At 37.4% G+C, this 122,024-nt stretch overlaps 8 protein-coding genes across 9 annotated transcripts; 1 reads left to right on the top strand and 7 right to left on the bottom strand.

The window, feature by feature from the left end:
- Nucleotides 1-12,039: 12,039 nt before the first annotated feature.
- On the bottom strand, nucleotides 12,040-18,808 carry LOC104237152 (calcium-dependent protein kinase 34). Its single transcript, XM_009791241.2, has 9 exons — nucleotides 18,495-18,808; nucleotides 17,265-17,855; nucleotides 16,085-16,228; nucleotides 15,555-15,707; nucleotides 14,747-14,862; nucleotides 14,100-14,267; nucleotides 13,133-13,260; nucleotides 12,924-13,023; nucleotides 12,040-12,429 (listed from the first exon to the last, which is right to left on the bottom strand). The coding sequence occupies exons 1-9, from the start codon at nucleotides 18,589-18,591 to the stop codon at nucleotides 12,328-12,330; spliced, it is 1,599 nt and encodes a 532-aa protein (XP_009789543.1). The 5' UTR covers nucleotides 18,592-18,808; the 3' UTR covers nucleotides 12,040-12,327.
- A 1,382-nt stretch (nucleotides 18,809-20,190) lies between these two features.
- On the bottom strand, nucleotides 20,191-25,656 carry LOC104237153 (rhodanese-like/PpiC domain-containing protein 12, chloroplastic). The gene is made up of 8 exons (XM_009791242.2): nucleotides 25,246-25,656; nucleotides 23,486-23,614; nucleotides 23,213-23,304; nucleotides 22,762-22,862; nucleotides 22,576-22,686; nucleotides 22,303-22,411; nucleotides 21,465-21,515; nucleotides 20,191-20,585 (listed from the first exon to the last, which is right to left on the bottom strand). Exons 1-8 carry the CDS (start codon nucleotides 25,496-25,498, stop codon nucleotides 20,505-20,507), a joined length of 927 nt encoding a protein of 308 aa, XP_009789544.1. The 5' UTR covers nucleotides 25,499-25,656; the 3' UTR covers nucleotides 20,191-20,504.
- Nucleotides 25,657-27,316: 1,660 nt separating this feature from the next.
- LOC104237154 (protein CLT3, chloroplastic) lies at nucleotides 27,317-36,325 on the bottom strand. Its single transcript, XM_009791243.2, has 10 exons — nucleotides 35,747-36,325; nucleotides 32,456-32,601; nucleotides 31,342-31,379; nucleotides 30,186-30,301; nucleotides 29,279-29,375; nucleotides 29,130-29,165; nucleotides 28,916-28,966; nucleotides 28,710-28,833; nucleotides 28,234-28,359; nucleotides 27,317-28,129 (listed from the first exon to the last, which is right to left on the bottom strand). Exons 1-10 carry the CDS (start codon nucleotides 36,166-36,168, stop codon nucleotides 27,957-27,959), a joined length of 1,329 nt encoding a protein of 442 aa, XP_009789545.1. The 5' UTR covers nucleotides 36,169-36,325; the 3' UTR covers nucleotides 27,317-27,956.
- Nucleotides 36,326-40,470: 4,145 nt separating this feature from the next.
- On the bottom strand, nucleotides 40,471-44,840 carry LOC104237155 (signal recognition particle 9 kDa protein). Its single transcript, XM_009791245.2, has 4 exons — nucleotides 44,659-44,840; nucleotides 44,483-44,551; nucleotides 41,048-41,141; nucleotides 40,471-40,818 (listed from the first exon to the last, which is right to left on the bottom strand). Exons 1-4 carry the CDS (start codon nucleotides 44,728-44,730, stop codon nucleotides 40,742-40,744), a joined length of 312 nt encoding a protein of 103 aa, XP_009789547.1. The 5' UTR covers nucleotides 44,731-44,840; the 3' UTR covers nucleotides 40,471-40,741.
- A 3,965-nt stretch (nucleotides 44,841-48,805) lies between these two features.
- Nucleotides 48,806-55,226, bottom strand: LOC104237156 (serine/threonine-protein kinase BSK7-like). Of its 2 annotated transcripts, none has more exons than XM_009791247.2 (13): nucleotides 55,060-55,226; nucleotides 54,370-54,475; nucleotides 53,849-53,993; nucleotides 53,531-53,748; nucleotides 53,141-53,276; nucleotides 51,784-51,917; nucleotides 51,570-51,675; nucleotides 51,123-51,208; nucleotides 50,583-50,771; nucleotides 50,193-50,345; nucleotides 49,624-49,737; nucleotides 49,256-49,519; nucleotides 48,806-49,171 (listed from the first exon to the last, which is right to left on the bottom strand). In XM_009791247.2, exons 3-12 carry the CDS (start codon nucleotides 53,925-53,927, stop codon nucleotides 49,274-49,276), a joined length of 1,461 nt encoding a protein of 486 aa, XP_009789549.1. In that variant the 5' UTR covers nucleotides 53,928-53,993; nucleotides 54,370-54,475; nucleotides 55,060-55,226; the 3' UTR covers nucleotides 48,806-49,171; nucleotides 49,256-49,273. The 2 variants fall into 2 exon arrangements, with proteins under 2 accessions (XP_009789549.1, XP_009789548.1); XM_009791246.2 differs by having other exon boundaries at nucleotides 53,849-54,003; nucleotides 55,060-55,161.
- An 11,072-nt stretch (nucleotides 55,227-66,298) lies between these two features.
- On the bottom strand, nucleotides 66,299-67,336 carry LOC138878951 (pentatricopeptide repeat-containing protein At5g12100, mitochondrial-like). Its single transcript, XM_070158517.1, has one exon. It carries the CDS (start codon nucleotides 67,334-67,336, stop codon nucleotides 66,299-66,301), a length of 1,038 nt encoding a protein of 345 aa, XP_070014618.1.
- Nucleotides 67,337-67,436: 100 nt separating this feature from the next.
- On the bottom strand, nucleotides 67,437-83,649 carry LOC104220848 (pentatricopeptide repeat-containing protein At5g12100, mitochondrial-like). The gene is made up of 3 exons (XM_070158516.1): nucleotides 83,524-83,649; nucleotides 73,489-73,594; nucleotides 67,437-68,020 (listed from the first exon to the last, which is right to left on the bottom strand). Exons 1-3 carry the CDS (start codon nucleotides 83,647-83,649, stop codon nucleotides 67,437-67,439), a joined length of 816 nt encoding a protein of 271 aa, XP_070014617.1.
- A 33,482-nt stretch (nucleotides 83,650-117,131) lies between these two features.
- Nucleotides 117,132-118,967, top strand: LOC104246642 (uncharacterized). Its single transcript, XM_070158515.1, has 2 exons — nucleotides 117,132-117,331; nucleotides 117,614-118,967. The coding sequence occupies exons 1-2, from the start codon at nucleotides 117,132-117,134 to the stop codon at nucleotides 118,965-118,967; spliced, it is 1,554 nt and encodes a 517-aa protein (XP_070014616.1).
- The last annotated feature ends 3,057 nt before the right edge of the window (nucleotides 118,968-122,024 follow it).

Here is a 122,024-nt window from a genome sequence, read left to right as displayed (position 1 = left end):
GGGCAATTGTTAGTCCCAATTGATGCTAGATGAGGTCACTTTAGGTCAGCTGAATTTTTTGGTTGTATTCTAAAGGAGGTGGGAATTACTTTGTTTGCTTGAGGACAAGCAAAAGCTTAAGTTTGGGGGAGTTCATAACTAGGGATTCTAGTCTATTTTATACTCCTTTTTGCTTGAGTTTTGGACTAAAAATGTATACAAGTAATCTTGAAAGCTTACATGTTGTGCTTGTTTGTAGGGTTTGGTCAAAAAAGTGACAAGTAGTCAAAACCAGCTCAAAAAGGAGTAAAACCTACACAAGTACCAAGAACAAGTCAAGGCACTATTGTAGCATAAAATCCACTGTAGTTGCAACAGACCCACCGCGGCCGCGTTTCCATTTAGTGCGGTCCGCGGAGGAAAAGTTCAGAAAGGTGCACTTAAGCTCAAGCACTGTGATCCGCGGTAGATTCTCCACAGTTGCAGTAGCCTCTTCACGGTCGCAATCCATTTTATGCGGTACGCGGAGAGGGGATTTAGAGAGATGGGAGATTTAAAGTTAGAAGCCATTGCGGTCCGCAGTCCATTTTGTGCGGACCGCAGTGAAGCCACCGCGGCTGCGGTGTATTTTATGTGGTCCGCGGTGGCCAGATTTAGAGACTGAGCAATGGAGCTAAAAAGCCTCACCGCGGCTGCGGTGCATTTTTCGCGGTTAGCGGTACCTCCGTCAGGGGTATTTTTGTCCAGAAAATTGGGCCTTGTATAAATAGTTCTTTTTTACATTTTTAGGGTATCTTTATCTTAGCAGAGCACGTGAACGGTGGTTTTATTCTATTTTGAGTAATTTGTAGCTAGATTAACACTGAATCTTCAATATCTTTGTTTGTAATCATATTATATGGGTTATTCTTCATCTAAATCTCTGATTTCTTCCATTATTATGAGTAGCTAGACCCATTAGCTAGGGTTGTGGCTCAACCTTAGTGTGGGTATTTGATGGGTCTTTTGTTTTAAGGCTTGAGTATTTATGGGTATTTGATATTTGGATTGATTTGTGTTTTTCATGTTTAATTAGTGGTTGCAAACACTAATTTGTGTCTTTTTGACTTGGGTTCTTCTTGAGAAAGAGAGCTTGAGTCTAGAAAAATCAGTCCAACAAGGAACTGGGGTGTAATCAAGAGATTGATAGCCCCAATTGAAGGGTTAAACCTAGAGATAGTAATATCCGACTTAAGCCTATAGTGCTTGCACAATTTTGACATCCAATTGGTCTTGAGAAAGTCAATTTGGGCAAAGTCACTCAAACTACCGAGAGGTATAGAGTGAGTAGTTTCGTGCATTGGCTATATCGCAATCTCCAACATAATAACTTTGCCTTAGGATTTAGATCCCATCAAGTATTCGCCTAGGAGAAAGTCACTTCTCTGGTGCCTCTTTAACCATTTAGAAAACCTTACAAGCATTTATACTTAGTTTAATTTTGCATATCGGTAACATAAAGTTAGAAGTAACAAACAAACAAATATGATTGGAAGTGTAATTAAGATCACTATGCACTGCTAGTTAAGATAGGAATCCAAATCCCAAACAATCTAGCTCCCTATGGATTCGATCCCGACCATCTTGGGTAAAAGATGCATCAACTGATCTTGCCACTTTGTAGTGGTGTAGGGCTGGACCCGATCATATCTCAATGACTTGGGAACTCAAATCTTCATCTTCGGGCACCACTTGATATCTTCCCAGCTGCCTTAAAACTCTTTGCGATGCATATGGTCAGATACTTCTTAAACCCATCAACATTAGGTAGCCTTTTGTAGTCGTCATATGTATGACTTCCGTTACTAGAATCCATCCTAGAATTCATTCAATCTGACTTGCTTTTAGAGTTCTTAAGTGGGAGACCCAGGCTTCAAACCCTTCTGGAGAATTGTAGTCTTTCACCCTTTCCTCATAACTCTTGATGAAGTTGAACTTGCTCGAGCCATAACTCATGAATTTTGGGTGATGGCAGAGATGCTCGATCAACCACATTTGTAGAAGAACGTTACAACTTTCAAAGAATTGAGCCCCGGACCTACACAATATTAATGCTCAATAGATGTCTTCCAATACTAATGGAGCAAGTCATGATCTTTTTTAGTGGTGAGGATTTGCACAATTCTGGCCATGCGGATATCTATTGTTCCTTCTGCATTCGGAAAGACTATAATTCCCAAAAATGCCACTATGAAAGCAAACCGACGATGAATTTGTCAGATGCTCTTATCTTGTTTGTTGTTTAATCCCTTTTCGTTCATTTCGAACCCACTGAGTGCCCAAACCTGGAATACAAGAAGTAGAAGGAACAACATCCTTTGTTTGCATGGGCCTTCTTCATTTGCTTATTGATATTCAGGAGATCAAAGAATTTGTGCACAGAGGGAGCCCTTGGGAATATAAGTTGTTGTTTTCTCAAGTCCTGGCCAAAGTCAATATATCCGGCTATTTCCTCCAGAGTAGGGCTAAGCTCAAAATCCGAAAAACAAAAAATGTTGTGGACAGGATCCCAAATAGTTACCAAGGCCTTGATTAGATCCTCCTGCTGTTTGATTTCCATAATTTCTATAAGGGCACCCAAATGCTCTTTTACCCAATCCTGAAATTCTCTATCTAAATCATACCACCACATACGAAGCTGTAGCTGAGCCTATTCTATGACCAATAATGATGGGTTCTGGACAGTGTTCATTTGTACCTGTGGATGATAAAGGTTAGGGTTGACTCCAGTGGACTCTTTTTGCGAAACAAGTTTCCAAATTCTAAAGGAGAATGCCCCCCCCCCTCCATTTTAACAAAAAGTGGTTGTGGCCCCTTCACAATTCCAAATAACTTTTTAGGCCGGGGGACGGTACTTTATGAAAAAATGACTCCTTACTGACAGACTTATCCGTTCTTTATGAAAATAGCCCTTTGACAATTGAAAGATGCTCTAAGGCTATCCCGGAAGAACGACTTAAGACATAATTGAAGCTGGGTCGGCTTATTCTTTTGACCAAAGCACTAGACTACACTTTATTTTATTTGGTTAATTTTGCAAAAATGAGGCCGAACCTTATGTAGGTTGCCTGTGTAGCCCACATCCGGTGCGAATCAGACCTGCGTAGTTTGGTCAATTTTGACATAATCGGAAGAAACATGCTATTGACTCATTTTGAAAGGACTCTTTTTTCTTCTTTTTTTTTACTTTTTTTTTTTTTGAAAAATTGCGGCAAAGTTTTGGGATATTTTCAAATACCGAGATTTTCAGAACCGGGCTTTATTTCCTTCCCATCTCACTCTTGATTTTCCTTTCCTGGTCATTCAACATGCAAGCAGAAACAAATAAATATACACATAGCACGTAAGATGTATCAGGATGGTCTGTCACTTTGGGGGTACACCTCTAGACGGATTCAACCCCTGTGTTGAGTCCCCAAGGTCAAATGCACATGATGAAAACAAATGTTCCAACTAGGGATCCGGCATGAGGCTATGTTATTCTAGGTTTAACCTGGGGTTGCATTCTAGATCTGGCTTACCCGAGCGGACAGCTCGAGCCGAGATGGGGGCAACGTACCGGGAGCACGAAAGTCTACCCGGCCTTGTTGCTGACCCAAGCCTCATTCTATTTGGTATGACTTCTAACAGAAAAGTGGGTCACGCGTACGTGTGCACCATATTTTTAAAAGACTTAGAAGGGAGGCGTCAAAAGACAGTTTAATACAGTTCAAATAATAACAAAGTGGTAAATAAGCGAAAATTAGCATATTAGGTCCACAAATACAGTAAAATCAACAATAAAGCCAAGCATAGATCATATTAACAAGCTCGAATTTTGAATCCTGAACCAGAGATTCTGGGTTTGGTTCCCCAGTAGAGTCGTCAGAGTTGTCACACCTCCTTTATCCCGATGGGGGATATGGGAGTTTTTCCAATTAAAGTGATAATAATCTAAATGGGATTATATTATTGTAATATCAACAAACAATAAAGTCAAGCATAGATCGAAATAGGATTATATTATGGTGTCCCAAGTCACCGGTTTAAAATCCCGAATCGAGAAAGTTTTGACTATGTTTTACAATCCGCGAAATACAAAAATCCGGGTAAGAAATTCTGTCAACCCGGGAGAAGGTGTTAGGCATTCTCGGGTTCCGTGGTTTTATCACGGCTGCTTTAATCATACCTGGTTTAATCAATTTGTTTAATTACTCATTTTAAAACCTATGTACATTTACCTTTTACCTCTTTTAATTTGAAACGAATCACGCGTACGTGTATTCATTTTGTTTAGCGCGTCAAGAATCATGTCATGTGTACATGTCCACAATTAATCGTGCTTTATTAATATTAAAAAGATTTGGTCAAAGTTACGCGAACGCATATCTCGAATTTGTTTTTAGAATCGTAATTATGTCACGCGAACGTGTACACAATCATGATGATAGATTAAGTCGCGCCTAAAGTATTTTCTATGAATATTAATGATTTATTTCTTTCCTGAGTTTGAGATTAAAAATAAAACCATCATTCAACTAAAAAGCCCAAAGTGCGATGGGCTTATTCCATTCCAAAATCTTCTAACATCTAGCCTACACATCTTTTCCAAGATTTCAATTTGCTGCTTTCCTTTTTGGCTAATAATCACTAGAAATAAACTTAAACTAAACATTTTAAATTTTCTAACAATGAATCTAATAAGGGTAGTATATATTTTAAAAAGTTCCAATCAAAAAGCATTCTACCTAAGGTACTAGAAACGAATCTGGCGTTACCCACACCGTCTATCTCTTCCTTACTCTCTACAAATAGAGGGACAATATGGGCAGAACTTTCTCACCCATAAGAACCGGTTATTTCCTTAGACTGTAACAAGAATTGTTAATTAACACAAATACTTAACAACTACTCAAACTGGAACAAAACTGTGAATTAAATGTCCAATATTACAATCAATTCAGTCACACCAGCGAAACATGAATGCTAAGGAGACAAATTTGAAAGACGATTTAGTAATTGAACATGAAGTTTCTTTTCCTAAGAGTACATGAAATTGGAACATCAGAACTGATCCCTCAAACTTAACAAATGAATCATTTCCAGCATATTAGTCAATACCCAATTCGATGAACAGACAAAGACAAGTTGTTTGCACCATACATTTGTCCTCAACAAACTAAACTTTCAAGCAGATCCAGTACATGAAGGATGAATTACTAAGCATTGATACTGAATATCCAACTAATCATTGACTTACATAACAAATTTATCATATTTAAGTAAGAGCTAAAAAAGGAAGAAGTTAAAGGAAAGAGCTAGATGACTCAAAAGAACATGAAAACTAAAGTTCAACATGAGTAACTTCATTGATTTCACAGCACAAGTACATCTTCCACACAAACTTGTTTACATTCCATTTACTATTCAAGGTTCAAAGGAGTACCTGGATACAGCAAGTGAATAGAATAAGAAAGATATCTCTGAAATCAACGAGTAACATCAACAAATAACAGGAAAAATAGCTAAAGGACAGCTCAAACAACCTAGCAAATGACACTGGAGGACAGCAGACTAAGCCTTGATTTCGAAACCAAAAATCCAACTGTAATCTCAAGACCAATGAAAATCTAATGCAAGATCATTGCTCAATGAGAAGGAAATTCATTACTTTCAGAAAGATGGGTTCAAATCTGAAATCTGTCTTAAAATTAATCTTAAAAGATGATGGAAAGGAAGTTGAATTTTCAGAGGTTTTTTAGGTGTCCAATTCGTGTCCTTTGAGAGAGAGAAGGGTCTTATATATATATATATGGAATGAAATCTGCCAGGTGCTCCTAAGGATAAGGGAATCATTCTCTACAACCAACCCTAATTTTCAGGAAAAGAGCATCTTTTTTAACAGAAAATGGACAGTTGTCCAGTTCTATTCAATTTCAACATCTTTTCACAACAAATTTGGACAATTATCCAAATCTAGAAACTTCCTAATGCCTTATCTGAAATTCCTATTTTTACCTCCCAATTGACCCCCTTTAAACTTTGTTTATCACCAATAACCCCCTTTACTTTCTAATTAGCAATCAAACCTTCCCCATCACATAATAAAAACAAGTATCAGAAACAAATAAACACAGAAACAAACTATTACCCTAAAAAAACCTAGCTGAATTACTGCATTAATAAAGAAAACTGATATGATTACCTTAAACACCTAAGATTAACTGATAAATAAGCGATTAACAATTAAACTAACTACACTACCAAGTAACCTAAGGATTAAACACATTCTATTGTCAAGATTTAAGAAAAAATAAAAGAAAATAAACAAATAAAAATGAAACAACAACAATTGGTATGGAAAGTACTAAACGGAAGAAAATTAAACCTAAAATGACTTCCCATGAGGCTGGCCAGAGTTTGGTGAGTCAGTCAAAATCTGATGACCTCGGAGTGACTCAAAACTGACATCAATCGATTGCTCTTGTTGAGAGAAATCTATTAATGTAAGCTTTAGGCCAAATCGAGTTGGAAAAGCACGAAAATCAGGAAAGGGGAAAGAAGTTAGGTTTCTCGATTTTAGATTTGAAATTGAGAGGAATCTATTGGGATTTTTGTAAGATTAATGGTAGGATGGTGATTAGGCTGATGTGAGGAGTATGGGATGTGAATTTGGGGTTATTTGGTGACGGTTTGCCGCCGTGGGGCGATTTCTGGTGGGCGGCGGGCGGCGGCGGGTGATGAAGGATTTTAGGGCGGCTAGGATTAGGGTTAAGTGAGAGACGAGAGGAATGGGAGGGTCTGAAGGGTTTTGGGGGGGTCTTAGGACACTTATATGGGGAGATGAGGGTCAGTTCCCAGCCGTCGGATCATCGAATATCAACGGTTAAGATTGGAAGACGCAAAATGGCGTCGTTTTGGGTAAAGGGTGGGGCTGGACCGGGTATGGGGACTGGGCTGGGGCTGGTTAAAGCAAAATTTGGGTTAAGGGCAAATTGGGCCCAAACATTGAGACAGCCTTTTTCCCTTTTCTTGATTTTTTCTTTCTCTTTTCTTAATTTATAAAATTAAATTAAAACCTAAACTAAATCCTAAATAAAATCTAATATGTAGAATTAAAATAATTATCTATTTCTGTCACTAAAATAGTTAATTAACCTAAAACAAATGGAAGAAAATTACTAATTTGCAATTAAAACTAAAGTTAAATATGTAAAATGACCCATATTTGCAATTTTTGCTCAATAATGCAATTAATTAACAACTTAAACCTAAAAATGCAAATATCAACCTAAAAATGTAATGCATGAAATTGAACATTTTTAGGGTATTTTCCATGATTTTTAAAATATTAAATATGCGGAAAAATGTAACTAAATGCAAACAATTAACTTAGGCTCATGACTCGTGAGACCTATGTAACCTAGGGTCTGATACCAACTTGTCACGACCCCAAAACCAACCCGGTCATGATGGCGTCTATCATGAAACTAGGCCAGCTGACACATTTCCAAAGTAGTTCAATATTTCATTTAAAACTTAAATAACAATCTTTTTCAACTGAAATTTCATAAAAGATATAAAGTCAAAAACCAAAATGCGAAAATAAAAGCCCAAACTCGGGAGTTACTAAGTCATGAGCAATACTACAATTTGAATTGAAATATAACAAGGCCAAAAATAGTCTAAAAGTAGCCAAAGTATACTAGAATGAAGATAAAAAAAAAAAAAGGAGAAAGACGGGACTGCGAGCGCCAGGAAGCTACCTCGCTATCTCCGGTGATAATCCGCGACTTGAGTAGTCAACAGCCGCTACAGTGGCCTGAGATACCTTGATCTGCACACAAGGTGTATGGGGTAACGTGAATACACCAACTCAGTAAGTAAGAAGTCCAAACTATAGACTGATAGGTAGTGACGAACTAAACTTCAGCAATTATAACACATTTAAATTGTAAAGTAAAGTAGGCATGCTGGTAATTTAATTGTTCAACTCAATAGTAAAGCAAAGTACCAATCCGAACGATGTAAAGTATAAAGCTCAGTAGATCTCTACATGTCAATGCCAAAAATGTATGAGACTGCACCGTGTACACCTACTCTTAACTGCTCAACTACTCGTTACCGCATATGGCCATCCAGACTAGGGAAATCCATCCCGGAATATATACAACACTGACTTCTAGTCAACCGGTACCGAGGAACAAGTGTAATCCAACCCTGAGAAGAAACCCATCTCCAGGTATCAATACTTCGGACAAATCCATGTCCAGGGAAATTCATCCCTCAATAATATCGCTCGCGCTCACTGGGGGTGTGTAGACTCTGGAGGGTCTCCTTTCATCCCAAGTGCTCTAACAAGCCAACGAACGCATAATCAATAATTTGTTGTGGCTTGCAGCCCGATCCCATAATTGTCACTCATAATCATGCTCTCGGCCTCATTCAGTCATCACTCTCCAGCTCACACACACACACGGGCTCACAATGCCATGAAACTAGCCCGAAACAATGATATAATGTGCCAAATAACAACAACTGAGACTGAGACATGACATGATATGCATGAACAAGACTGAGTACAGAATATCAATGAAACTAATAAGATGACAGCAAGAAACGACCACTCGGGTCTCAACAGTATTGGCATGCAGCCTAACATGATAATTAGCATGATTTACAGTTCATTTCCTTAATCATATAATCACAACACAGATATCAACAAGAAAGAGTCACTAAGCGGTGCCATGGAATAAACCAGGCCACAATTTTTACGGTGCACGCCCACACACCCATCACTTGGCATTTGCTCACCTCAATATGTAATCATATGACACATAGTTCGGGGTTTCGAACCCTCAGAACCAAGTTTGGAAGCGTTACTTACTTCAAACCAAGCCAAATTCTACTCTACTACACCTTTGCCTTTGGAATCGGCCTCCAGACATTCCGAATCTAACCAAAAGCAATACAATGCAATCAATATAGGCCAAGGAATCAATTCCAAATGAAAACTAGCAATTCAACTCAAAATCTCGAAATTCACCCAAACCCGACCCCCGGGCCCACGTATCAGAATCAGACAAAAATTGCACAACTAGAAACTCCTTCCACTCGCGAGTCTATACATACAAGATTTATCAAAATCCGATTCCATTTGACCCCTCAAACCCTCAATCAAAACTCTCCAAAATCCCAAGCCCTAACCCCTCATTTCACCCTTAATCACCACTAATTACATGATTAAACCATAGAAGACTACCATAATTACGAGTATTATGGCTCAAATTACTCACCTCAGTGAAAACTCCCTTGAATTCCTCTTCAAATTGCTCCCAAAAGCTCCAAATCCGGATGAAAAATGGTGAAATATGACAAAAATTCGCGAAGGGGCCTTTTTATACATTCTGCCCAGCACTTACGCATCTTCGGCCAAAATCACGCACGTACGGGACCGTACCTGCGGTCCATACGCCACATCTGCGCATTTCACTTAAATTTCCAACTTTCGTACCCGCTCCCCAGGCCTCGCACCTGCGGGCTCGCATATGCGGTCCAACTTCCGCTCATGCGGTCCTTCTCCACTTCTGCGGTCCAATTCTGCTTCTGCGGACCACGCACATGTGGTCCCCAATCCGCAGGTGCGGAAATGACAGAAGCAGCAGCTTCAACTGCTCAAACCGATTTCCAACCCTTCCGTTGACAATCCGAATCCATCCCGAGGCCCTCGGGACCTTAACCAAAAATACCAACAAGTCATATACCACTATTCAAATCTATTCAAACCTTCGGAACACTCCAAATAACATCAAAACACCAAATCACCCTCGGATTCAAGCCTAAAAATCTCTAAACTTCCGAATTCCGCAAATGATACCGAAACCTATCAAACCTCATCCGAATGACCTGAAATTTTGCACACACATCATAAATGACACTACGTACCTACCCAAATTTCTAGAATTCCATTCCGAGCTCGATATCAAAATTTTCACTGTCGACCGAGAAACGCCAAATTTTTAATTTCGCTAATTCAAGTCCAAATCTACCACGGACCTCTAAATTACATTCCGAACATGCTCCTAAGTCCAAAATCACCTAACGGAGCTAACTGAACTGCCAGAATTCACACCCGAGATCATCTACTCATAAGTCAATATCTTGTTGACTTTTCTAACTTAAGCTTCTAAATAAGAGACTAAGTGTCTCATTCCTCTCCAAATCCACTCCGAATCCGAACCAACTGACTCGATACTACACAATACAGCTGAACAACACATAAAGAAGCAGAAATGGGGGAAATAGAGCTATAATTCACGAAACGATCGGCCGGGTCGTTACACTTATATAGTTATGTCTTACTAGGATCAAAGAAATATTTGGAGCACAAATTATATATTTTGTGCTATGAAGACTTTATGAAGAAAAAAACCCAAAATAACTCGAAAACCCGAAAAATCCGAGAAAAACCAAGATTAAAAAATCTGACTTTTATTGATTTGATTTGGTCTCTAGATTTAATAACCGACACAATTGGTTTGTTTGGTAATTGAAAAACCCTAACCAACCTGATCTATGTACACCCCTAAACAAAACAATGATTATTTTATAATGACTTTGCAAACACTGACTATTTTTTGATTACCAGTCTGAAAACTGGCTAGCCCGTGGTATTTTTACGCTATATTGCATGCACATCATTGCCTACTTTTTAGAAAAAGTTCCTTCAATTTATTAAAAATATCAGTTGTATACATTATTTATATAAGAATTTTTTACTTTATCGGTAATTCGGTATAGTTTAATATGCAATAAAAATAAGTTTGTCTTGGAGGAATTTCACCCTTTTGGCCTCTAGTTTACTGCATAAAACAATGCATTTCAAATTTTCAATACTTGATTGTTGACTCTTGAAATAAGTTTGCATTTGTATATTATTTCTTAGCATGGGTTTGAAACTTTTTCGAATTGGATTTTCTTAGAAATATTAAACGTCTTCCTTGTTGTTCAATAAGTAGAAAATTATTCAAAAATAGCCACTATTTTGCTGCAACACGGAAAGTTCCAGCATAATATACTGGAGATCGGTGCACCTGTGTATGAACTTCCAGCATATTATGCTGGAACTCCAACACGCGAAAAGTTCCAGCATAATATACTGGAGATTGGAGCATCTGTATATGAACTTTCAGCATATTATGATGAACCGATAGAATATATACTGGAGTTAGGGTTGTTCATTTGGATCGGATATCCAAAATTCGAACTGATCCATTCAATTTCGGATTTCAGATTTCGGATTGGGTCGGATTTCGAATTGTGTTTATTAAAATTTTGGATCGGATTCGGATTGGTATATTTTAATCCAATCCGATCCGAAATCCGAAATTATTAGGTAATGTATAAATACTACACTTTAATTTCGGATAGTTAGACTTCCTTTACATCTTCCTCCAAGTTATTACCTTTACAATTGCTAGATTTAGCTATATTGGCATCATAGTACTCTCATAATTGCATAAACATGAATTTTTCTTAATGTATTGCCTCTTTTACGAAGAATATATACATATTAGTTTGCAACTTTGAGGCATAATACGATCCGAAAACTGATCCGATCCAAACTTTAAAATCTGATCCAATCCGATATAATTCGGATCGAGTTCGGATTGCATTTTCTAGAATCCGAAATCCGAAATGTGCTAAATCCGATCCGATCCTATCCGTGCACAACCCTAACTGGAGTTCCAATAATTTCGGTATATTATGCTGGAGTATTTTCCGGATTTTGAATAGTGTTTTTTTTTCCAGATTTATCTTTACATGAAAAGTGACTAAATTTCGATTACTTTTGAAATTGTGCTATTTTTGAATGACCACTTGTAAATCTAGCTATTTTTAAATTTCTCCCAATAACTTGATGTGTAATTCATCAAATTAATAATATCGAAAACGTCATTGATTAAAAACACTTAGTATCTATTTCTAGCATTGCACAAAAAATATATATACACATGTATTTATATATAATATTATATATAGACAATACATTAAAGAACCCATTGTTTCCAACTCAAAACAACCATGGATTTAAAAAATAAAAAATTACCCTCAAACCCCAACTATACATCCCTCAATTCTACTATCTTATTTTTCTTTTCAATTGTATTTTTTTAACATCTTAATTAATATACAAGAGCATCTATAATTTTGAAACTCTCTTGAAATTTGGTCTCCCTCCCCTCAATGAAGACACCAATATAGTGTTAATTCTTTTTAATTATTTTTTTCGAATTTTCTGATATCAACAACAATAACAACAACAATAATTTACTCGACGAAAACCTCCCTTCGTTTCTTTGCATTTGTTGCTGCTTCTGGATTTCCTTTCTTCATCATAGCAACAAACTCATCATAATTTATACGACCATCCTGCAAAAAAATATAGTTTCTACTTTAATTTTTTGGATAAATATTTGTTAAATACAGAACTATAAATGATTAGAGTCATAATCACTTAATTAACCTTATATTTGTTCTGTTTTAGACTTGTAGACAATATAAAGGAAAATGAACTAATATAATGATTATAGTCAATTAATCAACTAGTCTAGCCTTATCCTAGATTAATCCGATCGGCTATATGAATCATCTATATATAATCACTTAATATAAATTTCTAGGAATTTTTTTGGACGTACCCTAAAAGTCGTATAAAATTGAAAAATATGTTTCTTTAATTTTTATTTATTTACCAGGTTCAATTTATTAAAGTCGTCTGTCTATATGTCTAAAAAAAGACAGTCCAATGCGCAAAGTATTCAGTATTTATGCAGAGTTCGGAGGAATAGCCGCACCCCAAAGGGTGTGATGTAGATAGTCGATCTATATGTCTATGCATGGATATATGTATATATTTTACTTACATTATCAGAGTCAACTTCAGATATAATTTCTTTTATATCCTTTGCATCATTCATACCAAATTCTCGTAAAGCCTGCTCTAATTCTTCCATTGTAATATACCTGATCAATTAAAAATAAATATATTATAAGATAATGTTGAACACAATTTGTTACAACGGCTCAATATTGACGGTGCTAAAAAATATTTACACAATCAGATCGTACTTACCCGCTATTATCCTTATCAAAGTATTGGAAAGCTTTGTAAAGATGTTCTTCTCTGTCCATTCTATTCATGTGCATTGTTGCTGTGATGAATTCTTCATAATCAATTGTCCCATTTCCATCAGCATCAGCCTAATTATTTCAAATAATATACAATCACAATAATTAGCTTTAGAAGTTTTTTTTAAAAAAAAAAAAAGAAAAAAAAATTCCAAAATTGAGGAAATTCTAATTTGGTCAATTTTTAAAAGAAAATTTAGTTGCAAAATAGTCACTTAAGCTCACAAACATATTCATTGTCACATTAAATTAATTGTTATAGTGGACGGGGCAGTCCGGTACACGAAATATACTACGTTCATGCAGGGTTCGGAAAAATATTAATGGCCGATTTCACGGCTTGAACCCGTGACCTATAGGTTACATAGAGATAACTTTACGGTTACACCAAAGCTAAAGGTCAATTTTCCAAAATAGAAAAAATTCTAATTTGGTTCAATTTTTAAAAAAAAAAATTATTTACAAAATACTCACTAAAGGTCACAAACATATTCATTGTCACATTAAAGTAATTGTTATAATTGACGAGGCAGTCCAGTGCACGAAGCATATGTGTTCATGCAAATCTCAAGGGGATGTGATGTAGACAGACTACCCTGATGCAAGCATCAGTAGGTGATTTTACGGTTTGAACCTGTGATCTCTAGGCCACACAGAGATAACTTTACTGTTACTCCGAGGCTCCTCTTCAATTATTATAGTGAACTGGTAGTCCAGTGCACGAAGCATACTGCGTTCATGCAGGATCCGGGAAAATATCAATGGCTAATTTCATAGCTTGAACCCGTAACATATAGGTCACAGGGGAACAACTTTACCGTTATTATAGTGGACGAAATTTAAAATGAAATGTTTTAATATTAAAAAGCTATTTCATTTTTGAAAAATTATGTGAAATTAAGGGAACTTACAGCTTCCATTAATTGTTTAATTTCATAATCTGATAATTTGTTCCCTTGTTTGGCTAATCCTTGCTTTAATTCCTCAAGTGTAATTGTGCCACTATTATCAGTATCCATGCCTCTGAACATCTGCTTTAATCCCATAATTTCTTCTTCAGAGAGGCACCCTGCAATTACCTGCAATAATTTCTCCAATTAAATATTTTAATGAATTTATTTTTTCATTAATGGTGTCTAACTTTTACACCATCAGGTTAAGTTACCTACAATAATAGGTCATAATTATTTATATTACTCCCTCCATTGTAATTTATGTGACACAGTTCGTATTTCGAAAGTCAAACTTCTTTATTTTGACTGTCAATTCAGATATATAATTTTTAAGTTTTTAAAAAAAAAAAAAATTACATATTTAGAAACTATATAAAAAATATTATAAGGCACAATAATTAATAATAATTTAAAATATTTAAAAAGAGCATACGAATAAATTGCGGTAACAAAATTTTCTTGTTTGACTCTCGAAAAGCGAAAAATGTCATATAAATTGGGACAGAGGGGTAACAATTAACAAGCATAATTTGTCGGGGAAATAGAGTAATTAACCTGCTATATGTAACATTTTAAATCATACTGATAGTGTAAAAATTCTTTACCCGAAGAGCAACTTTCTTGAACTTGTTCATAGCTCTAAAGTTTTTGAGCTTATTGAGAACAGCATTGTCAAGTGGTGTATCTGGTGCTTCTCCATCCTCCTTTATCCAGGGATGATCTAATTCATATACATATAAATGCATGCTTATTTAGATAATCAGTAGCGGAATCAGAAATTTAATTAATAGATGTCAAAATATAAAGAAGAAATTAACGGAATTTAATATATAGTTTAGGGATAATGCATGAAATCCACCCCATCCTTTGACCCATTTACCAACTATACACCTTTTCTTTTCGGGGGTTCTATTACCCCCCTGAATTTATTTTTACCATAATTGATTTAACATTATATGTTAAATTAAACCCGACACGTCAAATCAATTATGGTAAAAATAATGTTAAATCAATTGATTAAACAACATATAATGTTAAATCAATTATGGTAAAAATAAGTTCACGGGGTAATAGGACCCCCGAAAAGAAAAGGTGTGTAGTTGATAAATGGGTCATAGGATGGGATGGATTTTATGCATTATCCCTATAGTTTATATACATAAAAGTAATGACCTAGATAACCAATATAATTTTATGGCGATAGCGTGTCAAATTGACACCCGTTAGACTAAGGTGGCTCCGCCACTGTCGATAAAATATAATCATATTTTTATACCATCAGATTAAATTGACGTGAAATAATTAAAAAAAATGTAACTATTCCTCCAAATTAAATATTTTTTAATGTTTTATGGGAAAATTTATTTTCAAAATGGCTAAATATATAACAATTTACACATTAAATAAACTTACTTAGGACTTGAAGTGCTGTCAATCTCTGACTTGGGTCTGAATTTAACATTTTCCTAACAAGATCCTTAGCTCCAGAAGAAATTGAAGGCCAAGGGTCACTTGAAAAATCAACATGTCCCCTCAATATTGCATTAAATATTCCATTTTCAGATTCTGAAAATAAATTAAAACCATCATTATACCATGAGGTTAAATTTTTATGCAATAAAAATAGAAGAATTAACTTAAATAACCATCCATCCGTTTAAATTTAAAATAGTTGACCGATGCATAATACATATAGTCCAAGCATAATATCTGTATAACCATGTATAATCAATGTATACTCTATGAATACCGACTAAGATAAATAAACAGTGAATCCAATCGACTATTTGTATAAAGATCCGTAAAAAATATTTACACAATAAAATAACTAACATCAAGTGATAATTTTGATAAAATTGATACATACTTACTAATTTACTCTCATTTGTTAAACTGCACTGATAGCGTAAAATATCTTTATATTGTAATTAAATATAATTTACCTGCCCAAAAAGGAGGAACACCACAAAGAAGAATATATAACATGACACCAATACTCCAAATATCAACTTCTGGACCATATCTTCTCTTTAACACTTCAGGTGCTATGTAATATGCACTGCCCACTATATCTTTAAACACATCTCCTGAGAAATTTAAAAAAAAAAAAAAAGTTAAGCATAAAAAATAAAAATAAAAAATCAGAATTTTATTAAATTAACACACAAAAAACTATATGTTTAGCTTTTGAGTCAAACATAGGGGGGGTAACCTTTTTTTATGAGTTCAATTGACCCCAAAATTTCGATATGGAATATAAATATAACTAAAAAAATCACTAAAATTTCAACAAGTATTAAATTTTTAACGCATAATTGTTTGGGCTAATTATCTTATTTTTGTGGCTATTGTGACTGCTTCTTTTTTTATGATTTCTCCACTACTATATCTCTTTTACAAATTTGCTATGTTTATACTTTAAGGGGAGCCTTGACGTAAGATTGATGTCATGTGACTAGCAAAATTTTATTAAATTAACATGCCAAAAAGCTACATGTTTAGCTTTTGTGTCAAACAAAGGTGGATATAATGTCTTTTCATTAGTTCAATTGAACCCAATATTTCGACACGGAACATAAATATAAGTACAAAATCACTAAAATTTCAATAAATATAAAACTCTGAAAGCATAATTTCAAAATATAATGTGTTCGGGCTAGGGGTCTTGGAGCAACAGTAAAGTTTTCTCCATGTGACCTATAGGTCATGAATTCGGACCGTGGAATCAGTCACTAATGCTTGTATTATGGTAGATTGTCTACATCACACCCCTTGAGATGCGGCCACCTGGACCCTACAAGAATCCAGAATGCCTTGTGCACCGGCTTGCTCTATAATGTGTTCCACTTAAGAATCTCGAAGTTTGGTAAAACTCTTTTTTTTTTCTTGAACTCCGTAACCAGGGGCAGAGCTAGAGTATTCCGAGCGGGTTCGGCTGAACCCTGTATTTGTCTTAAAAAATTCATTAAATATATATAAATTATTAATTTAGAATCCAGTAGTTTTAAAACGACTAGAATTCCGAACTCATAAACTTGAAATTCTAGCGCCGCCTCTGTCCGTAACAAGTTTAACAGTATCATATAAAATGAAACGAAAGGAGAGAGTAGTAGATGTTGTTACCTTGCTTGTAGAACACAGAAAGACCAAAATCAGTAGCTTTAAGAGGTGCATCTTCATCTTTACTAAGGAGAAGGAAATTTTCAGGTTTAAGATCTCTATGAATAACTCCCATTGAATGACAAGTATGTACAATTTGAACAATTGTTCTTAACAATGAAGCAGCTGCTCTTTCTGTATAATGTCCTTTAGCAATAATTCTATCAAAAAGTTCACCTCCAGCACATAATTCCATGACCAAATGTACAGAATGTTTGTCTTCATATGCCCCTTTTAATTCCACAATATTTGGTTGTTCTGTCAAATGATGCATTATTTGCACTTCCCTTCTTACATCCTCAATATCTTCTTTATTTACCAATTTTCTTTTGGCAATTGTTTTGCATGCAAATTGTTCTCCTGTTTGTTTGTGTGTACATAAATGTGTTACACCAAATTGACCTCTTCCTAGCTCTTTTCCTAGTGTATATGTTGCTTTTATATCCTCCATTGGTCTACCTAAAACTGGCCCTATTGGGGCTGCTTTAGATGGTTTTGATGAATGGTTTGGTGATGCATGAGGTGGAATCTTTGATGGTGTGGTGTCATGATTTCCTGCATGTAATAACACCATATGTCATCAGACATTGCTTTGTCGAAAATTTTCAGCATAATATAATGTGTATGCATATGCATTTTGTGCATGCACATACGTGCGTACTGCGCATACATGTATGTGTTTGAATGTTCTATGTTTGTAACAAAAGATGTCATTAGACATTGCTTCGTCGAAAAAATATCAATATAATATAATATATGTGTATGCACACGCATATACATTTTTTTGTTATTGTGTATGCACACGTACGAAAGGGAGCCTTGGCGTAATTGGTAAAGTTGTTGCCATGTGACCAGGAGGTCACGAGTTTGAGCTGTGGAAACAGTCTCTTGCAGATATGCAAGGTAAGACTACATACAATAGACCCTTATGGTCTCGGCCCTTCCCCAGACCCCGTGCATAAGGGGAGGTTAGTGCACCGGGCTGCCCTTTCTTTTTGTATGCACACGGATATACATTTTTGTGCATGCACATACATGCGTGCCATGCATGCATGTATGTGTTTGTATGTTTTATGTTTGTAACAAAAGATGTCATCCGACACTATTTCGTTGAAAACTATCAGTGTAATATATTGTGTTGTGTTTATATGCAATAGGGTGATATTGCATGAAAATAATGTAAATTAAGATTACCTGCATGTGATTCTCCTTGTTTTGAATATGATTGTGCAATTTCTTCATTAGAATTTTGTGCAGGATCAGACTCTGCCTTTGAGCAACAACCCCCCATTGGGACAAAATGCCAAGAAAAAAATCCAAACTATTTTTTTAATTATTATTTATTTTTATCTATAGAGAAATCAAGGAGAAGGAAGGGAAATGTTAGAAATGAATGAATGAATGGAGAATGGGGTGGCCCAAAGGGAGAGCAAGAAAGGGAAAAATGGGGATTTGAGGGAATTAAAAAAAAAAGAAAAAATTTGTTAGAGAAAGAGTTCCATTAATGGTGTAGTTTTTTCACAAACACAAAAAAGGAAGGTTAGGGGTGTTGGAGTGATGAGGTAATTGTTTTAGGATTGATTGTGAGAGATTGTAGGACAAAACAATTAAATTCGAGAGATTTTATTTTTTTTTTCTTTTTTCTTAATTATTTTTTAAGTTTAATACCTTTTCTATAAATTTCCAAAAGTGTTGTTGAAAAACTTGTGTAGAAGGAAACAAGTTTGGGACTTTTTATTAGCGGGGGAATAAAAGTTATTACACACAGCTCACACTTTTTTTAAAGGATTTTCTATAGTTAACATATGCTAATATCCAATAGGATTTTCTTTGTCTCAATAGGATTAGTAAGGTAAGGTTTAGCCCGGTTAGTGTTGCCTTGATCCTATGCCTTTGGAAAAATATCCACACGGCTATGAGATTATATGCCCTCGTGAGACTTTGCCGGCAGCTACACCATGAATCCTCTACATGAGGCTGCCATCATAAGGCAATGTGAGGCGTAGAGGAGTGATTATATAGTCAAGGCATATGGGTAACAATACCGGTGTTATTGTCCCCCTTATTTGTACTTTTCCTAATTGTTGTATTTTCCTTTTCTTTTTATTAATAAAAAACTAACCCTAGGCGCTTGCCTAGCGGAATGCCAAAATATATATATATATATATATATGGCATGAATTATATTATGACTTGTAATTCAATTAAAAACTTAGATTCATATTCATCAACTTCTTAATTTCTTTTTGAATGCGCTTTTGGAAATTACACTTCAACTGCTTATACAGTCAGATCAGTCTATAACAACATCGTTATATAATAGCCAGCTAAGTTTTTATAGAACCAATTTTTAAACTATGTTATAATATATGTTTTCTATTACAGCATTTCGCTATAATAGCAACAAAAAAAAAAAACGAAACAAATGAGGCTGTTATAAAGAGGTTTGAATATATTATTATGCTCTGTGCTTGACATATATTTTGTTTTTCAAAATTCACCATCTTGAACAGCTCAAGAAATGGATGCTCTTGAACCAAAATGAGTTCTCCACAAAAAGATGCCTATGTTGCATAATACAAGGGAATAGGATACCACAGGATTGTGGTGGCCTTGAAAATGGAAAAACTCCTAGCACGAGTACTTCCCTCTTTTATGGGCCTTACATAGCGCGAATCCTAATTAATAGAGGCCCCAAAGAGGATACCGAACACCGGTAGGGGAAAACACAAGGTAACTGGATCCCTAGTAGTCTCTAGGTGAGTAATCTGCTGTACAACTTGAGCCAAGTAAAGGGAGGTTCATTTATCATTAGACTGTAACTGCAGAACTTAAAGTTTATAATCCTTGGTACAGCTTTACTTTAAAGAAACTGTAACAAAAGATGCAGTTCAGAATAAATCCATTGCATATTGCATGATTTAATGTTTGATAGTGCAAAAATATATGTCCTGACATCAAGGTGCCAAAACCTACACGTCGATCTGAATTCTCGAGAAAGATCTGCCTGTTATCCCTAGAAAAGCTGTCTGTTTGAGCGAAAATTGTTGGACAATCGAAAACAAAATGGTTTTGTGACCAACTGAGCTCAGTCACCAGGTGAGTTGACAGGAGAAAGAGCTCCGACACAAAGGGAAAAAACCATGACCTCTGACGTAAAGGATCCAAGAGCGGAAGGTAATGAGAACTAGAAGAGAACCAGCTTCAGTAAGTTGGGATCGATGGATCAACTTTGACAGCATATTCGTTGATTCCTCCAGCAATGTTAAATACTTTCCTGAATCCCTGGGATTTGAAAATTAAAAAAGAACGTAAAGAAGCAACAGTTGTAAGGTTCATCAATAGACGAAGTATAACGACAGAATTGCAGTATAGCCTTTCTTTGCAGTATAGCCTTTCTTCTGCACTTAGATCAATGTCACAGCATGCAATGCACTAAAGAGGACCAAATGTGTTTCAAACATGCATTTTGGGGTATATTGAACGAAATAGCATAGGCCTCTGGAGGTGGGATTTTTTACCCGCTAACAAAATACACCCGCTATATGTGCTATAATCAGAAGCTGATACACTAATTCCTTTTCTTCCTCTTAGGTGAACTGGTGGAAGAAAAGCTTGTTAAGTCAAATTCCTTTCCGAAAGGAAAATCAATTAGTACGTTAATAGCTTTTGCATTCATGACAAGTTGCCAGAAGACAATGCACTTGGCTAGCAGTAGGTTAGACATTATATGAAGGTACTAAAAGCAGCATCTCTTAGAATGACCTAGTTTTCGTATGTATATGCTGTGAAAATAAATAATTCTAGAAACAGGTATTTTAGACTTTTTTGCTCGTTCAATTGGAGAGATGTTTCTGTAAACTTTATTCTCCAACCCAAACCCCAGCTTTTCCCTAATACACAACACTATATACACAAGTACGCCTTGAAGTCAACATGAGAAGAGCGAAAAAGTGACAGGTTACATAAAGACATGGAAGCATCACCCAAAAAGTACGATTAACAAGCAGAGCTACCATCTTCATCTACGGATATGAGAGACAAATGTTCCAATATATGCCTTGCATCTTAGAAGAATAATAGAAACACAAAAATGTTCCATGGTAGGACACATTTATCTCTTGACATTACGCCCAATTACAAATGTGAAGATAAAGATCCTACCTGTGTCTGCAACCACTTGGCGACTTGTAGTGATCTCATGCCATGATGACACTGCATAACAGACATAAAATAAAGTTTTTGAGAAGAGAAACAGAAACATAATTTTGGATTATCAATATCCAAACATCTATTGCGCATAATTTTCAATTATAATTTATCACGTCAATTTACAAAATAAGCAGTCAGTATCTTGAGTTCAACACTTCTGTTTAAGGGAGAAACTCTTATCTTAAGGCCCAAGGAACAAAAACCTACTTCTAAGCTGTGTAAAGAAGCCTATCTGGCATGCTACCTTCACATATGTGTCCTGTTTCTGTCCCCATTCCACAAGTAACCACGATACGTGTATCAGGCGTAATGCTTATGCATAGATATTAATAAATCAAGACAAGAAAGAAGCCGAGAAAAGATGAAAATGCAACTCATAAACCTCTCACTGAAATGAGAAGTGGGAAGAAGGGAATGGAACAGTAATTGTACGGTAGACAGTCATAAAGTTTCAATTATAAGGAGTATAAGGAGTAAGGAAGAAAGTGAAATGATTTCGAGAGTTATTTCCTACGATATTAGCTACAAGTAAATAACTTTTCATCTCCTAAGATATGATTCGTAGAAGTTCATAGCCCCCAAAAGCCTGCAGATGCATGCGCGCGCACACAACACACACACACACACACACACACACACACACACACACACACACACATATATATATATATATATATATATATATATATATTGATATGCATGTCCCACCAAACCACCATTACAGACATGCCTGAAGGTAAAAATCAAATTAATGTCTCAACTTCAGTCTGAGTGAAGAACATGCACTAACCAAGACATATGTGTCCTTTTGAGGATCAAATTTAGTTGTTATTTCTGGTCCCCAGCTTCCAAATTGGCGAAGAGGAAGAACCTGAAATCCTGGTAAAGAAGCCTGGGCCCTATCACAAACACACAAAGCAGAAACGAATAGTGTAACCATGTTGTATACATTTTTATGGGAATCCTGGGAGGCTTTTCTATGTAAAGTCGGGAATAAAAAATAAAATTTAAAGCTCGAGAAGCTGCAAGTGAGTTGCCAAAATAGTGAAAAATGAGCTCATACACTTCCTCTGGTTCTCGAACATCAATCAATTGAGCCTCTTCCAGGAAAGAAGGATCTTGCAGCTTCACATGAAACTCGTTGGGTTGGATGTGTTCAAGTACAGATTCCTCTCTGCACATAGCAGTAACAACAAGTAAGAGACAAGGCTCTTGAGCTGTTGAAGTGAAGTAGGGTTTCTTCAATTACCTCTCAGATAGAACTTGCAATAAATGCCATCCAAACTTAGTTTTACACTTTACAACCTTATTCAGTGGTGCACCAAATGCAGCTTCTTCGAATTCTGGTACCTTATAATTTTAACAATAAAAATACATTACAACCATGTCCAAAACAAATAAAGCAAGTCAACTAAAGTATGGGGATCCACGTGAGTGAAATGCAGCTTTTAATATAGAAAAACAAGAGAAGTACTTAATAAAGTTGGAAATTAAAAATTATAAGAAAGGCCAAATCTCCATCTAAATGTTTGTAAGACAGCATGTGTATAATTTTGTTGCTATCATCTAAAGGCCTGTGAATATGAAAGATAACATTCTAGAAATGAAGTTCATTAGAAAATTTTGATTTCCATCGTCAAGAGCCCCAGTTAGGGAGAAAATGAAGAACGATACTTTTGAAGACATAATCATAAGCATACCATTTGCCCTTTTCTCACCCAACCAAGCATTCCCCCTTCTTCTTTTGATGGACAAAGGGAATACTGAACGGCCAGATCACTTAGATCCTCTCCTGAATATGACAAGCAATTCAGTCAGCAATATATCTGAAAGTACAAGCATCAAGAAAAATTTGTTTTAATACTAATTTACCAGTTTTCAAATTAATCATGGCATTGACTCATTTGAATAACTTAGCATGGAAAATTTAATACTGGGGCTTTGCTCACTAAGCAAAAAAATTGAAAATTAACCTTCTACAGTTCTTTTCAGAAGCTCCAGTAAAAGTTTCTGGTCATCTTCTTTGACAAGTAAATGCTGTACTAATATCTCCCGACCGCCTCCAGAACTGCCTCCAGGACCACTCCCAGCATTATATGAAGCTGAAAGTTATAAATTGTAAGATGTAGCAACAGCGTGTATCAGAGGATAGCAAAAAGAAAAGGAAAAAAAACTCTGTTCACCCTTCAGAATCTAGAACAACCAGTATACAATCTCAAAATCCACAGGACCTCAGACAGGAAAAACTGATATAATAAATCTAGAACAATAAGGTTATTTGGTTGACCAAATAATCATGATTTTACCTATTATTGTAGATCCCACTCTAGTTTCCAACAATTCAGCAGCTAAAGTGCTTAACCCGCGCAAAAGTGCTTGCGAACCAGTGCCAGAGTAAGGGCATGGTGAGCTTATACCCTATGCTGGCTCCCCTCCCCCCCTTCCTTTATTTGTAATTACTTAGGAAGACGGGAAGGGAACTGGAAGGGTAAAACGGGATGGTGAGTTTCGAACACACTGATTGTGTGAAAAATCTCTACCAGTATCAGTAGACTACAGGTCATGTTGCTTTGCCCTTGTATTTCTGCAAAGAGCCTGTTTCTACAGCTTGAGCCATGACTTATAGGTCACCAAAGAGCAACTCTACCCAGTGATTCAGAAAAAATGCAAACTTGCACAATGAGTAAATACACTAACTACCAAGGGGATTCAATAATTTACATATATACTAAAAAGATTGTTCACTTAATTTGCACTGTTTAATTTTCCGACAAAGGAGATTCAATTGAACCACTTCAACACACTTAGCTCTTCCAACTGACTCTACCCCCTTCCATTTTGACCTACCTTGCAACCAAGGCTCTCTCAAAAGTGCATCAACAACAAATATCAAAAATTATAATGTGACGAGAGGGTTCGAACAATAAAAAATAGTTGTGGAAACTTTTGGTACCACTAGACTGCAAGCCTTGTTGCTTTCCCCTGATATTTCTACAAGCCCATTTCTATTTTCACCTTCATTGGAAAGCTGTACTCCACAAAAAGGGCAAAAACAATTGCTTTTTTGTATATATATTAATTTTTGAATCACCTTATATCGGCAAAGGTAGTTCTAACATTGCTTTAGGTCGCAAGTTTGAATTTTTTCAATCCCCTCCACTACTGCCTACATGTCACCAAAAAGAGCAACTGTACCTCCTTCCATTTTGATCTACATTTCACCAACGGAGCAACTTTAGTGTTGCACCGGGTCTCCCCTTTAATAGTGCATCATTTACAATCAACAAGAACTACAACTATATTTCAGTCCCGAACAAGTTGGGGTCCACTATATAAATCCTCAAAAACTACAACTATATTTCAGTCTTAAACAAGTCTATATGAATCCTCGTCTGACCAAGTTACTCCATTTTAACTCTATCTCATGCCAATATTATGCAAATACAAATAAAAAGTAGTGCAGCAGCTACAAATAACAAAAATAGAAATGCAAAAACTACAACTATATTTCAGTCCCGAACAAGTTGGGGTATGCTATATGAATCCTCAAGAACTACAACTATATTTCAGTCCCGAACAAGTTGGGGTCCGCTATATGAATGGTCTGACCACGTTACTACATTTAAACTCTATCGCATGCCAATATTATGCAAATACAAATAAAAAGTAGTGCAGCAGCTACAAATAACAAAAATAGAAATGCAAAATATAGGGTTAGCACAATCAACAGTACCTGTAATAAATTTAGAAGAAGAATGACCCTGACCCAACATAGTTGACACCTTTTTAAAGCTGGGAAACTGGATATTATTACGCGAATTGGGTAACAGCGTTTTCGAGTGAAGTAACGCTAAACGGGTAAATACCGATAATTTGCGAGAAGTTGGAGTTAACGGCGATGTGATTTTCAAGAAAGAGAGAGCGAAATAATGAGCAGGTATTCCAGTTGTTGGTGGAATATGCAAAGAAGAAGAAACTCTCAACATTTGAGCTGCTGATTGAATTCGATATTACGGCGATTTCTTTGCAAGAATAAAAAAGGCTATCTATATGTAGGAACTGAACTGAGGTGTTGAAGGGAAGAGGGGAAAATTAGTTTTGAATTTTATTTGCCCAATTTAGAAGCTTATTTGGAATTATCTTTGTAATTTAAGTGTTTGTAATTTATTTAAGTCATTAACGAAGGTCTAGCGACTTTAAGTGTCCAATTTTTTTAGAATAAAGGTTTTTTTATTATGATGGTTCGGACACGTGCAGAGCATAAGCCTAGATGCCCGCTTAGGAGGTGTGAGCAGTTGGCATTGACAGGTATGAGAAGAGGTAGAGGGCGGCCCAAGAAGTATTGAGGCGAGGTGATCAGATAGGACATGACGCGGCTCCAGATTTCTGAGGACATGGCTCTTAATAGGAAGGTGTGGATATCGAGCATTAGGGTTGTAGGTTAAAGGGTAGTCGAGCGGTTTTCCTCTTTGTACCGACGAGTATGATAGTGTTTGTCTAGCACTACTAGCTATTTATGTTGTGTTTCACACCTTTGCATAATATTTGTGTTACTGATTTTCCATTTATTTGTTCTCTCTCACGTTGCTGATTATTTTTAGGGTTTTATTGTCACAGATCTATTGTATCTGAGCTGAGGTCTTCCGGAAATAGCTTCTTTACCTCCTCTAGAGTAGGGGTAAGATATGTGTATATTGTACCCTACTCAGACGTCACTGGTGTAATTTTACTGGATTGTTGTTGTTGTTTTTATTATGACTTAGAATTAATTTCACGTGAAGCTATGAGAAAAGGTAAAAACGAGAATTATGGTTTAAAATTGCCCTTAGATTGAAGTTAAGCCAGTCAAGGACAAAAATGAGACTTTTTCTAACCACAATATAAGATTCTACAAAAAATCTGAGTGAAGTCATAAGCTCCGAAAGTATAGGTGCAAAAAAAATTGACATTTTTTCTTAAAACTAGAACTCTTTGAATTTAATTAATTTGTTATAGTTGTCATGATTCTTTTTTTAATTTTAAGGAAAAAAATTATATAATATCATAAAAATGATACCACGTTGTCACTTTCAGAGTTATTGTTTATAATATAATATTATTAATCGTTTGCAAAACAATAGAAAAATAGCCATTTGCAAGCGGTAGAGACCCAATTTTTTTCAAATAGTTCAAACATCAAACAACGATGAATAATTGCCTAAACTTCAATAAAATTTACTTGAACTTCAAGAAAATTTGAAGCTCCAAAAGAATTGCTTGAACTTCAAGAAAAATTATCTAAACTTCGATGAAAATTGTCAAAGTTGTGGCTAGAAATGGGTGTTTTACGGCTTTTTAAAAATTATGGCTATTTTTTAAAGACTTTACAAATATTAATTATATGTTCCAAACAGCAGCCCCAGAAGTGCATATCCGTGAAAATCCTCCAATAATAGCTTTGTTTTCCCGGTCATTTTTCCCAATGCAGGAAGCAAAAAAATTTCCACTTTACCTTTTTTTCGAGAAGTTTTATTGTGTGCCTCACACAATTAACATTAGCTGTGTGAGGCTCTTTTTTGTCTCACAAATTTATGGACCTCAATCTTACACTTCTGGGTCCACAGTTTAATGTTTCATACAACTAATGTAAGTTGTATGAGACACAAAATAAATTTTTTCCTTTTTTTCCTTCTTTCCCTAGTTTTCAAAGGGTAATTGTCAGGCAAAATTCCAACCATGATGATCTTAACAGACACAAAATAAATAAATAAATAAATAAAAAGAAAAGAAAAGAAAAAGAAGTTGGACAAAACTAGGAGCAACAGTTCAACTAAATGTCAAGTAATCAAATATAAGCTGATGTTATACAACATTTTGATAAAACTTTTTCTTCCTCAAAACAATATTGGTGAATGGTCTCAAACTAGCAAAATGAAATAATGTCCAAGAACTAACTTTGAAGAGCTTGTTTCTTTCTCAAATAATAACCATATACACAGTTTGTCATCAACTGACTTTGCCAGAACCTCCAGAATGTGTGTAGAAAAATTATTGTAGGTAAAATCCTACTTTGAAAAATTAATGGTACAAGTTTACAACAGCAATACAGCCAAAATCCAGGAGCAGATTTTCGTACCATTTTTTGTTCTGTTGAACAATTAACTTATGGCGAAACCGGCCTTCTGCATTGTATGCATACAAGAAACAACATTGGCATGGGAGCAAACTTCTTGCTTACAACCTCCAACTTTCTAAGGACATGAATGGTACAGACTCCATGCATTTAAAAAGAGCAATGGATTCGAGTTATAATCCTGTCAAAACTCCCCTGATTGATTTTGATTCAGAAAAGAGGTTTGAGAGGTTATAACACAATTTACCATATAAGTCTTGATGCCTCATTTGCTTTGTGTGGAAGTTGGAGGAAGGTAGCGTAACTTCTTCTACCTCAAAATGTGCCACGAGTTAGCAATGGCAATTATCAATTTCCTGATTATTTAGGCGACTTGATGGTCTCCAAGTATAAATAAGCATTCCCAGAACAAGGATGATGGCTCCTGCTATGAAACCAGGCGGGAGAGAGGATGCAACTCCAAGATATGGTAACGGCAATGTGAATAAAAAAACTGATATTGGTACTGCAATGGAAAGTATCAAAGGCAATCGAGGTCAGAAACTAGATACTCGTCTAGAAGAAAAGGTTCAACTGCAATAAACTTAGACTAAATCAGCTTTAAAGTACCTGAAACTGTTGATGCGAGACAAGATACTACAGCAGAGGAAATCTGAAGCAGGTGTAACAATGAAATATTGAAACCCATGTTTACAATGATAAACAGCAGCGGTAAAAGAGGTGCTCCATCGCACCCTAGAACAAGACAAGAAAGAAGCAACTACAATCAGTGTTGTCTTTGAATCAGAGTGTCGTAAATTAAGAAGAAACAAAGAAACAAGAGTGCAGTGAACCATCAAAGATCTAGTAAACCTCATGATCTAGCTTTTTGGGGTCGAGTCAGGTCCATGGTTCATTTTCTTAGCTACATGCCCTTTTTTATTCATATGAGATTGGATAAAAAATGTGAAATAACCCTAGTCATCATTCATGCTTCTCTTTTTGTCATCATCAGAAACTAGTTAGTTATTGACACTTATGAGCATCATTGATGAAATGATATACTTTCATAGATGAAGCTGAGCTCAAAGTATTTCACTACTTACCACCGGATAATGTGCCGATGTTCAAAAAGCATGCAGCACCATCTCTAAGGTAGTTTGGTAGTTGAGTAAATGGAACGCCCCACAACTTCGACAAAAATGGGAGGAGAAGGCATATAAAAACTGCCTGCAAGAGATACCGAAACAGTTTCAATAGTTCATCCAAAGAAAAGAATACAGTGAATGATAAAACAGTATAAGATGATTACCTGGTAAGCAGATCCGTAGGAGTTCACAACAAACAGATCAACAGTACCTCCCTGCTTATACCATTGCAAATTAAGACAACTACAATCAGATCTTAGTATGTGCACTCTAATATTTTCATCTACTCCAAAAGGACTGTTCTAACAAAAAAAAAAAGCTTCTTATTCAAATACCAATGTGGTTTTGTAACTTTTAATAGCAAAAGCAAATGTCTACCTTCAGTCTTTTAGCAGCATCCAAGAATATTACTTCCTGCACATAAGAAAAATGAATTCTCCAGGTAAATCATACTGCAATCATGAAAATGACAAAACGGCAAAACCCTATTGGAAGAAGAAAATATGAACAAAAGAGAAGGTATGAACCTTTAAGACAGTATCTGCAGCTTGGAACAAAAAGGAGACTATCATCAAAAGACTCCAAAATATTCCAGCTTCCATCAAAGACCCAGCACTAGATCCACTGCAAATTATGTAGGAGATAATCAGGAAATTCAACAACCACTAGAAAGTATAGTTCCTCCTCATTCAAACTTAGTTATAAACTAGGATTATCTCAGTATTTTCCAAAGAGGATAACTCTTGTTGGGAGTAGATTATTGCTTCAAATCTTTCACTTTTCCATAAGACTAAGTAACTCGGTAGTCTTGCCCAACAAAGCACATGTATTGGGAATAAGAAATTAATTTGGATTGTGGTAGCAAGATGCATGCTTCAGAGACCAAGGTCTCTGTAGATACTCAGAATTTTAGAAATATCTTATTTGTTTCTCAAATGCACTAGTTCAACGACGAACAATTTTGACTAGGGGCAGATTAATGATGTGTATCGGCAGATGAATAGAAGGCATACGCAGAAAGAGAAAGCACAATGCACCACTTATTCGAAGTACCGGTGTCAAAGATTTTATTTAGCCTTCCACTAAATGATACAACATATATAGATGTTGACTTACAAAAGAAATAGAAAGAGGAGCAATAAAAGACCACTCTTTTGACAGCAAGGTGGGAATCTGCTCTTGGAAGAACCTTTTTTTTTTTTTTTGGGGGGGGGAGTGGATAAGTGCATTCCTCATGACACTTTATTGCATGACCAAGACCAGCCCAAAAGGCACGGTCGTCGTCTGTTTTAGAAGAATTATCACCACAAACTAAATGAATGATGAGGCTTTCAGATCTCAAAAAGCTTGAAACTTCCAGCCGCTTGAACAAAGTTTTCAAACTGGTAGTGAGGTAAACTCAAGAAACTATAAAAAAGCAATTGTGTTGCCAACCTTGCTACAGTTATGATAACACCAACAGCCACGAGAAAGCACCCAAACAACTGGTTGAGACTATATCTTCTCCCGAGGAATATAAAAGACAGGAGAAGTTGCCAGACAAGAAAACTCTGCAAGGATAAACAGATGGACATGTTAAATAACCCATTCAATTTCCACTTTGAAGGAAGTTCTAAGTGAACTGAGCCTACAAATATGTTAGTACAACAACAAGAAGAAATACGCCTCAATCCCGAACTAGTAGGTTTCCTCAGTATCCATTCGGCTCCATTTGAACCCGTTCCGTTTTAATACTCAAAATTTGCAAATTAGGGGTTTTTAACACTAGAAGTTTACTACATTTGATACTAACAAATGAATCCCTAAACTAACCAATATGGTTCCTAGAAAATATCATACTTAATGTAATGTACCAACACTGCAAGTTTTTATTCTGACTAGTAGGTTTTTGCTCTTTACAGAACTTTTTCCTTTATTTTGTTGTGTTCTTTGTGACTGGTGCATTTGGAGGTCTACGTAAGATAAAACCAAGATGTCCCAGACGACATACTCACATCTTATCCTGTATGCATGCTTTTGTGCCTTTTGTCGTACGAGATCATTTCCGATCCGGTCTAATCTTATATGACTTCACATCCTAAGAGACTAACAATTATTTGAATAATTTGGTCTTATGATGATCAACACAACTTTTCTTAATACAAGAATGTACAGCTAATGTCACCATAATTTTAGGCCATGCTTAGTCCTCAAAGAAGAACTAATGTTCAGAAATGAACCCTAATGTCTACTATCAAACTGTTCAAAACATATCCATCTTCAATAGACACTGTTTTATGAGAGAAGCATATAATGTTGGAAGAATATACATTAATGCAGTATAGTCACTTTTATTTTAGTTCTCGCTCCCATGTTTTAATTTTCTTTCCTTATCTTCTAAGTGTTTGGCCATGCAAAATTAAATTGCCTGGTATTCTTCCTATTGTACCAACAGACATAAGCCTGATGGATTGTATCAAATTGATCTGATGGATTTATTTCCTAAAAACCTACCATCATGTGGTCACTATCAGTAGAATCTCACTTTTTAAAAGATTTTCTCAGAAGTTCATAGAAAAGTGAAAAGATACAAATTTCAAGTTATTATTACCTGGGAGAGTATTGGAATTGTGGCCCCTGAAAGAATAGCTGTTTGAAAGGAGGATAACAACAGAGGATTAAATTCAGAACTAAAAATCTACAGAGTTATGTAAATTCAAATATTCACAGAAGAGCCAGAATAAATTTCAAATAAATGAGTCTTAAGGACTAATTCAAAAATAAAACAAGCTGTCAATGAATTTGCACATAAATTACTTGTTTAAGTGTTGTCAGAATGACTCTTTATATTTCGTAGACTATAAAATGAGTTTAGATTTTGCAATTACTTATGGTACTCCTTTGCATGTATGCTGCGATTAAGCATAATCAACTTAGAGGATTGTGTTTCATAGCTTCTTCATAGGTCATGAGGCAACTCCAATATCCTCCATTGATTGATATGATGCACATAAACTACTTATTGAGATCAAAAGATCACCTCTCAAAAAGTGAAAGAATCGGGTGGACTAGCCCAAAATTTACTAAACCTCTTTGGAAAAACCTTCACACAACCTATGTGGGACAACTGCGCAAGTAAACATAATACATATGTTGAATTTCATTTATTACTCAATCACAAGATTCAAAGCTTTCTATACAAGTTTCTTCATTTCCAAGCATAGATCAATAAGTGTTACATGACTTGCAATCTATTTACTTAAGATTGTCGAATCTAATCCACCTTCTATGACCTAGCTTCTGGTATTTGAACCAGTTACGTCGATTGCTGAACCTGACTTTACTTTGACGCGTTGGCCTTTCCCTATATCTTAATTAATTGGAAGAGTCAGTGGCTAAAGGAAATAGCTGCAATGGTGTCACTTTCTTATTTATCATATAAGCTGCCGAGTGTCTCTGGCTTAGGATGTTTACTTTCAAACAATGCCATATTTCTATCCTCTTCTCTAGTCTTTGTTAGCAGTTAATTACCTATTACATACCAAAGGTGACACATGTCTAGTTTGTAATAAAAGCACATGCAGATATAATATTTTTTAAGAATATCCTTGTTGACAAAGGGAATAACCGAATCGGGCAAGAAACATCCAATGTGAGCAAAGAAGATACTTAAAAACATCTGGGTGAGATTCTAGTAATGTGATTGAGCATGAATTTTGTATTACCTCCAGCTGCCATGCCAGACGCAGCGGCGAGAGCCTCTAATAGACCAACAACAACAAATGGAGTCTTTGGAAGGGAAAGCATTTCATCAGTGACCTTGCCAGCATGATACCGAAGATATAAGATAGTGAAGTATACGAGTACATATCTGGGTGAAATGAGGAACAAGAAGCAAAAAAGAAGTAATTCAGTAACAAATATGTTCACTACTAATTTTTATTGTTGATGCATTATGCTCAGAAAATCAGCATATCCTAAAATAAAGAGTTTGTACTTTCTAATTGTTATTTGTTACTTGTTGATTCAGGAATCGATATTCACATTTACATTAAACAAATATACTATTTTCGTTATATTAGACGTAATGATTTGTATGGCCAAATTTGACAGATATAGGGAAGAGAAGTAAAAGCTCCTAATGATTCTCTGTTCCTCCTATTCACCTTTCATGCATTAAAATCATTATGTGGAGGCTACTTGTGACATATTAATACACCTTTTAGATGAAAATGAGTTGCAGATTCTGTTTTCACCTACTTCATGATCCCTTAAACTCGTAGGTAGGGGACTGCTGGTGACATATTGATACCATTTTATATTAAAAGTCAAAAGTTAACCATCTTAACGATATACAAACACTAGAATTACCACGGTACTGGTTATACTAGAAGAGCCTGACATAATCAAGGAAAGCATGTGTAGAAGGTTTGGATGTTTATTTTAAGTCATGATCACCTGCTAAAATAGGACAAAAGAACTAGTAGATCTTAGACAAAGTGAATACTCTAAATGGCTAGTAGTAGAATAGAAATACAGCCATTTATATTTATGCTAAACCTAGTCACCACACTGGGGCCATCAGATACTCACAAATAGCATATAGTATTATACCAGCAAAGATGCAGAAATCAGAATATTTTTAATCTGTATAAAATATTAGCAAGTACAATAATGCACATAAACCTTTTTTTAAGTGTTAGTAATACAAGTAATTTGAAGTTAAGTGATAGTGGAGTATTTAGAATCTCTTTAGTTGTAATGTCAAAGAGATCCACTTGCACTTTCTACAATCTATACTACCTAAAGTTGACTAACAATTGAACTTGTGTAACTGTTGCAAAAGTAACTAAATAACCAGTTCATCAGAAGTCAGAACCAATGTGACATTTATAACAGTTCTGGTGTTTCTGATTCATCTCATTTAAAGCATCGTTTGAACCAAATTTGGAAAGCAAGATAAAAAAAAGGTACAGGGCACACTATTCAATCTCCCCTAATAAAATTGAGTAATAAAGTTATCTCCCTTCACCAAATAGTATCATAATTTGACCCGTTATCACAAACAACATAGAGCAAATCATATTGCAGGATCATATTTTCAGTGACATTGTGTAATATAGAATAATCATAGCGTAAAACTTGTTCTAGGGATACTTAATTATCTTTTTTTTAACTATCGCAAATTAAATCCATTTTTTTCCCACAACAAAGATTAACAATGGTTTTTCACTTATTCGGGAAAGAGGCAGAACTAGAATTTGAAATTTATGTTTGGAATATTTAATATATGTACATAATTTATTTTTCCTTAATAATGAAATTCAACAATGTAAGTACATAATTTATTTTACCCTATTTGTACGATATAATCTTACGACACCCCCTCCATTTATTAATTTCATTAGGGTAGGTTGTACGATATAATCTTACGACACCCCCTCCATTTATTAATTTCATTAGGGTAGGTTGTCTATATCACACTCCTTGGAGTACAGACCTTCCCCGACCATGCGTGAATATAAATTATTTTGTGCACGGGCTGCCATCTTACATCTCTAAAATAAATAACCTACCCCAGTAGCGGGTCTACATGGACCATTATAAGTGCTTTAGCACCCATTATCTTCAACCAAATTTAGTAAATTTACTATAACAATTATAAAAAAAAATTAAATAAGTATTAAGCGAGCACCCACAACTAAGAACACACATAACTTCTAAATCTTGAATCCGCCCGCCCCTTCAATAATTGATCATGCATCATTAGATTCACTATAAAACTATAGTCTATGGTCTAGTGGGTCCAAAGTGCAGTCAAATAAATTTATTTATTTTGGACCAAAAGAGTCCATTCTTTGTGGGGAAGTGATGAAAATGAAAGAGACGTGCAAAGTTTTACTCTTTCACTGTGAATCACTAAGGTGCATTATCAAGATGAGAAAATGACTCTATTGCCCTCGCCTATTGGCACCCACTTTGACAAGGACTGGCTGATATAAAAAGGTTACAAGTCAAAATGACTTTACTACCCTTACCATCTTGTCGAGACTCGAGAGACATCAGTCAGAGCACCTATCACGTGATCTTCGAATTTTCTCACGTGACATGATTTTACAACTTTTCGTTTTCTTTCTTTGGAAAGAAATTTCTGTTTTCCAGATAACGGCACACATTACAAAATGGATTTACGTTGCTAATTACTAAGAAAAACAAATTTATAAAAACATACAGAAACTTCCATGTGATGATGTGAACTTTTAAATTTGGTGATATAACATGTAAAATCTACATATTCTTAATTTACAAAAAAAAAAATAACAAAACGATAAATTTCAAATGTTAGTCAAAATTCAATTAATTTGATCCTAGGAAAGCGGAAGGTGCCAAAATTTAATTAATTTTCTATTTTCGCATTATGGTTTAATTAAAATTTTAATTTTGATTTTCTTTCATTTTAAAGTTTAACTTTGACCGTATTAATCAGCAAAAAGAACATTGTCTTCTTTCATGGATGGACTCACTCTCGTTTCAAATGGTAAAAACAAATAACAAAACAATTAGCACAAAAATTAATAACTTCTAACCCTCATTTTACTTTCCAAAAATTGTTAAGCAATATTATCCACAGGAAAATTGTAATTTCTCGGTCCCATTTTGACACACTTTTGTTTTATTATATATTAAAAAATAATATATTTTTACATGAATTAAAATTTTATACACTATAAGTATAATTTAACTAACTATAACAACTTACTAACTATTTATTTTACATTACCAATTAATGTTAATTGAAAAGAATTACATGCAACTATCTTTTAAATGATAAGTTGATGTAAATATTTTTTTTCACATGTTTAGATATTTAGCATTTTAACTTTGAACTCTCATAATTTTTTATTTTTAAAAAGAAGAATATAAATTTCGTTTTCAATTTAATATCTTCAGGTAAAATGAGACAAGTGGAGTAGAAATATTCATAATTTCTTTTTCAACGAGAAAAGAAAAAGTACCCGAAAGTGGCGAGCTGAGCCAGGAAGAAAGGATAGTTCTTCAAAGGAACTAAAGCCAGCTTGTAAAGCACCCGATTCCCTACACCTAGCACCACCGTAGCTGTCGCTGCAACCATTATCTCCGCCGTCCGATCACTACTTTTCCGGCTATCATTAATCTCCACCACCTGATCTCCCACCGCACACAACCTCCTCCACTTCTCATTCCCGCTTCCTCCTCCGCCACGGCGGAATACACCGGCAAATTCCGCTGCCTCAATTACGTAAAATCTTGTCGTTATTGATCTGCTGATGATTGCCGGCCGGTGATTAAAGTTAACATGATGAACCGATGACCGAGATTGAAGTTTTGTTGCCGGAACATGACGGCTCACCGGCGACGACAATTCGCCGGTGATTACCCGGCGAATACAAATCGACATGGTAAGAGCAGGATATAATGTACAATTTAAATTCTTAGTACAAAATATACGTAATATTAATTATAATTTTCAGTTAATAATAAGAAGAATTTTGAGAAAATGAGTCGACAGGGGGTGATAGACAAAAGTCAGAGAACGCCATAAATATAAGATGAGTCATGTTTGTGTTGTAATATAATGGTGATTACGATAAAAAGGCAGATAAGGACAAAATAGGAAATAAAATTATATCTTTTATTTTTCTTTTTGGAAATTACAACGAAGGAAACAGATTAAATGAATTGAAAAAGGGACGTTTATTTTAATTTTGTCTTTTTAGTGCTATTCATTTTGGAACCTGATTAATTATGATTCGCGCCGAAAAGTCTACAGATAATGAAATGCTTTTTATCAAAAATAATTTATTTGGCCATGAAAATAAGAAGGTCCTTTTGAATAAAATTATTTAAAGTTCGAATCCGAAATATGTGATTAAGGATAAAAGATTACTTACCCACCACCAATTCTGCTTTTTAAAACAGAGTCCACCACCAAAATCTTTGGTAATTTAATTTTGTCACTCATATCGTGGGAGGGGCGGATCTTCTGTACGACATAGGGGTCACGTGAACCCAGTAACTTTTGTTCAGATAGTGCACATGTGTTAAACAATCCACTAAATATATATAAATATTTGATCGTAAACTCAGTTATAATTGTAAATTAACTTAACGTTATTGTAGAAACCCATAACTTCAAACCCTGGATCCGCCTCTGCATTTGTGGCATTGAATGGGAGTCTTGGCGTTAATTGGTAAAGTTGATGCCATGTGACTAGAAGGTCACAAGTTCGAGCCATGGAAATAGCTTTTTGTAAAATTATAGTGTAAGGCTACTACAATAGATCTTTATAGTCCAGTCCTTCGCCAGATCCCGTACGTAACGGGAGCTCACTGCACCAAACTTTTATTCGCATCATGGCATTCGTATGCATTTTTCTTCCAAAATTTCAAGAGCAAAGTCCGTAATGAACTTTTCTTCTCTCAGTTCTTTTTCTTATTCTAATTTTAATTTGTGAAAACAATGTCAACCCATCCAATGCGAGTACGTTTAAAATACATGTGTAGGTAGGTAAAAATGAAGGTGTACTTACACATCAAGTAGAAATGTATTTAAGTTTCTGAACATATAAGTTATCTTTATTATTCTATATATATTTATATATATATATATATATATATATATATATGCACGAAATAGAATTTACATTAATACTTATTACCCACGTACTCTGTACAAATAAGTCAAGGTAAATAAAAAAGAATTTAGGTGACAATATTGACTTCCAAAATAATATCTAGTTATTTTATTTTAAGTAAATACGTCAAATTTAGCAGCTTTTCGTCATTATTTAAAGAAGGAGAGCGTTAGCGTAACTGGTAAAGTTGTTGTCATATGACCAGAAGGTCACGGGTTCGAATCGTGAAAAGCTCTTATAAAAATGCAGGGTCCTTTTAGTTCAGCCCTTCCCAAATCCCGCATATAATAAAAACTTAGTGTATCGAACTGCCCCTTTTGTCATTATTTAAAGTTGACGCAGCCGTAGGCCATTGCTTTTCTCAAGAGAATCTTGTTGGCTTTTAATCATTTAATGGCCCTCTTTCAGTAACCCCAATATTTTATGCAGAATAAATTACACTTATTCTGCACCTTGAAATGCAGTGACCAGGAACAAAGAGAGAGAAGGAATTTAAAATTTACAAAATAGAATAAATTCTCAGGACTTTTGAAATATCCCTTTTGCTGTTTACTTTTTATTTAGTTAACCGGAAAAAGTTTGACTTATTTCTTAGAGAGATTTTTACCTAGCTATATTATAATAAAAATATATTTACTATCTTTATTTAGGTTTCTTATTAATTACTTTATATACCTATATTTACTAGTTTTATATAAAATCATAAAAAGGAGGAAACGAAACCTACCTTAAATATTGAGTATTAGTTACACATAATCCCCTACATTTAAGATACTCTTCCTTTTTCCAAGGAAAACTATATTTGTCTTTGTACTTACCTAAAATCATCACCTCTCTTGGTACTTACCCAAAATCATTACCGTAGAAAGCCACAGAGCCCCAATATTATCACCTCTCTTTGTACTTAAGTTGTTAATTTACGATTTCTCTCGTTAATCATCCAAAATCTCTTTCTTATTTATACAATACATAAGAAATTCGAAGATTTGCTCTACAATCAAGTTATGGGTAAGCTTCACTCTACATTAAAGTTGGTTTTAAGTTGAATTTCATAATGAAACTCGAGGAAGATGAAGTTTCGGAATTGTATTACGGTTGTATGATAAATGTATCATAATTGTATCGGAGTTGTATTTGATATATCAATACCTAAGACAATTCTGATACAATACTAATACTATTAAAATACAATATTGTATTATAATTTAAGTTTAGAGTTTGTTCTAGGTGGATGTTTTAAATTAAAACTTGAAAAATATGAATATCAAAGTTGTATCATAATTTAGAATTGTATCACAATTTGTACCTAAAACAATACATGATACAATACAAATACAAGTATAATACGATATTGTATCAGTTTAAGTTTAGAGTCGGTTGTAAGTTGTATCAGAATTGTGTAAGAATTCTTTTAGGATTGTATCAAATTTGTATTTGAATTATGAGCAGTTGTGAGATCGTGACGAATTTCACAGTTTGTATCACAAATATATGATAATTATATATTAATTTATTAGTATTGTATCAGGTATTATTTTGGATAGTAATGTATCATCTACAGGTTATATACAATTGTGATACAAGTATGATACAATTACGTTTTACGTATTGATGTATCTGATACAATTTAAATACAATTATGATACATTTATTATACAATTCCTGAATATTTTTTCATTTTCAATGTTGTTCGGTCTCCCAGCAAAAGAACGATGCAATTGATGATTTAACAATATAAAATTATCGGCAATGGTGGGAAAAGAGAAGATGGAGATTATAAGCGTAGATTAAAGAATTTTGTTGTAAAAAAAAGGAGAGAGAAGAGGAGAGGGGAAAAAAATGAAAAGATATAATTGAATCCCTTAATTGAAGGCACCAATAATAGGGTGGGAGCCTTTTAAGGAGCAATCTACACAATTTGTAAGAAAAACCTAGATACTTATTAAAAACTACAAAACATAGAAAATATTGGTAAATAAGTTTTTAATATAGTATAACTAGGTAAAAGCCCCTTTCTTAAAGGAGAGGCAGTTCTAAGATTTGAACATTATACATTTGAGTTCGAAATTCTATCATAATAATTCAACTAATTATGTTCAAAATTATTTATTTAGCAATTTTTTTTCACATATATAGAATTCGAGCTAAACTATACTTTGTGAAAATAGCACGAGCTAACCAGTTTTCGGACTGTTAATTAAAAAAATAGTTAGCGTTTGCAAAGTCAGTGAAAAATAACCAATATTTTGCTGCAACACGGAAAGTTCCATCATAATATACTGGAGATTGGTGCACATGTGTATGAACTTCCAGCATATTATACTGGAACTCCAGCACACGAAAAGTTCCAGCATAATATACTGGAGATTGGAACATCTGTGTATGAACTTCCAGCATATTATGCTTGACCGATATATTATGCTGGAACTCCAGTATATTATGCTGGAAGATCACATGTAAGAAATTCGAACTCCAATATATTATGCTGGAATATTTTCCGAATTTTGAACAGTATTTTCATTCAGATTTATCTTTACATGAAAAGTGATTAAATTTCGATTACTTTTGAAATTGTGCTATTTTTCAATTACTACTTGTAAATCTGGCTACTTTTATTTCACCCCTATTTTTTCCTCAAAATGTTGCCAAACTATCTCAGGAATTCTAATTTTCTAGGAGCATTTCTTATTTTGTCATTCAAGACCGTTTTCTTTCAGTTTTCAAGCCAATACCAAAGATATAAAGGATATAAATTTGAAAAGAAAACATAAATATGCTGACTAAAAGCATTCAGCTACTTCTTGTCTAACTTACAGTCTCTCGACGAATGATTCTCCATAACTTTTCTATGAAAGGTACTTCAAATTTTAGAATTGGGATATTATCACATCTGCAAAACAAGACTAGTTGGATACATTTGTCTACTCGAGTCAGGGACGGAGCCAATGAAGACGTTACGGGTTCATCTGAACCCAATAACTTCGACTTAGGCTCTACATATATATTTAAAATCCAGCTAAATAAATACAAAAATAGAGTTTGAACCTAGAAAATTAGACGCGATGTGATAGAATTTTGAATTTGAACCCATAAACCTCAAATATTGGATCCGCCTCTGAGTCGAGTTAATCGTTCTCAAGTTTAACTCAGCAGATGGAAAGAAGCTACGAGACCAGAGGTTGCAAATTATATAGAGAAACCAACCAGGAAAAGGACTATCTTCAAGAAGCAAAGAGATCTGTTCCACTAATAATACAAAAACAAATTGGGAAAGAAATCCTTGCAGGCTTCAAAAATATCTTCAGCAATAAGTATCGCAAAATGCCAATCCTCAAATTATTGTTTCCTTCCTCTCCCCTTCTTAGGTGCCTGTGCCTCCATTTGTTCTTTGCCACCCACTTCTGATATATCAGCTGCAATAAAAAGAAAATGCAGAGCGTTACGATGATAGGAGCATGGCGAGATTCAACTATGCAAGTATCAAATAGAACTGCTCACGAATCCATACGCCCAAAAATAGAACTTGCAGCTATGCAAGTATCAAGAAGGCGGACTCAACAAGATTTAAGATCAGATTATCATTGAATGTTACTCGTACAATACAAACAAGGAATTTGAGAGGAAAATTAGATAGTGTAATACCATCTGGACCACGAGCCATCAAGGTGAAAAAAATGTTGTTAAGTTTCTCCATCTTCTTAGCATCCTGTGCTTGGTCAGTCCTAAACTTGATACACTAGCAAGAAAATTCAAAATACAAACCATTAGAACAAGCAACACATATGGAAAATTCCTTAACTAGCTCCCACCAAGCATGGGATACATTTATGAGATACCAAATGCATAAAAGGGAAATATTACATAAAGGAGCTGGAAATGTCCCTCTTTTCATTCATAAGAGAACAACAACAAAAGGAGCACAAACATTTGCACTAAATTGTAATGCAAAGACAGAATAACAACTTTATCCAACACCACGAAAGAAACAGCAATGTGAAACATCTCCACCCTGTGGTAGAGCTAGAGGTAAGGAAGGGGGTTCAATTGAATCCTTTTCGTTCAAAAATAATGCCAAACAAATCTTTTTGAGAGTAAATGAACTGTTGTCTCTTTAAACATAATGGAAGCTTCTAGATAGTGCATTTGTTTGAATCCCCTTTGCTAGAATTCCTGGCTCTGCCACTGTCTCCATGGCTCCACCCGAAACTTCCAAGTCCAGACCGTCACTATTTGTATCCTATGAAGGATGAGAATTTCTGAGATACAGCGTCCCCAATTTTTAGCAAAGTCTCTGGTACAGATCCAACTGCCTATGTATGTGTCCTCAAAGTATTAGAATCATAGCAGCATTTTAAATTTTCAGCAAAGTCTCCATAACTTTTCCATGAAAGATACTTATATAACTTTAGAATTTGGGTATCATCAAAGCTTCTGACAGAATGTTCAGTCACCCAAGTAAGCTGCCAAAAGAATAAAATCTCTTCTAGGCTTCATATATTTCTAATGTTCAAATATAGAGAGCCAAACGAAATAAGGTTAACCACAAGCTGGATAATAAGAGATCGGTAAAAAAATGATGAGGGAGGCCCAGTTCTTTGACACAATGGCGAAGGTTGCACAGTGCGGGATTTGTGGTAGTTGCACGTCACGAGTTCGAATTCTGCTCTGAGTTAAGTTTGATATTCAAGTGGAGAAGAGTAAAGGGACAGACCCATTATCCATCGAGTTTCTAAGCTGGAAACGACAGATTTCTCGGTTATTAAAAAAGAATCATAGTGAGAGTTGAACCATAAAAGAATATGAGAGAGAAAGGAAAGCATGGCAGGCACTGAATCAAAGATCTTAGTGTGCCCTCTGCTGAAGTTTATGCAGATATGTGAAGCCTAGAAGAGATTTCCAGCAAAATATCTGGACAATACAAACTATGTGATTTGAGAATCAAAAAGTTTTGCTAGGCCATTTTTTTTTTTGATGAAGTGACATCATTGATGGCATCAAGAAGATGCAATTAGTACAAAGTTTTTGCTAAGCTATATATGCAACCTCTCCTAATAAAGCTTCACAGAAATAATATTAGAAGTCATTCCCTGGTAATCTCAAAGCAGTATTGTCAAGGGCGAAAAGCGTTAAAAAGCATTACGGGTCTATCACAGCTTTAAGCGCAACTAAAGTGTGGCATTTATTTTAAAAAGGCACAAAACAAAGAAAAAAAATAAAAAATATATATGTAATGCACGAAAAAAGTAACAATTTTATTCATAATGATTTCGTTAACAATTAATATATCTTTTTGCCAATTATATTTATTGTTTTTTACCGCTTTATCAACATAGAACTTATGGGCAATGAGGCACGCGCCTTGGTGCTTCGCCTACATTGAAGTGCAGCCTGTGAGCCGAAGTGCATACCTTGAGCTTCAGGGCTTAAGCGCGCCTCAAATGAGCCTTTAACAACACTGTCTCAAAGAAGCAAAAGTCACAACCTAACAAAACATATCTCCCTGTTCTCTCTACCCTTCGACTGCACATGTCTTCCCCCTTCCCTTCTCCCCGCTTTAAAAAGTTAACTTTTTCTTTGTTGTACTTATACATCTGTCAGAATTTTCTCTTTGACCTCTTGACCAGAAGAATCAACTTCAAAGATCCAAACAAACGCATGTACATGATAAGCTTCAAAAAGAAGAAAGAGAAAGGTCCATGTTATTGTAAATAATATGGAGTGTGGTACTATCCATTTTAAGAACAGTAAAAGAAATATTATCTGGTTAACTATAAAGTGTTGGCTTAGTCGTCCTTGATACTCTAAAATTTCAGTCCGCCAAACGAAGCTAATGTCCAAGGATTGCAAATGACTTCACTTCTCACCATAATAGCTTTTCTCGAAACACTGTCTAATTGTTGGTGTCATTGCATAAAATCGTGTCCTTCCTAAGGTGTTATACTAGTTGGTTCCACAAACTTAACCTGCTTTCTTCTTAATCATTTCTTTTCCAGTTACTTTCCAACTAAGCACAGTAAGCAGTGTTCTCATCTCATTCTGTCACTTTCACTCCTTTCTGGCATTGAATCTCTTCGGAGTTCTATCTTATCAATGTTAGAGCTATACAAATTCTAACATACAAGATAATAACCCTAAAATATGCCATCAAGTATGATCGACTTCATAATAATATGCATCATTAAAAGCACAAAGCTCCAATGCGAAAAGCTGATACTCTTTTTGACCCTCGATTAGTACATTCTAAGTTGGATAAAATTGTAATCACAATTAATATCTGTATTATTATAAAAGCACCCTTCGAAAACTAAATAATTCATTCACATAGATAATTCTATATTGGATAAGATTGTAACAATAAGGACCCTGCCTGATATTTAAAGATTTTAGGTAAACATAACTACTAAAGTTAACCATTTAAGTTTATTTTAACAAAAATACTTATCCTTGGGAACAATAGTTCTCGAAATAATCGTAGGACTTTTCCTCAAGATAAGCATGTCTTATTTGATCACTCTCTTGATCGACTATGACCTTTAAATACATGTAAAATTTGAGCCTCATCAAGTTTATGCAACCAAACAGTTTATCAGAGTCTTCCCAAAGATGACCATCTTCACTTAATGATTTTATTTTATGCACAAAAGGACCATATATACACACACACACACAGTCACACACACACACATGCTTGCTCTGATCGTTATTACATCATATGTCTCACTCAATATGATAAAAAGCATATTCAATAGCATCAACTCCATACCACAAATATGACACAACTTGACTTTGATCATCAAAATTTAACACAAGCTACTTAGTGCTTCTTTATAAAAACGTGAATGCCATTCTCGTCTAAGGTTGTAGCTTTTACACACACCACATAGGATTCAAGAGAGAACAACAGCAAAAGAAGCCCAAACATTTGCACTAAAATGTAATGCAAAGATAGAAATGTCAGCAATAGAACTCGACCCAAAAAGAAATAAATAGAAACAATTGAAATTTCAATTCAGCATCCATCGTACGCACAAGATATGAACAAAAATAGCAAATTGGAGCTGAAAAAGGAATATTTACCTCTGTATCATCGGTGACCTTAAGAACCAATTTACCCTCAGAATGTCTGTATTTCATCACATACCGAGTCTACAAAAAACACCAAATTTATTTACTCCCATCAATCGATTTTATATATGATTAATATTAACAAAACAAAGGATATAAAACCGGAGTAGTGGAAATTAGAAGATTACTTTCTCGGGATCGGCGCGAAATAACTGCACGGATCTCTCCACAAAATCATCCCACGACGTTATATACACCATTCTCTCTCTCTCTCTATCTCCCTTCTCTCGTTCCAATTCAATGGCCGCCGAGGTTTTCCGATTTTGCTGCTCAGTTGGGTTTTAGTTTGGCGTTTCAAAAGTCTTTATTTGGTATTTTTGGAGTCGCTGAGCAGGCGATGCCAATGGGCCTTGAAAAAAGCGGGTCCCGACCCGGATCGGCTATGTGGCGTTTGGGCTGGCCCGCTCCAAAGACGTTGCTTCTCACTGATTTTCGTCAAAATAGCACGGTATAGCCAGTTTTCGGACTGGTCAATCAAAAATTGCTACCGTTTACGAAGTCAGTGAAAAATAACCACTATTTTGCTGCAACAGAGACCGGTCCCGTATAATATACGGGAGTTCGGTGCATTTGTACACGAACTCCAGCATATTATGCTGGACCGATATACTTTGCTAACTCCTGTATAATATACGGGAGACTGGAGCACGGGTGCTCCAAATTCCAGTATATTATACTGGACATTTATACTTGCTGAAACTCTTGTATATTATGCTGGAGTTCTGGTGTACTTATGCTGGAACTCCAGTATAATATACGGGCGTATTTTCCGGATTTTGAATAGTGTTTTCGCTTAGATTTATCTTTACATGAAAATTGGTTAAATTTCGATTACTTTTGAAACTGTGGCTATTTTTGAATGATCAGTTGTAAATCTGGCTATTTTTAAATTTCTCTCCTGATTTTCATATGTTATCTTTATATAAATAGCGGGGCACGTCTAAATTCACTATTGGGATCTTTACATAAATAGCACATCATATTCACTATTTACTTTTTCTAGAAGGTATAATACATTATATAGTGATTATACATATTTATACACGTATAATACACAAATTATGCATGTATTATACCTTCAATAACTATTTTTAGTTTAAACAATTGGGTGAACGGCTATTTGTATTATATACACATAGGGGTCATTTGGTTGACGGTTAGAGTTACGCATGAATAAGTAATGCAGGGATTAATTATGCATGTATTAGTTATACAGAGATTAGTTATGCATGTATTAGTTATACAGAGATTAGTTATGCATGGATTATTTTTTGAATATTTGGTTTGTTGTGTTAGAAATTGACATACATTATATAAATTTTACAGTTAAATACTTATTTACTAATTTTATCTCTAATAGATTAAAAAGATGATGAGTCGAGCCCTGTGGCATCACTGCTCTCCAAATGGTTTGATACAGATCAATCTAGGAAGCCTTTATGTGTAAAGTGATCAGGGTAAATTTATCATTTCAATATTTTATACATGTATTACTAATATATGTATTAGTTATTCCATCTTCTACCCCGCATAAAATAATACATAAATTGGCTCATAATTTATACATGTATTATTTATATATGTAGAATTGTAAAATGACAACCAAATATGGTATTAGTTATGCTGAATTTTGTATAAAATAACTAATGGCTATTAAACATGGTATAAGTTATGTTGCCTCCAATACATGGATAACTTTTCTCCTAACCAGTTACCAAACGACCTCTTATTATACCCAGTTATACAAGGCAACTATTTTGGTTAATTCTTTCTTTTTATAATCAGCCATTCAAGCAAAGTATATTTTTGTTGGTTTCTTACCCGATGCTCAGTACTCGTTTAATCCGGATTCACCTCAAGAAATATCATTTTAGGGGATAAAATGATCTCCATTAAATGTAATTTTATTGACAAAGCTCGAATTCGAGACATCTGGTTAAAGATAAAAAGGTACTTATCAATCCACCATAACCTTTGAATTTCTTTATGGAATTTTTACCTCCTATATCAAAGGTTAACACCTTATTTATTTAAATAAATACCATTTAAAAAAATTTATATTCTATAGATACCTTTTAAGGTTTATAGCAAAATATTTAATTTTGGTTACCTCCTAGCCCTAAGCCACTAAATACGCTATTCAGTTACACTATTTTCTTTCTCTCTCTACTTTGATACATCCCATTCTTTTCCCCCATTCCCTGAAAATACGATGCTCAATCTCAAAATTCCTCTCACCCACACTATTTTCTTTTCTTCTCGGAACCAAACAGAAAATCGCTCCCACCGGCGGAGACTCATGAATCGGGCCGGAAAGCGTTGTTTGTCTTCCATATACCAGTTTGCATTTGTTTATTATCACGCAAGTCAAATCAACATTTTGAACTAAAATATTTGCCTTCGTTCCCAGCTTTTGTCCATCTCTGTTGGTCCCTAGCTACTTTCTCTTTTTCTTTCTTTTATCTTAATACTAGTAAAGAGAAGGACATGAATCTTAGAATATTATCTCTATTTTTGAACGGTGGCGGATTCGTCGGAAATTAGGGTTTGTTTTTGAACAAAGACGACAGAGTTTGGGCTGAGCAACTTGAATTTTCTGTTAATATATTTCAATGTATCACGTTGTATTTTCATGTATTTCATTGTATTCATTGTCTTTTTTTTCATTGTAATTCAATTTATCTCGTTGTATTCCACGTATTTCATTGTATCCACTATCTTTTTTTTTTCCATTATATTTCAATGTATCCCGCTGTATTCTATGTATTTCATTGTATTCACGGTCTCGCTTTATGCCATGAATGTATTCATATTTTTTTAATTAATATAATTTATGTATTCAAATGTATTATATAATTTCTCTGAAGATTGCTATGTTTTGGGAGTATTTTTCAGTTGAGAATCTTTTTTATAACTGAAAATACAAATTTTGTGTGTTATAATTGAGTTTGTTGAGTTATATTAGGAGTCTATTATGTTAATTGATTCACTTTTCGTTTTAAAAACAGTGTAATTCCCTATTTCACGTCGTGAATACAGTCGAATACGGTCGAATACAATAATCAGTCCAGCTATAATCTCATGTTTCACCCCATGAATACACTCGAATACAACAACTGATTAGCTTGACTTCCCTGATTCACTCATATTTTTGCTACTGTATTCATAAATACAATAGCTTAAATACATAAAATACATCTTATAACCACAGAAAAGATATTTATAATCAATATAGCAAATGGTATCTATAGATGGCTAATTACTACTAAAAGATAGTGCTTTATGAAAATTTCTCTTTCTTTATTTATGTAATTTAGCCTATATTATTAATGCTCCTTACTATTATAATTATTTTCTTATTATTATTATTATTAATCCATTATCATAAACAAATATTGCTTATTATTTATAAATAGAGAAGTAACTCAAAAGTCCATGCTAAACATCTAATAGTCATTTTGGTCAAGCTTTCGAAATCTGCTTATTTTAAACAATAATTTCTATCAGAAGTGCCTTTCAAAAAGGTAATTTTGGATAAAATCAATTTGGGTTTGGCTAATCAGTTTGAAAAGTAATTTTGCCAATAGCAAAGCAGCAATTTATGCTTAACCAAGGTTCCAAAAGTGCTTGTCGGGAAAAAGCACTTAGCTTCTAAAAAATAGTTTATGCTATTGCTCAGAAACGTTTATTTTTTCTTGATAAACTTAGCCAAACACCTCAATTCTCTAAAATAAGTACTTTTTGAAAAGAAATTAATACTTTTGGCTTCCCATAAGCTCGGCAAATAGACTATAAGACTGTACGTGGAGTCAAACTTAAGTAAAAAATAACTGGGGTATGACAGAGTTATACAACCACTAAGTAAAATTTTGTCGCCTCTATGCTACCTGTTGTTGCTACTAACGCTATTATATCTACCACCAAAGGATGTGGTGCAGTGGATATGACTGCTCTCCCTTAACCAGAGGTCTCGGGTTCGAGCCCTGAGTATGGAAAAATCCTTGGAAGGGAGCGCTTCCCCCGAATGGGGCCCTACGCGGCGCGAATCCAAATATAATCAAGCTCCAATGCGGGTACCGGATACCGGGTGGAAAACCAAAAAAAAACGCTATTATATCTCTTAATCAGACTTTTGCAAGTAATGCAGAATACCATGGCACAAAGCACTAAAACTGCAAGATTCTTGAGAAAAGAATACAACATTACAGACAATATTCTGCAAGTTGTGTCAATTGCAAATACTTAAAATAAATAAATGTAAAATTAACCCCACAATAAACCATAAAGAGAGAAATTATAGGTAGAAACCAGTTATCCCAAGAGGGAAAGAAAAAAGAGAAGAAAGAAAAACAGTTCAGGAACCATATATCACTGTACATAAAATACAACATGCTAGTCTCTCTCCATCCTTTCCATAGATCTTGTGTCTTTAGGAACCAATGGCATTGAATTATTGCAAAAGAATTCTCTATAACTATGACACAATTTACTAACCATTGCATGCATGTAGGTGACCTCTCTACCTTCATTAGGTAGGGGTCGTACACACTACCCTCCCCTTACCCCACTCGTGGGAATATACTGGGTATGTTGTTGTTGTTGCATGGATGCAGATGAAAGATCGACAACATCTCTAGATTTCTGCCGCAAAAAGAAGAAGATACTTTTGTGATTTATGTGTCAAGTAAATAAGGGAGCAATCTATAATGTAATGATCATACATACAAGCTCCATTCGCCAATTTCAAGAAGCGGCGTTCTTCTCTTCTTCGAGTATTGCAGCCTCTCTAAGTGCGACTAGTGCCTCGTTTTCCCTCCCCAATGTGAAAAGAGAAGCAGCTTGCAAATACGATGCGATATGCCAAACAGGAGATATTACCTGTGCTTGTACTGCATCGTTGAGGGCTTCTTGTGGCATATCACTCATGAGATAAGAAAGACTCCGATGAGCGTACACAGTTGGTGAAACCATGGTTCCAACATCAATAAACTGCAAGAGCAACCCAAAGTAATTAAATAAAGATATAAGTTCAAAAATAGATAATCCACATTAGATGGTACAATGTAGCATAAACATTATGGCGGATTTTCAACCTTCGTATAGCATTCAATGGCAGCTCTAAAATCTTTGTTCTTGAAAGCAGCATCACCCTTTTTCTTTGAGTTCAATGTTTCCAGCACCTGATCTGTCCACATCTGAAATGAAAGCTGCAAACAAGAAAAAAAGGGTGATTATCATGAGATGCTAATATTTCGCTTTCGAAAACATATAAGCTTGGATATGATCACAATATGAATGATCAACAAGTTGAAACACACGAATCACATGCATGGCAGAGCCAGGACTTGAAATGTGGGTTCGGGATTCTAATCCTTTTAAGTTACTGGGTTCTGAATTAATAATTTATACGTATTTCGTGGATTTTTTAAGATAAATATAGTTTGAACCAAAGTTACTGGGTTCGGCCAAACCGTAGCCTGACACTCTAGTCCTCCCCAAAGCTACTCGGTTATGAATTAATAATTTATGTTATCATGCTCAAGTACCCTATATTAAGAAACAGCTTTAGTTGTATAGAATGGGAACAAGTTATAGAAATTCAGAAAACATGCATTTACAAGACCAGAACATCAGTTCCAAGAATAATAATCGATAGACAAACCTCAGTAGCTGCTCCCTCATCATCTTTGTACCCAAGCGTGTCTAAAATCTCATGGATGGCAGTCAAGTCAGTTTTCAAACAAGCTTCACCAAGTGGAGATAGAGACATAGTTTCGCCATCACGTGATATACCCATCAATACATGAGACGGAACCTGAAAACAATTTACTAAAACTTCAATCCAGCTAAATTTTGTTATGCAATAGATGATTTATGGCATCTTACTATCAGCCGATGTAGATAAGTGAAATCAAGTTTATGGAAAATAAATGTAACCTAGATGCTTCTCACCAAATTTTAGTTATTGCTTTCACTAATTTTGGATAACTACTGTATCATAGCAGTATTTAGAGAAAAGATATTGCTGGAAGAATAATGCCTGGGCACAAACCTCAGCTTCTTTTTGAAGAGGATATAATGCAGCAACTAATGACTTGAGATTCGGCCGCTCACGAGGCTCGTATTGTAGACATCTTGAAGCAATCCGTACCAATTCAGTTCCGTCATCTGTAGAAAATTGACCTTCCAAGCAAGAATCAGTTAGCATCTCAAGATTTCGGTCTTTTATGAGATCCAGTGCCTGACATAAGCAGATACATATTAGAAGGAACAAGAGCACCGGAAAGAATTGTGTTAATTCATGAATGCCTGTATTTTGATAACCATCTTTCATCCTGAATAATTATTTGATATATTTCACCTAAACTCTTGAAAATATAAATCACAATATCTTCGTTTTCAGTACACTTCTTAAGTAAGAGAGGAAGCACCCCAGCCCTTTTTAAAGTTGATGTCCGATTTTAACAATTTTGCCAAGATTTTGTAGAACACTTATCGTCATGTTTTCTTGTCACGATAAAGTGTGAGCCATATGGTTGTAGGGGTCACTTAAATAAGAAATAAATAAATAAATTTAGCAGGAGAACCATACATGGCTAGGAGGGATGTGTTTTCCACTGAGAAGGTCAAGCAAAAGTGTCCCGAAGCTAAATATCACACTCTCCGGGGTGATTCTTCCTACAAAAGTTCAAAATAACTGAGTGAACGAACTATAACACGCTCAATAATTCAAGAAAGGATAAATGTAATTAACATCATGAATTCAATGAGCCCTCCACACTGAATGGATTGCAACAAAATCCTATACACGAATGCTGTAATGGTCAAAGTGGATCCTTTTGTTTTTAATAACTGAAAGTAACTCATAGAAAACATTCCCTTTAATCTTGTAAATAGAAAAGTGTTGACAACTAAAGTGTTACAAAAGAAGAACATCAAGAAGCTCAGTTGGTTGTGGTTGATTAGTGTGTGAATCATTAGACGTGAAAGAACACTATCACCTAAGATGGCCGCGTTTGTTTATTAAAGTAGCTCTTACCTGTTCTCAAATATTCAGGAGGAGTAAATGCCAAGTTCGTGCTGTAACTTTTTCCATCTCGGCTGTTTTTCATCAAACCAAAACAAGAGAGTCGGGGATCACCATCCTGTGAAATATACGGAGGAGACCATAATAGGCATTTGAGTACTTGAATTGTGAAATCTAACAATACAAATAAGCAATAAAAAAAATGAAGATGTAACTATCAACTTACTTCATCGAACAAAATTCTATAAGCATTAAGATCATGATAAAGAGCACGCCCTTTGCCTGTACAATATTCAAGAGCCTGTGCAACATACAAGGCCACCCTTAATCGCATTGCCCACTTCATTGGTTGTGTATCCCCTGAGTTAACACTCTCACAGATGAGTCGACCGAACATTATCGAAGAATATGTTATCTTTTGAAGGAAATTCATGACTTTCCAATCTTCCTTAAAGCAATTAAAGCAAATAGGTATCCCATCTCATCCAATCTCATTTTCCATTTCCCGTAAGTTCTCTCTAGGAGAAGTTTGGAAAAGCTCATGGTCAGGTTCTACCTTTCAAATTCTTCACAGTTACTAACCATGCGAAAAAGAAAAATATATATACAGAAAAGAAAAGGAAAGGTACCAAGTTTAACTTTTCCAAACTGATTAACCTCATCTGTTTCTTTGACTTCATTATCATAGTCATTGCTTCCCACTCTCTCTTCTTAAACTAATCCTAGTGGAAAGAGAAAGCAACAGCAGTAGCAGACTAGCAGTGGCAGTGAATTGCTCTGTGAGCAGTTGAATTTACGGTTAAACAAGAAAAAGGATGATTCTTTTAGACTGTATAATGACTCCATGTATGGACATGCTAGTAAGCAAACACAATCTCACTTCAGAATTTAAGCAAATATACCTGAGAACAAAATTTTACAAAAAAAGAGTAACTCTTTTATAAAGCAAAAGAAATGGGAAGTCATTCTTCTTCTTCTTCTTCTTCTTCTATTTTTTGACGGTGGTGTCCAGGCCCAGCTTGTGTGCATCTCGACTATTCCACTGGGTACCTGCTACCTCCCAACACAGGTACTAAATAATTATGCCCGCTAAGGCTCACCTAGTATTTTTTGCATGCGCTGGGGTTTGAACCTGAGACCTCACGTTCTCCTCCCATTCATTGACCACTAGATCACACCCTTGCGTGCAAATGGGAAGTCATTCTCTAAGATGGATACTAACAGGGAAAACCATAAAAAGGAAACAGGAAGTCATTCTCTAAAATGGAACAGTGCATGAACCGAAGGCTTTGTTTGGAAATTTCAGAACAAGGTCAGAGGTTGGATCTGCTCTTTTTGTCTGGCTAGAATTGAAAAAGAAAATCTAGGTGCAGTCTCATCCCGCTTGAAGTTATCAGTTAAGCCAAAAATCCCTTAGATAAAATTAGTTCAGCAAATCTAGTATTCAACAGTTATATAAATAAAACATATTATCAGTACACAATTGGTTTCACTCCCAGTCCCCCCCCCCCCAACACCAACCCAACCAGAGTGAAACCAGTCCTGAGGTAGGGAAACAAAAGTATCTGTGTGGACGAACTTACAATGAAAAAGATGCTTTGCAAGTGTCTCATTGGGAATGAAGTCTGCAACTAGCAACCTCTCATCACCCTCGCAGCAACAGCCAAGAAGATTTGCTAACCTATTGTTGCGGAGTTGACCGACGGCCCTTGCTTCTTCCTGAAATTTCCCATATGAAGAGAGAAAATCAAGTTCGAATCCATAGCTTAACTAAGTTAAGCATTTGTCAGCAGATGAGACACAAGTTAACTACAGGCTACAAACATATTCAAAAGAGTGTGAGCACTAAAAAACCAGAGCTTATGGCATGCATTCATTTCTCTGTTTCCATTTTGTTGTTGATGCATCAGGTACATAATATAAGAAGGAACTAATAATTTTCGGAACTGGAACAATGCCAGCCAAATACTTACTAAAAACTGCCGAGAATCAGGCCACGCAGATCTGTTGAAGCGTTTAACGGCAAACGGCCTCTGGTTCTCCAGCTTTCCTTTATATACAACATTTGGAGCTTTTTCACCATGTTCCGAAACTATATTCTCTACAGCAAATGCAGAAGTAGCTATCCTGAGCTGCTCAAACGTAAACTCACGGAATGCAGGCAAATCACTAACTTCATCTTTTTCTTCATCTATTTGAAGCATGAAACCAGAATAAAAAAAGTAACAAGTACATTAAACACTGCAGGAGGAAAGTTCTATAGAAAAGCTTACAATAAAAGATATATATACCAGGATTTTGAGCCTCGTGAATGGGGCCACTCTGTCCTGTCCAGCAACACAAGGCAAATTTAGAACATTCACAGCCCATCACACTAATATTAGCTTCGAGTTTGAAGCACACCCCGGCAAATCACAATTTCTGCTGCTTCAAGATCTGCATTTGGCTGAAAGAACCAGATGGTCAATTCAAGTGTATTCTGCTTCTTAGAAGATATCTGAGCTATCGAAACTAAAAATAGAAAGAAATAGACAAGCTTTAAAGAAGTGCAACAAAATTGTCACTCATTAACATTTCACTTTCAAACCACCAAATGCTTCCTAATATATGCAACAGAAACTAGAATATCAATTATTCAACAACATCTCAATCATAAACTAGTTGGAGTCGGCTATATGAATCCTCTATTTCCATTCCACTCTATTCAGGTCAATTTTATTCCAAAATAAGGCAACACCATATACATTTTAGTTAAGCTCCGTTACAAATCAAGAAAATAGCAATAAGGTTCAGAATCAACAAAAGGAAGCACCTTTAGCAGCAATTCGAAACACAAACTTCCTCTGCAAAGCAACCAATTCTGCCCCACCAAAAAGCTTCCTTTTTTCAACTGAATCAACCAAAAAATTCTACACTACCTGAAATCATATAGGTCAACCCAAGTCAAAATCAAAGCTTCAAGCTTAATGCATCAAAAATCCAAAAAAAAAAAAAAAAACCATACAACCAACACACACCCATAAAAACCCATATACATATATACATGTATTTATAGATAAATCAAGAAACCCAAGTCAAAAATTAAAGCTTCTAGCTTAATGCATCAAAATCCACATAAAAACACAAAACTTATACACACCAATTAAAACCCACATACATATATACATGTATATGCAGATAGCTCAAGAAATAGATGAGAAAAAGCAATAAAAATGAATTCTTGATTCTTTCTTCAACCCAAGTCAAAAAATTAGAGCTTCAAGCTTAATGCACCAAACCCCACATACAAAACACAAAAACAACAAGAACTACATATAGCTCAAGAAATAGATGAGAAAGAGCAATAAAAATGAATTCTTGATTTCTTTCTTCAACCCAAGTCAAAAATTAAAGCTCCAAGCTTAATGCACCAAATCCCACATACAAAACACAAAAACAACAAGAACCCATATGCATATATACAAGTATCAATATATAAGTTAAGAAATGGAGAGAAACTAACCCAATAAGAATTGCTTCTAACAGTGGAGAAGAAAGAGAAAAGAGTCAGCTGAAATTTGAGAATATGTACAAATACTTATTAATGATTATAGAGAAGATGGATAGAATGAGAAATGTGATTTTACAGATCCCTTTTGTACACAGTTGCTCCATTATTAGTACTATACTAAGCACAATTTTTGTGTTTCTTACATGATTTCCACTAACATAGTCCTGTTTTTTTTGGCCTGTATTAGACACCTAAGACTCATAATCATTTGTCTTTTTAAAATTAAGAAAAAGTTGTTTATTATTTGACATAATTAGAATTAATTATTCCCACTTAGTTGGTCAATTATGGTTCCCTACAATATCTAGTGAATTCTCTTTATCAAATGCAGTCCTTTCATTTTTTTCCCTTACTGTTCTGGAAAAATGTTGTCTCTTATTGGGTCCCTTCATTTGGACAGATTATATTTGGATTATAATAAGAAATTAAATAAAAATATAATGTGAATATATCTTTATTGATAGTTGTTTGATTTATTAAATTAAAAATGAGATATACAGATGTAATATAAAATATGTATTCAATTTTACAATAGATAAATTTGAATTTAAAATTTTATTTTTAATTTTAACATTATCTTTCTTAAAAGACTTTGGGAGATTGGAGAAGGGCTAATGTGTCATTTTATTGTTTATTTCGAAACTAGTAATTTCCAAATTATTATCCCACAATGAGTGTGATATAAAAATAATACCATAATTATAGTATAAAGAATATTCGGTTACCAAAATCAAAAGTTCAATCAATGTGGGATAAAATAATCCTACATTTTATTCTACAATTTTAGCTCTTATCCCTCTCCCTTAGATTATTATTACGTACTTTCTTGAATCTCGTGCAGGTTAGATTGTGATTGAATTGATAATTGACGTGATTTAAACTTTAATTTAAGCATGTAATTTTTATCAAACAATTATTCATGGTCATCCAAATTATTTAAAGATGTCCATAAATTAAGTGTGAGATGGTAAATTTCAGCTTGTTCGTTATGTGAACTTTCTTACTTAACTTTCACCTTATTAGTAAGAGTTCGATTCTCCACCTTATAATTCTCTTTTCCCCTCCTCTTACCCCCTATTTTCTAATAAAATTATGAGATGAATGTAGCAAAACATAACTCTTCGCTCCAAACCTCCAATTTTATGTAGGAGTATATTCTTTGGTTTTATTCCTATTTTTTTTTTTCGTTTATAAATCTATAGTTTTCGGACAAAATTCGCATTATTGAATGGCAAAAATTTCTAAGCAAATGTTATAATAATCTCAAAATGATATGATTCAATTTTAACTAGTTTGTAAGCCAACCTGGATAATTTCTCATGCTACTGAAATGCAGCTTATTTTTGTATAATAATCTGCATATACGTTCATTAATTAATATGGTTATTCTCTTTACCAACAACAAAAGATATAAACACGGTAAGAACAATAACAACAACAACAGACCCAGTATGATCCCAACAGATAGGGTATGGGAAGGGTAGTCTTTACGCAAACCTTACCCCTACCTAATGCAGGTAGAGAACGTTGTTTCCAATAGACCCTCGGCTCAGGAAGGGTTGAAAACTAAACTGTCAAACAAATAGTTTTTAACTCAATGTATCTTTGCAGTAGATGATTACAGGATGAATCACATGTTGCCTTTAAACCGTCTAAGTATCATTAAAACAGAATGCAAACAGAATACATAGGATGATCTTTGAAGTAATGAATTTCAGGCTTCTCGATCTCTTCTTAGAACAATCACAGCAAGAACAACATTTCTCCCTGGAGATTTCACTTGATCAACCACAGCAGTTTTTGGAGCCTGAACCTCCCGAGCACGTTTCTAGAGTTTGTTCTAACTTCTACAGAATCTGGATAGAATAGAATGTCACCTGCAAATTTCTGCATATATACACTCCTTGCCTATAGCACATGCATTCCTGAATTATAAGTCCAAAGTTACAAATAATGATACTTTCTTCCAACTCCGATTTGTTACCATTGTCACCATTCTAAATGAGTAGTTTGGAATTAACGAGTACAAAAGTTTGGTTGGAAAACAAGATTTAGATAAGTAAATAAGAATTCAATTGGCCATTTCAATTTGTTTTACCACGGTCACCGTGCTAATGAGTTTCTTGAATTCATGAATATAAAAGGAAGGAATTTTATCAACTTCTGACATCCTAAGAACCAGTGCTACATGGGGTATTAATACACAACCAGTCCTCTTCCTTATGTAATCATGTTTAAGCATATATAGCATTTCCCACCCAAAAACCAAGCTGGGCGGTTTTGGAAAAAAAAGAAGGCAGTACTAACAATTGGTTAAGAAGATAAAGGTCTTAAAATGAAAACTGTTTCGATCATACTTGGAAAGACTGGCAAAGTCCATTAAAACCATCGAAAGAAGAATAAGATAAGAGCAGAGCGCCAATGGTACTATAAAGCTGCATACTAAGGAGTCATTTTGCAAAGATTAGCACATAAGGTCTTCACGATATCGAAATTCAACAAACAAAAACATTCGATTTTGTTCTTCCTTCGGCAAAATTCCTTTTCTTTTTTCTTCCTATGGGAGACAGTAGTCAGTAGGAATGGAGACAATTGTCTGTTCAATGCATAAACTTAATTAAGACTCCATATAACAAAATATATAATTTTGCAAAAAAGTACTACCTGAATACAGAACTCAAAAGCTTCTAGCTTTTTTGGCCACTATTACTGTCTACTCAGCATTAGAAGAAAATTCCTGATCCATGGACACATCGTGGAACCAGAAAATGAAAATGCCCTCCATTTGAATCTAAATGACAACAAGCAAACATATTGATTGTGAACTGCCTAACCTTATTGCTGAAATACAGATCTCCAGAGTTCATCAACTGCTCGGCTTTATATACGCCACAATATTTTTGACCTCCTCATTTGACCACTGTTGCATTCAATCTGGAAAAAAACTGAAGAGTAAAGTTCCTGTAACGCATAAATACATGACACTCATATAAACTACTCCTTATCACCATCTTATAAGATTTGAACAATTTCAGTATAACATTATAGTAGCAGAACCGCTAAGCAAATCAACTACAAGTTCAATCCAAGCTTATTAACCTTAGTTACTTTACTAAGAACCCCTAAAGCTAATCAGGTTAGGTAGTTTCTATTAATTTGGTGTTTAGTGTGGCTTTTTAGGTGCAATTTATGCTATTTTTGTGTCCGGTGCCATTTATTGTGTTGCAATTTATTGTGCAGCTGATAAACAATCAATCAAAGGTCACTTAGGCGATCATAAATAATACATAGGCGGTTTCTAGGTAACACATAGGCGATCTATGATTTCACCACGATCCCTCACTTATAAAAAAACAATCCTAGTAATAACTAATAAACAACCAACCACGGATCACTTAGGCACACCTATTCCTCCCTCGTCACCCTCACACCCCAAATAAGAATATTTTACGTAGAGCTCCTGATATCAAGACTCACAAGTCACAACCATCAATTGGAGTCTCACAATCACCCTTTATCCAAAAGTAAAAAAATAAAAAAATCATGTGTTTGCAAATGAAAAAAGATCAGGCTCACACATGAGAGAATGTACTAAAGTTATAATTAAGTGACTACACAAATTTTATAAATTTAAATAATAAAAAACCAAAAACAAAGTGGGATTACACAAATTCAACAGTTTTGGCATTCAGGTGAGACGGTTCAGTTGTTACTAGTCTTTTCTCAAGTCTTAAACATTTTGTTGCTCAAGAATTATTCATCCAACATTTCTCAAAAAAAGAAAATTCATCCAATGGGAAAAAAAAATAAAATTGCCTTCCCGAGATGGCTATACAGATTCAATTACAGAATTCTGCAGTCTCTTCGATCCAAAGTCATTTGACAGCTTCTCAAAATTTCTGCTCTTTCTACTCAAATAAAAGTTTGAGATCAACAACCAAAATCTGTATATTCTATGTTTTAGGCATATGACAAGAATCAAAGGAATCTCATAGTGCTATGGTATTTAGTACTTCGCTTGACATATTATAAGAGCTGCCACAGTTTAGCACCCGCAATGACTTTTTGCATGCGGCCTTCATAAGACTGGTGCCAAAGGAACAATCATTTACCAAACGCTCTAATATCTTGATATCTCTGCTTTTCGAAATACACGGCATCTTCTCTTTATAACTTTCCATAAGCATACTACAATGCAACTCAGGCTACAGACAAAAGAACATCCATATATAAACTTAAAATGGAAAACTGTAGCTTCAAGAATAGGACAACTGACCTGAAATTAGAATTACGCACCTAATGCATCGTCTACGTAACTTGAAGCAGTCACATCTTACAAGAAGCTATTCTGAAATCTCCACTACTTTTTCTCGTTAGCCTTCTTCTTGAGTGACCCACTCAGTGCTGCTTTTGTTTTTGTCCACTCTTTCATTGAAGCAGCACTCCTCATGAAAGAACAAGTATCACTGAAGCTAGTATCTCCTACAAATGTTTGTTTTGGTGCAGATAGGTGTTTCTTTTCAGGAGTTGGAGCCAAGGCTTCATTCATTACTTCTCCTTTCTGCTGATAATTATCCACATGTGGAAGCTCTTTACTGAGATGAACATTCTTCTGCTCCTCTACTATGGTACCCCCACTACTAGTTCCAGGGACACTGAGAGAATCAGCTTTGGTCCCTTCCTCAGATGTAGAAGTATCTTGGAAATTGCTTTTACCCGTGCTGCTACATTTTTGAACCTTTACAGTCTCTCCCATCATTGCCAAATCTGATTTTGGATAACTTACACCAGGCAAAACCTGTGAAATGCTAAAAGAACTGGTGGTATCACGAACCAATTGTGTCCACGATAATTTTTGTCGCCATGCAGCACCTCTGGCATAAAGATCCACAGGGCCATCAACATTGTCAGTTGAATCTTCAGCAACTTTACCCAGCTCTTCATGCTGATCTGATACTTTCTCATCTTTCTCGCCAACACATTCAGAGCCAGACTGCATATCACTTGGTTTTTGAATCAAGATGAATGTGTCCTGCTTCGGACTTGCGCATATACTAAATAAACTTTTGATTTGGTATAACTTCTCTTCATGACAGAGATTCTCTTATTGTTATGTAAAACATCTAATATGCACTTCAATTAATTTCCATAGGATCCAAAAGTAATTTCGGAAGACAATGAATGGGAGCCAAAAATAGAGATATCTCAGAAAAGACAATGATCAGGTTGAATTTGACATGAATAACTTATACAACTATGAAATTCATCTCATCAAGTATCGAGAATACATATGTTAATGAGTATCAATGAGGAAATAAATTACAAGAATACACAGATTCTTGAATATATTACAAGCTTTTCATTTGCTGCCGACGTTTTTAACTGAAGAGCTGGAGAACAATGTCTTTTTTGTCCTACGCTCTCCCAACAGCAGAAAGATCCTCATTTGTATTGCACTCTTCAATTCCTTTAGAACTCATTTCTGAGCATATAATTTGTGCCTCTTGCAATCTTCCTTCCTCTCTAAGGCCAGATACTAGCTCATTACAGATATTGGCTACCGGGAGAAGACCATTGTCAAGCATCTCTCTGTACCACATGTATGCGCCAAGAAAATCTTTAAGTTTGCAATGCCCTTCTATCAGAATATTATAAGTTTCATCATTGGGAACAATATTGTTAGCCTTCATCTGATCAATAATATTCTTTGCTTCTTCACATTTTCCCTCTTTCAAATGCACCATAACCAAGCTATTGTACGTCTTCTTGTCAGAAGGAATTCCTCGTTCCACCATCTCTATGTGCATGGCAAGTGACTGTTGAACCTGTTGGGAATAAACCCCTTACCAAAATAATATTCACGGTAATAAAGCGGAATAATAATGTAGCACCGAGATACGGTAATTAACAAGAATAAAAGAGTAACAATGACACCAAAATTTTTACGTGGAAAACCCTTCTGAATAAGGGAAAAAAAACCACGACCCCGAGAGGAGCAACTGATATCACTATAGTAAGGAATTTTACAACTTTGTAGGTCGGAGGTAAATACTCCAAAGACCACTACAACACTCAAAAGAAATAACCCTCTTTTGATATTCCCACCTCACTACAATATCGCTCACTCTCTATTTTCCTCACAGACTATTTTCTTATACCTTGTCTGTGAAACCTTACTCTTTCTTTCTCTCTTTGTTGGTGTGTAGAAATGAGAGTTGAAGCTCTCCTTTTATAGCCAAAGCTTCACCCTCTAAAGCCTACAATATTTGACAATTTACACACACTTTTCACAATTCAACAAAGTTGGCTACCAAACCAAAGAAATTCAACAAGGTTGGCTACCAAACCAAACTAATTCAACAAGGTTGGCTACCAACCAAACCAAGTCAACAAGGTTGGCTACCAAACCAAAGAAAACTCTTATTAGGCACATGCCTAATACTTCTTCAATGAGATGGACATCATCAATCTCCCCCTCCAGTCTCATTCATCTAGAGGAGGTAGCACTGTCTTCTAGTTTGAGTGCATGCCGACAAGTTCTTTGCATAGCTCGAACTTGTTCCTTGGTACCACCTTGGTCAGCATATCTGCGGGATTCTCACTTGTAGAAATCTTCAAGACTTTTAGAGATTCATCATCTACCATTTCTCGAATCCAATGATATCTCACATCAATGTGTTTGGTCCTTGCATGGTACATAGAGTTCTTGCTAAGGTCTATTGCACTTTGACTGTCACAATAGACGACATACTCCTTCTGATGCAATCCAAGCTCTTGAAGGAATCGCTTGAGCCATATCATCTCCTTGCCAGTTTCTGTAGCGGCAATGTACTCTGCTTCAGTTGTTGAAAGTGCAACGCACTTCTGCAACTTAGACTGCCATGATATAGCTCCCCCTGAAAATGTAAATAAATATCCAGTAGTAGATTTTCTGTTGTCAATGTCACCTGCCATATCAGCATCTGTATAGCCCTTCAAGATTGGATCAGATCCTCCAAAGCACAAACAATCTCCCGTGGTACCTCTCAGGTACCTGAGTATCCACTTGACTGCTTCCCAATGTTCCTTTCCAGGATTTTCAAGAAACCTGCTGACAACACCAACTGCGTGAGCAATATCAGGTCTAGTACATACCATTGCATACATCAAGCTTCCGACTGTTGAAGCATAAGGAACTTTAGCCATGTTCCCTTTCTCCTCCACTGTTGTAGGACACATCTTCTTACTCAACTTTAGATGACCAGCAAGAGGTGTGCTGACTGGCTTAGCATTCTTCATGTTGAAGCGTTCTAGTACACGTTCAATGTACTTCTCCTGAGATAGCCACAACTTTCTACTTGTTCTCTCTCGAACTATCTTCATCCCTAGAATTTGTTGTGCTGGGCCCAAGTCCTTCATATCAAATGACTTGGACAGATCTCCTTTCAACTTTGCTATCAACCCCTTGTCTTTTCCTACAATTAACATGTCATCCACATACAACAACAATATAATAAAGTTATTCTCAGAAAATCTTTTGAAGTATACACATGGATCAGAATAGGTCTTTAGGTATGTTTGACTTTTCATGAATGAATCAAACTTCATGTACCACTGCCTTGGTGCCTGCTTCAATCCATAAAGACTCTTATTCAATTTGCACACCATGTGTTTCTTTCCAGCTACTTCAAATCCTTCTGGTTGCTCCATATAAATCTCCTCTTCCAAATCTCCATGAAGAAATGCAGTTTTCACATCCAACTGCTCCACTTCAAGATCTAGGCTAGCTGCTAAGCTCAAAATTGTTCGAATAGAAGTCATTTTAACAACGGGGGAGAAAATTTCGTCAAAATCAATACCTTTCTTCTGTTCGAAGCCTTTAACCACCAATCGAGCTTTGTATCTGACCAGCTTGCCATCTCCATCTTTCTTGAGTTTAAAGACCCATTTGCATTTGAGTGGTCTTTTACCCTTTGGAAGTTCAACCAGCTTGTATGTGCCATTTTTCTGGAGAGATTCCATCTCTTCTTGCATAGCTTTCATCCACTGGTTCTTTTCTGGATGGGACAACACCTCCTTAAGACTTTCTGGCTCCCCCTCATCACTGATGAGGACATACTCTGTGGAAGGGTACCTGCGTGACTCTACCCTTGGCCTCTCTGATCTCCTCAGAGGTTGAGGTTGTTCTTCTCCCTGAGTGGGGTGCTCCACTTCCTCGACACCTTCATCAAGTTGCTCCCCCTGCTCAATAACCTCACCAGGTTGCTCCCCCTGCTCGGCAACCTCGTCGGTCGTACTTTCTGCACTTGTGGGATTGTTAGAAGTAGAAGGAATAGTAACAAAGTTAGGAATTATACCATTCTTCGCCTTTTCTGACATATCAGCAGCAGTTCCAACTTCACTTTCTCGGAAGACTACATCTCTACTTCTGATGACCTTCTTCTTTACAGGATCCCACAGTCTGTACCCGAACTCTTCATCTCCATATCCGATAAATATGCAGGGAATAGATTTATCATCCAGCTTTGTTCTCTGCTCTTTTGGTACATGTGCAAAAGCTCTGCAACCGAACACCTTCAGATGCGAGTAGGACACCTCCTTGTTGGTCCAGACTCTCTCTGGGATTTCAAACGCCAACGGAACTGATGGACTCCTATTGATCAGGTAACAGGCTGTCTGAACTGCTTCACCCCAGAATGACTTAGGCAGTTTAGCCATTCTGAGCATGCTTCTCACCTTCTCCACAATGGTGCGGTTCATCCTCTCGGCTACGCCATTGTGCTGTGGGGTTCCAGGAACTGTCTTTTCATGTCTGATCCCATGACTTGAACAATACTCTTCAAATTCCCTTGAAGTGTACTCACCTCCATTGTCACTTCGGAGACGCTTTAGCTTTCGACCCGTCTCCCTTTCTACTAGAGCATGAAACTTCTGGAAAACTTGAAACACCTGATCTTTGGTTTTCAAAATATAAACCCATAATTTTCGTGAAGCATCATCAATAAAAGTAACAAAATATTTGTTACCGCCCATTGATTCAATTTCCATTGGGCCGCAAACATCAGAATATACTAAATCAAGTATATTCAATTTTCTTTCAGACGATGTCTGAAATGAGACTCTATGCTGCTTACCAAATAAACAGTAGTCACAAGGTTTTACCGTTGTACCTTTGGCATAAGAAATGAGTGATTTCTTGGCAAGAATCTGCAATCCCTTCTCGCTCATATGACCCATTCTTTTGTGCCACAAATCTACAGAAATCTCATCTTGTGCCGCGTTCAATTCACCTTGGCATATTTCTGCATTTGTCCTGTACAACGTGCCACGAGCAACTCCCTTTGCAATCACCAATGATCCCTTAGTGAGTCTCCACTTTTGATTTGCAAAATAGCTCTCGTATCCATCTCGGTCTAAAGCAATTCCCGAGATCAAGTTCATCCGTAAATCAGGTACATGCCGCACATCCTTTAGAACCAATGTGCATCCGACATTTGTCTTGATACAAATGTCACCAATCCCCGCAATCTTTGAGTAACTTGTGTTACCCATTTTCACTGTGCCGAAATCACCTGCTACATATCTGCAAAAAAGATCTCTTACCGGTGTGGCATGGTGAGATGCCGCTGTGTCAACCACCCATTCCGACTCTGAACCTGACAGGTGCATGCATTCCTCTTCCTCATTTATAAAGAGGACAACATTATCATTATTTTGCACCATGGCGGCTGTGTTGTCGTCATTCTTCTGGCCACTGGTTTCACCTTTGCCCTTCCTTGGATTTGGGCAATCTCTTTTGAAGTGACCTGGTTGATTACAGTTGTAGCAATTTCTGACTCTTGATTTGGATCGGTTCTTTGACTTCCCACGAGCTCCGGATCTACCATAGTTGTTCGAACTCCTTTGATAACTCCTGCCTCTACCTTCTGTGATGAGAGCCTGTCCTTGATTTTCAGGCTTCTTTCTCATCTTCTCATTGAGTAGAAGAGCCGATGTGACATCTTTCAACTCAATAGTAGTCTTACCGTGCAGGATGGTTGTTGCCAAGTTATCGTACGAAGATGGCAACGAGTTCAATAGCAAGATGGCTTTATCTTCTTCCTCGATTTTCACTCCGAGGTTGGCAAGCTGTGTGATTAGTCCGTTAAACACATTTAAATGTGACAAAAAATTCGTACCTTCACTCATGTGTAGGGCGTATAACTGCTTCTTCAGGTACAATTTATTTGTCAGCGTTTTGGACATGTATAGGCTTTCCAACCTTGTCCAAATTCCTCGTGCAGTGTCTTCATCAATGATGTTATTTACCACATCATCTGATAAGTGCAACCTAATTGCACTAGCAGCTCTTTCATCCAAGTCAGCCCAATCCTCAGCTTTCATGGTATCAGGCTTTTTGGAATCAACATCTAGAACCTTGTGTAATCCTTGTTGGATGAGCAGATCTCTCATCCTTCTTTGCCATGTTGAGAAACCGTTATCTCCGTTGAATTTTGCTACCTCGTACTTTACTCCGGACATTTTTATTTTTTCACCAAGTATAGTACTACCGACAGTGAATAGTATTTCAGTGAACGAGCAGAACCCGTGCTCTGATACCAGTTGTTGGGAATAAACCCCTTACCAAAATAATATTCACGGTAATAAAGCGGAATAATAATGTAGCACCGAGATACGGTAATTAACAAGAATAAAAGAGTAACAATGACACCAAAATTTTTACGTGGAAAACCCTTCTGAATAAGGGAAAAAAAACCACGACCCCGAGAGGAGCAACTGATATCACTATAGTAAGGAATTTTACAACTTTGTAGGTCGGAGGTAAATACTCCAAAGACCACTACAACACTCAAAAGAAATAACCCTCTTTTGATATTCCCACCTCACTACAATATCGCTCACTCTCTATTTTCCTCACAGACTATTTTCTTATACCTTGTCTGTGAAACCTTACTCTTTCTTTCTCTCTTTGTTGGTGTGTAGAAATGAGAGTTGAAGCTCTCCTTTTATAGCCAAAGCTTCACCCTCTAAAGCCTACAATATTTGACAATTTACACACACTTTTCACAATTCAACAAAGTTGGCTACCAAACCAAAGAAATTCAACAAGGTTGGCTACCAAACCAAACTAATTCAACAAGGTTGGCTACCAACCAAACCAAGTCAACAAGGTTGGCTACCAAACCAAAGAAAACTCTTATTAGGCACATGCCTAATACTTCTTCAATGAGATGGACATCATCAGAACCTCCCCATGCAGCACATAGCAATGGATGAGCTCGTTATATACCATTCGGTCGGGAGAAAGATCCATCTCGGCCATTTCTTGAACAATTTTGTCGATCAGCACCAGTTCACTCTTTTCCTTTTTGCACACTCTAATTAGTGGATGAATTGTGTTCATTGTAGGTTTTATGCCAGAGGTTTTCATCTTCTCATACATTTGGAAACACTTTCCAGTGTCCCCTGCATCTGAATATGCAGACATCAAAGAATTGTACGTGATAACATCTGGATTTAAACCTTTGAGTAAAATATGCACAACCAAATCCTCGGCTTCTTTGATCATACCCTTTTTGCAAAGCCCATTTAATAGAGTGTTGTATGTAACCAGTGTTGTTTCTATATCACTTTCTACCATCTTCTCGAAACATACAAAAGCATTACTCATTGTTCCTCTCATACAATGTCCATCTATAAGCGTATTATAGACCTGTGCATTTGGTTTAACCCCTCTACTGATCATATCATTTAGGACTACATCAGCATCAAGAAGCCTACCATCCTTGCACAAAGAATTGATTAGCGAACCATATGTAACAACGTTAGGCTTCAATCCATTATCTTCCATCTCCTCAAGAATCTCAAAACACCTCGTGAATTCCCGTTTGCGCCCGTATCCATCAATTAAGATGTTATATGTCTGTACATTAGGGGAAACTGGCTTCTCAAGCATTTTCCTTAACCATTCTTTTGCCTCATCCATCATACCCAATTCACAGAATTTCGTGATCATAGTATTAAATGTGATGCAGCTTGGCTTCACCCCGGAACTTTCCATTTCGTCAATAGTTGAATAAGCCTTCTCCATGTTGCCTTCTTTGCAATAGCCACTCAAAATGGTATTAAACAACACCTCAGTAGGAGTAAGCCCATTTTCCATCAACTTCTTCAAAATCTCTGCAGCCTTATTTGTCTTCCCTTTCTTGCACAAGCCATTCAACAAAACGCTACTTGTGTACTCATTCATATGTACCCCTTTCTTAACCGCTTCTTCATACAACGCCAACGAAGAACTAACATCATCACGTCGTGAATGCCCATCGAAAAGTATACTATAAGTAAACCCATCAGGTACAAATCCATAACCCTTCCACAACACAATCAGGTTCCTCCATCTTCCCCAACTTACAAAGTCCACTAAGCAATGTATTAAACGTCACAATATTCGGCTCCACATTATCACTCTTCATGTTTTCTCTCAACTTAAAAGCCTCTTCAAACTTCCCCTTTTCACAATACCCATCCATAAGAATATTATAAGTCACTTTACTCGGTGCGACTCTTCTCTCAAGCATTTCATCAAACAGTTTCCGGGCTTCCCCAACTCTCCTCTCTTTACACAACCCACCCATCACTACATTATACACAAAATCATTTAAACTCAACTTATCCTTTCTCATACAATTCAACAACTCCAAAGCTTTACCTAAATCCCCCAATTTCACAGCTGATTGAATAGCTTTACCATAACTAAACCTATCAACCCTTATACCCCAACTCACTACATCATCAAAAACTTCAAGGGTCAGTTTGTAATGTCTCAAACTATTCAAAGATTCAAGAAACACATTAAAAGCTGATAAAGATGGAAACTTTTTGTCTTCCCTTATCATAAAGTAAAGTTCTTTAGCTTCATTGATGAGTTTAGACTCTGAATAAAGTGATAATAGCCCAGATTTAAAAATAGACAGATTTATAACTGGTCGTTCAAAAATAACCCAGTTTCAAAAGTAATCGAAATTTAGTCACTTTTCATGTAAGGATAAATCTGAAATACTGTTCAAATCCGGAATATATGCCAGTATATTATACTGGAGTTTCAGCATAAGTATGTTTATGTTTTAACTCCAGCATATTATACTGGAGTTCCAAGATAAGTATGCTGGAACTCCAGCATAATATGATGGAGTTCCAGTATAGGTACACTAGAACTCCAGCATAATATACTGGAGTTCCAGCAAGTATAATTGTCCAGTATAATATACTTGAGTTTGGAACACCGGCGCTCCAGTCTCTAATATATTATACTAGAGTCAGCAAAGTATACCGGTCCAGCATAATATGCTAGAATTCGTACACAGGTGCACCGAACTCCAGTATATTATGCTGGACCGGTCTCTGTTGCAGCAAAATAGTGGCTATTTTTCATTGACTTCGTAAACGCTGGCTATTTTTGAATGACCAGTCCGAAAACTGGCTATATCGTGCTATTTTTACTCTCTAATTTGTAGACAGTCAATTAATGGCGAGTGACAAAAGTAGCCACTTTTAGGATAGATATATTTAAAACATAGCATATATTTAAAGTGTTTAAAATTTAGTCACTTGTACGAAGTTACAAAAAGGGCTGAAGTTTGGATTTGGTTGTTCAAATTTGGCAGTTCATTCAATAATTCTAAATATAATTTTGTCAAATATAACTAAACTTTATTTTTATAAAACATGTTAAACATTGCTTAAAGATTTAATTATCAAACCAAAATAATTCTTTTTATATTTAAAATTTTGTATTTTGATGTTTTAGTCCGTATTCGTTTTTTATCATTCACAAATTGATTGAGTACAAAATATATTGCAAAATATACATATATTATTTAAAAATAGTACTATTGTTAATTTTGTTGTTTAAATATATAAGGAAAAGCTAACAGTTTTACTGTATTTAGTTGTCGTATGGTATTAGAAGTAACGAAAATAATTTCAAGATACAAAGTGAGATATTTGCTATTTTGTGTTTGATTGAAGTATTTCATCTAAGTGTAATTTTAGAATTAATTTTATATCATAATTTTGATTATTTTATATTTTTTTAATATGGCATGGCTATTAATTATAAAGATGTGCTTCTCATAAAACTGGATTACATTTTTTTTTGTTTCCCACCCCATATTTGGTATTTGCCTAGGTTACGCCTCCTACAGATTTTTTTAATAATTAGCCAATTAAATCATTGGCTACACTTGAAATATATCATTTTCACACTTCTTCTGGTCAGCTTTTCATACTTCTTTCTTAGGTTAATCTTTCATACTAAAGTAATTTAATTGGCTAATTATTCACCTAAGGAGCGCTTATAGACACAAGCATAATGTATTTCTAAGTAGGGCCACTGTTGAAACAAGGCCTAGTTAAGATGTCTAATTAAATGAAAATCGTGATAACTTTAGATATCTCCGTGTATATTTTACTCTTTTATTTTTAAAGCTAACATCTGTTACCCGAGATATCACGGGAAGCTTTGGAGTAACTGTATTGGGAAAAAACTGAATTTACATTGAAGGTGACGTGACATGACACGAGGACTGGTCCAATGGTCAAAACATGATGATCAGTTAAGAGGCACGAGTGACAACAGATACGAGGAAAGGAAAGCTAAATAGGCACGAGAGGCAATTCGAATAATACAAGCTTCGTACCTATTTAGGTCATTTAAAGCCAAGAGATTAGAAGGCATTGAAGACATGGATATGATGACGAAAAGGAGTCCAAATTCAATATTAAATACCCAATACGTTAGAGAATTGGTATTAAATAGGAATGATTGTGTAACGTCTTATTTAATGTCATTTATTGCTCATAATTGTCTCATTAAGACTAAGGTATTACTCCTTTACTTAGAATCAACTATAAAAGGAGGAGGTCTCGTCATTTGTAAGGACAAAGAATATCATCAACATTACATTGGAATACAAACCTATTTACTGCTTATTTGTCATTCTCAAAAGTCTATTATTTCTTTTTCGTCTCCTGATTATCAGTAGCCCGAATTTCTATTTGTCTTTAGCTTTGACCAAAGAATCATATTTTTGGTTGAACAAATTGGTTTCGTTACCGGGAAACTGATAATCTTTTCTTTGAAGCTACGTTTTATTCGTCTTTATCAACATGTCAAACAACAACAACAACAACAACAACAACAATAGTAGTGATAACACATTGGGAAACCATGAAAATCAAATCCATCAAAATCAAGGAGACCTACCGAACATTGACGTGGTTCCCTCCCCTCCAGATTCACCACGTCAATCTCGTGAAGGCACTCCTGCTCCTGAATCCTGTGCTGATCAACAAGAACAATCTGAATATTTTAAAGGAGGTGCAAATGAAGCTTTACAAAAGCTAATTGATGCACAGGTCGGCAAAGCTCTTCAGGCTCTAGTTAGTCGATTGCCTGCTGCACCACCCACACTAACTCCTAATAATAATACATTGGAGAATCCTCGTTCTGGTCTTGTTAATTCTGGAAATGGAGGAACCACCAGTGAACCACATGAAGAGGGACCAGGTAATTCAAATAATTCCTATTTGCAAAATTTAGTACTAACCTTGCAGAAACAGATTAAGGAACAAAATGAGCGTATTGAGCAAATCCCTGGAGTTCCGCCTGTAATAAAAGGAGCAGACATGGACAAATACTCACAACAACCTTGGAAGCTAAGTGCTGCTCCCCTTCCAATTCCGAAAAAGTTCAAAATGCCTGACATCCCGAAATATGATGGTACTACAGACCCACGTGACCATGTGACTGCATTTACAACAGGCGTGAAAGGCAACAACTTGACCAAACAAGAAATTGAATCAGTACTAGTCAAGAAATTTGGAGAAACACTCACCAAGGGTGCATTAACCTGGTATTCTCTTTTATCTGAAAATTCTATAAATTCTTTTGCTGAGCTTGCAGATTCTTTTATTAAAGCACACTCGGGAGCTCAAAAGGTTGAGAAAAGAATGGAAGATATTTTCAAAATCAAACAAGGGGATTCAGAGTTGCTCAGAGACTTTGTTGATAGATTCCAGCGTGAAAGAATGACTCTACCCTGTGTACCTGACAACTGGGCTGCAATAACTTTTGCAAGTAATTTAAATGACAAAAGTTCTGAAGCCACGAGAAGACTCAAAGAAATCCTTCGAGAATTCCCTGCAACCACGTGGAATGATGTTTACAACAGGTACAGTACGAAGCTGCGAATTGAAGAAGATACCATTGTCACACCTCCTTTTTCACCTACACCCCCGCAAAGGGACGTAAAGGGAGTTTTTCCAACTAAAGGACAATCGAAACGGGATTTTATTTAAAGATTCAGAGTCGCCACTCAGGAGATTTGTGGTGTCCCAAGTCACCGGTTGAATCCCGAATCGAGGAAATGAATGACTCTGTTTAACAGCCTGCGCACCAGAAATCTGGATAAGGAATTCTGTTAACACGGAAAAAGGTGTTAGGCATTCCCGAGTTCCGTGGTTCTAGCACGGTCGCTCAACTGTCATATTCGACTTGATTATCTGATTTTATACAATTATGAACCTATGTGCAAATTTTAACTGTTCACCGCTTTTGTTATTATTTATTCAAAGAATTGCAACGTCGTGAGAATGCATCTCGAATTGCGCCACATAAATGTACCCGCAATTTTCGATACGTTTCAACTTGGTTGAGATTTGGATTTGGGTCACATAAATGTGCACCCGAGTTTAGGAAGATAACATTATTAAATACGCGCCTAAAGATACTAACGCGTTGTTGTTTTTGAGAAAAGCCGTAAAGTTCGCTATGCGACCTGTCTCGAAATCTAAGCATTTGAAATAACTGTCCGTTGAGGTCCCCGCAGTTTGTGTATTCTTATTTGTCGAGGCTCGTCTCATTCATTATTTTTTAAAGGAATTTGCGACGTCATGAAAATGCATCTCGAACCACATCACAATCAATGTACCCGTGATTAAAGATACATTTCGACTTCGTTGAGATTTGGATCTGGGTCACATAAATGTGCACCCGAGTTTAAAAAAAATAAATTATTAAAGGCGCGACTAAAGCGACTAGCGTATCATATTTTTGGGTAGGGCTGCGAAGTTTTGCTAAATGGCACATCCCGAAGTCCAAGTAATTTTACCAATACGTATAGAGGGCCCCGCAGCCTAGATGATTTATTTGGCAAGGCTCATCTCATTCATTATTTAAAGGGCAAACTGAAGAGCGACTATGATTCTCTACTTTATTTGTCTCTAAATTGAAAGAAAGAATCTTAGTTAATTAATATTACAAAATCGGGGCCTCAAGTTCAAGTCCGGATCCAAACGAAAGGACGAACCTTTTGATTCGAATCCGCTACCTAACTTAAAAACCCAGTCCATCCTTAGGTGCTAACATGCCAATTGCCATATCAGTCTTGGGTCCAAAGATCCTAAACCATAAAATTCATGCAGGTCAACCGTGAATTTTTAGTGGCCCAAAGTGGGCCTAGGATTCACCTAGTTCAGATGAACAGGATCAGGCCGAGAAGAACGCGGGATAAGCATTTGCACACCAAAATTACTCCAACTCTCCAGAGTGTGTGTACCAAATAGTAATAAAATACTACGATGTATGCTCGTTCAAATTAACTACTTATTCATATCCAATTATCACGACCAATTTGTTTAATCAGTGCTAATGGTGCATGCTTATTTTAAACAAATTACTGATGATGCCTACTGATATTACTAACCTAAACCGTTGATGCCTACTGATATTAAGTATAACTCGAAATCAAGATTGATGACCCATCATACATTTGCAACTCCAATCATGTTTCTGAATTTGATTTTTAACAAGATAGTGCTATACTTAAAATGAGCACTATCTATACTAAAGCGGTTGCTAGATAATCATGAATTCAAGTAGTCCCAAAACAAACCCGCGCACATTCGGACATTCTGATGCTTCTGTTTCTAACTAAATTATTGTCTCTAACTAGTTGCCAACTTTGACATGAATCATTTATAGCAGAATAAATCAAGAGTTCAAATAACTTCATCTAGTACTAATTGTTATGGTAAAGCGAACTGACAACCTAGCAACTCAAATTTGTAAACTAACAGCATGTCAACGTGAGCATAGCAGTTCAAATTTGTAAACTAACAGCATGTCAACATGAGCATAGCAGTTCAGTTAGCTCTTAATTACAATTCGTATGTTTCCACTGTTCACATAATACAAAACACATAACCAATATCGACTAGGTATAATTAACTAACAATTCATCCAATTATAAACAACAGGCAACCTACAAATGAACACAAATCTGTGAATATTTCCATTTGTGAACTTCAAGGAACTACATAAAGGGAGTTCGAAGCATGTACCTGGTATTGACAATACAAGAAGAGTAAGAAGAGGATCAACGGCAGCAGTAGTAACAAACAGAAGTTGCAACAGCAGTGCAACAACAAATAACCAGCAGCTATAAACCTCCCCAAGTATAAAGCAAAAGTAAAAGGAAGAAAGTTCTAGCTATTTCAGATCCTAAACGAGGCAATGAAAACAGTAGCTATTCTTTTTTAGGTTCCCCCAAACTCTCCAAAAATAAAAAATCCCCCTCTACAGACCTGATTCTGCCCCCTTATACAGACCTGATTCTGCCCTCTTATACAGACCTACCCTCCCTTTCAAACTTACTGCCCGACCCCCTTCCCCACTAAAAATCTGAATTTTTCCACTTAAAACTCACTAAGGAAAGCTTTTTCCTTATTTCAGCCCCCCATTCCCTCTTGTTCTCCATTACCATATTAATTTAAAGACACTAATATCTCACTAACAAAATACTAACGTTAAAATATTATCCTAACTGTTCCATTCCCAAATCACCCCTGAAACCCCTTTAATATTACTGCCCCAATACAATCCATTCATCTACATTAAAACCTTTAACTCTAAAATCTTGTTCAAACTAACAATTATCTAAAACTAATTCTGATTAACAGCTATAACCAACTTACTAACAACTAAATGACTAAGGTTGAATTCCAATTGAAACAAAATGAACTGAATTTAAATCACAGCACAGAACTCAATAGAATCATTAAATCTGAAATTGAAATTGAATCAAAATCAATCATAAATGCAGGGATTCTAAGTCAAATCTATACAAGAATGCATGATCATTGTCAGCATATTGACAATGCCCTGAAGCTAAGTGTCTATAGATCAATACACATAACACGACATTAAACCATTTGATGGACTTACTGGTCTACAAACAAGAACGAACTAATCGACGAGACTATTTAAAACCTATGTTATTAATCGATAGAACATAAACTGATGGAGAAGAGGGAAAATAACGGACAAAAGACGAATTACAATGAACCTAATTTAGGTAAACGAAGAATTGATTGAACTACTCAAACAAACATTGGAATATTTAATCTAACCAGAATCAGAAAAAGAAGCAGAATATATATACTGGATTAACTTAAACTGAAAACCCTAAAGAAGCGACTAATCACACAGACAAACAAACACATAGAAAAAAGAAAAAGAAGAAGTTAAGAAGAACTCACTATTCTTTTCTCGGATTTCAACCATATGCCCTTTCGAACTTGAGTTCCAGTTAGTATTATACGTCTATTTCATCAGAAATAGACTTATAATACTAACCAGAAACCGTTCGACCCTGACAGCTTTGAAATAATCTCGAACTGTCGAGCCATAGATCCGCCATTCGATGAGTTTTTACTCGGATTCGAGCCAATCTGGTTAGGGATTAGCGACGAGGAGGTCAAAGGGATTATTGGGTGTAATTTTGGGGTTAAGTGGACAAGCTAGGGTTTGGGATAGGGTCTTCGATCGAAGATTCGAGAATCTAGAGTATGATTCGAGGTTAATGGAGTATGGAATCGTGTTGAGGGTGGTTAGGAGGTTCAGGGGTGTTATTTTCACGGCCATCAGAGCCGGCGCCGCCGGGTTTATGGTGAAGGGATGGGGTGGCGGCTATTAGGTTCCTCGTCTCTAAAAGAGACGAGGTTTGGGAGAGAATGAGTGGGGGGGGGGGTGGTTTGGGGGCGGAGTTCGTTTGGACCCCTTATATACGTACGCGGGGATTGGATCCAAGCCGTTTGATCTGATGAGATCAACGACCTGGATTGCTCATTTAAGTGGAACGGTGTCGCTTCGTTTACCCTTGAGACCGGATCGGTCTTGGATGGGAACGGATCGGGTGACGGAGGAGTTGATCTGGACCGTTGATCAAATGAGATCAACGACCCAGATTGAGAGTGACAAAAACGACGTCGTTCGGATTAGTCGCAGGTGGACTGGATTTGGGGCGGGTATGGGCTGGTTTTTGGCCAAGTTTGGCTGTAAGGATTTGGGCTTGGCCAAATTGGCCCAACTGAATCTTCCTCTTCTTATTTTTTTTTCAATTTTTCTTTTCAACAATAAAACTAAAAATCCTAATTAAATTATAAAATCGATAATTAACTTAAAATATTAGCTCTTAATAATAATTATTACACGAAATTAAATACCAATAAAGATAAAATCGCACAATTTGGACATTAAATGCTAAAAATGCAAAGTACATATTTGTTGTAATTTTTCCATTTTGTAAAACAAACTTGATTATTTAATTAAATCCTAAATTGTAAAATTAAATCCTAAATGCACATGCATCACTTATTTTTGTATTTTTCTTAATTAAAGTAGAAATAAACATGCACAGACAAAATTCAAAAAAATCACAAACAACACAAAACACAAAGAGTTTTTTTGGGAGTAGTTCTCATAGAGCAGAAATCACGTGCTCACAGCTGCCCCTCTTTGTCCGAAAACACAAAGAGTTTTCGTGCAAAGATAAAGTGGGCGGATACGAGCGATTTTTGCCCGTTGGACTACTCCGTGTGAAGCATTTTTTGAAAGATTTAACCGAACCTTTACTTCGAAGGTTTCCTACATATCCATGGCTAAAAAGGAATCAGGTCAATGTAGTTCGGGAAGTTTTGGTAGATGGGACTACCATGGAACTGTGATTTTGCTGTTACTGGTGCTACTACTGCTTACTGACCTCCTTATTACACCATTGCTAGAAAGAAAACAAAAGCTAGACTAAACTAATGATTACAAAATCTTATCTATCTTCGACTTGCTCTTGTAGTCTTCTTTCTGATTTATGAAATGGGATTCGTGCTGGGGGTATTTTTGTTGTGACCCTCCGCATTACTGACTACTGACTTGATCTTGATGTGCATTCCTATGTTCTGCAGGCCGGCTCCTGACTTCATCAACTTCAAATATAACAACCTCCGTTCTAACAGGCGGGATCCTGACTCCTTCAACTTAAAATTTAACAACCTCCATTCTACAGGCGGGCTCCTGACTTCATCAGCAACTTTGAAAATAATTCAGCCTCCATTTCCAGGCGGGCTCCTGACTTCATCAACAACTTGAAAATAATTCAACCTCCATTCTCCAGGCGGGCTCCTGACTTCATCAGCAACTTTGAAAATAAATCAACCTCCATTCTCCAGGCGGGCTCCTGACTCCAACAACAACTTAAAAATAATTCAACCTCCATTCTCCAGGCGGGCTCCTGACTTCATCAGCAACTTTGAAAATAAATCAGCCTCTATTCTCCAAGCAGGCTCCTGACTCCAACAACAAAAAAAATAATTCAGCCTCCATTCTCCAAGCGGGCTCCTGACTTCATCAGCAACTTTGAAAATAAATCAGCCTCCATTCTCCAGGCGGGCTCCTGACTCCAACAACAACTTAAAAATAATTCAGCCTCCATTCTCCAGGCAGGCTCCTGACTTCATCAGCAACTTTGAAAATAAATCAGCCTCCATTCTCCAGGCGGGCTCCTGATTCAAACAACAACTTAAAAATAATTCAGCCTCCATTCTCCAGGCGGGCTCCTGACTTCATCAGCAACTTTGAAAATAAATCAGCCTCCATTCTCCAGGCGGGCTCCTGACTCCTACAACAACTTAAAAATAATTCAGCCTCCATTCTCCAGGCGGGCTCCTGACTTCATCAGCAACTTTGAAAATAAATCAGCCTCCATTCTCCAGGCGGGCTCCTGACTCCTTTGACTTGAATCATCTTCTTTCAACTGCTTCCCTCAAAATTGGTGTCTTATTCCTCCGAAAACTATTGGGGACAACACCGGTGTTTTATTCACAACTATGTTATTTTACTTCTTCACAGACTACTTTCCTTTAAAACTGGTGCCTTCCTTCCACTTGGAGCTACTTTCCTCAAGCTGGTGTTTTCACTTCTCTGAAACCTGCCGGGGATAACACTGCGGGGGAATTATCTTCCTTCTTTAAGACTAGTTACTTTCCTCCCTTTAACAATGGTGAGGATGATACTGATTCAAATACCACTACCCTTAAAACTTGGGTTATCTTGCTTCTTCCAAGATTGCTTTCTTTAAAACTTGTATTTTTTCTCCCATCTACTGCTGGGGATTCCACTTCCTTCAAAACTTGTGTTATCTTCCATCTTCCCCAAGTGGGTATCTGATTTCAAGAAAATTTTTGCAAGGAGAGAAAATTTCCTGCCCCAGTTTGATAATCTTCTTTGTGGCCATGTCCTCATGCTGTCAATAACATTTCCTTTCCCTGCTTCAAATCAAAGAAAAATTTGTTAGTTTAAAACGTGGTGAGTGGTCGTGCCACTCCTGCTGGGGATGGTTTTTCCCTTTTTCCTTTCCCTTCTTTGCGTTTTGTTACAAAACTTGTTGGGGATGATATTATTTGCTGGGGATGATATTCCTGCCGGGATGACTTTCTTTTCTATTCCTTCCCCGCTCTGTGTTGTCCGACCATCACGGAACTTGGTCGATAATCTGTCGGAGTTGTTCCTACATCTCGCAAATATGCTGGGGATCCTCTTGGAACTTTTCAACTGTTGTTTTTCTGTTTTTCTCCAACTTCCCCTGGAAATTTGGTCCTCTTGGAATCTAGACCCATTCATCATTTAGTCTTGTGACCAACTTCTTTTCGTTTTGTCGCCTTATCTTTGGCCTGTCCTATTCGCATTTTGCTTTGCACCATTTCGGCAACTGGTAGTAAGCTCTGAAAATCCTTTTCAAAAATAAACTGCTGGGGAGTTAAAGTCTTTAAACCAAGAAATGAAAAAGTGATGATTTCAAAAAATAGAAAAAGAAGAAGTCTTTCTGAACAAATGCTGGGGAAAAAGAAAGAAAAGAACTTATCTGAATGATATAACCGATCCCAATGATCATGTCGTCCATTTTAGATTAACCAACCCAGTCTATTTGTATCAATCAATCTTTTGGACGACGTCATCTTGCTGGGGATAAACAAGCACTCAACTTTTTGCCAAATGCGGATCCTTTTCGCCAATCTTGTCTTGTCGCCTCATAGTGCCCTTCGAAGGGTTTTCACTAATAAGACTCTCTCGTTTCTCTCAACTCCCGTCGTCCTATGGTTCCTGTGAAGGTTTTCACCGATAAGACTTTCTCATTTTATTTTTCTCATCTTCCGTCGCCTTATGGTGCCTGTGAAGGTTTTCACCGATAAGACTCTCTCATTTTATTTTATTTTTCAGCTGGGGATTGGAGTGTTGCCGATATGACTCTCTCTGCTGGGGATTTTTTTCGGCTATCAATTCATTTCCAGTTCATGATCCTCTTCTCTGCTAGGGATCTGGGTGTTATCCCCGACTTCCATCTGCATGACTTGGCACTTCTCAGATACTGATCGGGAGGAATTTTTGGACATCAATATGGGTTTTCGTGTATGGCTAAAGAAAAAGGGTATCAAGAGGGTTCAAAATCATTTTGATGGGTAAAACATTACAACTCTTGGAATCGAACTTTCTTCCCAAAATTACAAACACAAACTTCTGCCCCAGTTTTTCTTGCTTGGGGATATTTTTTGTTACACTATGTTACACTATGCACACTATGTTACCCTATGACCGAGCCGTGAAGTGTCTACGTATCCTTCTTTGAGGAATCAGGTCAAACGTAGTTCCCAATTCCTTTGTTTTTCTTGTTACCTTTCTTTTGTCTTTATTATCATTATTTTTCTCTTCTCTTTTCTTTCATTTTCATTACTGATTCCAAAAGAGGGGTATGAAAAAATAAATAAGGCTCAAAAGGGGAAGCAAAGGTTAAAGTGTTTGGATAGAAGAAAGAATTGCCTCCGTCATTTCATTCTCCGATAAATGCCAAGTACAAACAAACAACAATTACAATTAAAAGTAATCATACATAATATCTCTTAACTGCATCAGAATTGATAGTCATGTCGACGCATTTCCCTTCGATATCTGTTAAACATAAAGCTACATTGGACAACACTCTGGTTAGAATGAATGGCCCTTGCCAATTCGGGGCGAACTTGCCCTTTGCCTCAGCCTGATGTGGGAGGATGCGTTTCAGCACTTGCTGGCCCACTTCAAACTTCCGGGGACGCACATTTTTGTTGTATGCTCTTGCCATTCTCTTTTGATATAACTGGCTATGACACACAGCTGTCAATCTTTTTTCATCAATCAAGTTCAACTTCTCCAAACGGGTTTTGACCCACTCGTCATCATCAATCTCAGCTTCAGCGACAATCCGAAGGGATGAAATTTCAACTTCCGCCGGTATTACTGCTTCAGTTCCATATACCAACAAATAAGGAGTTGCCCCTACCGAAGTTCGGACAGTAGTGCGATAACCCAACAATGCAAATGGTAATTTTTCATGCCATTGCCTCGAACCTTCTACCATTTTCCGAAGTATCTTCTTTATGTTTTTGTTGGCCGCTTCAACTGCTCCGTTCGCCTTGGGACGATATGGGGTGGAATTGCGGTGTGTAATCTTGAACTACTGACATACTTCTTTCATCAAACCGCTGTTAATATTAGCACCATTGTCCGTGATGATCACTTTTGGGATCCCAAATCTACAGATGATATGGGAATGAACAAAATCTACCAGTGCCTTCTTGGTTACCGACTTAAAAGTTTTAGCTTCAACCCACTTAGTGAAATAATCGATGGTCACCAGAATGAACCTATGACCATTGGTAGCTGCCGGCTCAATAGGTCCAATGACATCCGTGCCCCAAGCAACAAATGACCATGGTGCTGACATTGTATGCAATTCTGTCGGCGGAGAATGAATCAAATCTCCGTGTATCTGATACTGATGGCATTTTCGCACGAAATTGATACAATCACGCTCCATAGTGAGCCAATAGTACCCTGCTCGGAGAATCTTCTTCGCCAGCACATATCCACTCATATGTGGCCCACAAACTCCAACATGTACCTCTGTCATAACTGTCATGGCTTGACTAGCATCTATACATCTCAACAATCCCAAATCTGGGGTTCTTTTGTACAACACTCCTCTACTAAGGAAAAATCCATTTGCCAATCGCCGAATGGCTCTCTTTTGATCTCCGGTGGCCTGTTCCGGGTATATCCCCCTCCTGAGGTATTCCTTGACATCATAAAACCATGGTTCACCATCCATTTCTTCCTTTATCATGTTACAATAAGCATGTTGATTACGAACCTGAATATGCAATGGGTCAACATGAATTTTGTTTGTGTGGTGCAACATCGATGCTAAAGTGGCCAAAGTATCGACAACCTCATTATGAACTCTTGGGATGTGTCTGAACTCCACTGATCGAAATCGCTTGCTCAGATCGTGCAAACATTATCGATATGGTATGAGCTTCAAATCCCGTGTTTCCCATTCACCCTGGATTTGATACACCAGGAGGTCCGAGTCTCCCAAGACCAAGATGTCCTGGACATCCATGTCTGCAGCTAACCGTAAGCCCAAAATGCATGCCTCATATTCAGCCATGTTATTGGTACAATAGAAACGTAGCTGTGCCGTAACAGGATAATGATGTCCTGTTTCAGAAATAAGTACCGCTCCTATTCCAACTCCTTTCGCATTTGCGGCTCCATCAAAGAAGAGCTTCCAACTTGGTTCCTCAGATAATTCCAACTCATATATATGCATCATTTCTTCATCAGGAAAATACGTCCTTAATGGCTCGTATTCTTCATCAACAGGATTCTCAACCAAGTGATCGGCCAGTGCTTGGGCTTTCATGGCCGTCCTCGTCACATAGACGATGTCGAACTCCGTGAGTAATATTTGCCATTTCGCTAACCTCCCTGTGGGCATAGGCTTCTGGAAAATATACTTCAGTGGGTCCAAGCGTGAAATGAGATAAGTAGTATATGACGACAGATAATGCTTCAATTTCTGGGCCACTCAAGTTAGGGTGCAATATGTCTTCTCGAGTTGAGTGTACTTAACCTCATATCCTGTAAACTTCTTGCTGAGATAATAGATGACATGCTCCTTTCTTCCTGTAATGTCGTGTTGCCCCGGTACGCAACCAAACGAATTCTCCAGGACCGTTAGATAAAGAATTAACGGTCTTCCCGGCTCAGGTGGAACCAACATAGGTGGATTTGATAAATATCCTTTGATTTGGTCGAATGCCTCCTGACATTCTGTCGTCCATTCTACCGCGACATCTTTCTTTAGTAGCTGAAAAATGGGTTCACAAGTTGCTGTGAGTTGAGCGATAAACCTGCTGATATAATTCAACCTTCCCAACAGACTCATTACTTCTGTCTTATTTTTCGGCGGTGGCAAATCTTGGATGGATTTGATCTTTGACTGGTCCAGCTCAATGCCTCGCCGACCGACGATGAATCCCAACAACTTTCCAGATGGAACGCCAAATGCACATTTGGCCGGGTTGAGCTTAATATCGTACCTTCGAAGTCTTTGGAAAAACTTGTTTAGGTCTGCTACGTGGTCTTCCTGATGCTTGGATTTTATGATCACATCATCCACGTATACCTCAATCTCTTTGTGTATCATGTCATGAAACACAATAGTCATTGCTCTCATGTATGTTTCCCCAGCATTCTTCAAACCAAATGGCATTACTCGGTAGCAATAAGTCCCCCATGGCGTAATGAACGCCGTCTTTTCTGCATCTTCTTCATCCATCAGAATCTGATGATACCCAGCATGGCAATCTACAATCTCACGTCCGGCACAATTATCGATCAAGATATGGATGTTGGGTAATGGGAAGTTATCCTTGGGGCTTTACCTGTTCAAATTGCGGTAATCGACACGCACTCTGATCTTCCCATCTTTCTTCGGCACTGGCACCACATTAGCCAACCAATCAGGATATCGAGTGACCCGAATAACCTTTGCTTGCAGCTGCTTGGTTACTTCTTCTTTAATCTTCACACTCATATCTGTTTTGAACTTCCTCAATTTCTGCTTGACGGGAGGGCATGCCGGGTCAGTGGGCAATTTATGAACCACTAAATCAGTGCTTAATCCCGGCATGTCATTGTACGACCATGCAAAAATGTCTTTGAATTCAATGAGTGCTTTGACTAGTTCTTCCCTGATATTTGGTTCAATGTGGATGCTTATTTTAGTTTCCCTGATATCGTCTGCATCCCCTAAATTGATGGCTTCTGTGTTATTTAAGTTGGGCTTGGGGTTTTCTTCGAACTGGCTTAATTCTCTGTTTATCTTTTCAAAGGCTTCATCCTCATCGTATTCCGATTCATCATCATAATTGACCTCTTGTACAATTAGTTCGGAATCAGATTGATCTTTTAGACTAGGTTGAAGATCCGTTGTGCATGCCATGTCACTAGAACCAGTATGAAGAGAACTGTTCAGAAAGAGAAAAGAAGAAAACAGAATTAAAACAAAAACAAAGAGAGAAAACTTTCACTTTATTAAACTGCGGGATAACAGAGTTTCACACTTTTGCCGAATACAAAAAATAAAACAAAAACTGGATTACAACTCTGGAATAGTCCAGAAAACAAGAAAGAAAAATCCAAAGCCTACTACCAAGACTCCCTCAAGGTAGGAAGAGGAGTAGCTGTCCAATTGTTGACATTGGCCCTAGGCCCCACAAACTGTATGTCTGCCTTACTGGAACCTTCTCCAACTTCTATCATGTTGACATCAGCGAACAGCCTTTCAAAGCCCTCATTCAAATCTCCATCTGGCCCGATCAGTGGTCCGAGAACTTTCGGGACCGACAACTTTCTGAAACCTGCTCTGACAAATGATCTGGATAGGCGCGAGATTGGCTTAGGAAGGACCCAGACTCTTTTCTTCAACTTGCGGGCCCGCTTTACATCCGCTGCGGTAGGCTTGAATCCTAGCCCAAAAGTATCCAGGTTCTTGGGCAAGGAAACTGGCTGGACAATACCCTGCAGATCAACCCCCAAACCTTTTCCTGGTACAAACCCGCTGTTTAACATTTTTGAGGCTATCATGAAGGTCGTAGCTGCCATTCTGGGAAGTGGAAGGCCCCGCCCTCAGGAATTTTGTCTACTGAGACTGCGTCAAAAACCTGATAAACCCATGGGCCCTTGTCATCGTTGGTTTCTATGAAGGGCACAATGGCATCACTAACGGTATGTGTACCATCATCCCCGTGTACCACAATCTCTTGTCTATCCCATTCAAATTTGACCATCTGATGCAGTGTAGAAGGCACTGCTTTGGCTGTGTGGATCCAGGGTCGCCCCAACAGAAGATTATACGACACTGCCACATCTATCACTTGAAATTCCATGGTGAACTCGACTGGACCAATTGTCAATTCCAGCATTATATCACCCACTGTGTCAGTACTACCCCCATCAAAACCTCGGATGCAGACGTTGTTCTTGTGAATCCTATCATCATCAATTTTTAGTTTGTTTAGAGTGGCCAAAGGACAGATATTGGCACTTGAACCATTATCAATCAGTACTCGAGTGATCACCGAGTCTTCGCATTTTGTAGTCAAATAGAGTGCTTTGTTGTGTTCTGTACCCTCTACTAGCAACTCATCGTCAAAATATGTCACTCGGTTTACCTCGAAGATTTTGTGCACTATTTTCTCCAAATGGTTCACTGAGAGCTTGTCTGGAACATGGGCTTCGTTCAGAATCTTCATTAATGCCCGACAATAATCGCTTGAATGGATCAACAAGGATAGCAACGAAATCTGGGCCGGGGTCTTCCTGAACTGCTCTACAATGGAGTAGTCCTGTGCCTTCATCTTCTTCAAAACTCCTCTGTTTCTTCCTCCGTCACTGGCTTCTTTATTGTTATAGGATTGGCCCTTCTCAATTCTGCGGGAGCAAAACACCTTCCCGAACGAGTTAACCCCTGGGCCTCACATACTTCTTCCACAACCTCCTTCCCTTTATGCATCATTGTCACTTGACTGTAGCTCCAGGGCACAAATGTCTCACTTGTTATCGGCAACTGCATTACTGGCATGATAATAACTGGTTCTATGCGGGCCCCCTTCACAACTAACACTGGTGTTCTTGATACTCCCTGTAGTACTACCTTGACCGGCTCTGGCTTCTTCCCCTTTACCACAACTGGCTTGTCATCTACCCTGCCCAACTGTACCACTGCCTTTCCACTGGTTGGCTTTTCGTTTAGACTGGCACGAATTATCATTACCATTTGTGAGGGTTTCTTGGGCTCCCCTCCTTCGTGCATTAGTTCGATCATGTGAGCCTCATGGTGCACTGGCAACGGGTTCTCATTGATGTTGGGTGCCTCTGGTGCCTGAACCTCGATCCTATTTGTGTTAATAAGATCTTGTACGACAGTCTTCAACTTCCAACACTTCTCAGTATCATGCCCGGGAGCCCCTGAACAATATTCACAGCTTACTGAGTGGTCTAGATTTTTGGGAAGGGGATTTGGCAATTTGGGCTCAATAGGACTCAATAGGCTTAATTGCCTCAATTTGTGGAACAGAGTAGTATAGGTTTTTCCCAGCGGAGTGAATGTTCTCTGCCTGTGCAACCTTTCATTCCTGAAAGCATGATTTCCGCGGAAGCCTGGCCTTGAAGGGTTCCTGTAGGCCCTTGGTGGTGGATATGCGCTTTGCGGAGGTGGGTATGTGTTTTGTGGAGGTGGATATGTATTTTGGGGAAACGGCACACGCCATTGTGGGCGAGCTGGAGGCTGGGTGTAAGTTTGGGCGTAATGGACGGAGAGATGTGGCTCTTGTGGTAGATAATAGGGTTGTAGAGGGTCGTATGGAGTATGTGGGTAATTTGGGTGACGGGGTCTGGGTTGGTAGTGAGGGGAAAGACCTCTGGATCTGGACCAAGTACCTGCTTCGACTGTTGTGACCTCCTCTCTCTTCTTTTTCCCGAGCGCACCTCCCGTGCCTCTTTGGATAGCTTGAGTTGTGGCCTTGATTGCCGAATAGCTCATTATCTTGTTGGACCTGAGTCCCTATTCAACCATACCGCCCATTTTTACTACTTTGTTGAAAGATTTTCCAACTGACGTCACCAGGTGACCAAAGTAAGTTGGCTCCAAAGTTTGTAAGAAGTAGTCCACCATTTCACCTTCCCTCATTGGTGGATCGACTCTTGCTGGTTGTTCTCTCCAACGAATCCGAATTCCCTGAAGCTCTCTCCAGGCTTTTTCTCAAGTTTCAACAGTGTGAGACGGTCAGGGACAATCTCAAGGTTATACTAGAAGTGACCTACAAATGCTTGTGCTAGATCATCCCAGGTATACCACTTGCTAGAATTCTGCCTCGTGTACCATTCCAGTGCGGACCCACTTAAACTTTGACCAAAATAAGCTATCAGCAGCTCATCCTTTCCACCTGCCCCTCTTATCTTACTATAGAAATCTCGTAGATGTGCCATGGGATCACCATGTCCCTCATATAGATCAAATTTTGGCATCTTAAAACCTGCTGGCAATTGAACATCGAGAAATGGACATAGATCTTTATAGGCCACGCTAACTTGGCTGCCCAATCCATGCATATTCCTGAAGGATTGCTCCAGGCTTTTCACTTTACGAAGCACTTCGTCCTGCTCCGGATTCTTAGCCGGCCTCTCAGTTTCTGCCGGGAGCTGAAGGTGAGGGGTGTAAGTATATGGCTCGGGTGCTTTGAAGGTGAGTTCAGGAGGATAGTATTGGTTGTTGTGAACCTGAAACACTGGTTCATCGGATGATTTTTGCAATGTGGCGGGTGGAGGTGCCACGAAAACAGGAACAGTTGGTGGAGGAGGGTTTTGTTTGGGTGGTGGAGCTTGGGGATTATAGGAAGTTTCCCCTGATAGTATTGGGCAATGGGGAAGCTTGTTGATGGACCAGTGGGAGGGTGTTCCGGAGTCCGAGTCGGTGAGAGGGTAGGAGTAGGGGGAGGTATTGGTGATGTTTGTCCCCTAGCCCAGGCTAGGTGCATCCCAGCTATCTCTTGTCTCAACCTGTCTACTTCCTCCTTCATCATTTGCATCTCCGTCCTTTCCTCCTCAACACTTTTGTCCGAACCAGACATACTTTTCGGAATGGGCCCTTTAGATCTTGTGTGGTAATGGTAATCTGCCAGAATGTTCTAACGAGCTAACTGTTTCGAAATCTCTGGATCAACAACAAACTTGTTAGCGTTAGAGTTTAACACATATTGCAATTTGACGTTGGGGATGCAATGTTCCTAAGCAGTTTAACCATTTCTATCATGTCTTTGTTCTGACTGCATGCGTCATTCCGACTTCTTTTAAGTGCCTCCAGACTTTCTTTTTTTAGTGGTGGTCGAATCTTATGTGGATAGCCTATGTATCATGTCCCCGCATGAATCAGACTGTGCATAGTTCTGACACATAAATGTGAAAGCAAATTTTGGGAATTTTCCATTTTCTTTACTGAAACATTATAATACAAACTAAACAATTTTTTGGAAAGGAGAACAAACCTGAAGTAAAACCAATTACGGACTAAAAAAAACTACTAACACATTTTGATGAAAAAGAGAATATACAGACAGACAACAGACTCTAAAAACGAAAATACTGACTCGAACTATAAATACATTAAAGCTCCAAAAGTTAGTGCTCGCGAGGCATCGTTCGGCCTTGCCGCGGGCTTAGGTGAGAGATCCCTTTCAAGTTGCTCCAGTTCGTACATTGTCCGCTTGACGAAAACCATTACTGCTGACATGAAGGTAGTGCGGGTCATGTCTTCACACATTCGGCATCTCCTAATGATGGCATGGGCAATAGTCCCAATTTTGTTCCTGGTTCGACCTTTTTCTATGAGCAGGCGCCTTATCTGATCACTACAGCCCCCCAAAACCTGAGAATCCTGGAGATGCTGCCTTTGCAAGTGCCGTATTTCATCTTCCAATCGAGCCAGTAAATCGTAATAGTGTCCACTTTCGATTTCATAAGCTTCAACTTGCTTAGCTGCCTTGTCCTCAAGGGAAGTCATTTTTCCCTTTAGTTTGGCGATGGTTTTTTCATATTCCTTCTTCACCTGCTGCAAGTATTGTGTGCGCTCTTTTGTTCTTTTTGCCCATTGTGCCCGGAGCTGTGCTACGGCACCCTCGGATTTCTTCAGATCATCCCGGCGCTTAATGATTTCCTTCTTTAGTCCGTTAATCAATCTTTCATCCGACCGACTCCTTTGCTGATTGTCAGCATCTATCCTCATTTGTCGGATCTGAGCCTTGAGAGCCTCATTTTCTTGGGCTAACTTGTTCTTCTCTCCTTCATCGGCAGCAACTTGCACCTTGTTCTCAAATTTCAGATCCTTGATCTGTTGTTTCAGCTTGCCTACTTCGGCCCGGTATTCGCGCTCTTTGGCCAACCAGTCCCACGGTTCCTGTGACGCCTCAACGAACTCTTGAATGTGAGGTTTTTTGGTTGGCCGTTCTGGCTCGTCCCTTACAACGTCTCTCTTCCTGTACCAAGCGATATAAGCAGGTGAGACTTCGCCTCGGGATAGGTCGCGCACTCAAGTGTTTACCGTTAAATACTGGCATTCATTCCATAAGAACGAACGACTTCTTCATGAAATTGGCCGTTGGTGCTAACCTCGATTGCATAAACACTGAGATCTTCTTCTGGGTGTAACACCTGACACCTCCCTAACTGTATCATCACCCGATAAGGCGCATAAGGCTGAATGCTTCGGAGTCCCATTAAGAGGAAGTAAGGACCTGTGGTGGGCATGTACACAATTTCTTCCACAGGAAGCCAACCCAATGTCCACCCTATTTGTGCTGCAGTGATGGTGTGAAGGTAAGATACCCAATCTTCAGACCCTTCTGGCAATTTGAGCCCTGAAACCCTCATGTTATATTCTTCAATGCAACCTTCGTTTGTAGATCTATAGCTTATATACTGAGGATGATGACACAAGTGCTCAATCATCCACATTTGCAATAACAAATTGCATCCTCCGAAAAAATCTGCCCCGACTTTACAGGCTGTGAGAGCTCGATATATCTCGGACACTATCATAGGGGCAAACATGATTTTGTTGTTGGTAATTAGGACCTTGACGACTCCAGCCACCTTCAAATCAATATTTCTATCTTTCCGAGGAAACACCACAATGCCCAAGAACGCTACCATGAAGGCGAACCTCCTATGTTCATCCCATTTTGTCCAATTTCCTCTGCTACAAACCCCGCTTTCCAGATCATTGAACCCTCCTATATGGCAATACCTCTGGTATATGAACTGCAAAGTCGAAAAACCAATATCCAATTCAGAGTACGGGACTCCCTTGCTTATCTTTAGCAGATCCATGAACTTGTGTGAATTGACGGCTCTTGGAGCAATCAGATATTTGTGCCTTAGCCCCTCAGTAATGTCCATATAACCTGCTACCTCTTCTAAGGTTGGGGTGAGTTCAAAATCTGAGAAGTGGAATACGTTGTGGGCCGAGTCCCAAAATGTAATCAAAGCTTTTATGATGTCACATCTGGGTCTGACGTTCAACAAACTAGTGAGGCCTCCCAGATGTGATTTGATCTTATCTCGCTCTGACTCTTCCAAATCCTCCCACCACAAGCGCAACTCCAAAGGGATCTTGCTCCTAACTGTTACCAGCAAACTTGGACTCGTGCTCATTCTGCATGTTTGTTTGGGGTGATTAAGACTCATTGGACTCAAAGGAAGAATTGACACACATTTAAAAACTCCGATCTTGTCAATACGACCTTTCAACATTTCGAAGAAGATTTAAAGGTTGTGTTTTACCAATCGGACAAAACCTTAAAAATGACCAAAAGTGGTTGTTCTCGCAAAAATAGCCTTCCGGCATCTTTTTAGGGACATTCGGCTATTTTTACAAGAATGGAATCACCCGACTTATTTATGACGAAAAATTAAAATTTTTGACATTTTTTTGGCTATTTTTGCAAAAGGGGAGGTTGGACCCGATGAGGGTTGCCTACGTATCTCACATCCTATGAGAATCAAACCGGCGTAGTTCGGGCCACGACAATAAACTAATTCTGACAACAAGACTTGTTTAAATAAATTACACTAAAAAAACATTTTTTTTTCATTTTCACAAAATTTTGGCAGAGTTCGCCGCTAACTCAGAATTATCTCTCTACACTGCTATTTTCTTTTTTTTCAATATTGTCAGAAGCCGGTCGACATGCAAGTCTGTGGCAAATAAATGCGTAAAACAAACAGGATGCCGCAGGATGGTCTTTTCATTTCAGGTTGCTTGTCCTAGACGGACCCAACCCCTATGTTGAGTCCCCTAAGTCAAGTGCACATGATGAAAATAAGCGTTCCTACTAGGGATCCGACATGAGGTTTTGTTATACTAGGTTTATCCTGGGTATTTGTTCTAGACCTGGCTTACTCGAGCGGACAACTCGAGCCGAGGATGGGAACTGCGTACCGGTAACTAAAAGATCATCCGGTTTTGCAACTCCTCCGAATCCTCGTTCTATTTTGGGATATGACACTAACAGAAAGAAGTCACGATCAACGTGCACTCCTCAAGAGAGAGAAGAAAGGGATTTCGTAGCAGTTTATATATACAGTTCAGATAATATCAAAGCGGTAAGAGCAACATTTTGCACATTTAGGCTAAACACATGTAATAAAATCAGATAATAAATAAAGCCAAATAATAACAATTAATCTAAGCTCGAATTCTTGAACCCTGAACCAGAGATTCTGGGTTACGTTCCCAGCAGAGTCGCCAGAGCTGTCACACCTCCTTTTTCACCTACACCCCCGCAAAGGGACGTAAAGTGAGTTTTTCCAATTAAAGGACAATCGAAACGAGATTTTATTTAAAGATTCAGAGTCGCCACTTGGGAGATTTGTGGTATCCCAAGTCACCAGTTGAATCCCGAATCGAGGAAAAGAATGACTCTATTTAACAGTCTGCGCACTAGAAATCCGGATAAGGAATTCTGTTAACACGGGAGAAGGTGTTAGGCATTCCCGAGTTCCGTGGTTCTAGCACGGTCTCTCAACTGTCATATTCGGATTGATTATCTGATTTTATACAATTATGAACCTATGTGCAAATTTTAACCGTTCACCGCTTTTGTTATTATTTATTCAAAGAATTGCAACGTCGTGAGAATGCATCTCGAATTGCGCCACATAAATGTATCCGCAATTTTCGATACGTTTCAACTTGGTTGAGATTTAGATTTGGGTCACATAAATGTGCACCCGAGTTTAGGAAGATAACATTATTAAATACGCGCCTAAAGATACTAACGCGTTGTTGTTTTTGAGAAAAGCCGTAAAGTTCGCTATGCGGCCTGTCTCGAAATCTAAGCATTTGAAATAACTGTCCGTTGAGGGCCCCGCAGTTTGTGTATTCTTGTTTGTCGAGGCTCGTCTCATTCATTATTTTTTAAAGGAATTTGCAACGTCATGGAAATGCATCTCGAACCACGTCACAATTAATGTACCCGTGATTAAAGATACATTTTGACTTCGTTGAGATTTGGATCTGGGTCACATAAATGTGCACCCGAGTTTAAAAAATAAATTATTAAAGGCGCGACTAAAGCGACTAGCGTATCATATTTTTGGGTAGGGCTACGAAGTTTTGCTAAACGGCCCATCCCGAAGTCCAAGTAATTTTACCAATACGTATAGAGGGCCCCGCAGCCTAGGTGATTTATTTGGCGAGGCTCATCTCATTCATTATTTAAAGGGCAAACCGAAGAGCGACTATGATTCTCTACTTTATTTGTCTCTAAATTGAAAGAAAGAATCCTAGTTAATTAATATTACAAAATCGGGGCCTCAAGTTCAAGTCCGGATCCAAACGAAAGGACGAACCTTTTGATTCGAATCCGCTACCTAACTTAAAAACCCAGTCCATCCTTAGGTGCTAACATGCCAATTGCCATATCAGTCTTGGGTCCAAAGAGCCTAAACCATAAAATTCGTGCAGGCCAACCGTGAATTTTCAGTGGCCCAAAGTGGGCCTAGGATTCACCTAGTTCAGATGAACAGGATCAGGCCGAGAAGAACGCGAGATAAGCATTTGCACGCCACAATTACTCCAACTCTCCAGAGTGTGTGTACCAAATAGTAATAAAATACTACGACGTATGCTCGTTCAAATTAACTACTTATTCATATCCAATTATCACGACCAATTTGTTTAATCAGTGCTAATGGTGCCTGCTTATTTTAAATAAATTACTGATGATGCCTACTGATATTACTAACCTAAACCGTTGATGCCTACTGATATTTAGTATAACTCAAAATCAAGATTGATGACCCATCATACATTTGCAACTCCAATCATGTTTCTGAATTTGATTTTTAACAGAATAGTGCTATACTTAAAATGAGCACTATCTATACTAAAGCGGTTGCTAGATAATCATGAATTCAAGTAGTCCCAAAACAAACCCGCGCACATTCGAACATTCTGATGCTTCTGTTTCTAATTAAATTATTGTCCCTAACTAGTTGCCTACTTTGACATGAATCATTTATAGCAGAATAAATCAAGAGTTCAAATAACTTCATCTAGTACTAATTGTTATGGTAAAGCGAACTGACAACCTAGCAGCTCAAATTTGTAAACTAACAGCATGTCAACGTGAGCATAGCAGTTCAAATTTGTAAACTAACAGCATGTCAACATGAGCATAGCACTTCAGTTAGCTCTTAATTACAATTCGTATGTCTCCACTGTTCACATAATACAAAACACATAACCAATATCGACTAGGTATAATTAACTAACAATTCATCCAATTGTAAACAATAAGCAGCCTACAAATGAACACAAATCTGTGAATATTTCCATTTGTGAACTTCAAGGAACTACATCAAGGGAGTTCGAAGCATGTACCTGGTATTGACAATACAAGAAGAGGAAGAAGAGGATCAGTAGCAGCAGTAGTAACAAACAGAAGTTGCAACAACAGTGCAGCAACAAACAACCAGCAACTATAAACCTCCCCAAGTATAGAGCAAAAGTAAAATGAAGAAAATTTTAGCTATTTCAGATCCTAAACGAGGCAATGAAAACAGTAGCTATTCTTTTTTAGGTTCCCCCAAACTCTCCAAAAATCAAAAATCCCCCTCTACAAACCTGATTCTGCCCCCTTATACAGACCGAATTCTGCCCTCTTATACAGACATGCCCTCCCTTTCAAACTTACTGCCCGATCCCCTTCCCCACTAAAAATCTGAATTTTTCCAGTTAAAACCCACTAAGGAAAGCCTTTTTCCTTTTTTTCAGCCCCCTCATTCCCTCTTGTTCCCCATTACCATATTAATTTAAAGACACTAATATCCCACTAACAAAACACTAACATTAAAATATTATCCTAACTGTTCCATTCCCAAATCACCCCTGAAGCCCCTTTAATATTACTGCCCCAATACAATCCATTCATCTGCATTAAAACCTTTATCTCTAAAATCTTGTTCAAACTAACAATTATCTAAAACTAATTCTGATTAACAGCTATAACCAACTTACTGACAACTAAATGACTAAGGTTGAATTCCAATTGAAACAAAATGAACTGAATTTAAATCACAGCACAGAACTCAATAGAATCATTAAAACTGAAATTGAAACTGAATCAAAATCAATCATAAATTTAGGGATTCTAAGTCAAACCTATACAAGAATGCAGGATCATTGTCAGCATATTGACAATGCCCTGAAGCTAAGTGTCTACAGATCAACACACATAACACGACATTAAACCATTTGATGGACTTACTGATCTACAAACAAGAATGAACTAATAGACGAGACTATTTATAACCTATGTTATTAATCGACAGAACATAAACTGATGGAGAAGAGGGAAAATAACGGACAAAAGACGAATTACAATGAACCTAATTTAGGTAAACGAAGAATTGATTGAACTACTCAAACAAACATTGGAATAGTTAATCTAACCAGAATCAGAAAAAGAAGCAGAATATATATAATGAATTAACTTAAACTGAAAACCCTAAAGAAGCGACTAATCACACAGACAAACAAACACATAGAAAAAAGAAAAAAAAGAAGTTAAGAAGAACTCACTGTTCTTTTCTCGGATTTCAACCATATGCCCTTTCGAACTTGAGTTCCAGTTAGTATTATATGTCTATTTCATCAGAAATAGACTTATAATACTAACCAGAAACCATTCGACCCTGACAGCTTCGAAATAATCTCGAACTGTCGAGCCCTAGATCTGCCATTCGATGAGTTTTTACTCGGATTCGAGCCAATCTGGTTAGGGATTAGCGACGAGGAGGTCAAGGGGATTATTGGGTGTGATTTTGGGGTTAAGTGGACAAGCTAGGGTTTGGGACGGGGTCTTCGATCAAAGATTCGAGAAGCTGGAGTATGATTCGAGGTTAATGGAGTATGGAATCGTGTTGAGGGTGGTTAGGAGGTTCAGGGGTGTTATTTTCACGGCCATCGGAGCCGGCACTGCCGGGTTTACGGTGAAAGGATGGGGTGGCGGCTATTAGGGTTCCTCGTCTCTGAAAGAGACGAGGTTTGGGAGAGAATGAGAGGGGGGGCTTGGTTTGGGGGCGGGGTTTGTTTGGACCCCTTATATACGTACGTGGGGATTGGATCCAAGCCGTTCGATCTGATGAGATCAACGGCCTGGATTGCTCATTTAAGTGGAACGACATCGCTTCGTTTACCCTTGAGACCGGATCGGTCTTAGATGGGAACGGGTCGGGTGACGGAGGAGTTGATCTAGACCGTTGATCAAATAAGATCAACGAACCAGATTGAGAGTGACAAAAATGACGTCGTTCGGATTAGTCACAGGTGGACTGGATTTGGGGCGGGTATGGGCTGGTTTTTGGCCAGGTTTGGTTGTAAGGATTTGGGCTTGGCCAAATTGGCCCAACTGAATCTTCCTCTTCTTATTTTTTTTCAGTTTTTCTTTTCAACAATAAAACTAAAAATCCTAATTAAATTATAAAATCGATAATTAACTTAAAATATTAGCTCTTAATAATAATTATCACACGAAATTAAACATCAATAAAGATAAAATCGCATAATTTGGACATTAAATGCTAAAAATGAAAAGTACATATTTTTTGTGATTTTTCCATTTTGTAAAACAAACTTGATTGTTTAATTAAATCCTAAATGCACATGCATCACTTAGTTTTGTATTTTTCTTAATTAAAGTAGAAATAAACATGCACAAACAAAATACAAAAAAATCACAAACAACACAAAACCATTTTATTTTGAATTTTTTGGGAGTAGTTCTCATAGGGCAGAAATCACGTGCTCACAACCGTACCTAAGTTTCATCATGAAGAAAGGGGCGGTTCCAGAAGATCAGAAACCGAAAAAAGATCAGGTAAAAACAGGTACGATCCATATATAGGACCTACAGGAAAAGACTCACGGTCAAAACAATATAGCCAGCAATATGATCAAAAATCGAGGAACAGGGAATCTGGTTCTTCATCAAGATTCAGAAATGATCGGAATAGACAAGAGTCACGAGATGATGACAGAAGTTTAAAGGCAAGGTTTGGAGGATATAACTTTAATGTCACTACCTCCGAGCTTGTGACTGTTTTGAGAAGCATGGGAGATAAGGTACGATGGCCAAAAGAGATGCGGTCAAATCCAAATAGACGCAATCCAGATCATTGGTGCGAATTCCACAATGATCACGGGCACAAAACTTCAGAATGTAGATTCTTGCAGAGTGAAGTGGATCATCTATTGAAGCAAGGGTACCTCACTGAGTTATTTAGTGAAAAAGGTAAACAAGCCTATATGAAAAAAGGTCAAGAGCCACCAAAGCCTCCTTCACCCAAGAGAACAGTGAATGTGATAAGTGGGGGAGAAGATATTCACGGCATAACCTACACAACTTCCAACAAGGTTTCTAAAGTAACAATTACACACGGGAAACTGGTACGACAGGTTTTAGAAAATAAAAGTATTTCATTCGATGATGCAGATACCGAAGGAGTGATAACCCCACATAATGATGCACTGATAATATCTTTACTTGTACATGATACTAATGTAAAACGAATTTTGATTGATCCAAGGAGTTCCGTAAATATTATACTACTAAGGGTATTACGTGAAATGCAAGCTGAAGACAAAATGATACCCAAGGTGCATACCTTGTCAGGCTTCGACAATTCAAGTGTGGTAACAAAAGGAGAGGTAATTCTAACAACCTTTGCTGCAGGTGTTGTTAAAGAAACTAAATTTCAGGTAGTTGATATGGAAATGGACTACAATATGATCATGGGGAGGCCTTGGATCCATGATATGGATGCTGTTCCATCAACTCTACATCAAGTTATTAAATTTCCATCACCGTGGGGGATTTGTCAAATTCGAGGGGATCAACAAACAGCCAAGAGTAACAACGCTGTAACAGATACAAGCACCGTAAACAAAGAAAAATAGCAATTACAGGAAACAGTTGAAGGTGTCAGCAATCAAACCTCAACTGAGCGAGTGAAAACAAATTTAGACTCGAGACCTGATACAATTCAAGAACCTGAGGATAATGAAAATATCAAAACAACCATCGAAGAACTCGAGGTTGTGATATTATTTGAGCAGTGCCTGAACGGAAAGTTTATGTTGGAGCTAATTTAAACTCAAACATGCGAGATATGTAAATTGAATTTCTAAAATCTAACATGGACTGTTTTGCTTGGTCCCATGCTGACATGACAGGGATACCACCGGATGTGATGACTCACAAATTAAACGAAGACCCATCCTTTACACCAATAAAGCAAAAGAAAAGAAAGCAAGGGGCTTTCAAAAACCAGGTGATTCAAGATGAGGTCCAAAAGCTATTAAAAATTGGGTCAATCCGCGAGGTAAAGTATCCTAATTGGTTAGCAAACACAGTTGTTGTACCTAAGAAAAATGGTAAGTGGCGGGTTTGCGTGGATTATACAGATCTTAACAAAGCCTGCCCAAAAGATTCTTTCCCTTTACCGCATATAGATCAGTTAATTGATGCAACTGCAAGACATGAACTTTTGAGTTTTTTAGATGCATATTCGGGGTACAACCAAATTAAAATGGACCCCAGTGATGAAGAAAAAACTTCTTTTATCACAGACAGGGGGACTTACTATTATAAAGTAATGCCCTTTGGTCTCAAAAATGCTGGAGCAACCTATCAAAGGTTGGTCACCAAAATGTTCCAAGAACATTTAGGAAAAACCATGGAGGTATATATAGACGATATGCTCATCAAAACCCAGCATTCTCATGATCATATTTCTCATTTATCTTTTACATTTGAAATTTTACGAAAATTTAATATGAAACTCAATCCAGAAAAATGTGCATTTGGGGTTGCCTCAGGCAAATTTTTAGGCTTTCTCGTTTCTAACCATGGTATTGAGGTAAATCCTTCTCAGATCAAAGCAATAGAGGAGATCCCTGATATCCTTACAAGTAAAAAAGAAGTCCAGAGGCTAACGGGAAGAATTGCAGCCTTCGGGAGATTTATTCCCAAATCTTCAGAAAAATGCTTTAAATTTTTCTCCGCACTCAAAAAGCAAGATCATTTAGAATGGAACGAAGATTGCCAACAAGCCCTTAGAAATTTAAAAGCTTACTTGTCAAATCTGCCATTATTGGCAAAACCAAAAGAAGGAGAAAAGCTACTCATCTATTTGGCCGTGTCAGAAGTTGCGGTAAGTGCTGTTTTAGTCCGTGAGGACCAAGGTAAACAATCTCCTATCTATTATGTAAGCAAGTCTTTATTAGATGCTGAAACAGGATATCCACAACTAGAAAAATTAGCATTAGCTTTGATCATAGCATCTAGAAAATTAAGACCTTATTTTCAATGTCATCCCATTGTTGTAGTTACTGCTTTTCCATTACGAAACATTTTGCATAAACATGAATTGTCAGGGAGGTTAGCAAAATGGGCTATAGAATTAAGTGAATACGAAATCATTTATCAACCTAGGACTGCTATAAAATCTCAAGTATTAGCCGATTTCGTAGCTGATTTTAGCCAGGGGATGCATTTAGAAGCAGAAAAAGAATTACAAGTTTTTAATGGTGCAAACCCGGGGACTTGGATTTTATTCACTGATGGTTCATCTAATGTAAAAGGAGCAGGTCTGAGAATAGTTCTCATACCACCTACGGGTGAAACTCTTAGGCAAGCTATAAAATGTCATTCTATAACTAACAATGAAGCAGAGTACGAGACTGTAATTGCAGGTTTAGAATTGGCAAGAGAACTCGGCATAACACAAATTATAATCAAGAGTGATTCTCAACTCGTGGTCAATCAAATGCTGGGGACTTATACAGCCAGGGAAACTCGAATGCAAGAATATCTCGAAAAGGTACGGGAACTAATAAAGCAATTCCAAACTTGGAAGGTAATGCAGATCCCAAGAGATGAGAATGTGGAGGCAGATGCTTTAGCTAATCTCGCATCTGCAGCTGACGTAGCAAATGACGCAAATGCTTCAGTCATACATTTATTTCATTCCGTTCTCGAACCTGATAAGAATGAGGTAAATTTTAATCATTTAACATGGGATTGGAGAAACGAAATTATTGCTTTTTTACAGCACGGAACCGTGCCTAATGACAAAGGGAAGGCTCACGCGCTTCGCAAAAAAACCGCTCGATATTGTTTATATTAAGGAAATCTTTATCGAAAGATGTTCGGTGGACCATTAGTAAAGTCTCTCGGACCCTCTCAAACAGAATATGTGATGAGGGAAGTGCACGAAGGACATTATGGAAATCACGCAGGGGGAAGGTCATTGGTAAGAACATTGATTCGAGCAAGATATTATTGGCCTAAGATGGAAGAAGAGGCAAACAGCTTCGTGTCCAAATGTGATAAATGTCAAAGATACGGCAATAATATGCACAGACCAGCTGAGTTACTACACCCTGTTATAGCCCCGTGGCCCTTTATGAAATGGGGAATGGATATCGTAGGTCCACTACCACAAGCAAAGGGTCAGGTAAAGTTTCTACTAATACTCACAAATTATTTCACTAAATGGGTATAAGCAGGAGCATTTAAATAGGTACGAGAGAAGGAAGTTAAAGACTTCATATGGCGAAATATAATATGCCGCTTTGGAGCACAAAAAGAGATCGTGTGTGACAATGGACCACAATTCATAGGAGCTCAAATCACAGAATTTCTTCAAAGTTGGCAGATTAAAAGGATAACATCTACTCCATACCATCCAGTGGGTGATGGACAAGCGGAATCCACAAACAAAGTCATTATCAACAACTTGAAGAAGAGGTTACAGGATTCAAAAGGTAATTGGCCTGAGATATTACCTGGAGTACTATGGGCTTATCGTACAACGACAAAAACAAACACTGGCGAAACACCATTTTCAATGGTTTATGGTGCGGAAGCCTTAATTCCAGTTGAAATAGGTGAACCGAGCACACGGTATGTTCAGGCAATGGAGGAATCTAATGATGAAGAGATGCGGGTCAACCTTGATTTGCTTGAAGGAAGAAGAGAAGCTGCATTAATAAGAATGACAACACAAAAGCAAGTAATTGAACGATATTACAATACGAAAGCATGCCTCAAATTTTTCAAAATTGGGGACTTCGTGCTTAAAAAGGTGTTCCAATCTGCAAAGGCTGCTAATTCAGGAAAGCTAAGTCCAACGTGGGAAGGACCATACAGAGTTTGTGACATTGCGGAAAAAGGAGCATACGAGTTGGAAATACACACGAGTTAGGCAGTCTTCGTCTATAATCGCACCTCCGAGACCCGTATATTTTTCTGTTTTAGGAAAAGGACCAAATTGAAAGAAATAAACAAGTTCTCGAGGCTTCATACTTCACCGCTCAAACACTTGGGGGACTACATATTATACACAGATATGTGTATAAAAACATATACGAATATCGAACAAAAGTCGGCCACAAAGAGACAAGTGTTGAGAAAAAGTTACGAAGTCTTCAGCATTCATCATCATGTTCAACAAACACGAGACATTCATCATAATGTTTTTCCCATGAGAACAACAGAGTCATCTCTCAAACTCATAAACAAAGTCACCTCTCAAACCCTTCCTAATATATAAAGATAGGGTCATGACTATGTACTGAAATAGGTTATGAAGAAAAACCTTGTTTATTTTATATTATGTAAAAATTTGTTACAAGAAAAACAGTTACGAGAAAGTTATAGGTGTATTTTAATACATGTAATAGTCAAAAAACTTGTTAAAGTTCATGAATAAAAACTTGTCAAAGTTGTTTCATACAAAACATGTGTATTCCTATTTCTTTCATCGTATTATAACACCATTATGAAGTTGAGACGTCTTCTTCATTAAGTGTCGATAAAATAAAAGGGCCCTCTTTTATAAGCCTCATGTTAATAAGTCATGAGAAGAATCATAAAGCATTTTCAAAGGATAAAAATGCTAAACTATTCTATAAGTCCTAAATAAGTAAGGAAAAGGCAAGAATAGAACACATTGAAGTACTAACAAAACTTCTTAATATAATTAAAAAGACTAAGTAGAAACTTAGTCAATAAAAGTTTATACAAGTGCCCCATTATGATAACTGGGGACTTTCACCAAAAAATCCCTTAAAAACTAAGGGATAAAACCATCATCCAATTGAAGGGGTTAGCACATCAGAAGTTGCAATATTAATTTCACTTTCAGCCACAGGAACATCAGAAGTTGCAATCTCATTTTCAGGGGCAGTCACAGGCACGGTAACAACTTCTAAGGAAGAAGCAATAGGAGTGGTTTCAACTGGGTCTGGAGTGTTAAAATCACCGAGGAAAGCAAGAGTCACGGGAGATTCAGCTTCCATGGACTGTGTCATAGAAGTTTTACCCTCGGGAGCCGGAATTGCAACTCCAATTGCCGCAGTAGCCACTTCTTCATTTAAAAGCTCTTCTGCCCCAGGAGTTCCAAATAAAGGAGAAGGAGTATCAACTGGTTGTTGGCTTTTTTCAATAGTGTCTAAGACTTTGGCTAATTCAGATTGCAAATCAAAGTTTTCTTGAGTAGCTTCCATCAAAGCATCACGACGAGATTTTAGAAAAGCCCAACTTACCTCTATGTTGAAGTTCTCCTCAAGAAGTCCATACTCCCTTTCCCACATAGCAAGATCGTTCTTCAATATCAGGTGTTCAGCTAAGTGGGAGTCAAGGGAAGCTTCAAGGGAGGCATGAGAACTCTTCAAAGCACGTATCTCGTCAGAGGAGATCCTTAAGTCAGCCTGAGCTTGAGTCAAGCTTTGCACTAAATCCCCTGCATATTCTTCTTTCTTCTCCACAAGTGCCTTAAGCTCTCTGATTTCTTCACTGGCCTTTGATAATTATTCTGAAAATGAGCACTCCAAAAGCTCCTTATCTTTTTCAAATTGGCTTGAAGAAGCCTTGGCAATTGCTAGCTCAGAAGTCAAACCACGCTTTTGCTGCTCCAGGTGATTTCTACTTTCTAGCAACTCATCTTTAGTCCCCTGAGCATTCTCAAACTGCTCCTTCCAGTTTGCTGCCTCAAGCTGGGTTTCCTTGGCTATTCTCCTAGCCTCAGAGATAGCCTTCGCAGACTCTTGATCCTTCTTCTCTAGAGTGGAGATTCTTCCAATTAACTCAGTACCAATAAGATTAGCCTACAAGGGAAGGGCATCAAATGTGAGAATATAGAGAGATATAAAAAAAACTTGTAAGTTAAAAAAGAAGTACCTTCAAGGTAGAATGAACTATGTCATTCATCAGAGTCAAGCAACTGTGGATCTCCATCTTCTTCTTCTCAATATCTCCGATTAGAGGCTCGAGCCAAACATCAGCTCCACCAGTCTTTCTCAAAAGGCTATGATTGGCAGGAACTTCAAGAGTAACACTTCTCATAGCCATGCCCCTACTGCTAGAACCCGCCTCTGTATGCTGAACAGAGGGAAGGGGAACAATGAAAGGAGGAGTAGTAGAAGAGGTAAAAACAATGGGAGCTATGGGAGTCAAAGCCGGGACAGTTGGAGCAGATATGGGAACCAAAATAGGTAAGGAAACAGGAGTCGATAAAATAGGCAAAGTAAATACTCGTGGTTGTCAAAGGAATAGAAGGAATATAAGAAATGGGAATAGAAGAAGAGAGGGGAGTTTCATCAAGAACTGGTCCAAACTCTCCACTCTCAAAACCACTAACAAAGAGACGTCGAATTGATTCATTAGAGCCTCTTGGAGTGGTATCCTTATCAGAAAGGATTTGAACAGAGGCTCGAGCTGGAGTATCTTCAACTTCATCTCCATCAATGACGCGTCTCCTGGCTCTTGGCCTAGCTATCAAAGAGGTATTCTCTTCTTCCTCATTCTCAGAACTTTCTTCTACAACTTTTCTTTTTGGTAGCGTGGCCCGAGTCTTTTCCAAATCAAGTAAAGCGGTTGAAGACTCTCGAATGGCAACGGCTACCTCAGCTGTCATACCCCTGATACCAAATCCTGATAAAAAGAGGGATAAAGAATTAAAATAAGAAAGAATTCAATATACGGTAAAGCATAAGGAAATACATACCATGGGTCTTCACTTTCCAACCATTCAAAAGAGAAATTGATTTCCAAGTTCTCGCCTCCATAGGCGCAATCTTCAAAATTGAATCTACCCAACCACAGAAGTTAGGAACATGTTCCACATCTCCCATGGTTGCTACAAAAAGCCAAAAAGAGACGAGATTAGAAAAGAAATCAAAATTCTTAAAAAATAGATACGGCAAGAAAAAGAAAAACTTACATGCAAAATTCCACTTCTCAGGGAAGGGAATGTTTGTTTCACCCAACAAATCCATCGTACGTACAACAACGTAACGACAATACCACCCTCGATCCTTGTCATCTTCGGGGTTTACCGAAACCTTCTTGCTTCTTGCAGTCAAGGTAAAAACTCTATGGCGGAATAATTTGGGGTGGTATAGGTGAATAATATGGGAAAAGGTAAAATTAATATTGGCTTTGGTAGACAAATACCTTAAGCAAGACACAACTCTCCAAACAAGAGGACCTACTTGTAATAAGCAAATTTTGAAAAAGCGGCAAAATTCAAGTATAATTGGGTCAATGGCAGGATTAAATCCCAAAGTAAAGGGATAAGTATAAATGAAAGAGAATCCAATTATGAAAGAAGAAATTCTCTGGTTTGGGGCAGGAATCATCATACGAAGATTATCTCTCCAATTACAATCTTTCCTAACAGTGGGAATCACAAGTTTAGTTATTAAAGAAGGATAGATGTCAGCTTTTTCTAAATTTTTAACTTGTTCTTGGAGAGATCTTCTATCATTCCCAAAAGATAAATCATTGGGTACGATTTCTTCAACTAAAGGTTTCTGAGTAGGTTCAGAAAGTTCTTTATCTTTAGAAGAGGGGGTCTTTGGGATAGAACTCCTAATACCAGAAGAAGAAGAAGCAGAACCAGATGAATCACCATGAGTGGATCCTAGGCTCAAGCTCCGAAGCCTACCTTCTCTGCCTCTCCAATGTCTTACGGGGGCATTGGGGAAGTGATCTAGAATTGGAACTTTTCTAGGGTTAGGGTTTGGAGATGACATTGTTGAAGAAGGATGAACTAAAGGAGAGAAAAAACAAAAGTGAATAATAAATTGCTTGTTGAAGATCTATGAAGAAGAAGACAAAAGAAAGAGGGTTAAATATGTTTATAATGACAACCATCAAACTTAGAAGTGTAATGATTGAAAGCCTATAATAAAGGCAACTATCACTTCGTGAATAGTGGGAATGAAGAAGCCTTGGAAAAATGGCGCAGAATTGTAGAACCAATCAGAAAGTGACACGTGTGTAGAGCATTAAATAAAAGGTGGCATGTATACAAAATATTAATTAGAAGGGACAAATGAAGCGTCAGTACTGTCATAGTATTAATTACGACAAAAATTCCCTTTTTATGAAGATCCACTTCCCAGATATTTAATTGATAAATAAATGGAAAGTAGGGGGACTATCTGTATTGGGAAAAAACTGAATTTACATTGAAGGTGACGTGGCATGACACGAGGACTGGTCAAATGGTCAAAACATGATGATCAGTTAAGAGGCACGAGTGACAACAGATACGGGGAAAGGAAAGCTAAATAGGTACGAGAGGCAATTCGAATAATACAAGCTTCGTACCTATTTAGGTCATTTAAAGCCAAGAGATCAGAAGGCATTGAAGACATGGATATGATGACGAAAAGGAGTCCAAATTCAATATTAAATACCCAATACGTTAGAGAATTGGTATTAAATAGGAATGATTGTGTAACGTCTTATTTAATGTCATTTATTGCTCATAATTGTCTCATTAAGACTAAGGTATTACTCCTTTACTTAGAATCAACTATAAAAGGAGGAGGTCTCGTCATTTGTAAGGACAGAGGATATCATCAACATTACATTAGAATACAAACCTATTTACTGCTTATTTGTCATTCTCAAAAAGTCTATTATTTCTTTTTCGTCTCCTGATTTTCAGTAGCCCGAATTTCTATTTGTCTTTAGCTTTGACCAAAGAATCATATTTTTGGTTAAACAAATTGGTTCCGTTACCGGGAAACTGATAATCTTTTCTTTGAAGCTACGTTTTATTCGTCTTTATCAACATGTCAAACAACAACAACAACAATAACAGTGATAACACATTGGGAAACCATGAAAATCAAATCCATCAAAATCAAGGAGACCTACCGAACATTGACGTGGTTCCCTCCCCTCCAGATTCACCACGTCAATCTCGTGAAGGCACTCCTGCTCCTGAATCCCATGCTGATCAACAAGAACAATCTGAACATTTTGAAGGAGGTGCAAATGAAGCTTTACAAAAGCTAATTGATGCACAGGTCAGCAAAGCTCTTCAGGCTCTAGTTAGTCGATTGCCTGTTGCACCACCCACACCAACTCCTAATAATAATACATTGGAGAATCCTCGTTCAGGTCTTGTTAATTCTGTAAATGGAGGAACCACCAGTGAACCACAGGAAGGGGGACCAGTTAATTCAAATAATTTCTATTTGCAAAATTTAGTACTAACCTTGCAGAAACAGATTAAGGAACAAAATGAGCGTATTGAGCAAATCCCTGGAGTTCTGCCTATAATAAAAGGAGTAGACATGGACAAATACTCACAACAACCTTGGAAGCCAAGTGCTTCTCCCCTTCCAATTCCGAAAAAGTTCAAAATACCTGACATCCCGAAATATGATGGTACTACAGACCCACGTGACCACGTGACTGCATTTACAACAGGCGTGAAAGGCAACGACTTGACCAAACAAGAAATTGAATCAGTACTGGTTAAGAAATTTGGATAAATACTCACCAAGGGTGCATTAACCTGGTATTCTCTTTTATCTGAAAATTCTATAAATTCTTTTGCTGAGCTTGCAGATTCTTTTATTAAAGCACACTCGGGAGCTCAAAAGGTTGAGAAAAGAATGAAAGATATTTTCAAAATCAAACAAGGGGATTCAGAGTTGCTCAGAGACTTTGTTGATAGATTCCAGCGTGAAAAAATGACTCTACCCCGTGTACCTGACAACTGGGCTGCAATAGCTTTTGCAAGTAATATTAATGACAAAAGTTCTGAAGCCATGAGAAGACTCAAAGAAAGCCTTCGAGAATTCCCTACAACCACGTGGAATGATGTTTACAACAGGTACAGTACGAAGCTGCGAATTGAAGAAGATACCGTACCTAAGTTTCATCATGAAGAAAGGGGCGGTTCCAGAAGATCAGAAACCAAAAAAAGATCAGGTAAAAATAGGTACGATCCATATATGGGACTTGCAGGAAAAGCCTCATGGTCAAAACAAGATAGCCAGCAATATGATCAAAAATTGAGGAACAGGGAATCTGATTCTTTATCAAGATTCAGAAATGATCGGAACAGACAAGAGTCACGAGATGATGATAGAAGTTTAAAGGCAAGGTTCGGCGGATATAACTTTAATGTCACTACCTCCGAGATCATGGCTGTTTTGAGAAGCATGGGAGATAAGGTACGATGGCCAAAAGAGATGCGGTCAAATCCAAATAGATGCAATCCAGATCATTGGTGCGAATTCCACAATGATCACGGGCACAAAACTTCAGAATGTAGATTCTTGCAGAGTGAAGTGGATCATCTATTGAAGCAAGGGTACCTCACTGAGTTATTTAGTGAAAAAGGTAAACAAGCCTATATGAAAAATAGGCAAGAGCCACCAAAGCCTCCTTCACCCAAGAGAACAGTGAATGTGATAAGTGGGGGAGAAGATATTCACGGTATAACCTACACAGCTTCCAACAAGGTTTCTAAAGTAATAATTACACATGGGAAACGGGTACAGCAGGTTTTAGAAAATGAAAGTATTTCATTCGATGATGCAGATACCGAAGGAGTGATAACCCCACATAATGACGTACTGGTAATATCTTTACTTGTACATGATACTAATGTAAAACGAGTTTTGATTGATCCAGGGAGTTCCGTAAATATTATACTACTAAGGGTATTACGTGAAATGCAAGCTGAAGACAAAATGATACCCAAGGCGCATACCTTGTCAGGCTTCGACAATTCAAGTGTGGTAACAAAAGGAGAGGTAATTCTAACAACTTTTGCTGCAGGTGTTGTTAAAGAAACTAAATTTCAGGTAGTTGATATGGAAATGGCCTACAATATGATCATGGGGAGGCCTTGGATCCATGATATGGATGTTGTTCCATCAACTCTATATCAAGTTATTAAATTTCCATCACCGTGAGGGATTTGTCAAATTCGAGGGGATCAGCAAACAGCCAGGAGTATCAACGCTATAACAGATGTGAGCACCATAAACAAAGAAAAATAGCAATTACAGGAAACAGTTGAAGGTGTCAGCAATCAAACCTCAACTGAGCGAGAGAAAACAGATTTAGACTCGAGACCTGATACAATTCAAGAACCTGAGGAGAATGAAAATATCAAAACAACCATCGAAGAACTCGAGGCTGTGATATTATTTGAGCAGTGGCCTGAACGGAAAGTTTATGTTGGAGCTAATTTAAACTCAAACATGCGAGGTATGTTAATTGAATTTCTAAAATCTAACGTGGATTGTTTTGCTTGGTCCCATGCTGACATGACAGGGATACCACCGGATGTGATGAATCACAAATTAAATGAAGACCCATCCTTTACGCCAATAAAGCAAAAGAAAATAAAGCAAGGAGCTTTCAAAAATCAGGTGATTCAAGATGAGGTCCAAAAGCTATTAAAAATTGGGTCAATACGCGAGGTAAAGTACCCAAATTGGTTATCAAACACAGTTGTTGTACCTAAGAAAAATGGTAAGTGGCGGGTTTGCATGGATTATACAGATCTTAACAAAGCCTGCCCAAAATAGTCTTTCCCTTTACCGCATATAGATCAATTAATTGATGCAACTGCAGGACATGAACTTTTGAGTTTTTTAGATGCATATTCGGGGTACAACCAAATTAAAATGGACCTCAGTGACGAAGAAAAAACTTCTTTCATCACAAACAGAGGGACTTACTGTTATAAAGTAATGCCTTTTGGTCTCAAAAATGCTGGAGCAACCTATCAAAGGTTGGTCACCAAAATGTTCCAAGAACATTTAGGAAAAACCATGGAGGTATATATAGACGATATGCTCGTCAAAACCCAGCATTCTCATGATCATATTTCTTATTTATTTGTTACATTTGAAATTTTACGAAAATTTAATATGAAACTCAATCCAGAAAAATGTGCATTTGGGGTTACCTCGGGTAAATTTTTAGGTTTTCTCGTTTCTAACCGTGGTATTGAGGTAAATCCTTCTCAGATCAAAGCAATAGAGGAGATCCCTGATATCCTTACAAGTAAAAAAGAAGTCCAAAGGCTAACAGGAAGAATTGCAGCCTTGGGGAGATTTATTCCCAAATCTTCAGAAAAATGCTTTAAATTTTTCTCCGCACTCAAAAAGCAAGATCATTTAGAATGGAACGAATATTGCCAACAAGCCCTTAGAAATTTAAAAGCTTACTTGTCAAATCCGCCATTATTGGAAAAACCAAAAGAAGGAGAAAAGCTACTCATCTATTTGGCTGTGTCAGAAGTTGCGGTAAGTGCTGTTTTAGTCCGTGAGGACCAAGGTAAACAATTTCCTATCTATTATGTAAGCAAGTCTTTATTAGATGCTGAAACACGATATCCACAACTAGAAAAATTAGCATTAGCTTTGATCATGGCATATAAAAAATTAAGACCTTATTTTCAATGTCATCCCATTGTTGTAGTTACTGCTTTTTCATTACGAAATATTTTGCATAAACATGAATTGTCAGGGAGGTTAGCAAAATGGGCTATAGAATTAAGTGAATACGAAATCATTTATCAACCTAGGACTGCTATAAAATCTCAAGTATTAGCCGATTTCGTAGCTGATTTTAGCTAGGGGATGCATTTAGAAGCAGAAAAATAATTACAAGTTTTTAATGGTGCAAACCCGGGGACTTGGATTTTATTCACTGATGGTTCATCTAATGTAAAAGGAGCAGGTCTGGAAATAGTTCTCATACCACCTACGGGTGAAACTCTTAGGCAAGCTATAAAATGTCATTCTATAACTAACAATGAAGCAGAGTACGAGACTGTAATTGCAGGTTTAGAATTGGCAAGAGAACTCGGCATAACACAAATTATAATCAAGAGTGATTCTCAACTCGTGGTCAATCAAATGCTGGGGACTTATACAGCCAGGGAAACTCGAATGCAAGAATATCTCGAAAAGGTACGGGAACTAATAAAGCAATTCCAAACTTGGAAGGTAATGCAGATCCCAAGAGATGAGAATGTGGAGGCAGATGCTTTAGCTAATCTCGCATCTGCAGCTGACGTAGCAAATGACGCAAATGCTTCAGTCATACATTTATTTCATTCCGTTCTCGAACCTGATAAGAATGAGGTAAATTTTAATCATTTAACATGGGATTGGAGAAACGAAATTATTGCTTTTTTACAGCACGGAACCGTGCCTAATGACAAAGGGAAGGCTCACGCGCTTCGCAAAAAAACCGCTCGATATTGTTTATATTAAGGAAATCTTTATCGAAAGATGTTCGGTGGACCATTAGTAAAGTCTCTCGGACCCTCTCAAACAGAATATGTGATGAGGGAAGTGCACGAAGGACATTATGGAAATCACGCAGGGGGAAGGTCATTGGTAAGAACATTGATTCGAGCAAGATATTATTGGCCTAAGATGGAAGAAGAGGCAAACAGCTTCGTGTCCAAATGTGATAAATGTCAAAGATACGGCAATAATATGCACAGACCAGCTGAGTTACTACACCCTGTTATAACCTCGTGGCCCTTTATGAAATGGGGAATGGATATCATAGGTCCACTACCACAAGCAAAGGGTCAGGTTAACTTTCTACTTGTACTCACAGATTATTTTACTAAATGGGTAGAAGCAGGAGCATTTAAACAGGTACGAGAGAAGGAAGTTAAAGACTTCATATGGCGAAATATAATATGCCGCTTTGGAGCACCAAAGGAGATCGTGTGTGACAATGGACCACAATTCATAGGAGCTCAAATCACAGAATTTCTTCAAAGTTGGCAGATTAAAAGGATAACATCTACGCCATACCATCCAGTGGGTGATGGACAAGCGGAATCCACAAACAAAATCATTATCAACAACTTGAAGAAGAGGTTACAGGATTCAAAAGGTAATTGGCCTGAGATATTACCTGGAGTACTATGGGCTTATCGTACAACGAAAAAAACAAGCACTGGAGAAACACCATTTTCAATGGTTTATGGTGCGGAAGCATTAATTCCAGTTGACATAGGTGAACCGAGCACATGGTACGTTCAAGCAACGGAGGAATCTAATGATGACGAGATGCGGGTCAACCTTGATTTGCTTGAAGGAAGAAGAGAAGCTGCATTAATAAGAATGGCAACACAAAAGCAAGTAATTGAACGATATTACAATGGGAAAGCACGCCTCAGATTTTTCAAAATTGGGGACTTCGTGCTTAAAAAGGTATTCCAATCTGCAAAGGCTGCTAATTCAGGAAAGCTAAGTCCAACGTGGGAAGGACCATACAGAGTTCGTGACATTGCGGGAAAAGGAGCATACGAGTTGGAGATAATGGACGGCAAAGTTTTACCCTCACATTGGAATGTCGTCCATTTAAAGAGATATTACTTCTGAGAAAGTACCCACGGTCAGGTATCGCCATGTTAAAAATTTTCTTTTGAATTATTAAAGTTTTACTAACGATTTTAGATGCTAGGCAAAAACCCTAACTCGTGCCAAATGACGAGTCACGACCTGCAAGGCAAAATGGAGTATTCTAAAATTCCCAGCCCAGGGTTACAATTAATCTGATGGAAATACACACGAGTTAGGCAGTCTTCATCTATAATCGCACCTCCGAGTCCCGTATATTTTTTTGTTTCAAGAAAAGGACCAAATTAAAAGAAATAAATAAGTGCTCGAGGCTACATACTTCACCGCTCAACACTTGGGGGACTACATATTATACACAGATATGTGTAGAAAAACAGATACGAATATCGAACAAAAGTCAGCCACAAAGAGACAAGTGTTGAGAAAAAGTTACGAAGTCTTCAGCATTCATCATCGTGTTCAACAAACACGAGACATTCATCATAATGTTTTTCCCATGAGAACAATAGAGTCATCTCTCAAACTCATAAACGAAGTCACCTCTCAAACCCTTCCTAATATATAAAGATAGGGTCATGACTATGTACTGAAACAGGTTATGAAGAAAAACCTTGTTTATTTTATATTATGTAAAAATCTATTACAAGAAAAACAGTTACGAGAAAGTTATAGATGTATTTTAATACATGTAATAGTCAAAAAACTTGTTAAAGTTCATGAATAAAAACTTGTCAAAGTTGTTTCATACAAAACATGTGTATTCCTATTTCTTTCATCGTATTATAACACCATTATGAAGTTGAGACGTCTTCTTCATTAAGTGTCGATAAAATAAAAGGGCCCTCTTTTATAAGCCTCATGTTGATAATCCATGAGAAGAATCATAAAGCATTTTCAAAGGATAAAAATGCTAAGTTATTCTATAAGTCCTAGATAAATAGGCAAGAATAGAATATACAGAAGTACCAATAAAACTTCTTAATATAAAAGACTAAGTACAAACTTAGTCAGCAAAATATTTGTTTTTTACAAATGCCCCATTATGATAACTGGGGACTTCATCAAAAGATCCCTTAAAGTTGCCAAAGGATAACACCACCAATTAATAAAAAAACAATAAAGTTTGAAATACATTCAACTAGTCACTGAAGGGGTTGGAACATCAGAAGTTGCAATCTCATTTTCAGGGGCAGTCACAGGAACGGTAACAACTTCTGAGGAAGCAGCAATAGGAGCGGTTTCAACTGGGCCTGGAGTGTTAAAATCACCGAGGGAAGCAAGAGTCACGGGAGCTTCAGCTTCCATGGACTGTGTCAGAGAAGTTTCACCCTCGGGAGCCGGAATTGCAACTCCAATTGCCGCAGTAGCCACTTCTTCATTTAAAAGCTCTTCTGCCCCAGGAGTTCCAAATGGAGGAGAAGGAGTATCAACTGGTTGTTGGCTTTTTTCAATAGTGTCTAAGACTTTGGCTAATTTAGATTGCAAATCAAATTTTTCTTGAGTAGCTTCCATCAAAGCATCACGGCAAGATTTTAGAAAAGCCCAACTTACCTCTATGTTGAAGTTCTCCTCAAGAAGTCCATACTCCCTTTCCCACATAGTAAGATCGTTCTTCAATATCTGGTGTTCAGCTAAGTGGGAGTCAAGGGAAGCTTCAAGGGAGGCATGAGAACTCTTCAAAGCATGTATCTCATCAGAGGAGATCCTTAAGTCAGCCTGAGCTTGAGTCAAGCTTTGCACTAACTCCCCTGCATATTCTTCTTTCTTCTCCACAAGTGTCTTAAGCTCTCTGATTTCTTCACTGGCCTTTGATAATTGTTCTGAAAATGAGCACTCCAAAAGCTCCTTATCTTTTTCAAATTGGCTTGAAGAAGCCTTGGCAATTGCTAGCTCAGAAGTCAAACCACGCTTTTGCTGCTCCAGGTGATTTCTACTTTCTTGCAACTCCTCTATAGTCCCCTGAGCATTCTCAAACTGCTCCTTCCAGTTTGCTGCCTCAAGCTGGAGATAGCCTTCGCAGACTCTCGATACTTCTTCTCTAGAGTGGAGATTCTTCCCATTAACTCAGTACCAATAAGATTAGCCTGCAAGGGAAGGGCATCAAATGTGAGAATATAGAGAGATATAAAAAAAACTTGTAAGTTAAAAGAGAAGTACCTTCAAGGTAGAATGAACTATGTCATTCATCAGAGTCAAGAAACTGTGTCTCTCCATCTTCTTCTTCTCAATATCTCCGATTAGAGGCTTGATCTAAACATCAGCTCCACCAGTCTTTCTCAAAAGGCTATAATTGGCAGGAACTTCAAGAGTAACACTTCTCATAGCCATGCCTCTACTGCTAGAACCCACCTCTGTATGTTGAACAGAGGGAGGGGGAACAATGGAAGGAGGAGTAGTAGAAGAGGTAAAAACAATGGGAGTTATAGGAGTCAAAGCAGGGATAGTAGGAGCAGATATGGGAACCAAAACAGGTAAGGAAACAAGAGTCGATAAAATAGGCAAAGAAATACTCGTGGTTGTCAAAGGAATAGAAGGAATATAAGAAATGGGAATAGAAGAAGAGAGGGGAGTTTCATCAAGAACTGGTCCAAACTCTCCACTCTCAAAACCACTAACAAAGAGACGTCGAATTGATTCATTAGAGCCTCTTGGAGTGGTATCCTTATCAGAAAGGATTTGAACAGAGGATCGAGCTGGAGTATCTTCAACTTCATCTCCATCAATGACGCGTCTCCTGGCTCTTGGCCTAGCTATCAAAGAGGTATTCTCTTCTTCCTCATTCTCAGAACTTTCTTCTACAACTTTTCTTTTTGGTAGCGTGGCCCGAGTCTTTTCCAAATCAAGTAAAGCGGTTGAAGACTCTCGAATGGCAATAGCTACCTCAGCTGTCATACCCCTGATACCAAATCCTGATAAAAAGAGGGATAAAGAATTAAAATAAGAAAGAATTCAATATACGGTAAAGCATAAGGAAATACATACCATGGGTCTTCACTTTCCAACCATTCAAAAGAGAAATTGATTTCCAAGTTCTCGCCTCCATAGGCGCAATCTTCAAAATTGAATCTACCCAACCACAGAAGTTAGGAACATGTTCCACATCTCCCATGGTTGCTACAAAAAGCCAAAAAGAGACGAGATTAGAAAAGAAATCAAAATTCTTAAAAAATAGATACGGCAAGAAAAAGAAAAACTTACATGCAAAATTCCGCTTCTCAGGGAAGGGAATGTTTGTTTCACCCAACAAATCCATCGTACGTACAACAACGTAATGACAATACCACCCTCGATCCTTGTCATTTTTGGGGTTTACCAAAACCTTCTTGCTTCTTGCAGTCAAGGTAAAAACTCCATGGCAGAATAATTTGGGATGGTATAGGTGAATAAGATGGGGAAAAGGTAAAATTGACATTGGCTTTGTAGACAAATACCTTAAGCAAGCCACAGCTCTCCAAACAAGAGGACCTACTTATACTAAGCAAATTTTGAAAAAGCGGCAAAATTCAAGTATAACTGGGTCAATGGCAGGATTAAATCCCAAAGTAAAGGGAAGTATAAACGAAAGAGAATCCAATTCTGAAAGAAGAATTCTCTGATTTGGGGCAGGAATCATCATACGAAGATTATCTCTCCAATTACAATCTTTCCTAACAGTGGGAATCACAAGTTCAGTTATTAAAGAAGGATAGGTGTCAGCTTTTTCTAAATTTTTAACTTGTTCTTGGAGAGATCTTCTATCATTCCCAAAAGATAAATCATTGGGTACGATTTCTTCAACTAAAGGTTTCTGAGTAGGTTCAGAAAGTTCTTTACCTTTAGAAGAGGGGGTCTTTGGGATAGAACTCCTAATACCAGAAGAAGAAGAAGCAGAATCAGATGAACCACCATGAGTGGATCCTAGGCTCAAGCTTCGAAGCCTACCTCCTCTGCCTCTCCAATGTCTTACGGGGGCATTGGGGAAGTGATCTAGAATTGGAACTTTTCTAGGGTTAGGGTTTGGAGATGACATTGTTGAAGAAGGATGAACTAAAGGGGAGAAAAAGCAAAAGTGAATAATAAATTGCTTGTTGAAGATCTATGAAGAAGAAGACAAAAGAAAGAGGGTTAAATATGTTTATAATGACAACCGTCAAACATAGAAGTGTAATGATGGAAAGCCTATAATAAAGGCAACTATCACTTCGTGAATAGTGGGAATGAAGAAGCCTTGAAAAAAGGGAGCAGAATTGCAGAACCAATCAGAAAGTGACACGTGTATAGAGCATTAAATAAAAGGTGGCACGTATGCAAAGCATTAATTAGAAGGGACAATTGAAGCGTCAATACTGTCATAGTATTAATTACGAAAAAAATTCCCTTTTTATGAAGATCCACTTCCCAGATATTTAATTGATAAATAAATGGAAAGTGGGGGGACTATCTGTATTGGGAAAAACTGAATTTACATTGAAGGTGACGTGGCATGACACGAGGACTGGTCAATGGTCAAAACATGATGATCAGTTAAGAGGCACGAGTGACAACAGATACGGGGAAAGGAAAGCTAAATAGGCACGAGAGGCAATTCGAATAATACAAGCTTCGTACCTATTTAGGTCATTTAAAGCCAAGAGATCAGAAGGCATTGAAGACATGGATATGATGACGAAAAGGAGTCCAAATTCAATATTAAATACCCAATACGTTAGAGAATTGGTATTAAATAGGAATGATTGTGTAACGTCTTATTTAATGTCATTTATTGCTCATAATTGTCTCATTAAGACTAAGGTATTACTCCTTTACTTAGAATCAACTATAAAAGGAGGAGGTCTCGTCATTTGTAAGGACAGAGGATATCATCAACATTACATTGGAATACAAACCTATTTACTGCTTATTTGTCATTCTCAAAAAGTCTATTATTTCTTTTTCGTCTCCTGATTATCAGTAGCCCGAATTTCTATTTGTCTTTAGCTTTGACCAAAGAATCATATTTTTGGTTAAACAGTAACGGTAAAGTTATCCCCCTGTAATCTATAGGTCACGGATTATATGTGTATCGCACTATGTATCATATGTGTATTACATGTATATCCATATATACTTGCGTGTGAGATGCATAAGTGATACATGTTTGATACATGTGTCGCAGCAGAATTTTCTGAACTCGTTTTTAACTACGTATTTTGATATCAAATCAGTCCAAATCACCTCTAATCTTCCTAAAATTGTGTATATTGACTCATCTATATGTTTTTAATGAATTTCAACCATATCCATTGATAAAGTTCCTTTTTTGCTTAGATTTTTAGAATCTTGTATATTTATTTTGTATTTCATCGCCTTATTTCCTATCTCATTCATGAAATTTCCTTTCCGTCTTGCATCTAATGTTATTGATCACGCTTAAAAATATGGAAGGAGATTTTTGCGTGTTATTCTTAAAGAGAAAGGGCCTTATTTATTATTTGGGTTTTCAATTTTTTTATGTGCTTGTCTAGTTTTGGTAAGTCTATGATTAATAGCTAGAGGTTGGTAAGTTAGAACTTATTTGGGACTTATTTAGCCGTCAAAATTCACTATTTATTGTTTCTAGTCGATATTTATAGATTATATAGTGATTATACACAGTTATATACATATTTTATATATGCCTATTATTTTTAGTTTAAGCAATTAAATATGCGACTATTTTGGTTAATTCGTTCTTTTTATGATCAAATTTTCAAGCAAAGTGTACGTTTGTCAGTTTCATACCCGATGTTTAATATCTGTTTTGACACCCGATTAAATTAGATTCGCACCGACATATGAATATGTGATGTCAATTGTTTATAAGCAGTTCTCCTAAATTTACGTAGGTGAATACTATACTCCAATAATTAAAGTTAGTAGTACTAATATTTATTAAAACGAATAAGAAATAAAGAATTTTATGCATAATTGATAATAGGCTATATAGTTGTTATTTACATCATAATTGCCCATACTTTGTTATTGTTTTATAATGTAAGTTGCCAATAAAATGCTTTAATTAATGCTATTTGGTTTCGCAAGGAATATAAGATATGAGGAAGCAACATGGAGTGTTTAGAGACAATAACGTGAAGAAAACACCCACTCAAGAAGTACTCAAACACAAAAGAGCAAAAAGAGAAGGAACACGGAGACAAAAAGGCCCAGCACACGCACCGCGGTTGCCACTGCGGTCCGCGCCGCGGTTGGAGGTAGTGTTCTCCGCGGTCAGCGCCGCGGTCGACGCCGCGGTCGCAGCGGCATGTTCACAACCCAGAATTTAAGGGGCCAAAGTGTCAATTCGAAAAAACTTTTGTAAAACCCTTATAAGATGTAGGAAACTCGCTGAAGAAGAGGGAGCTTATTTTGAGATTATTTTGGCAAGAATAACAAGTGTGAGAGATCACCCAAAACATCATAGTTCTTATTCTCTTCTAATTTTCTTGCAAGTTTTCCATTATGAATATTTTCGTAGTTTATTCTTATGTTGTCATGAGTAGCCAAATACTTTAATATAAGGTTTTGGTGAAACCCTTTGGGGATGACTTGGTTGTTATATTAATATAGTTTAAATTGGTTGTTAATCTCTATTTGTTCATCTACGTTTTGATTGTGGTTAGTTGAAAGGGCCCTCAATTATCCGTTCCTATTTATTATGTATCTTCTTGAGAGAGAGTGCATATTTAGGTAGTTATTTGAACAACATCACTCCCGGAGTATAGACGAGAGTCATAACCGAGGGTTTAGAGATTGGATTAAAGATAACGATACCTCGGGTGCAATCTAAAAGAACGGTAATGTGAATCTAGCTAGCGTAGCTTGAGAGAGTGCGTCTAGTAAATTATCATAATTGCTTGAGAGAGATTTATGATAGCCGGAGAGTTCTTGATTGATAGAGGCAACTAAGGCATCGCTATAAGAAACGTACAACCAAGGAAATCACCAACGGGAGAAACCATTACCTTAGACCTTATTCCAACTGTTTACACATCAAGCATAGTTAATTTTCAGCTGTTAATTATTTTCGAACTTTAGTTGTTAGAAATATCATCAATTGTGAATTACAAAGTTTGGGAAAAATTGATTCTGTGAATTTAGTAAATCAGTCAAAAGTAATTGATAGGTTCATTCTCTGTGGTTCGACTCTGGGCAGAATTACTTAGATTATATTTGCTACGTCCGTGTGTGTCTTTGTATAAGGCATAATTTGGCATTTTCAAATTTTGGCGTCGTTGCCGGGGAATTAACGGTGTTATCAATTACAATTGAGAGAAGTGCAAAATTCTAAGTGTAGTCAGTTTTCTCTATACCCAATCTTTTCATTAAAATTCTAACGTTTGACCTCTTGTGGAAAGTAGGTGTATTCCTAGAAGTTCTTCGAGGACTTGAGAACTACTAGAAGGACTCTCAGACACCGAGAAAACATTCAGGGCATTGAACCGTGCCAACAAAAAACTTCAACAATCTCAACAATCACACCAACTCGAATTTGACATGGGTGACGTAGATAACATCAACGAAAACGTCAGGAATGAGCCAGTTGACTTAAATGTCAGAAGGGTGGCACCTCTTGTGACCGGAGCTGCACTTTATGACTGGGCACAACCCACAGTTGATAATCTGGCCACTGCCATAGTTGTGCCCGCAATTCAAGCGGAGACATTCCAGATCACCAACAACATGCTACATCTGCTGTAGAATAAAGGATTGTTCTCCGGGTCACACATTGAAGACCCGCAACAACACTTGAAGAATTTTCTGTCAATTTGTATGACCCAAAGGCAGCCAAATGCAACTCCGAAAGCTATCAAACTGCTACTGTTTCCATTCTCGGTAACCGGGGAAGCTCAGACTTGGCTAAATTCGCTCCCTATCAACTTTATCACCACTTGGGAGGAATTAGTCAAGCATTTCTTGAACAAGTTCTATCCGCCTAACAAGACTGCAAAACAGATTGATGACATATTGTAGTATAGGCAGCAACCCTCTGAGTCCTTGCAAGAAACTTGGGAAAGGTTTAAAGGGATGTTAGTGAAGTGTCCTCACCATGGAATTCCAGACCAGATGCTCGGCCAGAGATTCTACATGGGGCTAGCTGACAATTTGAAAGCAAATGTGGATGCGTCAGCTGGAAGTGCATTTTTAAGTAAAACATTTACTGAGTGCAAAATCCTTCTCGATAAGATGTCACAAAATTCGGGGTGGATGACTAGAGGTACAACACTGGCACCCATAGTGCATTCAGTTCCTCTTGACCCAAATAATTTGCATGCAGAGAACATGGCCACACTCATGACCCAGATGAGCATATTGACAAAGAAGATTGATGAGATGGGTACAAAACAGGTGCACATTATTGATACAACAAATGGGGGACTGTGTAAACCTTGTGTTAATCAATTTTATGTGTGTTCATGGAGCGGAGAAGGTGAAAATCAAGGGGAAAGGGAAGATATGAATTATGTCAACAACTATGGGGGTCAGAGGCAAGGAGAACAGCAGTGGAGACCGCAACAAAATCAGCAATACAGTCCTAATATGCAGCAGCCTGCGGGTATGAACCCTCAAAACCAATTGGTGTCAGTACCATATCAGAAACCACAGGGCTATCCACAGCAAAATCAACAACAATTGACATACCAACCACCCCCTCAGCAGCAAGATAACAACATGGTGGAAATCAGGGGTATGCTTCAGCAACTCATTGTGACAAATAATAAAGTGCAGAAAAAATTGGCAGTACATGATTCAGCCATAAAGAATATTGAAACGCAGCTGGTTCAGCTGTCCATGGCTTTGAAAAACCGTCCTCGGGGAACTTTTCCTGCAGACACAAACATAAACCCCAAGGACCAAAACCCGAATCAGCTGATGGCAGTAAGTCTCCGGAATGGGAGAGATTTAGACAGAGAGAAGGAAATTGCACAAGACAGCAAGGACACTACACTAGCCACTGCAGTTCAATTAGAGGTAGAGGAGCCAACAGAACTTACTGAAGTGGTGGTTGAGCAGAGTCAGGAGGAAAAAGGCAAAGAAAAGATGAATGAGCAAGTTGCAGAACAGGTGGCACCTCTTGTGGCAGAAAATTCTAACAGAGAGAAGCCACCATGTAATGCACAAAGGGTGATACCTGCACCCTTCCCTCAGAGACTGGTCAAACAAAAGAAGGCAGACCAATATAAGAAGTTCATGGAGATGCTGCGTCAAATTCAGTTGAATATTCCTTTGATGGATGCCTTGAGGGAGATGCCCGGCTATGCTAAGATAATGAAAAATCTAATGTCACAGAAGTTTGATTTTCAGGATCTATCCACTGTAACTTTGACATAGACATGCAGCGCAGTGGTGGCAAAACTGATGGCTCAAAAGATGTCAGACCCAGGTAGCTTCACTATTCCATGCACAATTGGAAGTTATGCCTTTGTAAAGGCGTTGTGTGATTTGGGAGCCAGCATAAATCTGATGCCACTGGCTGTGTACACCAAACTGGGCATTGGTAGAGCTAAGCCAACTTCGATGCTGCTACAGCTGGTTGACCGCACAGTGAAGAGGCACACTGGTATTCTTGATGATGTGTTGGTACAAGTGGTGAAATTCGTGTTCCCTGTAGACTTTGTTATCTTGGATTGTCAGGTGGATGAGGAGATACCCCTTATTTTAGGGAGACCATTTTTAGCCACGGGGAGAGCACTGATCGACTGTGAAACTGGGGAATTAAAAATGAGATTGAACGATGAAGAAGTCATATTCAATGTTCAGCAATCTATGAGGAGACCCAGTGAATATGCTAATTGCTCTCTAGTGGAAGTAGTGGATGTAATCCTGCAAGAAGATGATATGACCCTAACTGTAAAAGATCCATTGGAGGCATGTCTGACGAATTTAGAAGAAATGGATGGGGAAGGGTTAGCTGAATGGGTCATGGCACTGGAAGGCCGAGGATTTTGGTCAAGGGAACCTCAGTTCGAGTCCCTTGAGCTAGAAAAAAGGGCTACTCCTCCAGCAAAGCCATCAATAGAGGACCACCCAAGTTGGAACTGAAGCCACTCCCAGATCACCTCAGGTATGTGTTCTTAGGCCCTGATTCGACCTTGCCTATTATCATATCATCCGTTTTGTTAGATGTGCAGGTAGAACGGCTCGTACAGGTACTGCAGGAAAACAAGACTGTCATTGGCTGGACCATGGCAGACATAAGGGGTATCAGCCCAGCCTTCTGTATACATAAGATTCTCTTGGAAGAGGGGCATAGACCTTCCAGGGAACACCAGCGAAGGCTGAACCCAAACATGAAAGAGGTTGTAAAGAAAGAAGTAATCAAATGGTTAGATGCGGGAATCATCTTCCCCATCTCTGATAGTAATTGGGTCATCCCTGTCCAATGTGTGCCGAAAAAGGGGGGATGACTGTTGTAAAATATGAGAACAATGATTTGATCTCAACTCGTACAATCACAGGGTGGCGTATCTGCATGGATTATAGGAAATTGAACATAGCCACCCGGAAGGACCATTTCCCCTACCTTTCATTGACCAAATGTTGGATAGGCTGGCTGGGCGATCACACTTTTGTTTCTTAGATGGATATTCGAGGTACAATCAGATATCAATAGCCCCCGAAGATAGAGAGAAAACATCGTTCACCTGTTCGTATGGAATCTTTGCCTTTCGGAGAATGCCTTTTGGGCTTTGCAATGCACCCCACGACTTTTCAACGGTGCATGTTAGCCATCTTCACAGACATGGTGGAGGATATTATGGAGGTTTTTATGGATGATTTCTCCGTGGTGGGAGATTCATTTGAAGACTGTCTTCACAACTTAAGGAGAGTGCTTAAAAGATGTGTGGAGACAAACTTAGTGCTAAACTGGGAGAAGTGCCATTTTATAGTACAAGAAGGTATAGTCCTGGGGCATCGAGTGTCCAGTAAAGGAATTGAGGTCAACCATGCTAAGGTTGATGTGATTGAGAAGTTACCAACGCCCACTTCAGTCAAAGCGGTGAGAAGTTTTCTTGGACACGCTGGATTCTACCGGCGTTTCATAAAAGATTTTTCCAAAATTGCTAACCCATTATGCAAACTCATTGAAAAGGATCAACCCTTTATGTTTTCTAATGATTGCAGGTTGGCATTTAAGGAACTGAAGAAGAGATTGATCACTGCACCCATCATTGTTGCACCCAACTGGGAGCAACCATTTGAGCTTATGTGTGATGCCAACGACTATGCTATAGGAGCAGTCTTGGGGCAGCGAAAAGATAAGTTGATGCACCCGATTTACTACGCAAGTAGAACACTAAGCGGTGCACAACTCAATTACACAGTGACAGAGAAGGAGATGTTGGCGGTGGTGTTTGCGTTTGACAAGTTCCGATCATATCTGATTGGTTCCAAGATAATTGTATACACTAACCATGCAGCACTCAAGTACCTAATTGAGAAAAAGGAGTCTAAGCCGCACCTGATTCGTTCGGTGCTACTGTTGCAAGAATTTGACCTCAAAATTCGTGACTGTAAGGGCACATAAAATCAAGTTGTTGATCATGTATCGCGACTTGAAGGAGCAGAAAAATCAGTCGAGGTCGAAGAGATCCTGGAAACCTTTCCAGACGAGCAGCTGCTCGCAGCCAGTCTTGAGGAAGCGCCATGGTATGCAGATTTTGCAAACTACCTGGCCTACGATATTGTTCCCTATGACCTTTCATATGTCCAAAAGAAAAGGTTTTATCATGATTGCCGCATGTATTATTGGGACGAGCCTTATTTGTTTAGAATCTGTGTTGATAATATGATCCAGAGGTGTGTCCCCGAGATAGAACAATCTTCTGTTTTGCAGGCTTGTCACGCATCAGCATATAGAGGATATTTTGGAGGATCCAGAACAGCTGCGAAAGTGCTAGAGGCCGGGTTCTTTTGGCCAACAGTGTTTAGAGATGCACACTTATGGGTGAAGGGCTGCGGCGAATGTCAGCGAACCGGGAACACGTCCCGTCGCCACGAGATGCCCATGAACTCGATTCAAGAGGTAGAGGTGTTTGATGTTTGGGGAATTGACTTCATGGGCCCCTTCGTCAGCTCATTTGGCAATAAATACATACTTGTTGCTGTGTATTACGTGTCTAAATAGGTGGAAGCTGCACCGTTGCCCACTAATGATGCAATAGTGGTGATAGGTTTTGTGAAAAAAAATATATTCACCCGTTTTGGGATACCAAGAGCGATCATCAGTGATGGAGACACTCACTTCTGTAACAGAGCCTTCGAGAAATTGCTTGCAAAGTATGATGTAAGCCACAAGGTGGCTACCCCTTACCATCCACAAACCAGTGGGCAGGTTGAAGTGTCCAACATGGAGATAAAAAGTGTACTAACCAAGGCGGTGAATGT

The sequence above is a fragment of the Nicotiana sylvestris genome, chromosome 10, assembly GCF_000393655.2.
Source record: "Nicotiana sylvestris chromosome 10, ASM39365v2, whole genome shotgun sequence".
NCBI classification, from domain to species: Eukaryota; Viridiplantae; Streptophyta; class Magnoliopsida; order Solanales; family Solanaceae; genus Nicotiana; species Nicotiana sylvestris.
Note: the sequence above shows the minus strand (reverse complement) of the source record. Positions and strands in the feature narration are given on the sequence as shown.

What these genes read in the sequence shown, in the direction of transcription:
- LOC104220848 (XM_070158516.1), bottom strand. Translation starts at nt 83,649, where the DNA reads ATGGTCAAATTTGAATGGGATAGACAAGAGATTGTGGTACACGGGGAT. An exon ending in AGGGCCCATGGGTTTATCAG is followed by an intron (nt 73,595 to 83,523) that starts GTTTTTGACGCA and finishes ATACTTGGGGAG; the next exon opens with GTTTATAGCTGCTGGTTATT. An exon ending in TCTTGTATTGTCAATACCAG is followed by an intron (nt 68,021 to 73,488) that starts GTACATGCTTCG and finishes CACTTTATTCAG; the next exon opens with AGTCTAAACTCATCAATGAA.
- LOC138878951 (XM_070158517.1), bottom strand. Translation starts at nt 67,336, where the DNA reads ATGAATGAGTACACAAGTAGCGTTTTGTTGAATGGCTTGTGCAAGAAA.
- LOC104237156 (XM_009791247.2), bottom strand. Translation starts at nt 53,927, where the DNA reads ATGGGCTGTGAATGTTCTAAATTTGCCTTGTGTTGCTGGACAGGACAG. An exon ending in ATAGAATTTTGTTCGATGAA is followed by an intron (nt 51,676 to 51,783) that starts GTAAGTTGATAG and finishes TATATTTCACAG; the next exon opens with GATGGTGATCCCCGACTCTC. An exon ending in CCATTGAATGCTATACGAAG is followed by an intron (nt 49,520 to 49,623) that starts GTTGAAAATCCG and finishes TTGCTCTTGCAG; the next exon opens with TTTATTGATGTTGGAACCAT.
- LOC104237153 (XM_009791242.2), bottom strand. Translation starts at nt 25,498, where the DNA reads ATGTTGAGAGTTTCTTCTTCTTTGCATATTCCACCAACAACTGGAATA. An exon ending in GGGTGAGAAAAGGGCAAATG is followed by an intron (nt 22,863 to 23,212) that starts GTATGCTTATGA and finishes TAAAATTATAAG; the next exon opens with GTACCAGAATTCGAAGAAGC. An exon ending in GTTCGAGAACCAGAGGAAGT is followed by an intron (nt 22,412 to 22,575) that starts GTATGAGCTCAT and finishes TGTTTGTGATAG; the next exon opens with GGCCCAGGCTTCTTTACCAG.
- LOC104237154 (XM_009791243.2), bottom strand. Translation starts at nt 36,168, where the DNA reads ATGTCGATTTGTATTCGCCGGGTAATCACCGGCGAATTGTCGTCGCCG. An exon ending in GTCTGGCATGGCAGCTGGAG is followed by an intron (nt 31,380 to 32,455) that starts GTAATACAAAAT and finishes CCTTTCAAACAG; the next exon opens with CTATTCTTTCAGGGGCCACA. An exon ending in CAATTCCAATACTCTCCCAG is followed by an intron (nt 30,302 to 31,341) that starts GTAATAATAACT and finishes TTATCCTTGCAG; the next exon opens with AGTTTTCTTGTCTGGCAACT.
- LOC104246642 (XM_070158515.1), top strand. Translation starts at nt 117,132, where the DNA reads ATGGGTGACGTAGATAACATCAACGAAAACGTCAGGAATGAGCCAGTT. An exon ending in AACAACATGCTACATCTGCT is followed by an intron (nt 117,332 to 117,613) that starts GTAGAATAAAGG and finishes ATTGTAGTATAG; the next exon opens with GCAGCAACCCTCTGAGTCCT.
- LOC104237152 (XM_009791241.2), bottom strand. Translation starts at nt 18,591, where the DNA reads ATGGGGGGTTGTTGCTCAAAGGCAGAGTCTGATCCTGCACAAAATTCT. An exon ending in TTCTGTGTTCTACAAGCAAG is followed by an intron (nt 16,229 to 17,264) that starts GTAACAACATCT and finishes TAAATTTCTCAG; the next exon opens with GAGATGTGTTTAAAGATATA. An exon ending in TGTTCCTCCTTTTTGGGCAG is followed by an intron (nt 15,708 to 16,084) that starts GTAAATTATATT and finishes ATTTATTTTCAG; the next exon opens with AATCTGAAAATGGAATATTT.
- LOC104237155 (XM_009791245.2), bottom strand. Translation starts at nt 44,730, where the DNA reads ATGGTGTATATAACGTCGTGGGATGATTTTGTGGAGAGATCCGTGCAG. An exon ending in TTCGCGCCGATCCCGAGAAA is followed by an intron (nt 44,552 to 44,658) that starts GTAATCTTCTAA and finishes TGTTTTTTGTAG; the next exon opens with ACTCGGTATGTGATGAAATA. An exon ending in AGGTCACCGATGATACAGAG is followed by an intron (nt 41,142 to 44,482) that starts GTAAATATTCCT and finishes TTTTCTTGCTAG; the next exon opens with TGTATCAAGTTTAGGACTGA.